This window comes from Rhinopithecus roxellana, chromosome 11 (assembly GCF_007565055.1).
Source record: "Rhinopithecus roxellana isolate Shanxi Qingling chromosome 11, ASM756505v1, whole genome shotgun sequence".
Lineage (NCBI taxonomy): Eukaryota > Metazoa > Chordata > Mammalia > Primates > Cercopithecidae > Rhinopithecus > Rhinopithecus roxellana.
Genome location: NC_044559.1, coordinates 38,524,608 through 38,668,786, shown reverse-complemented (window position 1 = coordinate 38,668,786; position 144,179 = coordinate 38,524,608). Strand labels below are relative to the sequence as shown.

The 144,179-nt window shown below is 47.6% G+C and overlaps 1 protein-coding gene and 2 long non-coding RNA genes across 4 annotated transcripts; 2 read left to right on the top strand and 1 right to left on the bottom strand.

Annotated features, from left to right (window-relative positions):
* Positions 1-43,823: 43,823 nt before the first annotated feature.
* LOC115900335 lies at positions 43,824-47,812 on the top strand. The gene is made up of 2 exons (XR_004059966.1): positions 43,824-43,955; positions 47,646-47,812. It is a non-coding gene; the product is annotated as an uncharacterized LOC115900335 (long non-coding RNA).
* A 13,237-nt stretch (positions 47,813-61,049) lies between these two features.
* EMX2 (empty spiracles homeobox 2) lies at positions 61,050-68,477 on the bottom strand. Of its 2 annotated transcripts, XM_010388880.2 has the most exons (3): positions 66,922-68,477; positions 64,782-64,966; positions 61,050-62,534 (listed from the first exon to the last, which is right to left on the bottom strand). In XM_010388880.2, exons 1-3 carry the CDS (start codon positions 67,325-67,327, stop codon positions 62,367-62,369), a joined length of 759 nt encoding a protein of 252 aa, XP_010387182.1. In that variant the 5' UTR covers positions 67,328-68,477; the 3' UTR covers positions 61,050-62,366. The 2 variants fall into 2 exon arrangements, with proteins under 2 accessions (XP_010387182.1, XP_010387183.1); XM_010388881.2 differs by lacking the exon at positions 64,782-64,966 and having other exon boundaries at positions 62,431-62,534; positions 66,922-67,684.
* On the top strand, positions 68,465-116,188 carry LOC115900270. Its single transcript, XR_004059916.1, has 3 exons — positions 68,465-68,500; positions 110,755-110,869; positions 116,063-116,188. It is a non-coding gene; the product is annotated as an uncharacterized LOC115900270 (long non-coding RNA).
* The last annotated feature ends 27,991 nt before the right edge of the window (positions 116,189-144,179 follow it).

The following is a 144,179-nucleotide window of genomic DNA, read 5'->3' as shown; positions in this document are numbered from 1 at the left end:
CCATTTTGTGTGGAGCAAAACAAAACACAAGGAGATGACATATCCAGGGCTACAGATGTTTGGCTGCACAGAACATTTTTCTAAGATAGGGAATGGGGGAGATTAATTTAATTGACTATATAGCATCCCCGATGCTTCCTAAGCTATACGCATCTGCATGGGAGTAGAAGCATTTGGTGAATATCCACGTGTGTTTCTCAGGAGCAAGAACAATAGTATAGGGGGACAAGTCGGCCTCTGCCAGCCTGAGCTCTGTCCTGATAGGGTTGAGCATCTTGATCAGGGAGGTGACAAGACTTTCAAAGCAATGCCCTTCACCCTTAGGGAATGGCTGTGGGTCTGGGAGAAATGGCTCAGCCATCTCTTTAGAATTCCTCGGAAAAAAAAAAAAAACCTTCAGCAATCACACTGCGGTTTCCCTGCTTGGAGGGTGAATGGAAGAGGCAAAGAAGCTGACCCCTTTTTCCTTCCAAATGGGGATCTGGGGGAGTTGGATACTCAGAAAAGAATTCATTATTTGGGATTCATCCAGTCAGAGTTTCCAGAAACTCCTGTAAGAGCAATAAAGCCACAGTAATTTATTCCCAAAAGAAAAGAGAGAAAACAGCTACATTTCCTAAGACACAAGCAGAAAAACACAGCCTTCCCACCACCACCTCCTATGCCTGCTGCTAGAAGTCTGTCTTCCTACCTTGGCTCACAGATGGCCGCATTCCAGGCCAGTAAGTGGCCTTGGCATTACAGTCGAGGTCTCCAGCCCCACACACGCATCACACAGCCCTGGTGTCCTGGCTCCAACCCCCCCTTCCAGTTGCCTCATCAGAGACCTGAGGCCAGGACATTAAGTAGCATGACCCCAGTGCTGTTTCGGGTTTCATATTCAAACAAACCCCTGGGATTCCAATCATTCAACAAATATTTGCTCCGTGTCTGCTAAGTGTAAGATGTAGTATGAACAGGCCTAAAGGAATTTCTGGCCCATTCTTAGGCCAGTTTTGAGTGAGAGTTCAGAAACAGCTTATCTCTGTCTCCTGTGTCAATTTTATTTTGTTTTTGTTTTTGTTTGTTTTGTTTCGAGTCGGAGTCTTGCTCTGTTGTCCAGGCTGGAGTGTGGTGGTACAATCTCTGCTCACTGCAACCTCTGCCTCCTGGATTCAAGCGATTCTCTCTCCGCCTCCGGAGTAGCTGGGATTACAGGCACGCGTCACCATGCCCGGCTAATTTTGGGGTTACTACTGTTTTATTTTATTAATTTTTTAAATTAATTTATTTTTTGAGACGAAGTCTCGCTCTGTCGCCCAGGGTGGAGTGCAGTGGCACGATCCCGGCTCACTGTTACTGGGTTCAAGTGATTCTCCTGCCTCAGCCTCCCAAGTAGCTGGGATTACAAGCGCCCACTACCACACTTGGCTAATGTCTGTATTTTTAGTAGAGACAGGATTTCACCGTGTTAGCCAGGCTGGTCTCGACCTCCTGACCTCTGGAGATCCGCCTGCCTCAGCCTCCCAAAGTGCTGGGATTACAGGCGTGAGTCACTGCACCCGGCCCCAAGGGTTACTACTGGATTTCATTCTTAATTCTAGCATTGCTTCAGAACTACTGCACTGTAGAAGGATGTAAAGTGCTGACCCTTTGTTTTAGGGATGGGGAAACTAAACCCAGAGGTGCCAAAGGCCCCAGCTTACTGGGTCAGAACTGGCTCTTGAACCCAGCTCCCCAGGTCACTGCCCTTTTCCCTTCATCAACCAGGATGCTGTGGATTCGGGAGAGAAGACTCAACTCAGACATCCAAATTGCTTCAGGGCTCTCCTCCTCCCTGTTCTCTTCTCTGTTGTTGTTGTTGTTGTTGTTATTGTTGTTTGTTGTTTGTTTTCTTTCCCTCTCAGTCCAGGATGGAAGACAAGAGGGAAGCATCTGGCCCTAGAAGAGCCCCTGGCCCCAGAACAGCCCCTCCTCCCAGAGGGGAAATAATTAAAGACCTCTGCAGGGCACAATGGGAAGAGAAGGGTCCTCAAGCTAGAGTGCCCTGGGCTCTCAGGAGCCCAAGCAGAGGCCCTGAACAGGGAGGAAATGCTCCCGTGAAGCAGGGAGATGGGGTAGTGGAGAGAGGCTGGGAGCAAGTTAACAATGTGCCCTGAGATTTCTGGATCAATTCCTCTGATATGCAACTAGGAACTTCCTCCAAACTAAATCGGTGTGAACCTTCCAGCCCATCATTCCCTAGAAGCTAGGACAGTAAATACAGTGTATGTGTTTACCATGCTCATGTCGTACACCCAAGACAGACCCTGCCAATCAACGGCAGCCTTCTTATCCACTGACGGTGGCAGCCAACACCAATCCGAGTTGGCATTTGAAAGGTAACTGCTCACTGTAGGGGCTGTGGAAAATCTCCCTTACTTTTGGGTCCCTCTTGCTTCCCTTACTTTAGAAAATTACTGTACCTACACCACCTGTTTCTGATTGGGCTGCCAATCAAGGAACCACACCTAGTATCCCCCAGGATGGCCAATCAGAGTACTCTGTGCTCAATCCCCAGCACGCAATTGAAGAGGGTATGCTATCCGGAGTCTACCAATCAGTCTTTTTCAGGGATGAATAAGGATGAGGGAGAAAGATGGCAGTACCTCTCTGGGACTGGCCATGAGGAAGATACAAGCCTGAGGCTTGCACTGAGAATGAGGACACACTCAGGAAAGCAGAGCAGAGACAAGGGAGAGAGAGGAGCCCTGGTGACGTTGTTTAAACCCTGGATCTGGTTGGCCTGAAGTCTGGTCTGCCCCTTGAGCTTCCCAGCTATTCAGGGCAACATAAATCCATAAATGCCATGGTCCTTGCTGGAGAATCACATAACTCCACTTTGCCTCAGAGTCTGCCTGGGCTGAAGCTGGCCTGGAACTGATGGGGCTGCCCTGTCCTGTCTTGCTCTGTGAGTGCAGCTGGCATCCTTACACCCTCTAAGCTCTTTTCACAAACTGGTGCCTCATTGGCTAGGAAAGAGCATAGATGGCTCCATGCAGCCCCGTTGCAACTACTCCACTAACCGCCAGTCTGAGCAGCCCCCAGGCACTCCTCAAAGTTGAGATCTTTGCATGCAAAGTACCAACAAGTAGGCAAGGAAAATGTCAACCAGGATAGAGTCAGGTGTTATCTTTAAGGAAATACAATTTATCGTTGGACAAGAAATAAAGATGGGCCGGGTATGGTGGCTCACGCCTGTAATCCCAGCTCTTTGGGAGGCCGAGGTGGGCAGGTCACGAGGTCAGGAGATCAAGACCATCCTGACCAACATGGTGAAACCCCGTGTCTACTAAAATTACAAAACAATTAGCCGGGCATGGTGGTGCGCACCTGTAGTCCCAGCTACTTGGGAGACTGAGGCAGGAGAATTGCTTGAACCTGGGAGGTGGAGGCTGCAGTGAGCTGAGACCACGCCACTGCACTCCAACCTGGTGACAAAGCAAGATTCCAAGAAAGAGAGAAAGAGAAAGAAGGAAGGAAGGAAGGAAGGAAGGAGGGAGGGAGGGAGGGAGGGAGGGAGGGAGGGAAGGGAGGGAAAGGAAAAGAAGGAACTAAGAAGAGGAAGAAAGAAAGAGAGAGAGGCTGGGCGCAGTGGCTCAAGCCTGTAATCCCAGCACTTTGGGGGGCCAAGACGGGCGGATCACGAGGTCAGGAGATCAAGACCATCCTGGCTAACACGGTGAAACCCCGTCTCTACTAAAAAATACAAAAAAACTAGCCGGGCGAGGTGGCGGGTGCCTGTAGTCCCAGCTACTCCGGAGGCTGAGGCAGGAGAATGGCGTAAACCCGGGAGGCGGAGCTTGCACTGAGCCGAGATCCGGCCACAGCACTCCAGCCTGGGCCATAGAGCGAGACTCTGTCTCAAAAAAAAAAAAAAGAAGAATTAAAAAAAAAGAATTAAAAAAAAAAGAAAGAGAGAGAGGGAGGGAGGAAGAAAGGAAGGGAGGGAGGGAGGGAGGAAGGAAGAGAGAGAGAGAGGGGGAGAGAGAGAGAGAGAGAGAGAGAGAGAGAGAGAGAGAAAGGAAAGGAAAGGAAAAGAAAAGAAAAGAAAAGAAAAGAAAAGAAAAGAAAAGAAAAGAAAAGAAAAGAAAAGAAAAGAAAAGAAAAGAAAAGAAAAGAAAGTCTGATGGAGCCAAAGCGTCGTGCTCCCGATGTAGCTGGTCAAGAGCTCACAGCTCCAGCTTGGGGATTGGATGGTGATCGTTCCCTGCAGCCGCCATCTCTCAAGATGCCTGCTAACAAATTTCAGGATGTTGCCCCATATCAGGCATTTCCAGGTACCCATCAGAGCATCTTACTGTGCAATCAAGTTTGAGTGTGACAGAAAGAATTCACAGACATGATGGTGATGAACTGAACGCGGTAACTAATTCCTTCCCAGGAGAGAGGCACACAAACCCATGCTTGGGAAAGAGTGCTGTTTTAATTCCAGGTCTTCCTACATCCAAAAGAAATGAGATTCCCATCCACAGAGGTGTTCAAGAAGAGGCAATAGGATTAGTAGAGACAATTAAACCCTGAGTTAGCCAGTATTATTTGGGGTGCCAGGGACATAAACACAATAAAAAAGGGTGGATGAGGTATTTGTAGGCTTATTTAATAGATACTTTTGATGACTTTCAAGAATGGCTGAAGCCAGGTATACAAACAATGTCATGAGAATCCACCTCTCTCCATATCTAAACTCTTCTTTTCCTTCTGATTGCTTCATTTTCAGTCTCCCCATTGACTGCTAATAGCTTCAAGCTTCATACTACCCAGAACCTCTAGCAGAGAAAATGTGCCTCATTCTCAACAGTACCAAGAAAAACCCCTGGATACAGCCTCGTCAGATGAGCTTAGGTCACCTGCCCTATCCCTAGAACCATTCTCCATGGCCAAAGTGGAGTGGAATGCTCTAGATGAGGGAGTGATGTCAACCCATTCAAACCTAATGGATTGAGAATAGAAAGAGAATGAAGGTAAAATGGATTCTGAACCAAGTTAAAAAAATTATATCATTTACAGTTGCTTCCCACCATACTTAAAATCTATGACTTGGTTGGCATGATTCTTGACCAGCATGTTCCTTTTTAACCCATATGTGTGATGTTGCGCTCACTAGCCCTTCCTACATTCCTAAGACAGAATCTTCCAGTCATTGACACACAGACACCTGGACCCAAATTGGATCCACCTGTATCCATCCAAGTTACTATAAATCCAAGGAAACACACAAACTCAAATGGATATGCCGAAGAAGCAGGCTTCCCCCCAACACACACACACACACACACAAAATCCTGAAGATTTCTGAAGTCATGGGGGTAGCTCAATACTCCGCCAGAAATTCCCCACCAGTTTTTGAGTAGACTTCAGTGCTCTGTCTTATTTCCATTCTTGGCAAATGGAAAAAACTTTAAAACCACGCACCCTCCCCTCTCTCCACCAGGCACATTACAAGAACTCCTAGGTCCCAGCCCACTTCCACAAAGATACTTTTCATCAGACAGTGAGTGACTTGGCCTCCTTAATCCCCAGATGCTCCCAAACCTCTTCACACTCTGAGATCCTCCATCCCAGAGGCACCAAAGGCTAGTCCCCTCCATTCTCAGCTGGACATTTGGCATCAGCCCACCTCATTCATGCCAGGAAGACTCAGCCAATATGATAAGAGCACACAGGACATTTGAGGGCATTGCATTCGGAGCTATAAGCTAATTGATGGAGTGCTAGTAAGTCCCTTTTGGTCACCACTTTTGGCAAAGCCATTGTCTAAATACTTAGCAGCATCTGACCAACGAAATTACTGGTTCCTAGTACAGAAAAAAGTACACGGCTACCCCACCCCAGCTTCCAGATAAATTCCTGCCTTCCATATCACCGACATGCCAGGGAAAAGGGAGAGAAGTTCACAGGTGAGCAAGGCACCCTTATGAAGTGGTGACCTCGGAAAAGGCACCTGGCCAGAGAGTCCCCCAGAACTGTGAGCACTTGAATTCCAAGAGGTCTTGAAGGATCCTTGTGGAAATTCAGGGCTGGTTATCAGAACAGGGAAAAGAAAACTTCAGGGTATCCCAAGAGCAAAGACTGATTTGAAATCAGGAAGGACTCTTGGGGAACACTGGGAGAAGGAAGAGTCTTTGAGAAGACTCTCAGCCAAGTTGACATGAATCCCAGTGGCCATTCACCAGGTGCTCACCGTGTGCCAGGCCCCCCGCTCAGCACACACTGGGCTGAGCCTAGTTCATCATTGCACAGCATGGTGATTGGGACTGTCGCTGTCCCATTTCGCTGGTAAGAAAACACAAATTCAGAGAGGTTGTTTACTTGCCCCGGGGCGCACAGTACATGTGGGATATGGCTGGAGGCTGTGCTGCACACTGCACAGCCTGCCATTTCAGAAGGCTTCTCTCCCAGTTACCTTGGCATTAGCTGTCTCTGAGGACCAGACCATTATTTCTGACCTGGGACTGCTAAGGGCCTCAAAGGTTAGAAGTTCTGCTCTTTTAATTACACGTCCACCTGACAAAAGTCACCTTAATTAGGAAGGCTCTCCCAAAGCAAATGCAGCTGGCAGGGCTGGGTCAAGCTGTCCCCGTGGATGGGTCTTTCCGATGCAAAGTTACTGGTCTTCCAGAATTTCTCCTGCATCTTTTCCTTCCCTCCCCGCTGCCCCACCATGCTGTAGTTCAGCTCTTCATCCCTCACACCTGGACAACTCAACCTCTTCCAAGTGGCATCTGCCCCCAGTCTATCCCCCACTGTTGTAGCAGATCACTTTGCTGCTTTTATGCAGAAACCTTCAGTGGCTCCACCGCTCCCAGGAAACTGTGGAGACCCCTCAGACCTGCACTCAGGACCTGCTCAATGCAGCCCTCACTTCCTTGCCAACCCCACTCTCAGCCACTTTCCAACCCTGCTTCCACTCCCAGGCCCTGTTCCCTCCTGGAGGGCCACAGAGGGTCCATCCTCCTGCCTGGAGCATGTGCTGACCACAGGGGGTCCTGAAGAGACAGCCACTTGGCAGGGGCACCGGCAGTTGCTGGAAGAGACCTCCACTCACAGCCACCCCTTACACGCACTCTCCATTGTTCTTCAGAGCCTCTCGCCCAGAAGAACGGAGATTCGCAGGCCCACTATGGGACATGTCTGAGAATGTGGAAAGCCAGTCCTAAGGCACAAAGGAAACCAAGGCACAATTGGAGCTACTTTCTAGATCTCTTGTGATATGATTGTGCTGGGGCGAGGAGAAGCTTTGGGAGGGATGTCCCCACTCACAGAAAGGGAAGTTCAAGAAAGCCATCAGCCCTCCCTGCCTCCACGTCCCCTCTTCCTCTCCATCCCTCCCAGAGTCCACGTTTCTGTGATTACTCCCAACACCATCCGGAAGGGCATCCCTCAACTTCCCCAAGGCAATCCCCAAGGCATCAAAGGCCTTCCCTGCCAGTGTCACAGCAAAATTGTGAGCAGTCAATGGTTACAATTGCCATCACCATGAAGCAAGGAGGATCCATGCAGGGCCTGGAAGATAGACTCACCCTAGGTGCCCCAGAGGAAGATGGTCTGCTCCATCACCCTCCAAGCCACCTGAGGTTGCTGTGAGCACCTGAATGGGCTTCACCCCCCAACTCCCAACCCTTGGGGAGGCCAGTGATGTGGCTGCTGGCTCCTTGCAGCAATGCAGGGACGACAGCTGAGTGGTAGGGTGTTGGCAAGAGAAAGGAAAGGCCTGGGTTACTGGACCAGGGAGACAAGAACGAGGGTTTGCATAAGATCATCCCCTCCAAGGTAATTTTAAGGCAGAAGCAAACTCAGGTGCCTCATTAAAAGCAGGTTTGGGTTCAACATTCTTTCCAGGCACCTTTGAATGACTTGCTCTTGTCCCAGTGCCATTCCTACTCCCACCCTACACCCCCAGAAAGCAGCATGCCCTTCACAACTCTGCCCTTCCAGGCACACTAGCCCACCCTGGCACCAGATGCAGACCTCCTGTGCCCTCCAGGATAGCACCCTTGACCACACCTCTGCCTCTCCCTGCTCCAGAACTACCCCCTTCCCTTTTCTCCATCTACTTAAAGCCTTGGTTCCCTTCTGTGGCCTGATCCAAACCCAGCTCCTCTGCAGAGCCCACCAGCATGTTCTACTCTTCCCCCAGTGAACTCTCCTTTGCCCAAATAAGCAGGACAATTAATTCCCAAGCTGTCAGGAAAATACTTCTTCTCAGGAGAGAAACTCATCTGTGTATAAAAAGTCAGATGCAAGCTCTGTTCATGACCGTGAACAAATAGGAAATAACTTAAGTGTCCATCAATAGGGGACTGACTGCTCTGTAAAATGGGGATTATCCATATAGTGGAATACTATACGTCAGCTGAATTGAATGCATCAGGTATTTGTGGGGCTACAGTATGGTAAATCTGTGTGTATGTGTGAGAGAGAGACAGGGTTTCACTCTGTTGCCCAGGTTGGAGTGCAGTGATGTAATCATGGCTTACTGCAGCCTCCACCTCCCAGGCCCAAGCCATCCTCCCACCTCTGCCTCCTGAGTAGCTGGGACTGCAGGTGTATGCCAGTATGCTCGGATAACTTTTCAAAAAAATATTTTGTAGAGATGAGGGTCTCCCTATGTTGCCCAGGCTGGTCCTGAACTCCTAGGCTCAAGTGATCCTCCTGCCTTGGCCTCCCAAAGTGCTGGGATTAGAGGCATGAGCCTCCACAGCCTGCCTACATTATGGTAATTTTGATATAAAGCACACACAAGGCAATGCTATGTATGTAGGCATAGATTTGAATATAAGCATGGTTGAAGGGTGTGGAGGAATCCCCACCAACGTGTAACTGGTTACCTCTGGGGAGAGTACAATAGGAGCAGGCCTGGAAATGGAGGGCCAATGGATTTTAGCTTAATCTTTTAAAGCTCTAATTTTTTAAGGCACATGTATTCATTGAATAACTGATAATATTTTTAAATGTTCTCTGGGAGACTCCCATCTCTCACTTCGACTACAGAAGATCTGCCTTTAGTTTTGATCTGTTTTGCTTGGTTATATAATTTCATTTGGGACAAAAAAAAGAAGAAAAAAAAAGGAGGGTTGTTCTGATCTTTGGAAAAGACTGCCCTCTGGCTTTCTTCAGTATGCCTCCTCCCAGGGCCGGTGCCATACCCAATCTGGTTTACAGGCTTCATGATCCTTCCCCCATCAGCCTTGAAGCCCATGAGTTCAGGGACCATGCTTTGTGTCCCTCTAGTGAGGTCCTATGATGTCCCATCTTACCCCTCACTGACAAGGAAGACAGACGCAGCCTAGGGAACCCCTGCAGTGGTGGAAGTGGGTTCCTCTCAACCACAACCCACAACCACAGTGTGTGCCCCAGCCAGGAGTAGTCCCAGAAAAATAGCTCAGTCCAAGGTAATAGTGAACCCAAGAGACACAGAATCCACCCTATTGACAAGGAGAGCAATCCAGGGCAGAGCAAAGCAAGCAGCAGAGGTTGATGACCCTAGAGCCCCGTAAAGAGCAGGCCTCAGTAACCCCAGAGCCAGCCAGTGATCAACTGTGGTCAGTTTCTGCAGAACCCTTTAGCTGGGAGGGAGGAGGAGAAGGAGAAGAGAGGGAAGTGGATGGATGGCTCTGTTGCCTCCTAGCATAAACTTGACCTAATATGAGGGGAGCCTCACCCAGAGAACCTGACAGTCTTTGATTCTAGTCTATGGTCACAACAAGTAAAAAAGAGAACTTAATTTCTCTTTGATTGATACTTCTGGCATCTCAGCCCCACTCTACTCCATATTCACCCTTTTCCCATTGCACCCCTTTCACTATGGTTCGGGCCAGCAGCCGCCATGTTGCTGAGTCGGCACCAAGTCTGTGTAGACATGGTCAGCGCGTCAGCCTCCTCCTCTCCCCTACCTAGGCTCCAGGCTCCATGCTCACCCCACTGGGATTTCAAGGCCTGTCACCAGCTGTGTTTTTTGAACACATGCCTCAGAGACTTCCAAGTCTCTTGGGAGAGACCACTATTCAACCACCTTAGAATATAGATCATTAAAATTGTGTACATGATCATGGGTCACCAGGGAGCCAAAAGATGCTACTATAATTTGGATTTGAATTCTGAAATGAATTGTTCAGAATATGGAAGGTGTAAGGAAGACTAGCACAACTCCAGAATTTAATTGTTTTTTTTTTTTTTTCTCTTAACACAGAAAAACTATTTTCTGTGCAATATGGCTCTTGTTGGTTAGAATGAAAAGTTTCTGCCCCACCTACCAGGACCACCAAGGAAAAGAAGGCAATTAACTGTCTATGCCAGTGAATGCTCCAAAGGCAGAGGTGTCAGGAGCCAGAAGGAAAAATCTAATTGAGCCCCACCTTTTTTGTTGCTTGGATTTTTTGTAAATTTCCATAGCCCATTTTAGAGTCTATGGCACATTTGCTCATCTACCCATCGAGTGAGAAGCTTCACAATTGTGTCCTGAATTTTGGTTGAGCCAATAATACATGAAAATATTTCTTTTCATCTTTCTTTTAGTGTGTACACTAGACTTTTCCAAATCCAACCTAATTCAATTCACCACATTTTACTGATCATGACCCTCAGTCCCAGAGAGAAGTGTGGTCTATCCAAGATCATACAGCCATCAAATGACACGGCCTCTCCCCTGTTTGTGTCCATCACTTTCTACCATACCAGTTTGAAGTATTTGAAGCCTATTTCAAAACAACCTGACTCTTCGTTCCACATTTCCCATATGTAGAAGTTGGGTTATAAGCAAAAAGCAACACTCCTGATACTGTTGCCTTCCCCCTCCCCCCAACCCACATTTTCTCAAGTGTACTAAAGCTGCTCATTTTAAAGCATGGGCTGAAGATTATCCCAAATAATTTTTAATTAAAGATCATCATGTAAAGTGTATCATTTTGTGAGTCTAAAAGCAATTAACTACATTAGGGATTTTGGTGACACATGTCACAATTAAATGTTTTCAGTGTTGAGCCAATTAAGGGTTAACAGGCTGCAAATACCATCTTTGCACATTTTTGCTTAATGAATTCGTAGTAGGAAACTATTCTCATTAGGTTAATTTGTCAACAGAATCAAGTTACATCACCAGGACTTTTCTTTGAGTTCACAAATTTAAGTGCCTTTATATCATGGCGCACACTTTTGCATTTGATTACCGCTATTGGAATAAAACACTTTTCCATGAAAAGGAAGAAAGTTGATTAAAGATTTTCAGGTCTCAGTCTTAATTCTCACCTTCTAGACATAGGCATGTTTATGTCGTTTTATCGAGCTCTCCAGGGCTTTCCGTCTGTATTTCCCTAGTAGGTTGTCATGCCAGAGAGTAAAACACGCATCTGTGTACTTGTAGAGGGAGGGCTTCAGCCCCTAAGATGGGTGTGCTGGCCGCAGGGAAAACTATTCTCCTCCCTGCACTCATGCAGCCAGAGAGAGCTGCTGTTGCTTCTCTCAAAAAACTTGAAAAAAGACCTAGCCTTGCTCCAAAAGGCTCCCTCTTCCTTCTGATAAGGTTACTATCATCTTGGCAGAAGACAAAACAGGCTTTCTCACTCCAAGGCTGTTGAGACACTAATTAGTCTATTTACTGGGGGAATAAACCTCCAATCATATTGTCAAGCCTATTCTAGGATATGAGATATCATTCCCCAACCAGAGCTTTGGGTCCCATGTTGCTGTGGTCTTAGTTATATCCCAAGCAAGTGCTTGTATTGTTCTCAGTAGCAAACGGAGTGGAAACAACTTACATGTCCAATAATGAAGAGCTGTGTGGCAAAGCTGCATTATGAATAGAACATGAAGAAGCTTTTAAATATAATGACATGACTCAGGACTATATGTATTGGCATGAAAGCGTGTCCACAATGCGGTAACAACTGACAAAAGCACATTACAAATTGCTATGAACGTAGCACTAACATACATTTTTGAGTGTGTATATGTGTGTTTTCATACACCAGGAAAATTCTAGAAGAACATACTCAACTCTGGTGGTAGGGGTTATCTCTCAGGAGCAGGTTTCAGGTAGTTTTTACTCTCTTCCTTGACTTTTCTCTTATACTTTCTGATTCTTTATGATAAGTATATATTCCTTTGGTGATCAGAATGAAGCTATTTTTATTTGGGAAGGGAGTAAGCCAGTGAGTGAGTCCCAGTGGCTTAGGGGTCAGCATGGGAGGGAGAATCCACAAACCCTAAGATAATTAGATGCTAAGAACAAAAACCAATGTGGGCCAGGTGCAGTGGCTCATGCCTGTAATCCTAAAATTTTGGGAGGCCGAGGCACGAGAATCGCTTGAGTCCAGGAGTTCGAGATCAGCCTGGGCAACACTGATGAAACCCTGCCTCTACAAAAGATACAAAAACTAGCCAGGTGCGGTGGTGCACACCTGTAGTCTCAGCTACTCAGGAGGCTGAGGTGGGAGGATCACCTGAGCCCGGGAGGTCAAGGTTGCAGTAAGCCAAAATCACACCACTGCTCTCCAGCACAGGCAACAGAGTGAGACCCTGTCTAAAACAAACAACAACAATGAAAATACAAGTGTGGAATTATAGCGCCCTGATTTTTTCATCCATGAAAGTTATTTTGACTGACCATCCCCTTACACAAAATGACAAGTTTGGGTGGAAGGGATTTGATCTGGGTTTAGTTATAAGTAGCCTTCTCAAAATGTCATCGACACACAACAAATGGGGGGAAATGACATGATATTGACCAACTATTTATTTGAATGTTTATCACTCCATTCATTCCATAAGCAGGGACTAAGCACTCACCCTATGCAAAGCTCCTTCCTTGGAATCAGAGCCAGGAAGATGAATCAGACAGGCCCTGCCCTAGGTAGCCCATAGTCCCATCCTAAGGCTCCATAAGCAAGTGGAGAATTTCCATAAGTGTGGGACAGGCTACCTAGGAGAGAAGTCAGCATGGGTTCCTGTGGATGCACAGAGGCAGAACTAACTTAGCCTGGGATGGTAACAGAAGGCTTTCTAGAAAAGGAGTTCTAAGGTAAGACCTGAAAAACCAAACTGGCCCAGGCAAAGCATCGGGAAGGGGTGACACACTGTCCTCTCTTAAAAGTGGAGCTGGTGACAATTCCAGCTACCACTACACATTCTGCCAATGCTGTGCTGAACTGTGGCCAGGGGCTGGTAAGAGAGGCTTTATTGTGATTGTAGAAGCAGAAGGACTGCAATACAGGGCAGAATCTGTACTCACTCTAAAACCTGCCCAGGAAATTGCTCTCTTGAACAAATCCCTGCTCTTGGCTCCTTTATCTGTGTGTATCTCTCCCTCATAAAAGCAAAGTGCAGAAAAAAATTTTGAGTATTCGGACTTTCCAGTCTAGATTCTGGGTTAACAGGAGGTCGCTGTACGTGCCTAGTGACTATGTGGGGCCTCGCCCATCCTCCGAATGCCCTGCGGCACGTAGAAGCTGGTCCTTGACCTACTTTGTCCGTAGATAGAAAAGCAGAAGCTGGTAGCTGACTCTCTCTCCAGACCAGGCAACCCCCAACCTATTAACATCTACCTGAGAAACATGTTCTCTGCCCACTGTTCCCTGAGATGGGAGATGTAATACTAACTGCTGCAATATTTTTTGAGCATGTACACGTGCCATGTGTGTTACTGACCTTGTCTGGTTTAATTTAACGCTGTCCTAAATCTAAGACATAGGTAGTTATCCCATTTTACGGATGAGAACGCTGAGAGTTAAAGAGGTTGAATCACCTAGCCAATGTCACATAAGATAGAGGCAAGATTTGAACCCAAACCTTCTAACAGCAAAACTAGAATAATGCCTCACAGGCTCCCACCCCTGCAGGCAGCCTGGGCTCCTCCCCAACCCCCTGAGAAGTCTGGACCTAGCGGGTGAGCAGCACCAAGCTGAAGTTCATCCCGGACCCTCAAAATAACACTATGCCTGGTTACTGGGCTCTGAAAGCTCTGCAATCTGGAGCACTGTTTTCAAATCACAATGGTCACCTATTTGTTGGTTCAAAATCTACCTTTTTAAATGAAGGAATGGAATAGAATAGAAGGAAAAAACTAGATCAATGCAAGGAGCAAGGGTAAGTTTCGTTTCAGGACATTTTATTTCAGTTTTGCACATGTGTTTGCGGGCCCATGGGGAATGGTTGCCAGATTGGCCTTCATGCTTCAGCCCAATCCAGAAATCCAGCCCAATCTTTGCTTACCAGCTCGTACATTCTCTTTCCAAGCTGTGTGCTAACAGGGGTGGGTCTCCCCAGCAGAGGCACCCCTTTCCTCATGCAGGGGCACTGCATGGGTGAATGGTGTCTGTGTGTGCATGGGCTGGACACTGTCCATTTGGCTACACCCCACTCACTGTCCATTTTGCACCCTTCACTGAATGCTCTGGGCAGTTACAGGCTGACCCCTTCAAATGCCGTCTCCTTGGCTCTTCGGTTGGTTGGGTTTGCTCAGTGGATATCCCTATTTGAGATCAGGAGACTGTTTCTCCCCGCTCACTCCTGGCTTCAGCACAACACGCCTGATAAAGGCTGTTCCTCCCAGGACTGCAGCTCCTCCCACGGCTTCAGCTCTCAGTGGGCCCCAGTTACACCATCCTTCATCTTGTCCCTTCAGCCCTAAGGGTGGTAACAGCTTCCCATCATTGCTAGACTTTGGGTGCCTCAACAGGCATTGTTTGTTTCCTTAACCCAGCCCGCACCTCTGTGAGTATCCCTTCAATAAAATCCCTTTATTTGAACCATTTGAGAGAACTCTGTAACCTACTGGGACCTTGAACACCACTGATCCAATGTGTGTGTCTATCTTGCTGTGGGTTACAATCAAAACAGTTTAAATATCACTGACCTAGAGAAACTCTAATGCAAAACACCCTGGGGAATGCAGGCAGCCTTGGAGGTGGGGACAATGGCTTCAGTGGGGGAGTCCAGGAGTAGAGAATTTGGGGTGGGGAGCACTGGGCTAGGAGTCAGGTCTGATGGGGCATCCTCAGCCTCAGTTTCCTTGGCCAGGATGTGTGGGCACTAAGCCCCATCCATCATTCATGGGCTCCAGCTAGTATGAATAGTCTAAGATTGTTTTGGAAGCTGATTTGTTTGTCTATTCCAAGGCCCACATCTGTGAACATCATACGTATTTTTAATCTAAGAAAATATCAGAAGGACATCTACAACTTGCTTAAAGGAATTAATAGTTGCTCCTCAACCTCTTCCTCTGAGGATCGAGTTTCTTTCACATCATAGTAACCACTTGCTAAACCCACATTACATCTCATTTGTTCCCTCTAATTCCCCAATTATGAGTCATTGCCTTCCCCTGAATATTTTTATACCTAACTCATGATCAAACTGTCTTGCCAAAATTGTAAGCAAAACCTGTTCGCAGCCACCCATCAGGGAGGGAGGCAGGCCTGGGGGCTGTGGATAAATCCCACACATTCTCTTGATAGTCCCTGCGCCCAAGTCCCACAGGCCACAAGTGAAAAATGCTCCTGGGGGAAGAGGATCCCCCTCCCTGGCCCACTCCTTAATAATAAGGGTGTATTAAGAGCCAAGCACAAAGTCATGCTGATGGTGAAATGCATATAATCAGATCATCATGTGGATGGCATTCTCTGTACAATTTCCCCAGGAGTCTCTGGATTTCCCAACCACAATAGTAGTGTGGCTCCCTATCAAATGACCATGCACACTGCAATGCAACTAGGACTTTGTTGCCCGTCTTTGGAAGGGGAAGCCTGTGGTTGTGACAGATAGACACTGTCAAAAGCAAGAGGGGCAGCATAGCAGCTAGCCTGATGTGGGCCAGGATCTCAATACTCTGTTGATGGTCCCCAGACTGGACCTGGACTGGAACACAGGGCACAGTGGAGAGACACACTTTGGCTTCAGGGGAACCTGAGTGGAAATTCTGGAGCTGCCATTTCTTAGCCATAGGATATTGTAGGTCCATCCTTTAACCTCTTTGAGCAGCCACACCCCCATCCATAAAACCAGGATGAAAATACCTGCTGCAAAAGGTTACAGTGAGAGTTAAATAAAGCATTACATGAAAAGTACTTAGCACCTAATAGACACTCAATAAATATTTGTTACGGTGTTGAAGCATGTAGGCACTGGTGTGAACCTACCTGTAACCAAATCTTTACTCTACCATTTACTAGCCCTGGGACTAGGGCAAGCTACTTAATCCTGTTGAGATCACATTTGCTCATCTGAAAAATCGAGAAAATAATAATACTTACCTCCCAACTTCCCATGGTGGCCTTAAGGAATAACTTAATTAAATGTGACAAGTGGTTAAATAATGAAGTTAATAAATAACTTCATTAAATGTGACAAGTGGTTAAAAAATACATATATTCTACAATATGTATATTGTAAAATAATGCTCATTTTCAATTTATTCTTTTGGAATAGTTTCAGACTTACAAAAATTTGAAGGAGTAGCAGAAACAATTCCCATCCACCTTCTATATACCATCTTCGCCAAACCTTAACATTTTGTGCCCTGTGCGTATCATTTTCTCTCTCATATATACAAACATAGCTGTGTATAAATTCCATTTTTTTCCTGAAACATTTGAGAGTAAGGCAGAGCCATCATGGTTTTTTTTCATCTCTAAATATTTTATAGAGTATATTTCCTAAAAACAGGGACACTCTCTTACAGAACCATAGTGCAATTATTGAAATCAGGAAACTGACCTTGATAAAATAGCATCATCTAATCTTACTCAGATTTCACCAACTGTCCCACTAATGTTCTTTTCCTGGTCCAGAATCCAATCCAGGATGACATGTTCCATTTATTTGTCATGTCTCTTTAGTCTGCCTGAAGCTGGTGATCTTCAGTTTTTCCTTTGTCTTTCATGGTCTTGATTATTTTGAAAAGGAAAAGCAGTTATTTTGTAGAATGTCCCTCAGTTGAGTATGTCTAATGTTTCTCATGATCAAATTCAAGTTAGGCGTTTTTAGCAGGAACACCATAGTACCAGCAGGAATGTTATGCCTTCTCAGAGCATCACACTGTGGTGTTGATTTGTCCCTGTAACTGGGGATGTTAACTCCGATCTTGGTTCATGTGGTGTCTGTCAGGTTTCTCCAAGGTGGAGTTACCTTTTCCCTTCCATCATTCATAAGTATCTTTTGGAGACAGACTTTGAAGTTAGGTAAATATCCCGTTTCTCATCACAATTTCAACCAATGATGTTAGCATCCATGGATGATTCTGGCCTGAAACAAGTATTACTGGAGTGGATGCCAATGTTCAACCCCATTGTTCTTTCTTCATCCATCATTTAAAAGCTACTGTATTAAAATGCTCCCTCCCCTTGTTTATTTATCTCAGGAGTATGAATTCGTAGATTCTTGTTTTCTGCCCCCTAAGCTTATGAATTAAGATAAATGTGACCAGGCACATGTCTGTAATCCCAGTACTTTGGGAGGTCAAGACAGGAGGATCAATTTAGTCCAGGAGATAGAGACCAGCCTAGGCAACATAGGCAGATCCCATCTCTACAAAAAATAAAAATAAAAAATTAGCCAGGGAAGGTGGCATGTATGCCTGTAGGCCCAGCTACTCAGGAGGCTGAGGTAGAAGGATCGCTTGAGCCCAGGTGGGTTGAAGCTGCAGTGAGCCATGATTATGTCACTGTACTCCAGCTCCCCTGGATGACAGCAAGATGCTGTCTCATAAACAAACAAAGAAGATAAATATTAGAGTTTACAGTTGTAAGAGTGTACCCTCCTGCCATCAGTGATACCCATTTTCAATTACAAGGATGACCAATATTTGCTATACACTTGTCATGTTTCAGGCAAATGATAAGCGTTTAATTCACATTATCTCATTTAATTCTTACAATGACCCTACAAGGCAAGTCCCATTATTTTAGATGAGGAATCTGATGCTGTTAAGAGACTACTATGGCAAAATCAACAGTATAGCAGCTGCTATAAACATAACTGTACAAATATCTGTTTGAACCCCTGTTTTCAATTCCTTTGGACATATACCCAGAAGTGAATTGCTGGATCATATGGTAATTTTATGTTTAGTGTTTTTTTGTTTGTTTGCTTTTGTTTTTAAGAACCACAATACTGTTTTCCAATAACCAAGTGGCTTTTAACACATCACTGCCTAAGAATACTCCCTTCTCCAACACTACCCTCTGTTTTATTTCAGAACCACGGGGTGGATAATATTAATGAGCTTCAGCTGTAGCCTCAAGGGATTGAGAGCGCCACTGAAAACCCCACTCCGCCCAAAAGGCCTCTAAATCAGGATCCCGACTGCCCCACACATGGAGAACAGAACTTTGACTCTCAGTAAGACCCTGTGGCCACTTCTACTGTGAGCAGGGAACTACCCTTCCCCTAAACAAGGATGTGGACAGAAGTGGGGCTCCACCTCTGCAGACCTGGAAGGGATGCCAGAGATGTACACGGAGAGTCCTATCCACAAAAATACAAGTGTCTGCTCTGCCCCTCTGTCTAATTACGATCCAGTGTCTCCACACCCCCCAGGGACCAGAGGCTTGTTTGTTTGAGCTGACATATCTATTATTACTCTTTAGGTAGTTGGGAGAATCATTTGCAGGGTTCATTAATCAGTATCACCTTATGGATTACTAAACAGCAGCTCTGCTTTAGCTAATGAGCCCCAATAGTGTAATATTTTACATATTTGATGGCAAGACAATTAAGCAATGTCTTGCTTTTATAGCAGACCTTAAAATAAATCATTTGAGACACAAAGAGGAGAACAGGTAACAGTGCATTTAGTGTGTTTGCTACTAGAACTGGGGAAGTTAAACTCTTCTTCACCCAACCGCTTGTTACACACATACTCTCCCTACATAGAAATAACAGATTTTCAGAACTTTTTTGCTCAATTTCCTAGCTTCAGAATTACAAAGTGCTTATGTAAAATGCATATGGTTCACAGGCAGAGAAGACAAGGGAAAGAAGAAGGAAAGACAAATAAGCTGTGTTTCATCATTGTAGGCAAGAAGGGATGAAAAATGCTAGTATGTATTGAATATCCACCTATGCTGGGTATTCATATTCACCCCTCATTTAAATTTCGTAAAACCCTGTGAGGTAGGTGTGATGGTTAATAGTGAGTGTCAATTTGATTGGATTGAAGGGTGCAAAGTATTGTTCCTGGGCGTGTCTGTGAGGGTGTTGCCAAAGGAGATTAACATTTGAGTCAGTGGACTGGGAGAGGCAGATCCACCCTCAATCTGGGTGGGCACCGTCTAATCAGCTGCCAGCGTGGCTAGAATAAAAGCAGACAGGAGAGGACGGAAGAGCAGACTTGCTGAGTGTTCCTACTTTCATCTTTCTCCTATGCTGGATGCTTCCTGCCCTCGAACATTAGACTTTAAGTTCTTCAACTTTTGGACTCGTGGACCAGTGGTTTGCCAGGGCTCTTCAGGCCTTTGGCCACAGAACAAAGGCTGTACTGTCAGCTTCCCTATCTTTGAGGCTTTGGGACTCAGACTCATCCACCACTGGCTTCCTTTCTCCTCAACTTGCAGATGACCTATCATGGGACTCTACCTTGTGATTGTGTGAGCCATTTCTCCTTAACAAAGTCCCTTTCATATATACATCTATCCTATTAGTTCATCCCTCTAGAGAACCCTAATACAGTAGGTATTAGTGACACCATTGTATAAGTGAAGAAACTGAGACTTGGAGTGTTGTCAGTTACTCAAAGCCATGTAAGTTGTAAATGACTGCACCAGGATTTAAAAACAAGGTCTGCATGATCACCAAGACCCTGATCCTCCCAGGATTGTGTCAAGAATGCTGGCAGAATCTCCACCCCCACCAGTTTCTCTGCTAGTTTTCTGAATGCCCTCACCTTCCTAGGAGCATGGGCTGACCTCCATAACATGCTTTTCTCCTACAGTGTGCTGACTCTGGGACAGAAGGACAGTCTTCCGATGCCTCACATGTCTCTTTGGCAAGACCCCTCTACTTTATCCAGAACTCCCACTTGCCCCACCCCCCATTAGCCAGTCATAAAGATGTCAATGGCTAAAGATGAATTTATGAGTTTAGCTGCCAGATAAATAGTGCCATCTCTGTCCTGCAACCCTAGGAGTTTAAAAAAAAAAAAAAATTAGAGAATTCCAGACTCAATTCTACTAATCCTACTAAAGTTGAGATTTTAGCGATAAGAAGTTTTACCCAAAGCACCCCATCACCAACCCACACCTTAGATCTACTGCTGTACACTCCCCTCCAAGCACATCACAGGTCTTAGGGGAGCAGAGGGACAGGCGTATGTTTGCAGCTGCTCTGAGCTTAGGCCACTGCCACCTACCAGCCTCGGGGTGGACCCAAAAATTCAAGACTCACCCAAGTCACAGCTTCCCCATCTGTGAAACAAAGGCAGATTCTTTTTTTTTTTTTTTTTTTTGCCTTCGAAGCATGAGTTTCCAACCACTGGTAGGGTCTCATGACTGCTTCCCTGAGTGGAGACGCAGTCCCCAGGGCTGGTCCTAGTCCTATTTACTCTAATGGTTCCCTAGGGGCTGTGGCTAACCTCCCATGACTGCAGGCCACCTGCCAAGAAGGAGACTTACTATGAATGAGGCCATGGCCAAACCTTATAGTCAAGCAACTCAAATGTCCACCAGCAAGAAACTGTTTAAAATATGTACATAAATGATCTGCCATAGAGTGAAATACCATGTAGCTATGAAACAAACAAACAAACAAACAAATAAGCCAGGTTTCTCTGAATAGAAATGGAAAGATCTCCAAGATATAGTCTGAAGAGAGAAAATTGCAGAGTATCTAATGTATTACCTTTTATATGAAAGGGAGAAATGAGACTCCATATTCATATTTGCTTGTATATATGTTTTAATCCCTGAAATGCTTTTAATCCCTGAAATAGGACACCAAGGAGAGTGGTAGCTTCTTCTTGCAAGCACCTTCTAGGCAGGAGGCCTGGACATCTGGGGACAAAGTTGATAAGAATTTCATCAGATGTACCTTGAAGTGTTAAACCATGTAAAGGTATTAACTATTCAAAAGACATTATATTTTAAACCTCACAAACACCCAGGAAGGAGCAGAGCAGAACTCACACCAAGTATATAAGATCCCAAGCCACATCCTGCCATCTTTGTGCCCAGGGCACAGTGGCCTGCACACAGGTAGACTCCATACAAATGTTTGCATCATGGGGATGCAGAGAAGCCACCATGGCCAGGGACTGGGAATCAGATTTGACTCCAGTCCATAGACCACACTGATAGGGACTTCCTGGCCCCTGAGTTCTGACATGGAGAGGGCCGGGCTATTGCCAGAAAACTCTTATCCCAGTCTGCCTCAACTGCTGGTTTATGAGCCACATCTCCCCAGCAACAAGGCAGGACCCCAAGATCACCTCCAACTTTCTCCAACAATGAACTCTTGCTCATGCCAGGTTAGAAGGTGCCAACTTCCAAGGTTCCTCTCTGGTCCATCTGACCCCCTAGAGAGCCTTTCCCAATTGGCCCTTCTGGTGACTCTTTCTGGATGCTTCTATCTTATTACCACCACTTAATGGCAGGGTCCCTAAGCACACAGACCCTGTGTGGTGTCGGTTATCTCTCATTTCCCAATACACAGGGTGCACGGGAGGGACCCCAACAGTGTCTGTGTACTGAATGCCTAACATTACAGAAACAGCAGCTGTTTATTCCCTTTTACTACAAGAGAAATCAATGTGATTAGAAGCAGCATATTGAAGGGGAGACTTGATGGCAACAAGTGATGGCAATTGACAGCATAACAGAAAGTCATCAAAAGCAGACCCAAGGATTCCCACATCTCTGCAGCCTGGGGCCATTTGGTTTTGTGGTTACAGGGTTCACCAAGTTAGAGCTCAGGTCACTGCTGTTCAGAATCAGAACCCCAAGCCTTGAGGCCATCAATGGGGATGGTAGCCAGTGCTGTAGGCAGTGAGTCCACCACATCAAAGTGCCAAAATCCCACCAGGGCTGGGCCTGAACATGAGGTGGGTCAGCACTTGCCCTCCCAGGCTCGTGTCTGGATGTACATCCCTCAGGGGGCCTACAGAGAGAACAATGGTAAAGTGCAAAGTACGCCTTGTCTCAGAAAGAACAAGGATGCCCTGCAGTGGAACAGCACTCACCAGTGCGTTCTGGGACAAAAGGAAAAAGGCAGTGAGGAGAAAGCAGATGGTGGCCATAATATCAATAATGGCCATTTCCTGAGGACCTGCAATGAGCCAGCCGTGGTTCTAGGCCCCAGAGGGGTACTGTGGTGAGTGAGACAGGCAAGGTCCTTGCTCTTCCCAGCTGATTCCAAAGGTAGATACAGATAACCAACCAAGTAAACACATAGGAAATAAACTCAAGAATGACATATGCTGTTCAGAGCATGAAACAGGATGATAAGAGAGTGACCGGAGTGGCCATAAGAGCAGGTGCTTGGGGAAGGCCTCTCTGCCAAGGTGATAACCTGAATGGAGGCTGGCCTCTTGAAGAGGCAGTGGCTGTGCTGAGATGTGAGAATAGACCATTCCAGAATAGCAAATGAGAAGACCAAGACAGGAACAAACTCACGGGTGTGGGTAATAGAAAGAAGCCCGGCAGAGGTGCGTTGGGGTAAAGAGGGGAAGGTGTGGGAGAAGGTGAGACTGGAGGTATCTCCAATGCAGCCATCTTGGAAGGCCATGGAAGCCCTGATGAGAAACCTGGGTTTATTTCTTTCTTTTTCTTTTTCTTGTTCTTTTATTTTCTTTTCTTTATTTTTATTTTATTTTATTTATTTATTTATTTATTTATTTATTTATTTATTTATTTGAGATGGAGTTTCACTCTTGTTGTCCAGGCTGGAGTGCAATGGCACAATCTTGGCTCACCACAACCTCCACCTCCTGGGTTCAAGTGATGCTCCTGCCTCAGCCTCCCATGTAGCTGGGATTACAGGCATGCACCATCATGCCCTGCTAATTTTTATATTTTTAGTAGAGATGGGGTTTCACCATGTTGGCCAGGCTGGTCTCAAGCTCCTGACCTCAGGTGATCCACCTGCCTCGGCCTCCCAAGGTGCTGAAATTACAGGCGTAAGCCACCGGGCCCAGCCGCCTGGGTTTATTTCGGTGATGAGAAAACCACTGGAAGGCTTTAGGCAGGACAGGGAGGTGACCCATCGCACCATCAAAACGCAGGAGTGGAATGTGAAGCCCCAGACAAAAGGCTACTTCAGGAGCCAAGGAAAGATGGTGGAGGCTTGGACTTGGAAGGAAGCAGTGGAGATGGATGGAAGGGATCAAATGTGAAATGTATGTTTAAAGGTAGATGTGTTTAACTACTTGCTGATGGAATAGATATGGCGGGGGGGGTGAAGGAATAAAAGGAGTAGAGTGAGACTCAGTCTCACTTTTGTGTGTCCCTTATTTCTAGCACCAAGCATTGCCCACAGCAGGATTTAACTAATACTTAAATACTTAGACGCTCAATTGTCTGCTGGCAGATTGGCTGGCTGGTTAGTTGTTTGAATGGTTGATTGACTGACTGGTTACTTAACTGGATGGACGAGTGGGTAGTTGGTTAACAGGTGGATGGGTAGTTGACTGGCTGAGTGAATGATTGGATGGGTGGATGGGTGAATGAATGGTTGGCTGGTGGTTGGGTAAGTAGGCAGTAGAGATGTTGGTTTCATCACTGACTGGTTTAATGTCTTCCCTACTCCCTGCACAATCTCTTCTTCCAGGGTCCTTGGGACCCAACCAACTCCCTTGACCCTGATTCCCTGCCCTGGGCAACACTGACGCTACTTATTCCCCCACTAGGTCCTGCATTGTCCAGATCTTCCAGGACTATTGAGGGACCAATGCTGAGCACCTGGTCCTGAAAGATTTTCACTGCAGTGGACAGGTATACAAAGTCGGCCCTGACTCAGGCAGAGTACCAGCTTTGCCTCTTAGTGGTGTGTGATCCTAGGCAGGTCATTCTACCTCAGCTGCACTTTGGTAGAGTGGAGCTAAAAATATCTGGACCACCTGCTCATAGGGTCATGAGAATCAAAGGAGAAACCACATATGAGAGTGTCCAACAGATGTCAGGAATGACTTTCATCCTGCTCTGGAGGTTAAGGAGCAAGAGTTCCTGCCTGGGGAAGGCACCTCCCTAGTTCTAGGGCCTTTTGTCTTGCTTACGTGCTGCTGCTCTCAAAGTCAGCCTAATTTGTACCTGAACCTCAGCCCTCTGCCTTGGTGGTAATCAGTGTTTCCTTGGCTTGCCTTTCTCTGCCTTGATACCTTGCTCTCTTCTGTGCCAACATCCACCATGCATGGACCTCACCTTGATAGTACTTCAGACAAAGCCCTTCTAATGCCATCTGCTTCCGGTTCTGCATTTGGAGAACCAAACTTGTCTCCTAGCTGAAGATCTCAAGCCCAACTCAAAGCACAATGTCTAGAACTTAACAAGATCTCAGTAAGTATGTGTGCATGCATGAATGATGCCTCACTGATTTTCCAAACTGTGTTTTGTCTAGGTGTATAAGTTAGCATTTGCTGCATAACCAATCCCCTCAAAATGTAGTAACTTAACAAACACATAGTAGTTCTCATAATTCTGTAGGTGGCCTGCAGTTCTGGTCTAGGTAGCTTGGCTAGAGCCAGATGATCTAGAATAGCCTCGCTTATGTCTGGGACTGCTGAGATGACTGGGACCTCTGTCCATATAGTCTCTCATCCTCAAGGAGGCTAAGCTTGGTTTTTCCACAAAACAGCAGATGAGCTTCCAGCAGCAAAAGAACACAAGCCCAATGCACATGAACTTAAGACAACATCACACATTTGCTATCTGCTGGCTAAGGCAAGTCACACAGCCAAGGTCAGAGTCAACCTAGGAAGGAATTGTACAAGGGCATTGACCCAGGAGGCATAATTTATTGGGGTACATTAATGCAACAACTTACCACACTTAATGACTTGGAACAGGCTTGACTAGGCCCACATTTCATAAACTCCTTGGAGAAACAGAGCGTTGAAGACCACCAGGGTAGCCAGAGAGATCAAGAAGTAGCTGGTTAAGAGCTATCAGGTCTGGCCGGAATCCTAAGAAAAAAACTGAAACCTTCTATCCCACATGACCCCACACACATACCAACTTTCACCTGTATTAGCTATTGACACATAATGTTGCATAACAAACAACCTCAAAATATCAGTGCCTTCTATTCACAGTAGTAAATACATGGAATCAACCCAAATGCCCATCAATGATAGACTGGATAAAGAAAATGTGGTACATATACACTGTGGAATACTATGCAGCCATAAAAAGGAATAAGATCATGTCCTTTGCAGGGACATGGATGGAGCTGGAAGCCATTATCCTTAGCAAACTAACACAGGAACAGAAGACCAAACACCACATGTTCTCACTTATAAGTGGGAGCCGAACAGTGAGAACACATGGACATAGGGAGGGGCAAAACACACATTGGGGCCTGTCAGTTGGAGAGAAGGGAGAGCATCACGATAAATATCAAATGCATGCAGGATGCCAGGCTTAATACCTACATGATGAGTTGATAGCTACAGCAAACCACCATGGCACATGTTTACCTATGTAACAAACCTGCATGTCCTGCACATGTATCTTGTATCTTGGAACTTAAAATTATTAAATTTTTTTAAAAATCAGTGCCTTACAACACATACTCATTTTTCATGCTTGCAGGTCTGTGGGTCAGTTGGGGTTCAATTGTGTTTTAGGCTCAGCTGAGATTGCTCTCTTCCACATATCTCCTTTTGGGGTCTGGACCAAAAGGGCAGTGGCTACCCAGAGCACATGCTTTTCCTAACAATGGCAGAAGTGCAGCAAGGAAAGCTCAACTGTTCAATAACATTCAATCTTCTGCTTATATCACATCTGTGAATATCTTGTTGTCCAAAGCAAGTTACACAGCTAAGCCTGAAGTCAAAAGGCAGGGAGATGTCCCTTGTATACCACAAAACCATGTCAGATGTGGCTGTGGAATACTACATAGAAGTGAAGAATTCAGTTCAATTTTGCAATCTGCTACAACCTGCCACCCTGTCCCCCCTGACCTTTCCATTTCCTCTACCTCGGCTCCATCACTTCAAAGCTAGAAGTAACAAGCAGGTCAGCCAGCCTTGCCCTGCAAGGTGACCAGCACTTTCCCAGAAGCTTCTGTGCTCCCAGGTCCCATAGTAGAAATGGCCAAAAAGATGCCATGGGCATAAGGTTCTGTCTTCCCACAGAAAACAAAGCCCTGAGGCCATTGGGCTACATTTGTCAGAATAGAAGCATAAGATTTTCCCTATTTTGACACTTGTCATCATTTCTGATATCCATTGTCACTAGGATCTTACAGTCAAGGTTGAAAACAGCACTATTAGCTGATATCCATATCTGACAGGGACTCCTGTCCAGGACACATTTTTATGATTAAACCTCTTCTAGCAGTTAAGACAGCAGAACCCTTTCGAGGTAAGTGGGCAAAACTTCCTTGTGAAACATGTTGATTTGAACCACCTGGGCACAGCAGATGGCCTGTTTGTCTTTCCATCTTGCAGAGCACCTTTATTGAGTTATTACATTCTCTTAACACATGTAAAGGGAGATGTCATTCATTAGCCCACAGAGCTTCCCCAGGCCCCAGGAAGAGGAGTTGAGGGGATGTTAGAAAACAAGACCCTTGGTCAGGCACAGTCATTCACACCTGTAATCCCAGCTCTTTGAGAAGCCGAGGCAGGAAGATCACTTGAGCCCAAGAGTTCAAGACCACCCTGGGCAACAACAGCAAGACTCCATCTCCAGAAAAAATAAAAACTAGCCAAGCATGGTGGTGTACACCTGTAAGTCCTAGATACTTGAAAGGGTGAGGCGGGAGGATCACTTGAGCCCAGAAGTGATTGTGCCACTGCACTCCAGCCTGGATGACAGAACAAGACTCTGTCTCAGAAGAAAAAAAAGACCCTTTTTCAGGTGCACCTGCTAAGTGCCAGGTGCCACAAAAGAGGCTTCAGGGATGCAGGCAACAGTAAATTCTGGCCCCTGTCCTCACCAAGCACACACTTGGGGAAGAACCATAAGGAAGAGGATATAGTAGTTGGTGCAGATGATAAACCCTACAGGAATTTTTGAGGAAGGGGAAGTTCCAGAGGCTGGCTGAGCAGAGATGGTGCCACTTGAGATCACCAATATTTGGTATATAAGGGAATTAAGATTGAAAAAGATGAAATGACTGGCATAATAAGGATGGCAGGGGTGCCATGGCTCATGCCTGTAATCCCAGCCCTTTGGGAGGCTGGGGTGGGAAGGTCATTTGAGCCCAGGAGTTCAAGGTTTGAACCACTGTACTCCAGAGAGACCTTGTCTCAAACAAAACATACGGAAAGCACAAACCATGAAAGTTTAATGAATCTAAATGAAGGCCGGGCGTGGTGGTTCAAGTCTGTTATCCCAGAACTTTGGGAGGCCAAGGCAGGTGATCACCTGAGGTCTGGAGTTCGAGGCCAGTCTTGCCAACATGGTGAAACCCCGTCTCTAATAAATATACAAAAATTAGCTGGGCAAGGTGGCGGGCGCCTATAGTCCCAGCTACTTGGAAGGCTGAGGCAGGAGAATCGCTTGAACCCAGGAGGCAGAGATTGCAGTGAGCCAAGATTGCTCCACAGCACTCCAGCCTGGGTGACAGAGCAAGACTCCGTCTCAAAAAAAAAAAAAAAAAAAAAAAAAGGATGAGGAACCAGAATTCAATCTTAGTTCTCCTGAATTTGGATTCCAGGTATGTCCATGATGTCAGAATCCTCCCCTCACTGACAACTTTCCAGAAGCATCTTGCTTAGTCTTGTCCCAAGATTATGTAGATGGAAATGGATTAGAATAAACTCCACCAAGACTTTCAAAACCTAGGTTCTAGACCTGGCTTTGCCACTGTTTCAGTCACTTAATCCCACTGCAAGGCCTTCTGTTCGAGCTGGATTTTCTATGTCTATAGAAAGGGATCAAAAAATCAGAGAGTACCAGAATTGCAAGAGATCTCACAGACTAACTAGTACACAAGATACTTGAAGCCCTTCCCACTGGAAGAGATATAGCCTATACTTGTATACTTCTGATGATAAAGAACTCAGCACTCTAGGGAAGCATCTGTCATCTTTGGACAGCTCTACTGGAAAGTTCTTAAAGGGAACTGATATTTATTTCCCTGCTTACTCTAGTTGTAGATCTTTAATCTCCCTCTTTGAGACGAGCAGAACCCGTTCTTCCCAAGGAAAGGTCTTCCCTCATTGAGGACTCAGCTCACGGGACCCTAACCTTCTGCCTTCTTTTGGGTATCCCCAGTGCCTTCCATCATTTCTCACAGGGCCCAGTTTCAAGTCTCTTTAGTAACTTGAGCTCTCTTCTCTGGAAAGGTTTCCACTTCTTTTCAGAGATCCAACAACCAAAGACAGAAGCCAGTGTGGAAATCTCAGCAGTCCACCGAAGGGAAATCCTTCCCTCCCCAGCAGACGCATTTCCATCCTCACAGCCTGACACTGGAGTGGCACTTCCTCCCATACTTGTGACACATACTGGGCTTTCTTTCAGCCAACTAGGTCTGTTTCACATGTGTCAAGAAGTCACACTTCCCTGGTTTCTTATTAAGGGATTGCATTTGGACTCACCCAAATTCTGAATCTTACACCTATCTTGGTTTTTTTCCTCAATTCGGATCTCTGTTCCAATAGATCGAGCCATTTGTCTCTTTGGGGTGTGTTGTTTGTTGATTTGGCGTGCACTGGAGTGGTTTTACTTTAAAATTTTAGAGTGTGTTGAGACTTAAAAGAGCCAGTTCAGTCCTCTCATTTATTTACATTTGTATTTTTTATTCGTGTGATTTTCTTTAAATTATAAAAAGTAGAGAAAAAGTCATGAATGGACATTTCACAAAAAAAGGAAGTACAATACTAAAGGCTCTTAACTTTATGAAAAGATGGCCACCCTTATGCATATGAAAAGAAATGAAGATTACCCACCAAATATGTAAAGACCAAACAGTTGACAAAGATATAGAAAGAGGCTCACAGCTATATTGCTGGTGAAAATATAAATAGGCTACTCCATGAGAGCAATATGAAAACATGTACCAAATTACAAACAAAAATAGTAACAATAATGAACATACCGTTTAAATTCAAAGCTAACGGAAAGAAGGAAAAATAAATATAGGAGTGGAAATCAATAAAACAAGTAATAGAGAAACTTCAGCATTGTATTAGAGACAAATAACTTCTGAAATAAACCAAATAAATGGAGGGATATACTATATTCATGGGTTGAAGGACTCAATATTGTTATGATGTTGATTCACTCCAAATTAATCTATAGATTTAATGCAATTCCATACAATTCCTAACAGGCTTCTTTGTAGAAATTGAAATGCTGACGATTAAAATTGACATGGAAATGCAAAGAACTTTGAATAGCCAAAAGAATGTTGAACATAAGGAACAAAGAGAAGGAGTTGCATTACTTGATTTCTAACTATATAAGCTATACAAGTCATAAATGATAGATAGATAGATAAATAGATAGATAGATAGATAGATAGATAGATAGATAGATAGATAGATAGACAGATGACTTACTTGGAAAACTACAGCAATTAAAACAGTGTGGTTAACTGATGTTTGACAGAGGTACCAGAACAATTCAACAGGGAAAGGATAGTCTTATCAACAAATGGTGCTGGAAGAAATGGAAAGTTATTTAGAAAAAAACGAATTTTGCTCCACAGCTCACAAAGGCACAGAAAAAAAAGCTCAAAATGAATCATAAGCCTAAGCACAAAAGTTTAAATTACAAAATTTCTAGAAGAAAAGATAGGGGGTTAGACTAAGATTTCTTAGATGGGACATACACCCACATACACACATACAAAAAAAAAAAAAAAAGAAGAAATAAAGTGGATTTCATCAAAATGAAAACTTCTGCTCTTCAAAAGACACAATTAAGAAAAATAGCAGGCAACCAACAGAAAATAAGAAAAGATTCACAATATGTATAGCTTAAAAAGAATGTGCATACAGAATAAAGAACTTTTACAACTCAATAAGAAGACAAAGAACTCAATGAAAACAACAGACAGAAGATTTGAACAGACACTTCTCACGGGAAGATATACTGATAGACAATAAGAACACTGAAAGCTGCTCTACATCATTAGTCATCAGAGAAATGAAAATTAAGAGGATCCTGAGAGGCTGGGCATGGTGGTTCACACTTGTAATCCCAGCCCTTTGGGAGGCTGAGGCAGATGGAATGCAGCTTAAGAGTTCAAGACTAGCCTGGGCAACATGGTGAAACCCCATCTCTACAAAGAATATAAAAAAATTATCCAGGCACGTGGCATGTACTTGCAGTCCCAGCTACATGGGAGGCTGAAGTGGGAGGATTGCTTGAGTCCAGGAGGTCAAGCCTGCAATAAACTGGCTGTGATTGCATCCCTGCACTCCAGCCTCAGTGACAGAGCAAGAGACTGTCTCACCAAAAAAAAAAAAAAAAAAAAAAAAAACAGTTTCTTCTACACAACCACTAAAATTGCTAAAAACAAACCAACAATGCAGAATAAGCCTTGTTTATAGGGTTCTGTTCTCCTAGAAGTTCCCACTTTGGGGACCAGAACCTCAGTTAGGCTGTCAGAAGGGATATTCCCAGTTTGGGTACTTGGCCAAAATAATACCTGGAGGGGTCACTTTATGATGCCTATAAAAGAATTTGCTGAGAATGAGAAGAAATTGCTGAACCAATTCATGAAGTAAAAATTCTAGACATTTTACAACTCAGTGAACTTACTATGAATGATTTTCAGGGGATTCTGACATTGTCAATCTGCCCTTCGCTTGGCCGAGGCATGGCTGAGCAGGGGTCACATTATGGTGGTAAGAAGCAAAGCTTTGAGTAGCGCAAACCTGGCCTCCACTCCACTGAGTGACCGAGAGCTTGGGCAAGTTATTCAATGCTTGAGCCTCAGTCTCCTCATACTTAAAAATGGGATAAGGACTCTTACTTCACAGTACTGTCATAAAAGATTCCATGGAATCGAGTATTCCTTGGCACATGATGTTATCAATAAATGACTCATGTTGCTCTTTTTTTGTTTGTTTGTGTTTTTTGAGACAGGGTCTGGCTCTGTTGCCCAAGTTGGAGTGCAGTGGTGTGAGCATGGCTCACAGCAGCTTCCACCTCCTGGATTCAACCCATCCTTCCCCTTAGCTTCCCTAGTAGCTAGAACTACAGACATGCACCACCATGCCCAGATAATTTTTGTATTTTTTGTAGAGGCGAGTTTTCACCTTGCTGCCCAGGCAAGTCTTGAACTCCTGAGCTCAAGCAATCCATCAGCCTCAGCTTCCCAAGAGCTGGGATTACAGGTGTGAGCCACTGAAACCGGCCTCGTATTACTCTTACTGATAAACCTACCTAACTTTCTCATCCCCTTGAGATGCTCTGCTGGTCTTCTTATGTGCAGCGTACCTCACCACTGTGTGCTAAGGTGCCGCTGAGCTACGCTGTGCCCTTTCCCAGCTCTGTATCACAGCAGACACCTCCCTGCAAGCTGCACTTCCCAGACTCCCATGTCAGCCCATGGGAGGCAAGCGAGAGAGACTGGAGTGTGGGGAAGAGAGGGCAGCCAGGGTCTTTCTCCTCCTGACTGGCTGCCTTGGGGTATCTTTCAGGCAGCAGCTCCTCCAAGCTTCACTCCCACTTGATTCCAGATCACACTGGGCTCCAGTAACACCGTCTCTTCCCTCCGTTTTACCAGCCAGGCGGGGTAGTAGCTCCCTCCCCTTGCTAATCTCTGGGGTACTTTATTGAAATGACTCTGTTTGGCTTTTGGGCTCCTCCACACCACCTGTGTCCCAAATTCCCTGCCTTACACTCCCCCTGTTGTAAATACCTGACAAGGTTCCTGTTTTCCTGGTCTGCCCCTGACCATTCAGATGGTTGGTCACCTGGTACGCAGGACCCTTGAGATTTGCAGTACATTAATTGTCATTGCTTATGGCTTGTTCCCAGTCCACCGTCAGTGCCAGTTCTCTATCAATCGCTTTGCTGGGAAAGCTTTGCCTCTCTCCGATCCCTTTAGTAAAATGCCTGCTGCTAATTACCTATTACCCAAGGGGATGGGATGGCTTCTTTCTGTTTTAGAAATTTTATGGCCAGATGCCTGGTCGTGAGTATTTGCTTCTTGAGTTCATCTCAGTGTACAAATTGGTCAGGGAGTGGGAAGAATTGTATCGTTTTCTTTTAGTTGAAGAGAGTAACTTCCTGAATGAGATCCCAGTTAAGAGTGGACTTTTTTTCTCATCATTGCACAGAAGCCTGGACACCATGTCTCTCTCCATGTAACACATACAACATCTCTCCACCGTGCCCACACCACCCCTATGCTGACCATGCACAGCAGCTCAGGCCTGTGGCTATTTGTTTAACAAGTTTACAGACAACGTGGTTCAGGCTGACTTTGCATGGTGCTAGGTTCTATGGAGAATACATAGATTTGTCAGACAAAAATGCCCCTCATCAAAATCAGCTACATAATTTGCAGGACCCAATGCAAAATGAAAGTGTCAGGCTCCTTATTCAAAACATGTCAAGAGGAAAACAGCAGAGCTTTGAATCAAGCACAGGGTCTTGTACATATGTGCAGGTGCACGCCTGGGCACCTGGCTCGTCCTCCACCTCCCGCAGCACAGTGCCCCAGGATTGAAGCCTGCCTTAGGAAGACTAGATTTAAGTACCTAAAACAGTTCCAAGTGACATGGGATCAATGGGCTTGCGTGGTCCCAGAAGGTGACTGCACCAGGGACAAAAGAGTTCTCTTGACCACATGGATAGCATGCATGGAGGAGGGAAGAAAGAGAGGAGGGAAAGCTGCCTAACCTGAAACTCAGCCAGAGCAAAGGGACCTATTTTACCAATTAATCACGCTGTAGGCTCAGTCTCCATGCCACATCTCCTTGAATTCCCCCATTACCATTATTTTAGCCCCAAAATCTTCAAAACTCAGTCACCCTTCTCAAATGCTTTAGCCATGGGACATTTGTATTATCTACCCTAAACCTGAGCAAGCTAAGGGAGAGGGGCAATACTTGAGCCTGGGCCAGTGCGTATCAATTAACCACAATAGCGGATCACCTTAATCTATGCATAAAGAGAAAGCTGTATATTGACACAGGAATTGACAAATCTACAGGCCATGTAAGATCACTAAAGAGACCTGGACCTTGGGAACAGACCCATCTCAGGACTGGCAGCACGGCAGGGGAACCACAGATATCCAGTCTGGGTGAGGGAGGGAATCTGGGTTTGAATTGCAGCTCTGCCACCTACTAAGTGATCTTGTGATAAAAGATTTCATGTCTTTGACCCTCAGTGTTATCATCTGTAAAATAGGGATGGCATCTATCTTATTTGAGGATTAAAGTATTGACTTTACATACATTAGTATGTAATAATACCTTTTACATACATTAGTATGTAATGATACCTGGTCTAGAGCATGTACAGTACTGGACTCTCAAAAATGATAGTTTTTGAATATAGATATATCTGTTATATAAATGGCTTATCCATACGTACATATATTGATATGAATCTGTATTATACATGTGTATTTATATATTTTTATGCATTCAGGTAAACATGGTTGTATCACCATTCTATTGAACAACTTTCTCCAACATTGCTCATCCCAACCTCAACTGTCCCTTCAAACCAGCTCTGCAGGTTGTTCTTTCCCTGCCCTGAGAACAAAATCTCTGGCAGGTCCCAGAGCTTTTCTGCTTTGCAGTCACTTTCAGTCCCAAGCATAGTCTCATTTCAGTAATTAAAATTTCAGGCCCAGAGTCATAATTACTAACTCCTTACTCTCCCCACAGTGTAGGAGCCCTCCCCAGCTCAGGCCAGCTTTAGCCGGGGAGGCCCAGGGGGGCCGAGGGCAACAGGGTGGTCTTTTCTCCACTTCCCAGCCTTGTGTATCTCCTTCTCTACTCCTTCCAACTCCCAGTCCTCCAGGTTTGGAAAAGAAGAGGGAGAAGAAGAGGATTCAGATGTAATCTTGTGCTTTAACTGGCTATCATAGACATTCAACGTTCACTTTCTTGAGGAGTGCTTTTTCTGGGTTTCTCTAGAACTCTCCCTCTAGGAATCTCTCCTTCTCCTGCTACTTAAGACACCCCAGTCCTGGACTTCCAGAGGTCCTCCCGACTCAGATGTTCTCAGTTGAGGTCACATTGTCTGACTAGCCAAAGTCAACTGTCTCCTACAGGTCTCCTTGACTCATGGGAAGACTCATTCACCCAGGTCCCCAATTCTAGGGAACATGGGTCAAGCTTTCTGAGTGGTCTTGCTTGAGCCTGTCTCCCTTGACTTGTGAGAGAGAAGGAAATACCACCTCCCAGAGTGGGGCAGGGCAGGGTGCAGGGAGCAGAAGGAGTTGTAAAATGGGGAAATGTACCACATTTCAACTAGTCCCTAAGTCCTCTGCCCTGACCTCTTTTCTTCAATCCTTGATAATCTTCTGGTAGGTGTCCTTTTAGCATCTTATTACATGTAAAATACCACAGATAGAAAGGATTGCCTCTGCCACCTGCACCCACCCCTGCATCGTCCCATACTTACTACAGTTCCAGCTCAGGAGAAGTACTCAGAAAGCCTTCGTTGAGTGGATGAATGAATAGAAACCTCCAACCTAGGCTGGCAGTTTATTTAATCTAGTTAACAAACATGTAATACTAGTTTGCCATCTGCCAGAATCTGTTCTAAGTGCCTTACAAGTATTACTACTTAGTCCTCACAACAACACTTTAAGAGGTGGATGTTACGGCCAACCCCATATTACAGATGATGGAGGCTTAGACAGGTTAAGTCTGGCTCCAGGGTTTCTGCTCTTTACCCCTTCCTCACTATCAGCATCTCCATGGCTTGGGAGTGTGTTCCAAATGCAAATTATCAGAAACCCCCAGATGTACCCACCCACCAAGAGGGTCAGCACTCCATTTTTAGCAAGCCCTTCTGCTGATTCAGGTGCTTGCTCCGTGTGAAACGCACTGATCCTCAAACATATCCAATTATAAGAATTACCTGTGGTCTTGTTAAAACTATAGCTTCTTAGATGCCCCAGCCCACCTAATGAATCAGACTGCAGGGAAGGGGCAGGGAGAACTTCAGAATCAGTATCTTTTAACTTTCTATTGGGCAAGTTTTAGAAACATTCATCCAAGCTATTCACATTTTGACTGCACTGGAAGAAAACTGGGATGAGATACCATAAAGAGCGTGGTTGTGGGTGTGCAGGCGGGTGAGTGGATCTGGAGGATGGCAGGTTTACCTTTCCTGAAAATTGAGTCAAACACAGCAGCTGTTCCATCCTGAAGCTCAGAGGACAGCAGATCGCAAGAGAAATCGCAGATATAAATCTCCCTCCCCTCAAAGGCGGACACCGATGTTTGTACATTGTTCACAGCTTCCTAATCAGAAGGGCAGATTCCACCTCCTGCAGGAATGTTAATGCCGCCTCCGTCAGATATTTGCAGCTCAGCCTCAGAAGTCCGGTGCTCCAGGCAAAAGTTTGCCTTTATTGCTGTCTCTTTGAGAAGCATGAGATCATCCTTGCCAGGGATTTCCTGTAATAAATACTTTTGTCGTCTTGACTAAAGAAGTTGTTGATCTGAAACACCTTGGGCTGAAATATTACCTCTGCGTACCCCTTCACAGTCACCCGGACTGTTGCAGTATGGGGTTTGTGGGAGGCTGAAAAGACAAGAAGCAGGCTAGGAAGGGACCGAATCGCCCATGAAAAGTGCCATGCCACCCACCCCAAAACTCCTGGTTCCCGACTGCTACCGAAAATCAAAAGAGAACAATGAAAAAAGGAATTGGGTATAAGCTGGCAGAATTTTAAATGTCTTAGTGTTTATTTATTTATTTTTAGAGACAATGTCTCACTCTTGCCCAGGCTAGAGTGCAGTGGTGCAATCATAGCTCACTGCAGCCTCCAACTCCAGGGCTCAAGTGATCCTCCCACCTCAACCTCCTCAGTTGCTGGGACTACAGGTGTCCACCACCATCCTTGCCTGGCTAATTTTTTTTTTCCTTTTCTTTTTAGAGACAGAGTCTTGCTATGTTGCCCAGGCTGGTCTCAAGAGATTCAAGATAATCCCCAAGTGCTAGGATTACAGGATTGAGCTACCTCACCCAGTCTGGCAGAATTTTTAAAGTTAATAATGTAAAATAAAAGGATAAGTCCAGACATGTAGCTTTTAGCCCAACTTTTCATTTATAATGTACTCTGCAATATTTATGACGCTCAATCTGTCCAAAACAAGAAAATGTGCCAGACTGGGCCTGCCAGGCCAAAGGGTTTACATTCTACTCCACCAGCCAGTGTGACCTTGAGTGAGTCTTTAAACCTCCTGGAACTTTGGATAATTTATCTGTAAAGTAATAGAAGTCACACCTTGTTCAGCTGACCTCATGGGCTGTTGGGAGGATTATATGGGAAGATGGCTCTGAAAAGCACGTTGTAAATGCTCTCCCCATGTGAAGGGTTATTAGGGTATAGGAGCAAAAGTGGTCCTGGGCAGATCCCAGACCACTAAGTATCAGAAACACGGAGGAAGGGAAGTGGGTAGACAGTGTGATTTCCCAGGGTGGGTGGTGAAATATATCCACTCTGTGTGAACAATTGACTTTCACGATGTAATCCATGTCCTCAACTTGGGAATATGAGGATGTGAGATATCACTCATTGAGTGAGGACCAAATGGACCCAAGGAATCGCTGCTCTTCCCAGACATTGTAAAAGTCAAGACCTGACCCTTAAAATCCAACTCTGGAAGTGGAGATGTTAGAGACACAAAAGGTAACTTGCAGTGATCCTAGAGCCAATTGTGGGCATCTCTTCACAACTCCACCTTCAGTGACATGTTATTCATGACACTAGTCACGAATCGGCCATGGTGGTGTATTTATACCACAGAAACTGCCAAACACTACAAGTCAGGGTACCGCAGAGGCAGAATGTAACTGTCAGGATACAGATATCACTGCAAAAGTTGAAAAGGGAAAACAGAAAAACTCCTCCTCCGCTCAGGAGAGGGTACCATTCAACCATTAAACCTCTGATTGATCTAGGCAGACCACACAGAAGAGAGCATTTCATAAACCAATTTACAATAAGAAAGTGCCCTCTCTCTATGTAGCATTGGTGCAAACTCCACTCCCCTAACACACATGCTGTCAGTAGCACCACTTCCAGGTACCATCACCTCCAGGCAGTCTTCCCTGACAATCCTCATCTTACTCTGCAGAAAGCTCCAGCATCCTCTCAGTTCCACACACACAGTGGAAAGTGGTTCTTCAGAACTCAGGCTTTTGGAGTTAGAATGCTTAACTTACAAATCCCATTTTGACCACTTCCTAGTATTTACAGGAAAGCCACTGAACCCATCTGTGAAATGAGGCTAGAATACTCTAAAGCCATCATGAATTGTTACGAGAAGATAAATGGGTTGAGTACCCAGCATAGTACCTGGCACATAGTAAGTGCTTGATAAACACTAGTCATCAAGACATCCGCTCCTATGGACTACCATTTCACTTCTCAAACAGGCAAAAATTGCATCTCTCCACCTGGACTGAAGTTTCATGAAGACAAAGACCTTCTCCTCTTCATTAGTCAGGCCTTAAAGGGTCCAACATATAAGAACTCCTCAAGAAATCCATGTTAACTTAAATGGAATTGAAAGCAGGTGTGTTTCCCTTCTTTCTACAGCCTCTGTACCCAAAGATTGGATGAACCAGGGACAAGAAAATGCCAGGTGGAAACCCCCCAACAGACAGTCCATGAGCGTCGCTGGAACCCTGTGCTGTACCACCCACATCCCTTGCAGCTGAGTCCTTCTCCAGAACTTTCCTTCAGCTGCAGGAAGTTGCCCAATTCAAGGTTACACCCCTCCCTGGGGTAGCTAGCATTCAAGGACTGGTGCAAGCAGGAGTACAAAGACCCAGCCCCCAGCGTCACTCAGGTCATCTCTGAAAGGCATCCCAGCTCCAGAGTCCTATGGGGTCTGCCAGATCCTTGGCTGCAACCGCACCACAGCCCAACTTCTCCCTCCACCCCATCCTGCTTCCCTGATTTGTTTGTAGGTTTTCTTCCTAAGTGCATTCCCTAATCGATGTCCTGCATGCTAATTTGTGACTCAGACCCAATGCAGTCCCCAGCATGTTTGTGTCCCTATTCATAGCCAAGACCCATGGGCCAACCCCTTACCCTTGTCATTCAGAAGAGATGATGAGATCACAGTCTCTAATATATGGTTCATTCACAAATACACTCTAGCACGTTCTCAGATGACCTCTTCCCCACTTCTGCGCCAGCCAACGCTTCAAAAAGGTCTCCCTTCATGCTTAGATTTCTGTGAAGGAGCTCCCCCTCCCTTTCTAATTTCACCTCCTTTCATGATCTTGATTCTGGAGCCCTGCCCTTGTTCAGCACCTGTCTTGTGTCCAGATCAGAAGCAGACCTTTAGATGAGAATTTATCTTACCACACCTGCACGGTGGCTCATGCCTGTAATCCCAGCATTTTGGGAGGCCAAGGCTGCCAGATCACTTGAGGTCAGGAGTTCAAGACCAGCCTAGCCGATATGGTGAAACCCCATCTCTATTATAAATACAAAAATTAGCCAGGTGCGGTGGTGCATGCCTATAGTCCCAGCTGCCAGGGAGGCTGAGGCAAAATAATCGCTTGAACCCAGGAGGTGGAGGTTGCAGTGAGCCGAGATTGTGCCACTGTACTCCAACCTGGTGACGGAATGAGACTTCGTCTCAAAAAAAAAAAGAATGTATCTCATCTAAAGGTCTGGATTCATGAGAAATTAAGGAAGTGCTCCCAGGAAAGATTGGAGGGAGGACATGGTAGGGGAGCAAGATAGACAGAAGCAAGAAGAGTGCAGTTTCAGATGAAGTCCCAGCCCCAGCTGGGGACCAGTCCCATGGGGAGTTCTAAAGGCTAAATTATACCTCCGAGTTTGTCCTGCCTCGAGCCGAGAAAGCTAGGCTTTCATATCCCTGCTCCAGGCAGTCCTTAGCTGCAAACCTTCCCAGAGGGAGATCATCAGCCCTAGGGCACATACAGCCCTCTGCCTGAACAAAGTGGCTTCAGTAGCTCTAAGGTAGCATCTTGAAGAGCAAAGGGAAGCAGAGCACAGAGAAGCTGTTCGGTGGGCACACAAAAAAGGCAAAAGGAACGCTGTTTTACATGAAGGACAGTGCTCCAGCAGCCCCCTCTACAGCACCACCATGACATCTAACTCAGGAGTGGAAAACACAGAGGGTTTGCAGAAGATACTGTGGTGCCAGGAAAAGAATACCAAGCTTGGTCCAGAATCCCAGCCCTGCCCGTGGTCTGCTGTGTGATCTCAGCACCTCTCTGAGCCTCAGTTTCACCATCTGTAAACGCAGGATTATAAGACAAATGAACCCTCCCTATCTCTCAGGCTTGTTGTGTGAATTAAATAGAATTATGTGAGGGGAAGTGTTTTGTAAACCATGGGGGGATTCCTGTCCTGGAAGATGCAGCCTGCTGTCACCAACATAATCAAGCCCTCTTCCAAAACTCAGCCTGTGAGTTCCTCCTCTCTCCCCTGCCTACTCCGCCTTGCCAACCTCATTTACTTACTCTCCTTAAAGGCTTCTATGTCTATTAAACTCCTAACTCAAAATAACCTGATAAAATGTTCGGGGGGGACTCGCTGGTTCCAAATAGATATATGAGGATCAGGTTGGCCCAAAACACAAAACTCAGAGCCCCAGCCCAGCAGAGGTGCATTCCGCAGGCCTGGAAGACTGACCCCAGCCCACTGAGCTCTCTGCAGCCAGCTCATTAAATCCTAATCACCAGGACTCCAAGCCAGGTGGGGAGGGCACTGTTTGTACAGGGTTTCCTGAGAGGTGCTGGGAGGAAACTACGCTTACATGATCTGCCCAGAAAGTCTGCCTGGGAAGGATCCCCAGCCTAGGGTCTCAGCACCCTGCCCACGTGACCCATCTTACGGCTGAGAACCCCTTCCCTTTCACCCAAAGCCCTGTTTGAAGTCTGACTCAGGTCTGTGGGGTAGATCCAAGGCGCCCTTAACCCGGGGGAGTGTTTATGTCTTGGAAGAGGAAAGTTTGACTGATCCCCAGGGTGGGTGAAGAGAAGGGCTGAGAAACTGCTGACTTTGTTGTTTAGTTTCAACCATATTTTTGTCCAGCTGCTGAAACGGAAGCATCATAGCAGCATGGGTACTGGCCTGAGAACCAAGAGGTTTGGCATGAGGTCCCGGCTTTGTTGATGACTTCTTGGGCAAGTCAACCACCCTGTTGGGGCCGCGGTGTTCTCCCCTGCACCATGGGAGTGGTAATACTTCTCTCCTACCTCTTCAAAAGGGTTTGAGGAACACAATGGCAGGAGAGGTGACCTCAAAGCTGGAGCTTTCCTGTGCAGGTGGAAGTAGAATGAGGCTTATGTGCAAGATGCTTTACCCACACCATCTCCTTGAGTCCCAAGAGAGAAATATTACCCCTTTTGCAGATGAAGAAACTGAGGCCAGCTGGCTCCCACACTCATGCTCTTTCTGCCTTAGAGGGGAGCATCCAAGGGGCCCAGGTCTAGAAAAATCAACAACGGGCAAACGTTTCATCACTCATTCACCCAGTAAGGATATTCTGGAGCAGGGGCCTGGTTGATGACTGATATTGGCACATCCTGCTGCCCCCCAGGGACATCTCCCCTCCTACTGAAGCTCTGTCTCCCTTCAGCCTGGTCTCCAGAGACTTCACCATTTAACTCCAAGCCAAAGGGCAAAGCCAGAGCAGAGCTGCCCCCAGCAGTCTCCAGGCTGCTTTTGCCATTTGACTCTCATTGGGCAACTCGTGAAGGCAGAGAAAAGACCTCACCATGAACTAATGGGCCACACTGCAAGTCTGGAAGTCAGGGCTGAACCACAATAATAACAAGAATGAGAATAGCAATAACTAGCATGTGTTGAGCCCTTGGTCTGAAACAGGCACCATGCTAGGCTCTTCAGATATATTACCTTCATCTCTTTGCAGTCCTCTGCGACAAGGGCATTTGTGGGCCAAGATCATGCAGCCAGTGAGGAACAGAGGCAGGCTTCAAAGCATCATCTTTCTGCCTCCAGAATCCACACTCTTATCTACAACCCCTCTTTCCCTGACATACTGGGCTACGCTGGGCAAGCCCCCCCACTTTCTTGGCCTCAATTCCCCTGCTACCCTGCAAATTGCTGGAGTCAGACTTTCTCTTCCAAATTTGACAATCGAGTGTCTTGACCTGGGAGATGAAATGGGGAGGGTGGCCCCAGCTGGCCCTCTCCCTGGAGAAGGGGACACAGATCCCGGCTAAGCCAAGCCTGAGCACAGTGGAAGGGAAAGCCTCAGGATGGGATGAGCCCCGCCAGACAGCTTCTCCTTGGAAGCCAAATTTTGCACTGACGCCAAAACTAAAGCCCCTTTTCAACTTCCCAGTGCAAACTGCTCGCTGTAAGTGACTCCTGAGCTAATGAGCTCGGAATGTCAAATTCCATCAGTCAGCCAGCACAGACACGACACGATGAAACGCCCTATGCAGGAGGAGGTATGGTTCTCTTGCCTCTTTCTGTTTTTTTGCAGTAACATTCGTCACTGCTACACATGAAAATAAAAACCAGATGGAATCCCTGAGATGCAGAGAAGGATCTTTCCTTCCTGTGCAGTAGGATAAAGGCTGCGATGGGCATCTAGGGTCACTGTGGACAGGGTGGAGCTGTCAGCTTCTCAGCAAAGCAACCTCCCAGCCAGGGCGACAGATGAGCAACACCCAGCTCTTACCTGGCTCTTCTCCTTGGGGCCTAAGAGGAGGATGGAGCAGGTAAAGAACTGATGTCACTCCAGCCCTTCAAAACTCTGGCCAGGTCATGGACACTCGCTCCCAGATTCTCCCACCTAGGGCCCTCTGTCCAGCCCTGGACACAACCCTGGGACCACTCTCCGAGTGTCACCCCTGTGCCACATGACTGCAAGCTCAGGGTGCTGAACAGAACACACTGGGCTGAGAGTGGGCCTGGACCAGAGCCTGATGCTCACATCCTCTGGGAAACCTTTCCTGATCACCACACAATGCCAGGCATTGGTGAGTGAGACCAGCCCTCTCTTTTGACATCTTCCTAAACTTTAAGGCCAAGTCACGTGACTTTACCACCACTTGCCTTGTTCATGCAATATGTCATGTGTGACCTGCATAGATCCTTACCTAGACTCTCAGCAGCTCCTAGGGGATAGGCAGCACTACATACTTTCTTTGAGGGCCCCCTTAGCCCCTAGCACAGTGCCTGGTTTATCAAAACTGTTCTATAAATGTGAACAGAAATAATATAGTTATAATATCACTTTGATTAGCATTAATAGAGCAATAATGATCATCTACCCCCACCCCGTATGGTGTGTGAACACTGGACAAAGTATTTTACCTCATTAACTCTCCTCCCCAAGTCTCATGTCTGCTACACAGCTCAGCCAGTCTCCTGCATACCACGGTGCCCACTAACTGCAGCTCCCACCCCTCCTAGGCGGGCTCAAAGCCCACACACCAACAGAATCCAGTCCAGCTGGGGCTCAACTGGGGACTAGTGGCCTTTTTCTAGTTCCACAGCAAACATCCTAGAGGCCCAGCAGATCTCCCTGAGCCTCCATTTGCTCGTCTGCAAAGTGGAAAGGGTCCCTGCCCAATAAGGGGTGGATGAACAATGACTTAGAAAGAGGCTGATCCTAGCTGGGACACCTATACGGGGTTTGGGGGCGGGGTCTGAGCTAGGTCCTTCCCTCTGTCCATTTTTTGTTGCTATGAGTCAGTTCCATCCTGAAATAGCAGTGGTGCCCGGGCAGCTGCCTCCAGTCAACAGGCTAATGTGATTGGGCTGCCAGACATTGGTCAGTGAAAGAGGTGGGGTTCAGATCTGGAAGACAGTGTAGCCAGGACCTCAGTGCCCTCAGGGTTCTAGCAAAGTCCTAAGCTCTACCCTGGACCTTTTCCCTTATTTTCTCCCTTTTTCCTCCAACCCCCAATCTGAGAGCCTCCTGAGTAAACTACTTGTCTTCTAAGCCAAGAAGTTATCCAGCTTTCAGTCCAATTCATTGCTGATTTGGGGACCCCCCAGGTAGGGTTGCCAGGTATCTTATATACAAGGATGTGTCCCATATTTACTTATGTGACCCAGCTCCTGTATAGACTGTCCAAATGGTTCATAATTAACACCCTGTATTCAGCTTTTGTCAACAAATTACAAAACTTCAGCCATTAGAACTATTTTTCTAAATTAGCTGGGCATCCTGTCTTTTTATTTGCTAACTCTGGCAATGCTACTCCTGGGTCCAGGTGCTCTGAGACTCCCAATCAGAGCATCCCCAGGGCAGTCATTTCTACACAGACCATGGAAGCAGCTCTGTGCATGTCCGTGTGTGCATGTATATACATACGTGTGCTACGTGTGTGCATTACCTGTGTCCCTCCATGCCCAGTGGGAGCGTGCTCAGTATGTTCACTGACAGAAGTCTGTTGAAGGCATGAGAATGAGTCATCTCCACCCAACTCTAAACAAAGCCTGCAGAATAGGGGCAGCCATACCAGGGGTCTGGCTGAGTTACTCTAAGACAAAAAAATGTTTCAATCACCTTTCCCATTGGGATCTTTCCTGATAAGCTTAGGATTCATCCTGCTAAGCCTCCCTCGGATGCTGAAGAGAAACTGCTCTATGAGGTGCTCAAGGAGGCCTCATCACGGACGTACCCGGCTGAGAAGCTCCATTGGTCCAACTCCTTCACCGCTCAGGTGAGAAAACGGAAGGCCGGAGGGGGAAAGGGTCTTGCCCGATGTCACACAGCCGTCAGAGAAAGAATTGGAACTGGGATCCCCATCTCCTGGATCTAGCCCAAGGCTTGTCCACTGCCTACAATGACTCTTTCTGATAGCAGGGCACAGTCAAAAGAAAGATGAACTCTCGAGAGTTCAATAGCAACCATTTGTTCCCCAACTTGCAGGAATATAGTAGTGCCTAGCATTTATTGAGCTCCTACGGCATGCTAGGCTCATTTAATATACACAATACCCCCACGTTGTAAATTTTACTATTGCCTTCACTTATGCATGAAGAAATGGAAGCCAAAATACTTGCCCCGGGTCACACGGTTGGCAAGGTTAGTGGCCTCTTTACCCAGATGTGCACTTTGAACCAAGGTAGGAAACTGGCTTCCTTGTGCTAAATAAACTGGGCTCTGTAAGCCAGTTCTTCAGATGCCTCAACAGCTGCTGTGAGTGAGGGCCTGTGAAGGTGGGCTATCATTTAATCACCAGGATCTGAACCCTCTTTCTCCAAGCCAAGGGCAGCTATATCTCCTGGCCACTTTTCTTGCCTGAGTCATCAATTTCAGCTAAGATCTTTAAACTCACCTCACTAAGAGATTTTCCAAGTCTTATGCCTGGGACAGGGGACAGGAAGTGATCATGTTGCTCCCTTGTAAACCCTGCCTTTCAACTCTCCCCCTGAGACAAGACACTCTCCCTCCTATCCTTCTGAATGGTTCTTCCGTGTGCACCTCCCGCCCACACAACCCCATCTTTCCATCTTTCCATTCTCAGCTCAGCCCAGCCACTGCATTCAGCAGCCATTTGTCACAGCGCCCGACACCACACAGGGGTACTGTTTGCTCACTTGCCTTCAAGAAAGTAAGTAGTTTTTTGGTTGATAGCCAGTTAAGGGGACTGGATATGGGCAGAGAACTGTGTACCAGACCCCTCCCCAGGGAAGTGCCCTGGCATGTTATCTGGCACTCCTGAAATCCAACGCCGGGCTGGTGGGGCAGCCAGGTGTGCCTAAGACAAGGCTGTTTTCCCTCTCTGGAGAGGCCTCCTCCATGAGGAGGGGTCACAAAGGGCTCTGCTTCCTGCTGTTGGGCTGCCAGGCCGCCCCACAGGGTAGGGATTTCATCTCCAAGCCTGCTCTGGCTGGGTCTATGTGCTCTCCCGCCTCCTGCAAGCACCTAGGTTTGACCATCTGAGTTTGCCCGGCGCTCCCCTGTCTCCCCTGTGGTCCTCATTTACCTCGCAACATTTCTGGGTTGGCCAAGATTACCCTCCTCCCTCCTTTCTCTCCACCCATTGCTGCCCCCAGTAAGCTCTCCCTCCCCACTGGCGCGTGCTCCCAGGGGCTCTGTCACTCCTTGGTACAGCCTGCAAATGAGCTTGTCCAGAGGCCAGACAGCATCTCCACCCAAATCCCTTATCTGCCATTTATCAGCTGTGTGACCTCAGGCAAGGTACTCAGCCACTCTGAGCCCAATATCCTCATTTCTAAAACTGGAGTTGGTGAGAGTTTCTACCTCTCTGGGAGCATCATCAAGAGGATTAAATGAGAGAATGCACATAAAGTTCAGAATTGAATGGCACAGAGCACATTCAATAGCTGTTGGTCACAACCCCTGTCTCTGCAAATACTCAGAATCTTATACCTGCCTTCTAACTTTCCCCTGGTCTTGACTGTTTTAATTTATGGTTTTCCCATATTGATTGCTTACTGTTTTATTTTTACCTTATAATGTGTTCATACCATATATGTATTAATAAAGTTTAATTCTATTCCCTGAGGGCCACTTCAGATATTTTGTGTAATCAAGTAGGAAAAGTAGACACTCAGAAAGCCACACAGAGACAGGCAGAGGTGATGGGGAAGACAGGGCTGGGAGGGGGGACAGGAGGAGGGGCAGTGGGGCAGGAAGGAGAAGAGGAGAGACTGAGTGCCCCTAGAAGGACTGACCACCAAAGGGCAACCAAGAGGGGCAAGGACCAGCCCCACTCCCTCGTGCCACATTCTTACTGCCTGTTAGGAGAGACTGGACTTACAGGTTTAGAGGGAGGGAACCACTGGGAGCAGCAGGGTAGGGAAATGATGGTGGGCAAGGCAAGGAAGTGCTACCCGTGAGGGCACAGAGGCAGGAATGTTAGGCCCCTGTGAGCCAGGCCGCAACCAGGTGCTTAAAAGGAAACTTCAGCAGAAAATGTTCCCACCCTCACTCATCTCCCCCCCACACACACAGACCCCTACACACTACCCAGACTCATCCATACACACACACACACCCACACACCCATAGACACACATGCACACCCACACACATGCACACCCACACACAGACGTGCACACCCACACACCACACACATCAACACCCACACACACACACGTGCCCACCCACACACCCACACACATCCACACCCACACACATACATGCACACCCACACACCACACACACACACAGGCACACCCACACACCCATACACAAGCACACACACGCACACCCCCATACGCATGCACACCCACACATGCACACCCACACACCCATACACACATGCACACCCATACACCCATACACCCATATACACACATGCACACCCACACACATGCACACACACACCCATAGACACACATGCACACCTACACACCCAGACACATGCACACCCACACACATGCACACCCACATACATACACCCTCACACCCACACATGCACACCCATAGACACACATGCACACCCACACACGTACACCCACACACCCACACACACCTGCACACCCACGCACCCAAACATATGCGCACCCACACACATGCACACCCACACACCCATAGACACATGCACACCCACATGCCTACTTGTATATACATGTACACATCCATATACACATAGACACATCCCCACACACTCATACACACTCATACACACCTACCCATACACATTCACACTCATACAGACACCCCTATACACATACGTAAACACACATGTACACACCCACACACACCCATATACACACATGCACACCCACACACACCTATGCACACTCATACACATGCTCATACATCCGTACACACACACGCACCTACACAGTCCCCTATATAAACACATGAGCAACCACATGCAGCCCCCACACACACACATTTGTGCATGTGCACGCACACACACCTTCATGGCTATTTGGAGGGGGCTCTCCCCTCCCCTCAGCACCCACAGCATTACCCTCATACACCTGCCAAGATTCTCAGGCCCCTCTCCTGGCTGCCACCCTGTGGCTCTCTCAGGTCAGGTCTTGTGTCAACTGCAGCCTCACCTTGGCACGCCTCTCAGAGGCTCACCAGAGGGCTCAGAAATGCAGAAAAGGGTGGCAGAAAGTGAGGAGTGGTCCATAGGGAGTGGCCATGGGAGAGACTGCTCAGCGAGTCACCAGGGACTTTGTGACTGGAGGGTCCAGAGTTTGAAGACAAATGCCACACTGCTCCGTCCTCACCCACCAGGCATGGCAAGCACTGGGCCCTCTATCTAGGGCACACAAGGGGGCTGCAGGCCTGGCTCCCCTGGGTCCGCCTAAAAAGCCACCCAGACCCCTAACTCCAAGGCCTACAAAGCCCCTGAAAGCCCACAGGCCAGCCTGGCCCCACCACTACCCAGGAATATCCATTTCTCCCTCCTCTTTTCCAGCACAGGTAATGATAATGCGCTTGAGGAAACTTGATAAGTTGGCTACCTTGAAATGGAGAAGGAGGTCAAGAAACACATTTCCTAACTTTCAAAAGGAACTGTCTGGGATAATTAATCAACACATCACCAACACCAAGGGATTGTTTTATATCAGAAGACATATAATTTTAAAAAACAATAGCAGGCTTGTTGTGTGTTTTGTTTCTAAGGAATGTTAATGATGTTTGGCACCCTGACACATCCAAAGGTTCTCCCCGAATATTTAGAAATCAGACAGAACTTGGCTTCGAGGTCTTTCTTTACCTGGACTTAGCACAGACAGGGTCGTAGAAACAAAATGGGCCTCCAACAGGTCTTTGAATGGGCCTGTGATTGCTGTACTAGTGAGGAAGGCACTTGCAACTGCTAAATTGCACTCACTATTGCTTAATTACACCTTTGGATCAGCACCTAATTTGCTTAGGGTGCAACTGAGCTGCCATGGGTGTAATTGCTTGTACACTACTTAACAATGCAGCCACTGCCAGGGGAGATTGGAGCCTCACTTGACTCTGCTCAGAGAGGCTACAGCCCCATAGCTGTGGTTTCCAGGACCACAGACCCCCCAGCAGCCCAGAACAGCAGAAGGCAGCCCTGGCTTTCTAGCTGTTCCCTGGAAGCAACCTACATGCCAGAAACCTTAGAAAGGTCTATCAGAGGTGTTCACAGAGCCACTAGGAGGACACTCTAAGGCTAATCCTCCCAGTGGGTTCCTCGCCAGTGGGCCCTCTCTGGGAGGCAGCTCTAGGACATGAGCAACTCCACCTAGGTTCTGCCTCGACTATCCTGGTTACTCAGGGCTGCCATCTCCTGCTGGGGCCTGGTTCCCATGGTTAATCTGTGCTGAGACACAGCAGGGGAGGTAGTGGCTAAAGCTGCTGGCACCCAAGGGGGACAGGACCATGACCACAGGCACCCAAGGCCCCAGGTAAGAGAGCAAAGCCCTCCTCCTGAGACCCCTGGAGCCCTGCTGATGTCCACAGTATGACCAGACTGGCAACATCAAGATTCATGTCCCACAGAGGAAGGGGGAGGCATCCACGTTTCCCCCTAAACACACACACACAACACACACACACAACACACACACATACACACACACACAACAGAGGCCTTTGTGGGAAGGAAGTCCTTGCTCTCTCAAGAAGGGAACTAGTGTCCAAATGTCTTCCTTTCCTCCTGGAGGAGGAGGGCACCAGTGCTTTCTGATGGACTCACCTGTGTCCTGGCTGCCTCCTCAGTCACACCTTGGGGTGTTTACACCCAATGAAGGGTACACGCAGGCCTGTAACTGTGTCACTTTCTCCTGTTGTCACCAGAAAGTCTCCAAGCCACAGCAAGTAGACTTAGTTAAGATGTGAAAGGTAAGAGATAAAGGCTTCAGGGTTAACAATCTAGATGTCAGAGTCAGACAGCCATGAGTTCAAGTCCTAGTTCTGCCACTTGAAGCCATCACTTCACCTCATGAGCCTCAGTATTCTCATCTGTAAAATGGGTTTTGTTCATAGAACCTACCTTATGGAGTTGCTATGAGGATTCAGGGAAATCATGCACATAAAGCACTTAGCTCAGACCTTGAACCATAAAATCACTCAAGTATGTTCTCCTTCAAGAGAACGAGAGCGAGCAAGCTGTGAACTCATCTCACATCGAGTACTGTCTCAGCCACTTTCCAGCTCTGAGACTTTGGGCAAGAAACTTAACTTGTCTATTTTCTTATCTGCAAAATGGGGATGATTTCATGGTATTTCGTTCATAGTATCAATGTGAAAAATAACTACAATGAGTGAAAAGTACATGGCATACAAGAGTCACTCAATAGACAAAGCTCTTAACATGATGTTTATTCATTCATGTTCATTCATTTTGATTCAATTATTTCTACTATTTTTGAAATTTTCAAATAAGTGTAACAGATCTTCCTTCTGAGTGCACTTGGTTTTTTCATACCTTCTTCCCTCCCAGACCCCAAAATAATTGTATATTTCTTTTTTGTTTGTTTGCTTTGATTTAAAAAAAGAAAAAAAAAAAAAAAACAGTCTCGTTTTGTCACCCAGGCTGGAGTGCAGTATCACGATCTCAGCTCACTGCAACCTCCACCTCCTGGGTTCAAGCAATTCTCCTGCCTCCAACTCCCAAGTAGCTGGGATTACAGGTGCACAACACCGTGCCCAGCTAATTTTTGTATTTTTAGTAGAGACGGGTTTTACCATGTTGGCCAGGCTGATCTTGAACTCCTGACCTCAGGTGATCCACCCACCTTGGCCTCCTAAAGTGCTGGGATTACAGGTGTGAGCCACCATGCCCAGCCAGAATTGCATATGTATTTTTAGTTCTACTTAGCATGTGCTGCTTTGGGGAATGTTTCTGGAAATTTCGGAAAGCATCTTGTTAAATGAGACCCACAGACCCTAGAAGTGTTCTTGCTGTATACCTGAACTTACATGAGCTGGGTCAGGGGAGCTGGGCAGGGTGGGAAGGGCAGAAATGGGCAGCATCACCAGACTTTACCCAGGAGGAGAGCCCCCTTCCCAGGACCAGGGCTGGAGAGTCTGGTTTACCTGGATCCAACAGAGATCTCATCTTTGGGGAAAGTGGAGACTGAATTCTGGGCAGAGCCCAGAGCCCAGGTCAGCTGGGCAGGAGTCACCACACAGGTGTCTGCTCATCCTGTGGGACAACCCCTCATGGACAGTCAAATTATTAAAGAATCATGGAATTGCAGTTAAGCTTTCAAAAGAATCTTGTTAGAGATACATCCTAACATGGTTACTAACGACAAGATATAATGTCTGGAATTTGCTCCAAAATAGCCTGGGCTGGAGAGAGACTGGGAAGGGTAGATGGAACTAGATTGACCTTCACTTGATCATTTGTACTTAACAAACTAGGGCTGCTGTTGTTTAAACCACCAGACTGTGTGGTTTAAACAACAGAAATTTATTTTCTCACAGCTCCGGAGACTGGAAATCCAAGACAGAGTTGTCAGCAGGACTGGTCCCTCCGAGGAAAGAATTTATTCCAGGCCTGGGTTTGTAGACAGCCATCTTCTCCCTGGATCTTCATATCATTTTCCCTCTGGGTCTGTCCATGTCCAAGCTTCCTTTTCTTTTTTTATTTTTATTTCTTTATTTTTTTAGATAGAGAGTCTCACTATGTTCCCCAGGCTGGTCTTGAACTCCTGGACTCAAGTGATCCTCCTGCCTCTGCTTCCTAAAGTGCTGGGATTACAGGTGTGATCCAAGACAAGCCACCAAACTTCCTCTTCTTATAAGGTCACCAGTCACACTGAATTAGGGCCTGCTCTAGCTATCTCCTTTTGACTTGATTACCTTTATAAAGCCCTCATCTCCAAATGAGTTCACATTGTGAGGTACTTGGGGTAAGGATTTCAACATATAAATTTGAGGGGGGGTCACAATTCAATCCATCACATAATTACTGAAGATGGGAGATGTATGCATTACACTAGTCACTCTATAGCTGTATAAATTTGCATTTTCTTCATAATAATGGGTGGAGTGGGTAGGCAAACAAGGGAACAGTGCTTCAAACAACTGACTCAACTCCAGGTTAAAATCCAGAGAGGTAAAACTTGTTCTCCAGAGCTCAAGGGAAATCCTGAAACTCTACTGTTTTAGAAGAGACTATGCAACCGTGGGAGGTAGAGAGCTTCTCAGCACGAAAACATCCAAGCCCAGGCTGCATGACCACCAGTGGGACCTCCTGTAGGATTCTTTCATGGAGGGGAAGCTGGGCTGGCCAACTTCTCTAACTTTGTCCAAATCTTGGTTGTCAAAAAAAGCCAGTGCCGTTGTGGACTGCATTAACAGGACGGTGGCTAAAGGCAAGGTATGGGAGAGTCCTGCTCTACATAGAACTGGAAGGGATCAGCTGGAATATGGTGCTCCATGCTGAGAATCCCTTTGCAAATGGTTTATTAATCACTCAAGAGGGACAGAGTTGCATCTGGAGAGGAGCGACCCGGTGCTGGAGGAAATCATGCCATAGCATTCAAGAAAGACTGTGGAATCTACTTTACCAGTCCCTCCTGTATCCTGCTAGAAAGATTATAAGCAAGTTTCACAACAAATACACACCCATATGTATTTCTTTTGTAGTAATCATATTCCAAGGAAACTCCTTTTGCTTTTATCAATTAACAGTTACATACCTTAAAGAGCTTTCCATATTAGAACACAGATTATGCTTATTTGTTTTTAACTACTGCATAACATCCCATCCTAGGGTAAATTATGTTACCAAAAAAAAAAAAAAAAACAAAAAAACAAAAAAAACGACTGCAATTGCGGCCTTCCATGAAAGCCAGAAGTGGTGTCTGCTACTGTAGATCACTTCAAGCGGAAGTCCATTGCTTTGTTAAGTAAACAGCACCATGTTGACTCAAATGTTGCTTTCTGTACTTGCCGTTTAGGGGCAGCACAAAGGGACTTAAGCAGCTCCAAGGACCCTTGGGGTGGTGGTGTCATTCAGGGTTTATTGAAAGCCAGAGCCCTTTAAAGGCCCCCCTTCTCTGCCCACACCCTATGGCACCCCACAGCCTGCTTCCCTCTCAAATCTTGAGTTTTCATAGCTGAAAAGGAGACTTTATTTATAATATACTGAATATGCTACAGACCACATCCACTTGTCAGACTCAAGAGGGTAGAGGAAGAGAGCATGTGTGGGCATGTGTGTACACACGTGAGGTGTATGTGGATGTACCAATGATCTCAGCCCATCAGTTGCTCGTGGAAACCCCAGGAAGAGTAATCTCTAGAGGGGTCACTTGGTTCTTTGCCCCAGGGAAGGGAATAGGTGAGCCAGGAGTCTCTGGGGGACTAGCATCTAAGCCTCATGCTTGTTTTAGAAGCTCTCTCCCTGCCTCCGGGCCTGGGTTAGATTGTAGGCCAGCCTGGGGGCAGGAGTAAATAGCCACTGCTTCTGCTTCAAATGCCTACTCTGTGCCACCACTTCATGAGCATTGTAGCTGTCTGCCCCCCACCCCTACCCCCATGGGTCAGGCCCTAGTTACCTGCCCTCCCTGCTCACTGCCCTTTCTGGCCTCTCCTTCTATTGCAGACCAGTGGGTGATGGAAGGCACTTAGGAAGGGAGAGGACCTTGTGGTAGTTCCTTCCCGGCCTCATGACTCACTCTCTCATCCTGGGGAAAGGGACCAAGCCAATGGGTGTACAGGTGTCACTATAAAGAGACAGGATCCAGGATAGTTCTGTCCAGAACCTTCCTGCTGCCTGTCTGATTGTGATTTTCGCTCATTTCTCCATGTCTGCTTGCTTGAGGCCATAGAGGTGGCTGTACCCAGGAAGGGTGGAAAGTTTTCTCAAGCCCTGTACCTTCTCTCAACCATCCAACCTTCCTTCTTCCCTCCCTCCCTCCCTCCCTCCCTTCCTTCCTTCTTTCCTTCCTTCCTTCCTTCCTTCCCTCCTTCCATAATATTTGTTTAACTTAGAGAGATTTATTCCACAAATGAACTCATTCATATGTGAAGTGACATACATATAAGATTATTATTATTACTATTTTTGAGACGGAATCTCGCTCTGTTGCCCAGGCTAGAGTGCAATGGTTCAATCTCAGCTCACTGCAACCTCTGCCTCCTGGGTTCAAGTGATTCTCCTGCCTTAGTCTTCCGAGTAGCTGGGATTATAGGCATGTGCCATCACGCCTGGCTAATTTTTGTATTTTTAGTAGAGACGGGGTTTCACCATGTTGACCAGGCTGGTCTGGAACTCCTGACCTCAGGTGATCACCTGCCTTGGCCTCCCAAAGTGCTAGGCATGTCCAGTCATGCCCTCTCCACCCCCATGGTCACACCTGGGCCCACCTACACTCACACACACAAATATTCACACTTCCGAACATCCATCCATACACATGTACTCTGTTACTCAGCCCCACTCACAAGCGCAAATGTACCTGTGCTTACCAGGCTTGCATACTGTTCACGGTCCAAGATGGTGGTGGCTGTTGCTCTTCAGGTCCTCTGTACTGCAAAGGGGGCAAGAGGCAGTGCCAGGTAGGTGCCACTGAAGGAGGGACTCCTAGGAATAAAGCTGATTCTCAATAATAAAGTCACTCTTGGATAGTACCACACCCAACACACAGCTGTCTCCACCAGAATTTGAGTTTATGGACTCCAGACTGTGTACTGCCTAAGAAGTCTGGCCAAAAGGATGGGCGACGGGGTGCTCTGCTGAAATCCAGTTCACATTCCACTTGGCAAGCCACAGGAGAGGAAAGGATGCCTTCCACCCAGAAGAAGGGATGTCTTTTGCTAAGCTGCACAAAAACACAGTATGGGCTACTGCAACCCCAACCCCCATGGTCACGTGCATATTTACATGCATGTTTATAATCCACATGTTCAAAGTTGCATGCTGTACAAGCATATTCAGGTATAGCCACTCATACATATGCAGCCACCAGCATGCAAGGTACATGGCACAGAACTCTCTTCATTAGCACACCCTTTCCTAGGGACCCAGGCACAGATTCTCCTGCTTGGCCTTGACCTGAGCTGACGATGATGCCCTCAACCCCCATTCCAGGCCCTGCGCCCCACAGACAAGGCCTCAGAAGTGCCTGATCCCTCAGGAACAAAATCCAGTGACCAGGCAGGTCCTGCAACAACTTACTTACCTGCCCTCTCTTACCTGACCCAGGATGAGGCCACTGCCAGAGTGGCCCCTGTTGAGGACAAAGGCTGACATGGAGGGCTCTGCTAGGTGACAAAGAACATGGCCCACCCACCTCTTGGGTTTGCAGTGGGTGAGCGTGTGTCTGGGAGAAAGCGGGGAAGCAGGGGAAAGGGAGAACTCTGCCTCCAGGAGGACCTTGCAGCCCCAGGGAGTCAAGTGCCAGAGCAGCTGTCTCCAGACCCATGGCTTCCAAATAAGCCAGACCCTCAGCCAATGCCAGCCACCCAGCCCTAGCTGTGCTTTTACTTACCCAGGAAGTACAGGGGAAAGAACTCCCACAGGCCCTGGGGCACCTTCCTTTAATTACTCCACTGGTGACTCCTGAAAGTTTCTCACCTTCCCCAGGGCCTCCCTACAAGAAAGAGGCTCTCTAGCCTAAAGAGTCTTCTATGGGGGCCCAAAAGCCCCTATCTGTGCACAAGCACAGTGCCCCGAAGGCAGACAGCAGAGGACAGAGGCAGTGGCCCCAGCCCAGACAGCCTCCCTCCACTCCCACCATTCTACTGCAGACAGGCCCAGGGCCCACCGGCTGTGGCCGACCTGGGGATGGGCAGTCCCTGGCATGGCTGCCCCTCCAGCTCTTCGGTTTTAGGAGAGGGGAGGGGCGTCCACATTCTCTGGAGAGCAGAGCCCTGCGAAGTGACCCTGTTTCAGAATGAAATTGAGCTGCCATTTTCATCTTCTTCCCAAATGTCAGCAGCGTTAGATCAGATTAGGAACTAATCTCTTGCCAAAATTCATTTCCGAACAAGAGAGGTGGCTGCGGGCGAAGTGGAGGTTTGTCATTGGTTTCTCAACTCGCCGTATCCTTTCTCTCCCTGTTACTGGGGTGGGAGGAGGGGTAAAAGTTGGAATAGACTGCACTGAAGCCCCGAGGAGGCCTAAGGAAGGTGAGGCAGCGGCACCAGGTGCAGTGGGAGGAAGCCCGTGGCATTAGGTGAGTGGGCAGCCATGCTGGCCTTGTGCTCCCTAGCTGTGCAGAGCCAATTGCTCAGGCATCCTTCCTGGGATGGAGAGAAACAGGAACAAGGGCCAAGCGAATGGGGCCAGAAGGACAGGGCCTGAAGCCTGCACCACATCTTCTCTGAGGTCCCTCCCCAAACCCCACCTAGTCCCTCACCTCAGTGTCCCCAGCCTCTCACCCCAGGGGCCAGAGTAGTAAAAGGAAAAAAAAAGGCAATTGCAACCTAAAGAGAGAGAAGGAAAAAAAGGAAAATAAATGCCCAAACGCACTGGTCACTACCTTGCAGGAGGCCTCAGTTGACAAGTGACCAGAACACAGCCGCTGGCCTGAATGCATAATTACCCCCAAGTGAAAATTCCCCCATCTAATTTGATATTTAGTTCTTTGCAGAAGCTATAGCCTTCGTAAATAATATACAAAGTAAGAAACCTAATCCCGCCTGCTAGAATGTTTAATTCATCATTATGCGAGCTAATTGGAAGGTGATTATATGGTAATTGCTCATTAGTGGTGTATATTTATCGCTGTACCTTATGTCAAGGCCATGGGAATTGTGTAGAGTCTGTTCTCTCATTTCAAGGATCAGTTTCAGAAGCAGGAGCGAAGCAGGCAAGATCAAGTTCTTTCTGACATCAGGGTCCAGCCAGGGCTATGGAGACCCGTGCTATATATAGGGCCTGGAGCTGGCTGGGAGCAGGGGACGTCTGGGGCCAGGCTGAGGCCCAGCCCTCCAGACGTTGCCGGCAGCCAGGCCACCGCCAGGCGAGGCCAATCCTCCTCAAGTCATTTTCCAAATGAGACTCCATGCCCGTCCCAAGCACCTCCGGACCCCAGGTGCATTTGGCCTTGTGCTTGTGCTGGGAATGGAGATCTTACTTTTGTGCTGTCTCTCAGGAGTGAGAGGAGGGGCAGTAAATGTGGGGTAGGGAGGACGATGGCGAGGCTGGATATGGAGATTGAACACTGGGTGGGAGATACGGATCGGAAGGTGAGGTTTGACTTGGTGAGGAAGGTGGAATTTTGAGTGCTCGTCTCGTCCCTCTCTCCCTGCCTTGCCAAAAACATTCTCTCAATCACACCACCCAGCGAAGCCGGATGCTGGCTCCATACTGCCGGGTTGGTATTTAGGGAGGGAAACCCAGAGTAAACCGGGAGCTTACTCCCCGGGGTAATCGGCGGAGCCACGACAAATGAACTCGAAGCACGAAGAACGAAGAACGGCGGGACGTGAGCGGAACCCAGCCACAAGGCCAGCGCCTGGGATGGGAACTTAGGAGAGGCAGGAAGGCGGGTCTGAAATCCTGAGAGTGTGGAGAGATGGGGAGGGCTCGGCCTGCAGGTGAAGGTGGGGGCAGGGGCGAAGCCTGGGGCCTTAGCAGGCGGGAGGACCAGGCTCTGGCACTCGGAGTCCAGCCTCCATGCGTGCATCTCCGCACGTGGGCGTGATCTTTGGCGCGCTCTGGCGCCCCCTCAGAGGAGTGCGACGCGCCTCTGCCCTACCCGGACCCCAGCCCTGGGCGCCGGTCCGCCGCCCGCTTCTGGCACCCCGACTTGAAGCTCCAGTGCCCTCCCGAGACCCCCCGCCGGGCAACAAACACTAATAAACAAAAGGCCAATTAGACGCTGGGGCGCGGCTGATGAATGGACCTTGCGCTTCCAAGCGTGGCGCCGCCTAGAGTTTTCTGGCGCACCGGGTCATGTGGGAGAAGCCAACTCCCGGAGAGGGGTCACGGCTGGGGTCAGAGAGTTCTCAAAACTCCCACTTTCCCCTGGCTATGGGGCTGGCTGGGGCAAGAAAATCCGGCGGCCAAGCGGAGGGCGCGGGCTGGAAGCTGCGGGCGAGGCTCGAGCGGCCCTGCAACGCAGCCCGGCTTTCGGGCGCGGTCCCCAGATGCTGGAGGCCGGCATCCTCTGCCGCCCCGCCCGCGGCTGCTTCGAGGAGGCGCCCCAGTAATTCCAGCGCTGATTGCTGGAATAATAAAGACTGGTCTAGAAAAATGTGCAGTTACACAAAACGGCTGTTGTTTGACAGACTCCGGAGTTAGTGGGGCGCTGCCGGATGACATCCCAGCCCAAGCCTCCTCACTAGACACACACGCCTCGATCCCAAGACACGCAGATGCTGCCCTAGGGCCGGGCATGGACATCCATCACAGGGACCCCCATCCAAACACCGAGAAACGTCCCCGCAAGCCACACACACCGAGGTCACCCCATTCTCTGAGATGCACAACTCCAGACGAATTCACAGATACACAGTGCAACTAGATCGTGGCACACAAATTCAATAAACTGCATTTCCATACCGTCATAGGCACTCTGCAGCCTCACAACTGCACGTGCTGGCCCTAACTCAAAACAATCTAGACACACAAGGTCAGCTAGACATCTTGACCAAATCTACATAAGTAGCGCTGGCCGCTCCAGCCTTTAACTTACTCAAACAATTAGCACTGACACAAATTGACTAAAGTCCTAGCTGAGACACACAATTCTATTCCACAATCTACACAAATGCCATTATACCACAAACTAGTGCTCTCACCCTATACAAACATACAAGAACAGACCCTCACCCTGCCAGCCTTACACCGACTTGGACCAGCCCTTAAAACCCCCACCACGGAGCGGGGCCCCGGGCCAGGCCTCCGAGCAGCCAGAGTCCCTCCCCAACCGGCCCGCGCGTCCCAGACTTTGTTTCCTGCGATTCGAGGCGGGGACGGGGAGGAGCCGAGGTTTCCAAATCCGCGCGCAGGCCCGAGTCCCTTTTCTGCCTGGCCCGCCTGGCGCGGCCCTCAGGCAGCCACAATCCGCCCCTCGCACAAAAGTGGCCCGGCAGGTTACGGGCCGCAGCCAATGCGCCAGCTCCTGCTCGGCTTGCGTGCCAGGAGCAGAGCCAGAAGGAGCTTGGCGCACTGGACACACAGAAAGAAAGCCAGAAAGTTCGGAGGTCGAAGGCTTCTCCCACCCTAGGACTTTCTGGCGCCTCCGCGAGAGACGCACACGGAACCCATGTGTACCTCGCAGGAGAACGTAGCCGCGGCACACGCGCGTAATAGATTCGGTTTGACCCTCTCAGGGCAGCGCAAACGGAGAATACATGGCTCTCCCGAACATGCACTTGGCCAAGGGGTCCTCCAGGGAAGGTCCACAAGTAATTAACAAGGAAAGGGAACATGGATCAAACTTGTATCCTATATCCCCATTCAGGGTCACAGACAGGACCCTATGGCAGCATTCATACAGTTCACCGTGTCCCAGGAGGAGCGCAGAATCTGACCCACGCTGCCCATTGAGCCCTACCCGGGAGCATCCATGCCTGGCACCTCCGGAGCACGAAGGGGCACACAGACCTGGGGCACATGGCTCCCACACCCCCCTGCTCAGCCCAGCACGCGCACACTGCGAAGGGAACGCAGAGGCAGGGCACACGCGCACCCTGCCCCGCGCCCCACGCCCAGATAGTCATCGTGGGATGGCATCTCGCAAATATTTATATTCCTCAGCGCCACGGCAGCCTGCGTCCACATTAGACGCTCTAATCCTGCCACTTTAAATAGATGAATTAATAAAGCAAACGAGCGGCTAATAAGCTGACTGTCCTGCCTTTTTGAGGCGGAGGAAGGACTCGAAAGTGCGCCAAATTTGTTTGCAGTGGATCAAGGCGAGCCGCCTCTGCTTCACTTTCTTTATCTTAATTCCGACTTGAAAAGATATAATTATCTAGTTTGAACAGAGCTGCTATCAAATCCTTCTTTGGGCCGGGAAGGGGGGCGTTGGAGTGGATTGCGGCTCTCTGAGCCGCTCCGTGCAGCCGGAGATAGCGCGTAATGAAGATGTGGAGGCCTGAGATACAAAGGGCATTAACCTCATTAGCATGAAACCTTTTCTTCTTACCATTGTGGGACCCTTTCAGCCGCCTAATCCCCCCTATTTTCAAAGCTTGGTTTGTAATAAAGCTTTTAGTTTTTTTTTTCAAAGCTAATAGTATTCTCTGATGATTTTATTGCTGTTACACTACATAGGACGTTTACCCAAAAAAAGAAAAATCTTCCTCACCAGCCCCCTTTTCTTGTACTTAAAAAATATAAAGTATATAATTTTGGCAGAAATAAACCTTTTATTAAGACGGAAAATTTGTTTCTGGACAGACCATTCTGAATTTTAAGAATGTTTAAGAATGCGCTCAGTGTTTGAGGTATTCCGGGTTTCGGAAGGTGAGTGGAAGGAAAAGGTAATTTGTACTTGTTGAAGAGAAAGGGATGCTTTGCGGGAGCGCTGACTGCAAAGCGCTTGAGACAGCTAGTGGTCACGGAGGGTCGTGCTGTCAAAGCGCCTGGAAGCCCCACGAGGGTTTCCTGGATACCGCGAGGCGCACCTGTCCCTGTGAGAGGCAAGCCCAGGTCTCCTGAGGCCACCCCGTCTCCCTCCTCCCCCCAGCAACTCCCGGCGGTGGAGTAGCCCCTCACAGCACACACACCTTCCAAGAGGGGTCTGTGTGAAAATGCACTATGAGCAAACAGGTTTCTACAGAGGGACAGAGATGGGGGAAAAGAGGGGAGGGCCAGACAGGCAGAGATGGGGGAAAGGAGAAAGAGACGGAGAATGAATTCTACTTTAGAGAAGAGGAGAAAAAAAAGAAAGAAAAAATTTCCATAGTGCCCTATAGTCCCCACACGTGCACGGAATGTCTAATCTTAACTTTTCAAGGCAGGATGTTAACAAAGCTTGTATTTTTGCCCTGCATTGTAACTTGGCCTTATCACAGTGTAAAGGGTGGGGAGATTGTCCTAAATTATGTCCAGGCAGCCCCCCTGGATCCATGGATTAAGAGATTAAAGGAGACCACTGGGCAAGGCCTCCTCTTTCCCCTTCATATTCCTGGTATGATAATTGCTTAAACTGATTTGCACTTTCACAAAAGCTCGCAGGACGCTTTGTAGCTCGAACAGAACAGACGAGGTTTCTCTATCAATGGAAATAAAACTGATTAATGCAGCCTATCAGGATAAGAAGCAAATGAAGCATGCAAAAACAACCTCGTACCCCCAGAAGGGGGAAGGAGGGAGGGAAAAAAGCTAAGTTTCCTCCAAGTCTGATTACAACTTTTTCTTTAATGTTAAAATTAAGAGTTGAAGGTTTCTCAGAACGCTTGCCTTATAAGGCTGCTGAGGCCCTTGGGCTCGGCCCATCACCTTCGGCAGATTGGAGCCAGGGAGAGAAGGAAAGAAAGGAAGAAAAAGTAAGACTTGTACTTCGGGGTTTAAAGTCAGAAAGTTTAGAAGTTGCAAGATTCTGATTCTGCTACATGTTTTCCCCAATATTCCAGGAGAGTAGTCTTCAATGTGTAACTATATGTCCAGTATTTTTTTAATAACCAGAGGTTAAGAGAAGTAAGCATTTTAACCCAAAGTTCAAACTAAACTCCCTCAGTAGGACATACAATGGGCAAAGGTCTGGTTGGAAAACTTTTCTCCCATCCCTTTTCTGAAGGACTTAAGTTTTCCTAATCTTCTCCCTTCTCCACCCTCATCTTTCTTTAAAATGCCTGAGAATCCACCAAACTGGCCCTTTTGTGGGTGAGGAGCCTGGGTTTCTTGAGCCTAGTTGGGGAAGGACCACACTCAAATTACTGAGATACATTTTTAAAGATCCACTTCAATTTCCCAAGACGACTACTCTGAGGGCATATTGATAAATCTTTATTGACAAAATATTGACATTGACATACTTCTTGGAAGTATATAGTGTGTTAGAATTCTAACAAATTAACACAAAACACAAAAATATTTACATTCTGGTATAGAAGACATTAAGGAAGTATTTGTCACTCTCTTTAGTAAGTCTATGATCTTGGAATAGAAACTCAGTGCTTGAAAACTTGCCGCCGTGTGCTTGGCCACACTTAACATCATCCCCGCTAACTACAGTCCTTCAGTTTTTGCAATAGATAAATTTAAAGTTTGGAATAGCCATTGCAGTGAATGGTTGAACTCGGCCAATTTCTCCAACCACTCAAAGGAGAAGTTTGCATCAGGGTTTTAAGCCTCAGGATGTTAGGAAAGGGAATGTCCAAGAAATAGAATTAATTTAGGGTTTTTTTTCCAGTACAAGTCCTGACTCTTTTTGTGGGCACCCTCCCCCACCACCCCCAGCCCCCCCCCCCGTCATCCTGCTCCCCGTTTCTCTGTAAGAGGACCACTATCGCTGAGCCTACTTCATTTAGCTTGCACAATCACTTTGACATCAGAAGGTATCAAAAATTGTTTACAGACTGCACATTTCTTGGGAAAAAAAAATCAAAATAAAAAGCACACAGAACCTGTCTTTAAAACGAAAAGAAAATTACAATTCATTTCGGTCTTTAAACACCATTCGCCCAACAACTGCTACATGCATTTCAAGGTTTTGAAACAGATGTGGGATGGGGCTAGACATGGAATTTTCATTTGTTATTACTAATTATTTTTAAAGATCAGGGGGAACACAGCGAAGTGCAAAAAAAAAAAAAAAAGTCCTGTGCCTGGTTGGGTCGTGCTTTTTATCATCATCATTATCATTTTTTAAGTGGACTGTGATAAACGGAATACCTGCCAATCATCTTGTCTTCCTGGTTTGGTGTTTGACTGACAGCTCCCCTTGTCAGAGTGCACGTTCAGCTCTTGCTCTCGCTCTCACCCTCTCTTTCTCTCTCTCCCTCCCTCTTTCTCCTTCTCTCTGTCTCTCTCACTCACTCAGCTGCCTCTTTAGACGAGGGTTGCTTGTTGATGAAGGAGCCTCCATCCTCTGCCATCTTGGCACGGCCTTGGGTTGGGACCCTGTGCCCTCGCTGTCCAAAGTCTTCGCTGCATGCTGCTGCTCCCTCCGATTCCCTCTCCCTTTCTCGGTGAATGTGTATGCGGTTTGTTTTTGTTTTGTAGGGTTTTTTTCCTTCTCCACCTCTTCCTGTCTCTCTTTTGCTCCATGTTGTCTGTTTCTGTGGGGTTAGGTTTGTGTTTTTAATCATCTGAGGTCACGTCTATTTCCTCCGGACTCGCCTGCTTGGTGGCGATTCTCCACCGGTTAATATGGTGCGTCCCTTTTTTCTTTTGTTGCGAATCTGAGCCTTCTTCCTCCAGCTTCTGCCTTTTGAACTTTGTTCTTCGGTTCTGAAACCATACTTTTACCTGCGGGTGAGAGGCCGATGGGGTGCATTAGTTCTTTCAGAGCACCCTTGTATAAAGTGCCTGATCCTTTCACCCAGCCCAGACTCCAGTTCCAGACTCAGCAAAGACACAGTCCCCCAGATGCAAGTCGTAAGGTCCAGCCTCCCCAAGGCCTGCCCTCAGGGAGCAGGGCCCTTAGTGCCTGGTGGAAAAGAAGCCCAGCTCCCTGCCCTTCTGAGCCTTCCTGAAGAGCCTTTCCCCAGGGCCCTGCGGCCCGGAATGCACTGAGCCCCCTCTCTCCTGGCCCTGCACATGGCATCTATATCCCGCTGAGAGCAAAGCCTTGCAAAGCATGGGAAGCCCCTACAAAAATAATAAGTGATTAAAAATAAAAAGAGACATGTCCCTAACTCCCTCCAGCAAGCCAGTGCAAGGGAGACCTCAGTCCACCGCTGCTGCAGCTTCCCTCAGGGCCCAATGTGCTTTCTATTTTCTGCTGATCTGGGCAGTGTTTCCTAAATATAGCGTCTTCTCTTCATGGCGGGACCCTGGGTAGGCGATCAGGGTTTGCCTGCCCTGCATCCTCCCTGCGGGGGATTCTCACAGGTGAGCAGGAAGGGGATAGGGCTGGAGGAGGCCAAGAGGGACATAGAGTGTGCAGGCGTCCAGACCAATCCAGCTGTACCTTTATAGCTAGGAAAATGGGTTCAAAACTGAAAGCTTCTGAAAGACCGTCGGTTACACGGAAAGTAAGAGAGAAACTAAGAGGAGGGGAGATGACAGCAAGCTCCCTCTTCCCTCCTCCTAAGCAGCCCCGGAACAGGCTGCTGGTCACACAGCCTCGGACCCCAGTCCCATCACTTCCCACCAGGGTGGGGCTGGAGGCTGGGCCTAACCAGAGTGGCTCTGAGCGGTCTTAGGAGCAATGAGGTGGGAGTCAGCTGCCATCCCATGAGCTCCTGGGAAAGCTGAGTGGTGGGACCTCATTCAGCCACCAGACAGTAACACGGTCCAATCTTCCCAGCAGGGGGGTACAGGTAAGGGAGATGGCAGAGACTGCACCTCTGATACCATCTCCCCACAACTCCTATCCTATCTGGATAACAGTACCCTAGCTCGATGCCAGTCCCTGGACCCCTGGGGTCCACTCCATTCCCTCCTTTGAGGCCGCTGGTCGGTCCGTCTTGCTCTCCTGGAAAGCCTCCGTCCCCCAAAGTGCTCCGTGAAAAAGCTGAGCGGGAACAAGGCTGAATTTAATTTGCTTTGAGTTTGCTAATTGAGGGGGAGGACGGTTCATTTCTCCCCGGCGCTGGCCCAAGGCGCGCGTCGGTGCGCTCGGGGCTTGACACGCACACAAAGACTCCAGGCAGCGTGGGCAGCGAGGCGGACAAAGACCACCGCCGCCTCGGCTGTCCAGGAGAAATCAGCCGGGCCGCGCCTTGTGCCGGGCTCCGCACAAACCCGCCAGGCCCTCCTCGGTTTTGGGGTGGGGAACACGTTTTAAAACAAAAGGCTCGACCTTTCTGCGCTGCCCAGGAAAAGTGTTACAACTTAATCTGCCCAAAAACGTTACTGTTTGCTGGGAACTTTGACCCCACCCTGCGGCTCCGTGTACAGTAGCGCCTACTGTAGTCCTAAACCCCCTCCCCACCCTGGGATAAGCCCAAGCCAGGCCCGCCCAGGGACCCTGCTGTGCAGAAGGCCTGTGCCCTGAGGCAGACCCTCTCTCTGCAGCCTCCCAGCTTTATTTCTCTGATGTAGGGTACACCCAGGACGCTTGCCCTCCACCTTCTGATTGCCCATCTCCTTCAGCGAAGTCACTGGAGCCGACGGTGTGAGCCATGGGCTGGTAGTCGCTCAGAACTCATCTTTAACCCACATCCTGTCCTTACCAGTCTCCAGCCCCAAACACCCAGAAACCCCACTGTGCTTTCCCTCTTCCTGGACCCCAGCAGGGTCCTCACACTCTCACCCAAAGTCTCACCGGAAATGCAGGGATGTTTTAGCCAGGACATGCCCAACTGGACAGATAAACAACTCGGCGCGTTTCCCCAGAACCTGGGGCAGGTTGGCACTTACAGCCCCTTTCTGGAACCCAACAAAGCCAAGCACCTTGAGACATACATCCTGAGCCCAGGCGTGGAACCAGCTACCAAGACCTGTGCGGAAGGCCCTCACAGAGCTCCGTGCTCATGGGTGTGCTTGAAAGCCAGATTTGGGGTGGGGGCGCACGCCCAGATGGGTTCCTGGCACCCGGGCCGCACTCACCTGAGTTTCCGTGAGGCTGAGGCTGTGTGCCAACTGCTTCCTTTCGGCGCCCACCACGTAGTGATTCTTCTCAAAGGCGTGTTCCAGTCTTAGAAGCTGGGACGGGGAGAAGGCGGTTCGGATCCGCTTGGGCTTTCGGGCCAGCGCGTTGTGCAAAAGGAAACTCTCGGGGCTAGTGTCGTTCCCTGCGGGGAGCACAGCAGAAATCCCATTAGGGGGGCTGCTCTGACTGGAGCCGCGCACTTCTCCCGAGCCGGGCTGGCCAGTCACCGCGCTCAGGGCCTTCGCATAGCTGGCGCCGCTCGACCTGCGGGGGTCGGTAGTCCTCCCAAGGGCTCACGAAGGGAACGCCGGCTCAGCTGCCCGGCCCGCAACGCTGGGTGTCCACCTGTGCGGCACCCAGCCAGCCGCTGCCCCGGCGGGACCAGTCCCTCAGGCTCCTGACCTCGGCCGGCTCCGCAGCCGCCCTGGCGCCGCGGGCCTCGCCACCTCCTCGCCGGGCGCTGGGGGCAGGGGAGGGAGCCGCAGAGCCTGGCCGGGGGATTGGCGCCCACAGCCCGAAGAAACGACTTTCTCTTCTTTCTAACCTCTCGGAGAACTTTGACCCAGGGTGGAAAGGCGGCGGGCTGCTCTCCAGAGTTTTCTTGGAGATTTATTTTTAAATTATTTGTTTTGTTGCCCCTCCGGAAAAGTACAGAGGCGGAGCGAGTTGTTGCAGCCCGATCGGGACAGAAATCTCGCCTGCGGGTGTGCCGGGCCACAGCTGCTGCTGCCTCTCGAGAACTGGGCTCCAGGGCTCCCGGCTCCGGAGAACTAGAAGAGAAACTCGAGCGAAGGGATCGAAACCCGGGGGGTTACCGAGTTGCAGACACCGCCGGGACAGTCTGAAACGCAGGAAGATCCCAGTGGCTCCGGGTCTGGTGGGGGGACCATGAGCATGACTGGTAGAGAATGAGGAAGGGCAACCCTAAACTTTTCGAGCAAAGCCTCAGAGTTTGGGGTTCACTCATTAGGATAGGAAATCGATTCACCGAAAACCCAAACAAAGAAAAACAAACCGACAGCCCAGGCAGGATGCAGGCAAATCCAGTTCGGGATTAAGGGTAAAAGATTTTTCTTTTTTTTTTTTCTTCCTTTGGTTTGATTTTTTTAAATATGGGGAGCGGGGTGACATCTACCCGACTCTAGGCTCCGGCAGGAACGCAATGGGTTAATGAATGGACAAGCCGCGGAGTATTGACCGGCCGCCGCCGGAGGTAGATCTTTTACCGACTCTGATCGGTAAACTACCCCTTTTTCTGAAGTTTTAACTCTCCTCCTCCCACCCCGTACCCAGAGAAAAACAAGTCAAAAATATCTCAATAAATGAAAACACCCGAACAGATATCTCCCTCTAAAACAGTTTCTGACCAGGTTCTTTTTTTTTTTTTTTTTTTTTTTTTTAAGAAAGAAAAACAAAAACCAGACCGAACCTGCCTTCCCGCTGTGGCTGCTCGGCGCCCCAATTGAGCAGGTCGCGGCGAGAGCGCCGAGCCCTGGAGCTTTCCTCCCGCACGGGTTCCCGCCCCTCCCCAGGCCTCCGAAAAGCAGGAAAGAAAAAACAAATCCCATACTTTTCGCCCGGGGCGCGAGGGTCCTCTCGCCTCCAGAAGAGGGTGGAAGACCAAGAAGTGGTGGGTCTGGACTGAATGGGCGCAAAGTGGGTGGTGAACAGGGTCGAACGCAGTCGAAAGCAAGCCTGGCGGCCGAGTCCTGTCCGCGCCCCTCGGAGCCAGAACGGTTGGGGGCATTGCCGAGGGTACCAGGAGCCTGGGGACCCCGCAGGCTCTGGGCTCCGCGGCCCCGGGCACGCACAGCCTGCTCGGATACGAGCGCACTGGGGGACAACTTCTCCGTTCGCACCCCTTCCCAAAGGGTCAAGCAGCCCTCAGGCTATCACTCCAAATCGGTCGTAGCTCAGGAGACTGGGGATCGCCACCACGACCGGCCCCGCGCCGCCTAGTTTCCCAACAGGGCGCGCTGGCCCGCGAGCCGGAGAAACCTCCGCCCAGGCCTTGCCAAGCGCCCACCCGGAACAGGCCGGGGGCAGTAAAGGATGCGGCGGGAACGGCGCTTTGCAGTTCCGCGACGTGGCACGTACCTTGGAAGCGATGACCCAGATATCGGTAGCGGTGGATGAGCCAGGGGTAGAAGGTGGACGGATCCCGCTGCTGCGAGGCGAAGAGGGGGTGTGGCGAGTGCGAAGAGGGTAGGGGGTGGGCGGCCAGGGCGTGCGGCGGCGGCACCGGGTGCACTGGCACGGCGGGGTTGGGCGGGTGCGAGACCGCCTCGGCGAACACCAAGTCCGGGTTGGAGTAGACGCCCCTACCGGCGGCGGCGGCTGCGGCCGAGTGGAAGCCGTTGAGGAACGGATTTATGGGGCTGGAGTTAGCGTAGCTGAGTGCCGCGGGACGGATGGGGTCCTCGGAGCGCGAGGCGGGCAGGGGACTGTCCTTGGCCACCAGCGATTCGATGGTGAAGCAGCGCTTGGGCGCCGGCTGGAACATGCTGCGCCGAGGAGCGGGCGCCCTGGGCTCCCAGCTCCCGGCGACCGCCGCACGCTGCCTCCGCCGCCGGCTGCCCGCGGCGAGGACGGACTAGAATTGGGGACTCGTTTGTTTGGGGTGGGGGTGGGGGTGGGGGGAGGAAAGGAAGAAAGAAAGGAAAGGAAAGGAAAAAGGAAAGGAGGGGGGAGGGAGAGGGAGAGGCAAAGCCGAGGATCCCGAGAATCTTGCACCAAACGCGCCCAACCTGAAGAGAGGGGGGAAAATCCTTCCAGAAGAATTTGCAGGCGTGGATTGGGGTAATTTTTTTTTCTTTTTTTTTCTTTCCTTTTTTTTTTTTTTTTTTTTTTTTTTTTTTTTTTTTTTTTTTGGCGAGATGGCGTGGGGCGATCGGAGTTAGAGGCAGGGGGGAGAAGGGGGGAAAGTTCTCGGGGGAGGCAAAAAAAAAAAGTTTTTTCTCCTCTGCAAAAGGCGGGCAGGGCGCCCTAAGTCCAAGGACAATCCATGGAAGTGCTCGCTTCTTCACAAGTTGTGCAAACGATTTGTTAGTTCATGAGCCTAATTAGTGCGGGGATCACATAAACAGCTTCCTCCGAAGCCTGGTAAATGGCTTGATGATTGGTCGCTATTACTCGCCCTGAGGTGGAAGGGGGGAGACTCTTTAAAGTGCGTCAGAGGGAGGTGAGCGCCTGGGAACCCGGAGGCCTGGATCCCGGCCGAGTGGAACGGAGTCGGCGCCGCCGCCTCGGCCGAGCCTTCCGCCGCCCGCCGGGCCGCCCGACTTCTCCGCGCCTTCGCCCCTCGCTCCCAGCTCACTCGCTCCTGCGACGCCCGCTGCGGCTTCTCCTCCTCCTCCTTCGCCTCCTCCTCTTCCTCCGGTTTCTTCTTCTCCTCCTCCTCTTCTTCCTCCTCCTCCTCCTCCTCTTCTTCCTCCTCCTCTTTCCCCACCTACTCCCCCTCAGCCACCGCCTCCTCCTCCACCAGCACCACTCCCTCCGGGGCACCCCGGTCCCTGCAGAGTCCCTGGCCGGCGCCGCCTCCGCTGCGGCCCCCTGAATCCGGAGCCTGCTGCGCCCAAGCTGGTAGGACAGACGGACAAACAGATTCCTTTCGCCTAGCGCTCCTTACGCGGCCCTGCGTCGGGGGAACTGGGATCGTCCCAGGAGCACCGCGAGGGTAAGCGGGCGGGGGCTGGTTCCTGGGCTAAAGGCGCTGTTCGGTTATACCAATCCCCAACCTTAGCAAAACTCCCAGCGATTTCCTAGGCCAGGAGGGATCCTGGAGTGGGGGGTACGGGGTCCTCCCACCCCACCAACCACGCTTAGCCTCGAGGTCCCAGGGTCGGTGCGTTCGCGAGTCTTGACCCGGCTCGTTCGTTTGCGAGTTGAGACCGGGAGCTGCCGACCCGGCTGAAGCAGTGGGCTTCCAACTCGCTCCCGCTCTCGCCCCACGGTCTCCAGCGTTTTCTGTCTGGGAGGGTGCTCACCTCCTTCCCCAAAACAATTCCTTCTGGAATTTCTGGGAGCGGTAGTCCGAGGTCAGGGGAGAGCTTGATGTGGTGCTACCGTACTATTATGGTTCCGTCGTAATTATTTTTGTTACTGTGGTCAATGTTATTATTATTATGGATGCTATTATTTTATTATTATTATTTCTATTATTATTATGCCATCTGTTGTCCCGGGGAGGGGGGGTTGCTGTGCAAACCCAGTGCAACTAGGGACTACGGATCGTTTATCCGGTCCCAGGCCGTGTCCGCATTTTCGAGCTCGCCTTCGGTTTTGGGATGATTTTAGGACCGAGTTCCCTCGTCCCCATTGGCTCGCGCGGCGGCATAATTATGATCACATCCCCAGGCTGCTGGCGCTGCTCTCTGTTTATTGGTGGTTAAAGATCTATTATCTATTCATCAGCCGCCTCTTTTTTCCTTTTTTTCTTTTTGCCGTTACATTCTTCTAAAGTGAAGTACCAGCAGGTATTTTGCACGTTTACAATTAATGATAAAAAAAAAATTCTAGCGTCCTTTAAAACTATTACTCCCAGGCCCCTGTCATTTCTCCTAAGAATGCAGAAATGCCTGTGTTTGGTGACTAGGTTGCCGTGAGACCTGGGAGAAGCCGATGGGAATGGGGGGAGAAGAGTGAAGTCCACCGTGAGCCAGGCTGCACTGCCACCAGAAGCATAGTTGAGGGGACAGGTCTCAGGACAAGCTACCTGCTTCCTCCCTTGGTTTCATCTACTGTATATTTATGTTTGTGTCAATTACTCCTTTATTCCAAATAAAATGTTGTGTTGGGGCAGGTGTCCAAAAACCTCTTTTGGGAAACCAGGCAAGAGAGGAGTTGGGAGCAGTATTTTCCAGGGTCGTCAAGGCACCAGAGAGATTCGTGGGGTACTAGCAGAGATCATCTTTGTTGCCCCCACTCCACACCTTCCCAGGGAACATACATACGCATCTTCACACAAGACAGGTGTGCGCCTCAGCTTTGCCCTTACAGTGGGAGACACCAGCTTCTCCCTTAGGCTTCGAAGCTCTGGGCTGGGGTCCTGGCCCAGTATTGTCCCTCTGTCAGTTCCAGGTGACTTTGCTTTCTCCTCCTCCTCTTTTTCCAGGTCCAAAGATTCTGGGCTTTGAATCCAGCCATTGGGGTGGGGGTGCATTTAAAGATGCACCCCCCTTGGGCCTGGACCGCTGTCCCCCAAAATATTGTCTGCAGTTTGGAAATCCCTCTCTCAATTAGGCTGTGGGGTTAGAGGCCTCTCCTCTCCTAGGCCAGCAGGGAGCCTGAAGGCATGGCAGAGTGGGGAGGTCTTTTGGCTGTGCCCAGTCAGTAAGCCCAGGGTGGAGCTAGAGGTCCGCCCTCGGGTTTTTGAGGCTAGAAACAAACATCCAGCTTAGGCAGACTATGGATCCCGAATCCTGGCAAGCAGGAGAGGGCACCTTTCACGCAAGCTTCAGAAGGAGGACTGGAGGGCCAGGCTCTGGCAGTGCCCTCAGGCCAGACCCTCCAAATTCAGCCTGAGACTCAGGGGTTGCAAACTGGAGCCACTGAAAGCTCCACCCTTAGTGATCTTGGGTGGGGTCATAAAAGTCATTGACCTTGAGGGCAAGGGGAATCCAGTTTGTCTGGGAGATAGATGATTTGAGACCCAGATGGTTTGCGATGTGTAAGGGTGATGGGTGCCTTCCCTCTTTTACAACTTGCAGCCCTGGGTACTAAGGTGCAGTCATTATTCCCTTAACCAGGACAGTGTTGGACTGGAGACGGACCCCTCAGCCTTCTACCCCAGGCAGGAACATTTGGCTGTAGTAGAAGGTAGAGTGCTACACAGTCCCGCTTCAGTCGGTTGGCATCCTCTGCAGTCCACCTGCCCTTTATAAACCGTCCTTCTGTGGCCAGGTTTACCCCAGGGGCACTAGCTAGCCAACAGGTAGGCATGGGTAAAGGGGAAGCGGGGTCTGAGGTCTGATGTTCCCCTTCCTGAAGGCAGCAGGGCATGCTAGTTCCTCTGTTCCAAGTGCTACTAGACCCAAGCTGCACTCCAGCCCCTTGAAGGAGAAGCGGGTTTCTAGTGAGTCGGGCAGTTGGGAACCCCAGAAGCTGGGTAATCTATGCTAATTCATGCACTTGGCCTGAGGAGCCCGGGAAGGTTCACGTGGTCTAGCCCCGATGTGCAGGGAAATTAACTAGGATAGTAACTCATTAACCAGACTGGCCAGTGGAGGCGTGCCAGGGCATTGGGCACTGTGGTCTGGACTGGACCCTGAGCTCCTAGATGGCACAGCTGCCCTGATGCTCAACTTTACTTATGGATTTAGGCCTTGCAGAATACAGCCACCTTTGTTCCTTAGCTGCCCAAGGAGTGTTTGGTTAAGTAGCCCTGCGTGGAGTGAGAGATGTGGGGATTTCTGAGGCTCCAGCTTAGAGCAAGGGGCTTCCTCCCTCTATCCCATGTGTGGCCCAAGCCACTGCTGCCTCTTGGGCTCTGTAGACTGAGGAATCTACCTTTGCAGGTAGCTGGACTAGCAGACACATTCAAACGTTCTAATTCCGAATCTGTCACTGAATGACCTTGGGCAACATGGAAACCTCCCGACCTCATTTTGTCATATGTAAAAATACAGCCAATGCTGTCTGGGAGGCAGTGGGAGCAGCACTCGACTTGTTTTGGAGAATGATAGAACTATCCTACTTCCTGATTGTGGTGGTATTTATATAATTCTATATGTTTTTCAAAACTCACAGAACCGTACATTACAAAGGGTGAGTTTTACTATATGTTATTATACTTTAATATACCTGCCCCCATCCCCCAAGATGAGAGACTTGCATTTACAGCTTAAGTGTGTGACCTTGGGCAAGTTACCTAACTTCTCTGTGCCTCTGTTTCCTCTTCTCTGAAATGGGAATAAATAATAGTACCTTTGCTTTGGGTTTGTTCAATGACATAAACAAAGCTAAGTGCTTAGACAGTGTCTGGCACATAATGAACTACGGGCTTCAAAGGAGCAAAGGGCAGTGCTTCTCCATCGCTGCGCTCCGTGCTAGGCCTGTGAGGTACCTGGGGTGGGTACATGGCCTCCTGCAACTGAGAATAGGTGTGTGGGAGCTGTCTGGGGTGGCCACCTATGTGACTTTCACCTTCTATTTTTTGTTTTGGTTTTTTTTTTTTTTTGAGACGGAGTCTAGCTCTGTCGCCCAGGCTGGAGTGCAGTGGCCGGATCTCAGCTCACTGCAAGCTCCGCCTCCCGGGTTCACGCCATTCTCCTGCCTCAGCCTCCCGAGTAGCTGGGACTACAGGCGCCCGCCACCTTGCCCAGCTAGTTTTCTGTATTTTTTTGGTCGAGATGGGGTTTCACCGTGTTGTCCAGCATGGTCTCGATCTCCTGACCTCGTGAGCTGCCCGTCTCGGCCTCCCAAAGTGCTGGGATTACAGGCTTGAGCCAGACTTTCACCTTCTTGAGCCACGGTTGACTCATCTGCGAAAAGGAAATAGCAATGTGTTAACGGTTGTTGAGAGGAGTGAGTGAGCTAATATTTAGCACACCGTTAGCGTTCATCACATTTTAGTTATTGCTAGGTCATGGCCTTGTGCCGTCGAACCTACCCACTGCACTCTGCCAAATCTTGGTCCCTGATCGCCAAGGTTCGGGTCCTCACGTTGAGCCAGCACGCTGAGCCCGTCCTGTGCTCCTGCGGCGGGCCGTGGATCTCACCGACGCCCGTGAAGGGCGAGCCCTTTCCCAGCCCAAGGCACACGAATGGTGTCCCGAGTTGGAAAGGCCTGGGGGACGTTAAGAATTCCTCCAACCCACTGAGATCCCCAGTCACGCCGTCCTCTCCGAACGCATAGGGTGGCGGTGAGAAAACGAAAAGTATAATTAATGCCCTAAAAACATTTTTTTAAAATTATTACGACAAATCCCTTTCTGTCGTCTTCCCTAGAGGCCTCTCGCCAGGCGGGCGCAGCGGCCCGGGGCCCCGATTGATGTGCGCGCAGCGGCGCCTAGTGGCGAGGGCTGGGGGCGGGCGCGGCACCCACCCAGCCCCCGAGCCCGAGGGCGGGGGAGTGCTGGGGTTGCGCCGCATTGCCAAGGTCTCGCCTAGGCCGTCATCCAGGCCAGCGGAGGGGTCAAAGGAGGCTCACTGGCTACGGAGGAGCCCGGACGGCTTGGAAGTGCGTCCCTCCTGCCTCCATCAGCTCCAGCTCTTGGCTCGAGAGAAATTCCAGCTCCAGTAGGAGTCCGGCTTCCTTCCGAAGGGGGCGCACAAAGGGGCTGGGATGGGACAGGTTCTGCTCTAAGAAGGACTAGGAAGCCGTGATCACCTGTGCAGCCACAATTCCATGCCTGAGGTCCCATATCTCCCGGCCTGACCCGGGTGGTTCAGAGAACAGGCCTGGGACGGCCTGCGCGGGCCCCGCCTGGGGTGGAGTCGGAAGAGCTGGGGTCCCGGGGTGCGACTCTCTCATATCCGCGCCCCCTCGCGGCCGGCGGAGGACGCCCGCCACAGGGGGTCCTTGGTTTTGGCAGGGGTGGCGATTAATTACCACACACTCCTAGCAGCGCACGTTGGGCCGCCGCGACGGGCTTCTGATGACTCGCCCATTCCTCTCGGAGCGCGCGGACCCCATCCGTCCCGGGGCAGCCTGGCTCCTCCGGTGATGTGGGGCCGTGGAATACGCTTGGGCTTCACTGGAAACCCATGTCATAGGAAGGCGGCCTGGGAGCGGCGCCCTCAGCATGACTGTTTGGAGCTCCGAGCCCTTGCGGCAGGGTCTTGACCCTGGCCCTGGCCTCCGCGGGTGGCTGCAGGGACGCTGTCCTCCTCTGGACATCCTCGCGAACGTCTGCGTCTCCGGAGATCTATCCGTTTTGAGACCCAACGTTTCAGTGACGCATGGAGCCACCGGCAGGACCCCACCGTCGGGTGTTATCTCCTTCATCACGTTGAAACTCGTCACTCCCTCACCACACACACGCTGTCTCCATTCATTATTGAAAGCGAGGAAACAGAGCCAGTTTCTTTCTCCCTCAGCTGCATTCAAATGAAAGCCCAGGACCAACCAAGGACTGGGAGGGACCGATAGACGTACACACAGACGGTGGTGCAGGAGCTAGGAAACAAGTACACTCTAGTTCGGGCGCCTGCCGGGGATAGGGATAAAGACAGTTGCGTCTCCGTTACACTCTCTCGGGATGGGGGGTGGGTGGGAGCGTGGCAAGTCCTTCCCATCGCCTCCAAAGCTGCAAACTATGAGCCCACCAGAGCGTGCACCGGCTAGTGGGCTTGAGGACCAGGATGGGGAGCGGAAGCGGGGCGCACCTTCCATGCCTCTGCAGCACTTTCTGGCTTTTCGTGTTTGAGGCTCTGCTCTCTGCTACTGATGGCCCGGCCGGTCTTTTAACTTGGAGTCTGGTCCTTGCCCGACAATGTAAGGCGCTCCTTGGGTTTGTCAGCGTCCATCTAGGAGCCTATGCTACTTCTGAAAGGCTGGCGTCCCAGGAGCCCCGTCTCTTCCTTTAGTATTTTCCCATTTTCTGGACGTGGGGGCTGGGCTTGGACTTGAAGGGGAAATCCTGCCATCTGAGGAAAAAACGGAACCTGTAGGTTTCTTCTTTTGGACTCTGCGGCCCTCCTTGAAACGTGGGGAAGATTGGGGCAAGACTTAGAAGAAGGCTAACAATTCCTCTCACCTGTATCGAGTTTTAGCATTTTTTTTTAAGTATGTGTGCTCAAGCCCATGATCTCAGTGAACGTCACAATCTGGTGTGGTCAGTTAGGGAAACAGTCATGATACCCACTTTTCAGATGAGAAAACTGAGGCTTAGGGAAGTTACCGAAGTCACTCGGCGCACCCCCACCTCCTAGCCATGGGTGCAGTGCCCACTCCACTTGGAGCCCTGGGAAGACCACCCTCTCCTCCCCGCCCACAGGAATCAGCCTCTCGCACTCAAGCCAAGGAAAAAAGGCAGGGAAGAGTGTCCTGCAGGTGGGCTGGGGTGCAAGCAGCAAGGTTCGCCCGGGCGGCCCCAGTTAATGTCACTCTGGCTCTTGCCTCTTATGCACCCGATCACCTTTGTCCTCCAGGCCGCTCTTCCCGGCTTCAGGCCCTGCCCTTTTTTTCTTCCTGGTTTAGCTCCTGCGGACTCCAGCCCCGAGTTTAGGACTGGAGGGAGGAGGGTGGTTAGTGGCCTCGCAGCTGCCAGTGAGCGGAAGCGCGGGCAGGGCAGGCGCTGCGTGGCGGCGGCTGAGACTCCGTGTGCCCAGTATCCCCACGTCGTTCGCGTGAGCGACTCACAGCGGCCGGGAAACCTCTCCTGGTGGCCACAGAGCAGCGCCTGCGCCAGCGGGCAGGAAAACTGGTGCTTCCAACCGCAGCCAGCGAGGCGGCCCCAAGACCCCTTGTCCAGCGTCTTCTGCTTCCCCGGCTCTGCCCGGCCTGCGCGGAGAGAGCCGGGGGACAGAAGAATGGACAGGGACTGGGAGCTTCCGAAGGGATTCACGAGGGTCTGACCACGACCACTCCCCCTTCGCATGCCGTGCGAAGACCCCAACTCTCTCTGGGAGCAGCCGCAGCTTTGCCGGACCAGGAGGCCCTAATTACAGACAGGCTCTGCTGCAACTCCTGGGGCCCGGCCCCCAGGGGAGAGCGAAGGACTCCTCTGGTTCTGGCCCCTACAGCTAGCCCCTCCCTCGGCCACACGCACATTCTGGGGCCCCTCGGGCCTGGAGGTTGGCTATACCAGGCCCGGCTCTCCTGTTTGCATCCCCTCGGCGTCTGGGCGCGGGGAGGCTCCGTGCACCCCGCCTCTCCCACGACCATGCGGAGCCCTCGGCTTCGTGGCAGGCCCCCCTGGCGTCTGGAGGAGAGGCCGCGAGTGAGTCCCGAGAGAGCCTCTGGGGACCCGCAGCAGCCGAAGCCGGCTTGGGCCTCGGAGGCCTCCTCTACGCTGGGTCCGAAGTGTCCTCCCACCCCTGGCGGGGACCCGGAAAGGCCCGACCGCGGCCGCCCTCCGCTTAGCCCGGGCCGCCAGCAGCTTGCCGGGGGCGGCGTGCGCAACAAAGGGTGGCAACGCGGCGGCGCGGACAGGGACAGCGTTGATTCAATATTAGCTTTTCATTCCAGTCTATTGTGCCCATCTGAGATAATATTGACTCTGAGGTGAGAGCCCACAGACAACAGGGCTTGTCTAACACTCCGCTGCAGGGGGCTCGAAGGGAAGAGAACCGGAAAGGGCGAGTTAAAGAGACTGCGAATAAAAGCTGCTCGCGCGGCGCGCTGGCCGCCGCTGGCGCCCAGAACCTCGGACCCGGGAACTGGGGGTCGTGGAAGGGCCGAGGGGTCTGGAGGTGGCTCTGAGGAAGGGAGCTGTGCTGTGCGTTCCCAACGAAAACAGCCCTCACTTAACACACACTCCCATCTGCCAGACGCTTGATGTTGAGTTTCCCCTTCTCGGTAGCTCTGGAGGAAAACTAATGCCCCCACACACGGTTTTGGGTTGCTACTAAGCCAGCAGCGGCCACTGAGATATTTTCCCCTTGTAAACGGTGTAACTTTTTAGGGTAACTTTTCTGTCAAAATGTTTCTTCTATTTCCCCTGCCAGTGAAGAGTAAACACGCAGCAATTATCATTAAACTGCATTACTTGCGAGAGCGTGTTTAATATCAAATTTCTAACTGTGCATTTGGCTGTGCGTTCAATCGTCTCCTTGCAGCCCATCATTGAGTTCCCTAACTGCCTTGCTAACCGCAGCTTTAAAGGGCCTCTGGAACGTTCCAGTCTTGCCTATAAAGATTCGTTTCAATTTTCAAATTGCTTCTAAATGCCTCCGTTGGAAAATGGCACTTTAAGTTGTTTTACGTGTCGGAGACAGAATACTTAGACATACACTTGGGGCACCAAACGCAAAACGCTCAGGGCTTGCAGTGAACCTGGTGAGTGTGCCCTCGGGTGTCATTTACAGAATTTGCGCCCTCCTCCCAATTGGAGTTTGACCTCTATCAGAGATAATCTCTTCACTACTTTACCCCAATGAGGAGCTGGTCGTCTGAGATCTTTTCATCCACCCCAAAGACACGTGGGCGTGTGGGGAACTGGGATAGGGTGAGGGCTGGGGTGACTGCATCACTATGGGGAGACCCTGATGCGCTTCGCTCCTTCCCTTCCAGCGCCTCGTACTGAATTGGTGCTTGGCGACAAGGAGATCGGCACCAGGGCTATTTCAGAGGACATGTTGTCTCGTATGTACCATCTATAACATAGGTGGTCCGTTTGTATTATATACTGTTCAACATATAATATGTATGATGTGGTTTCATATCATAAATTAATATTTAACATCCAGTTCCTATATAATATTGTTATACTACTTATCTAACATAATGTTTTATCATATATTATACAATATATGGTGTATACAATTCTAGATGCGTGTGTGTGTGTATGTGTGTGTGTAAATGTATTTGGGAGAGCCTTTAATCTTCCTGCAAGTAGGCATTTGATCATTTTAATGTAACTTTATAAAGTCCTAATCGAAGCCACTTTGAGACCAGCTATGTCTTTACAGCAAAATACCCTGGGATCCACTGTCGGCTCCAGAACAAGGCTGGGGGGAAGGTAGCTGCCGTGAGGGACAGCAGGTCCCCATTGGAAGGTGATTTTCCAAATGTTTATTCCCCGGGGACAGAGGAGCCGATGTTCTGGACTCCGTGGCCGTCTCCTGTCCTCGCTTGTGTTATGGTGGTTGTTTTGGTTTTGAGAGAAGCCGTTTGGAGGCTCTAGTGATCCCTCAACTGATGTCATGAATTAAAAATGAATGTGAGGAGTGCAGCATATGCTCCGCTGAGGCGTCAGGGAGCTCAGCGGAAGCCTTTCACCTCGGGTTCCGGGCTCCAGACGCCAAACTGCGAGGCTCCAGCCTAGGTGCCCGATGCGGGCGGGCCTGGCAGAGCCGAGGCGCTGCGCGAGCTTCCGCAGGTCCTCTGCTCCAGCTGGCGGCCGCCGGCCCCGACCCCGGACTAGGAAAAGCTGTCGGGGCTTGCATCGTTTACAGATCAGATGGTCCCAACCACAGTCTGCTTTTAATACCAATTGAGAGCTAAAATCAGCAAGCAGACGGGAGTTCCCGTTGGAGGGCAGGGGCCAGGTGTGCTGGAGGAAAATAAAGTCGGAATTTCAGATGTCCTGACGTTATCGCTCCGTTAAAAGGCAAGAACCGCGCAAGTGATTTAGTTTAGGGAGGTGGGGGGAAAAAGCAAAAAAGAGACGAAGTCAGGTGTAGCCAACGAAAAGATCAGAACTGAGAACCGTCCTAACTTTACAGCTTAATAAACAGGAGGCTGCTAACTCAGAGACTTGGGAGTTGGGGAAGGAAACTGGGCTGGGGAAGCGGGGAGGTGGGGAGGTGGGGTGATGGGGAGGGTAGGCCCAGCGAAGGGGCAAGAGGGAGAGGAGACTGTCAGGATGCCATGGGCTGTTTATTTCTCAAAAGCAAAACCCCCCAACGGTTACCTGGTGAACATCTTGTAGAACAAAATAAAGAAACTTGGCTAAAACCTGGAACAGGCAGTTTAGGCTCCCCACTTCTGGCAAAACTTGAGGTTCAGTGAGGCCCAGAGCCCACTTGGGATCTAGTCCAGTTCCCAGCCTTGGGAAAGGTTGTTGTGGGTGTGGAGAAGTAGAGACTGTACCTCCCTGCTCTGTCCCTGAAGGGGCTCCCAGGCATCTGCTGGGATGAGCTGGGAAGTGGGTAGAGGGGCTGAGATCAGAAGAGGGAGGAGAATGTCTTCTTGTTGCTAAAAATAAAACAACCCACTCTCCTCACCTCAATGGCTGCAGTCTCTGGCCCTGGCGGCACTGGGAGGCGTCTGAACACGTACAGAATGGCAGGCCTTCCAGATGAGGAGTGGATTGCAGTGCCAACCATGTGGATGTGGGTCTTCCCCAGATGGGCTTGGGCACATCTGGCCCGTCTGCAGCATTTTCTGCATCCAAGTGATCCATCTCTTCCCTGCCCGGTGTAGTGGAGAACTTTATTCTGTGTTAGCACCAGCATTTCTTATTTCAGCCCTGTTCTCTGAGCCCCCGTGATCCTGGTTTAAAGGGCAGCTGCCCGGGTGTGCCGAAAGCAAGATAGACTGTTTCATTTCTCATCTGCTGCCCAGGGTATCTCACATGAGAGATAATTCATTTCTGTCAGTGATAGCACCAGTCCCATCTACGGTGCTGAGCTCCCATTACAAGGATTTATTTCATCCAGTCCTCCCAGAAATCCATTGAATCCATTGAAGTCTATTCCCATTTTCCATATGAGAAAACGGAGGCTCTAAGATGTTAAGACATTCATCCAAGGTCACGTATGCGGGTAGTAAATGAGGAAGTCTGGATTCTAACCCAGGTCTTTCTGACTCTAACAGGTTTTCTGCTTCCCTACATCTGATTTCCTATCAAAATGCCCACTTTCCCCAAAGAGGAAGTCACAGGGTGAGGAAAAAGACAACACTTTGCTCTTTAGTCCTCCAAAAAGTCAATGACCATAGGATAAAGAGTCTGGATCCCACATCCCCTCCAGAGCATTTATTCCAACTCTGAAAGGGACATGAGACTATTGGCACATGGACAGCATGGATGGTTTACAAATAGCCTGACCGCACCTCACTTCCATCACCTCTCCCACCAGCCCTGTGAGGTGGACACTCATTATTACCCCACTTAGAGAGGCAGGAATGAACTCAACGAGGTTGCACAAGTTGCTCACTCCCCATCCATTCTGCACAGAGCCCTGGCTTTCCCAGTCCAAGTCTCCCAGCTTTGTAGATTACCACATATGGGACTATTTAACCAATGAAGTTAGACCTTGCACTGTGCTGTGAAATTGCTAAGTTTTCTCTTTTTCATGTTTTAAGTATTTCTGCAAATATTATTTCAAGATCCAACTTTCTCTGCATTCATGCCTCTCTGAGACTCATACCTTTTCCATGTGTGTATCCATCTGTATTGTGAAGCCATCAAGGAAACAGAACAAGGAGTTGCCCCTTATCTGTGGTCAGATGATACTCAGAGACCTATACTCATGGCGTGTAGGTTATATCAATAACAGTGTATTTTGCTGTATTACCATTTGCCTTACTTGTATCACTCAAACTCAAATGTGTGATCAAGGGTTTTCAATCGTGTCTGTGTGTGTGTGTTTCATGACTTCCAAAGTACAGTTAACTCTCGCTTTAGACAATGTTTTCTCTTTGCTAAGATCCAAGAGGAAGAATTTGAGGCAGAAGGAATTCTTTGGTCAAATAGTTCCATGTTCAAAGAGATAAACAAGAATGCAGACAGGAAGTGGCTCAAGGGGTCTCTGATCCAGAGATATTGTAAGAAGCCTCCTGCCACCAGAAAAAGCCTGCCAGGGAAGGATGTTCTCAGCCCTCGGACAACCAAAGCTCCCTCATCAGGCTCATTCTGAATCTCACTTGTTTACTTTTGCACAAAAGCCATGCTCTCCTACCCCAGGAAGAAGCTTTTTTCCTCATTATCATGAAATGTTACATATATATTTTTTTTCTTAACGTTATGCCAGAATGTGTAAAGAAGTCAATAACAATCATGCAAAATACCCCTTGTTTACTTCTTCACAAAAGCCATGCTCTCCTACCCCATGAAGCAGCTTTTTTGCTATTATGAAATTATATATATATAATTTTTTTTGCATTATACCAGAATGTGTAAATAAATCAATAACAAACATGCAAATTACCCCTACCTGGGGGTCACCACTGCCAAACATTTTGAGATGTTAACTGAAAAAAAAAGAAGGAATTAGGGCTGGGTGTGGTGGCTCACACCTGTAATCCCAGCACGTTAGGAGGGCGACATGGTGAACCCCAGCTCCACTGAAAATACAAAAAAATTAGCCCAGCGTGGTGGCGCACACCTGTAATCCCAGTTACTCAGAAGGCTGAGGCGGGAGAATAGCTTGAACCTAAGAGGTGGAGGTTGCTGTGAGCCCAGATCACACCACACTGCACTCCAGCCTGGGTGACAGAGTGAGACTCCATCTCAAAAAAAGAAAAAAGAAAGAAAGAAAAAGAAAAAAAGAGAAAAAAGGAATTAGGTTATACATATACATTGTTATTATTACATTTGCCTAACATCTAATATTGTTAGATATGTCTAACAACATTGTTATTGTTGTTTTAGTGACTAAAAGAAAGGGAAGACTGCCGGGCGCGGTGGCTCAAGCCTGTAATCCCAGCACTTTGGGAGGCCGAGACGGGCGGATCACTAGGTCAGGAGATCGAGACCATCCTGGCTAACACGGTGAAACCCCGTCTCTACTAAAAAATACAAAAAACTAGCCGGGCGAAGTGGCGGGTGCCTGTAGTCCCAGCTACTCGGGAGGCTGAGGCAGGAGAATGGTGTAAACCCGGGAGGCGGAGCTTGCAGTGAGCTGAGATCCGGCCACTGTACTCCAGCCTGGGTGACAGAGCCATACTCCGTCTCAAAAAAAAAAAAAAAAAAAAAAAAAAAAAAGAAAGAAAGAAAGAAAGGGAAGAAACAGGCTATGTGAGTCTGTTTATGTGAAGTAACAGGCAAAACGAATCTATGGATATGGAACTCAGAATGGTGTTTGCCTCTGGAGTGGGTTGACTGGGAAAGGCCCAGGAAACTTTCTGGGCTGCTAGGAATGTTCTATGTCTTGATTTGGGTGATGGTAACACGGATGTATACAATTGCAAAAAGTCATGAAACCTAAGATTTTAAAGTATTTTATCATAAATGTTTATACCTTAATAAAGAAAAAGAAAGAATCTTGGACAAATATTATATCAAAAAAACAAACGAGAGAGATGAAGTAGCAAAAGACTGACCAAAAAAGCAGGAGATGCTGAGCTAACACCAGCCACACAACACCTGGAGCTCTACAAAGAGGAAGGCCAAGTGTGGCTCCCCTCCATTCCAGCCTCTCAGAGGTCCTCCTAGGTAGGTTGCAGGTACATCCAAGAGGGCTGGATCCTTAAATGGGTAATACAATCTTAAGGTCCTGCTGGGCCTCACCGCTTGCCAGCCTCCCTCTTCTTTAATGCTGTCACTCTGCCATGTTCACAGTGAGGCACTGCATTTCCTGATAGGGGTGAGGGTCCCGTGGAATGTAACAAGAATCCATGCTTGAGTCAGGAAGGAAGGTAAAAGGCCTTATCTTTCAAAAAGGATTCCAAAAGTTTCTTTCTTAGCCACTCTCTGGAACTCAGAATGTGGTCTCTCAGAAGCAATGTTATAAAGGGTGGTCAAGATGCCACCCTAAAAAAATCTGTTCAATGTCTACTCATAAAAGTATAGAATTTTAAGCTTGGTGGGTGGAGGAAAACTGATATACTAGGAGATTCTTTAGGAAAAACTGTGTTTCCTAAGTGTATTGAGTGATAGTGGTTGTGTGTCATAAAAAAAGAAAAAAAAAAAATGAGAGGAGGCCAGGCACAGTGGCTCACGCCTGTAATCCCAGCACTTTGGCAGGCAGAGGCGGGCAGATCACGAGGTCAGGAGATAGCGACCATCCTGCCTTACACGGTGAAACCCCATCTCTACTAAAAATACAAAAAAAAAATTAGCCGGACATGGTGGCCGGCGCCTGTAGTCCCAGCTACTTGGGAGGCTGAGGCAGGAGAATGGTGTGAACCTGGGAGGTGGAGCTTGCAGTGAGCCAAGATCGCACCACTGCACTCCAACCTGGGCAACAGAGCGAGACTCCATCTCAAAAAAAAAAATAAATAAATAAAAATAAAATAAAATAAATAAAATTAGAGGAAAACAATATTCTTTTTTTCCCAAAAATATACCTATCTGCCAGACACTGTGTTGGCATTTGAAATTCAAAAATGAAAAATCCTATGATATCCTCCCTCAAGAAGCTAGCCGAGGAAGGCTAACCTTGTAAATATGTAAATACAATAAAATCTTCACAGGCCTTGTGATAGAGGTCGTTATAGTTAAACAAAACAGAAAAATAGAAGTGAATGTTGGTTGGCAAGGGGAAAGGAATTTTAAAGCAGGGAGGGCTGATGGGGTAAGGAATTAGATGAAGACCTTTAGGGAGACTTTCAGGGTTCATGGGCACAATGGCCCTGAATCTGATGCTATTTCCAAATGTCTCTTTCTTTTACAATAAGACCAATACAGTTTAACTTCTCAAGCACTGTTGGGGTGGGTTGATTGTTTTTTGACTTTCAAATTATCTGAAGGGAGTAGAAGTGAGCAAAACTTGCAATTTCAAAGGGAAAAGAAAAGAACATTTAAAAGGTATGTAAACCCAGGAGAAGGACTGCCAGGGGGATTTGACTGAGCATGGAGGAAGGAAAAAGCATAAACCCCAACACTGGAAAAGAAACAAAAGGTCAGTTCCCCACGTGAGTCACTGGATGATGAAGCTGCCTCAGGACGGCTTGGGTGCTATCATGAGAGCAGAGTGGGTTAGGAGTCCCTGTGCTCCCAGAAGTATGAACGTATGGGATCACTTAAAATCAGATATTTGTAGTATTTTCAGATCATTTATTAGTTCCACCAGTATTGAGCATTTACCATTTATAAGGAAATGTGCAATTGACCTGTAATTAACAGGGTTAAAAAATTGAATCAGTCATGGTCCTTGCCCTTGAGAACCAATTGGGGAACTAGACAGCTAAATATTATTGAACATGATAAGTCCATAAACATAAAATGCTCAGGAAAAAGCTACTGATGTTACATTTAAGTAACACAGACAAGAAAGTATTTCTTTTGTTCCTTTCCCAAGAAACTCCTGTGGGTGGAAGAAAACTGATATACCAGGATATTTTTTAGGAAAAACTGTAAGGTATTTCAGTAATTGGTAGACAGTAAGACATTACAAGGAGGGCCATGGGTGATTGACCTGAGCAGGTAGAAAGAATATACTGAGCAAGGGACAAAAGAGAGCAAGCATTTATTAAGTGCTTACTGTATTTCAGGTACTTCCCATATAATATCACATTTAATTGTTATAAAACTCTTCAAGGGAAGGTATGTATATCCATCTTTTTACAGATTAAAAACTTGGGGTTCACAGAGGTTAAGTAAATTCTCCAGAGACACACAGAGAAAGTGACAGAGCTAGGATTTGAACCTTTCTCTGTCTGATTCCTAAGCCCTGACTTCAGTCCACAATTCAGCATGGGGTATTAACAATGCAGGACCTACTGAGCCCCCACAGTTGTTCTGCAGGTAGAATGTGATTCGGGAGTCAAAGTGCCTTGGAAAATGCAGGCATTAGAGGAGCATTATTTGTTAAAAGAGTTTGCAGTTATGTTCTCCTCTTGCTGGTCCTCATTCAACAAATATTTCTTGTGTTCTAAGCCAGGCACTGTTCCAGGCACTCGGGATATAGCACAGGAAAAGCAGACAAAATCTTTACCCTGGTGGAGCTGACATTTCCCCAGCAGGACGGTGTGCAGACATGAATAAAAAGATTGATCAGCCATGTGAGAAAGACTGCTTAAGGCTGAACTCTCTCTCTCTCTTTCTCTCTCTCTCTCTCTCTCTATATATATATACACACACACACACACACACACACAGTCATATAGATGTAGTTATATATATAGTTATATAGACACAGTTACATATAGTATATATATAGTGTATATATATAGAGAGAGTGTATATATATACTCTATATATACATATTCACTGTTTGAAATATTGGAAAACCCGGGGGACTAAATGTTTTTTAATGGGGACTTTTTTTTTTAAGCATGTTTCCGTACTATGGAAAACTGTGTAATATAGCTATTGCAAAGACGGAAGTAGCTCTTTTTCTGTAGTGTCCTGGAAAGACCTCCAAGACCTATTAAGGAGAGAAAAAGCAAACTCCAGGACAATACATGATACGATCTCATTAATGCTTAAAATAAATACTACTTGTTTGTGCTTATGTGTGTGCATGTGTGTGTATTCACATACTAATATATAGTTACATGTGTATACTTAGATATAAATTCAGAGAAAAGTTCTGGAAAAATACACACCAATCTGACAACTGCATTGCTTCAGGAGAAGAGAGTGGAACTTGCAGGAATTGGTGTGGTCCTGGTACTTATTCTGACTACAATGTATACTTCTTGATTTCTGATGATGAGAATACATTCCCATATTGCTTTCATAATTGAACAGGGAGACAGATACATGCATGTAGGTATAATTTAGTTATAGCAATATGATCATGGATAACAATTGTTACTCTTTTAATCTCCTTTGATGTTCTTTTAATATGTCTGTGGAGTGAGATATATACATAGATGGGATGATGCCAACACATAAAAGGTGGAATTAAAACATGGCAACATGGCTTGAAAATCTCGCCTTTCCCCACCCCTCCTGCAGTTTATAGTGAAACGTTTTTTAAGAGCATCATGGGATTTTGGATGGAAATCCTTGATCTCCCAGTTCTGAGGCACATGTAATTATTTCACAGTTAAGTAGCCTCAAGGATCTTTGCGATAGATATGACTTCATTATGAGAGCATCAGGCCTCTCCCAGCAGTAATTGAGCTTTGGGTGGAGCCAATGTAGGGGTTCTAGTGTGTGAGGAGTGGCTCCCAGCAGGATTCCCCTGGTTTCTGAACCAAGTCAAGCAAGCTGGCCTTAGCTTTGGCTAATCCCTGAAAACCAGCTAATGTATCCCACCCAAATCCCTTCCACTGGCTGTCTCTGTGACCTTGGGCAAGTCTTTGCTGTTTCTTGGTCTCCAGTGGAAGGAGTTGAACCACATGGCCTATAATGTCATTTTCTGTCCTAAACTTTTTATTTCTATTATGACAAGTTGTTACAGGAGCCCTCCATCCATGCATTCATTTACATGCACCTGCTTATGTGCTGGGGACAGAGAAGCAAGGTGACACAGCCTCTGGCCTTGAGGAGCTGCTCGTGGTGGCATCAAATTCTTGAAGATATTGAAGCTGGTGGGTCTGCTAGAAACTCAGTTTCTCAGAACTGGACTCAGAATAGATGTGTGGGGATCCCTCTCCACTCTTTGCCTCTGGATCTCTTGGGTAAAACTGGACTCTGTTCCTCCAGTCCCTTTATTCTAAACGTAATGCTAGTAGAGCCTCTACCTCTGCTGGGTGACTTCTGGTCCTTAGAGACTAACTCACACCCATATACAGGAGGGAATACAGAGTCTCAGCTTGGGGACAGAGATGGCCTGAAGTCACAGGAGTTCTAGGTGGACTGGTGATGAGACTCGGGGTCCTCTGGCCACTCCACTCATTCAGCAAACTTTTATTGATCACCTGCTGTATGCCAGGTGCTTTGCTAGATTGTGGGAGCACAAGTGTGAATCAATGGAATGATTTGTCAGATGTATGTTGCTTTTTATTACAAAAGTGATATATAATTCTAACCACTCACATCCTTACAGACCAGGGTGTGAGTGGTTAGAAGCTCTCCTGGAGAGGACAGTGTCCTCAGTTAGAGAACCCTCAGATCTGTGCCCTTCTCTGGGGGCTCCGGAGAATTTCCCCAACCAGTCTTATCCTCCAGGAGGAGAAGGCTGCTGGGGAGACCCAGGTGCAGTAGACACTGAGTCAGAGGCTGGGGTCAGAAGTCAAACTTTACTATGGCAGGAAGCGCCATAGTGCCCTTGGTCAAGGCCAAGCTGGATTAAGGGGAACATGCTTGCATGGGCTGAGGATGGGTAGGGGTTTCTCCAGGAGAGAGGAAAAGAGGGAGTGTGGCAAAAGTGGAGAATTGGTGCCAACCTGACCCAACCTCTTCTTCTCTCTCTACACTTCCTTGCCGTGTGGACCAGGTCAATGACTCCGCCTCTTGAGCCTCAGTTTCTTCTTCCATGAAATGGGAATGATAACAGTTATACTTGTTCTTCTCTCAGATGATGATTCTGAAGATCAAACAAGGTGATGGGTAGAAAGGTAAATTATAAAGCACTTTAAGATATAAGCTAATGTTGTTGTACTTTGAAATGATGCATCTTCCTTCTTCCTAACTGACCCATCCTGTTTTGCCAGGTCTGTTGTGTGAGGTTTCCAGTATGGTGGGTGCAAAAGCAATCATGGGGGTTGGGGAAGGAATCCCTGGCCAGCTCACCACTTGTGGGCTACAGGGGTCCATCCAAGGACCCCTTACAAGGCAAGTGGGCAAGCTGGCATTGGCATGGGTGGAGCAGCCTCACCACTACTGAGGGCACCGGTCCCACCCTGAAACTCATCAACCCAATGCTGCATATGTGAACTCCTCCCATCCAAGACGCCCAGGGGATTGGGTGATCTGCAGCCTGACAGGAGGTTGCAAATAGCATTTTTAGGGCATTTGTGGGCTCCTTTGAGAGAGAGGCTGTGCCATGGTCCCGTGGGTTACTCAATAAGAAGAAGGGACTCTTTGGGGGCACTAAGAGCCTGGGTATCAGGAGACCCAGCAGCTTCTGGTCCTCATGTGCTATTAACCTTAGGCAAGTCACCTCACCTCTCTAGGCAGATTTGTCAGATGTGTGTTGCTTTTTATTACAAAAGTGATATATGATCATAAAAATCTTAAATATGACAGAAGAGGAGAAAGTCCAAATGAAGAGGCTCCCTTCCCACCCACCCCCCCGCCGCCCCCGCCATTAGTCCATTCTCATGCTGCTATAAAGAACTGCCCAAGACTGCATAATTTATAAAGGAAAGAGGTTTAATTGACTCACAGTTCCACATGGTTGGGGAGGCCTCAGGAAACTTAGAATCATGACGGAAGGAGAAGCAAACACGTCTTTCTTCACATGGAAGCAGGAGAGAGAAGTGCCGAGCAAAGGGGGAAAAGCCCTTTATAAAACCATCAGATCTCATGAAAACTCACTCACTATCACAAGAACAGCAGCATGGAGGTAACCATCCCCATGATTCAATTACCTCCCACTGGGTACCTCCCACCAGGTCCCTTCTACAACACGTGGGGATTATGGGAACTACAATTCAAGATGAGATTTGGGTGGGGACACACGCAACCCATATCACCCCCTAATCCTACTGCCATTGAACATCTGCCATAAAAATTCTTTTAAATGTACAAATAGCTATGTATGCTTCTTAAGCAGAAGTTGGGATCACAAGGCTATATTGTTTTCCTACCAGCTCTCTTCATGTGTTGATACACCTCAGACTTTCCTCCATCAGTGCACGAGTCTGCCTCATTTGTTCAACCAACTGCATAGGATTCCAGACTTTTGGAACCCTTTTCTGAATCTTTACACAGAGTAAATTCTCTGAGATAAAATTACTGCATCAAAGTATTTCTCTATACCCTTAATACGTTAAATATGATCATTCCCTTTTTAAAACTTTTGACAGTGGTGAGTGAAAATCATATTTTATTGCTCTAATTTTAAGTTGTTTGATTATTAGCGAGGTTGAGCATTTTTTGTATGTTCATATTTCTTTTTCTATAAAAAGCTTTGCTTCTATTTTCCCAATTTTTCTATTGGAATGATAATCCTTCTCTTATCTGAAAACAGCACTTTATATAGTAAAGCTCTTAATCTATTGTTTGTCATACAAGTTGCATTTTTTTCCTACTTTGTCCTTTGCTCATAGTATGTTTCTCATACCAAAGATTTAAACATTTATGCAGGCAAAATTGTTGGTCTTATCCTTTATGGAGTCTGAGGCTTATCTCTCTTCAAGAAAGTCTTTCTCATTCTCAAGATTATGGAATTATTGTTTTTACTCTTTTAAATAACTTTTATAATTTTTAAAAATGTGTACATCTTTAATACATCTGGATTTTTTTTCTGTGAATGTAACATGAAGTGAAGACCCACTTTTTTTTCTCTTAATGGATAACCAATTATTCCAACATCATTTGCAGAACAATATAGCCCTTCTCCATTGACAGGAAATACAACCTTTATCACATACTAGATTCTTATATTTTCTTCTCTTTATTCTATTCTGCATTCTATTTTGTTCATTAATACATTTGATATTCCTAAAAAAATTAGCATACTGCTTAATGACCCTGACTTTGTAATATCTTTTAAAATCCAATAGGGCCAGGCTGCTCTCATCTCTCTTCATCTAGGAAAACTGTTCTCATGTATCTGTTTTCCTAGATAATATTTAGAATCAACTTCCCAGTTATTTTAATCAGAACTATTATTGGAATTGTATCAAATGTATGAATTAATTTGGGAAAGAGTTGAAATCTTTAAAATATTTAGTCATTCCAACCGGAAACACAATAATTTATTTAGATTTTCTTTGATGTACTTCATTATTTTCTTCTAAATAGGTCTTGGATGTTTCTTGCATGAATTAGTCATTGCATTTTCAGTTTTGTGGATGATTTATGCTTTGTTTTGTTTTGTTTTGCTATAGTGAATGGAATAATTTCTCATTTTATATTTTAACCTGTTTACTATTACATGAGAAAACTAGTTCGTGCCTGGTAATCCTTGTGAATTCTCTTATTTCTGTTAAGTAACCAGTTAAATCTCTTGGATTTTTCCATTTAATAACAGCTTTACTTATTATCAGAGTAAACCATGGTTAGCAGAGAAAATGAAAACATACAAAAGGAAAGAAACAAAAACTACCTGGAAGACTTACTTCAGAAACAGTTACTCTTAACATTTTGATAAATGTCCTTCACATATATATGCATATAGTTAAAGACAGTATTAGAATAACTATACATAACTATACATAACTATACATATATCTACTGAAGTAGACGTATATAGATATCTAAAAATTAAGTAGACATATGTATAGTTTTCAAATAGCATCGTAATATGCATGTTTTATAACCCACTTTTCCTATAAAATATTACAAACCTTCTTCCACATAATTCTTATACATTATACATTATCATTTTAATGGCTGTTTTAATTGCATGACTTTATTTAAGCAATCCTCTAACTTCAGACATTTAGGTTGAGTCTATCTCTTAATATTATAAATAATTCTATAGTAAACATCTTATTAGCTATATCTTTGTAAATATTCATAGTTGTTTTTTAGAAGAAATTTCTAGAAGTGGAATTTTTAGGTCCAAAGGTATGCAACAATCTAAAGCTTTTGTGACAAATTCACAAATTGCATTTCAGAAAACTTGTGCCACTTTATTCTCCCACTTCCATTTATTAAGATATTTGTTTTGTTTAAGACAAGGTCTGGCTTTATCACTCAGCCTGGAGTACAATGGCATGATCATAGCTCACAGAAGCCTTGAACTCACTCCTGGGCTCAAACCATCTTCCTGCCTCAGTCACTCAAGTAGTTGGCACTACAGGCATGTGCCATCATACCTGGCTAATTTTTTCTTATTTTTTTTTAATGTAGAAAATTACAGGAGTGAGCCACTGTGCCAGGCCTATATATTTTTTTAATCCTACTGTCTTCAGTAAACATTGTACCGTAGGCATTTCCTGAGGTCTTAAACTCAGTGGCAATACTGATTGAATGGTAACAGAGTGTTTTGACAGGACCAACCCTCTGTTGGACCCTCAGCTGTCCCTTCCATTGCCTGAGATAAACCTAAGAGCTCCTGACTTCCAAACCAAGAGGCTTCATTTGAGGAACAGGATCAGGGCATTGAACTCCATCTTCTCAAGCAGAACTAAAATGGTTAACTCAGCCCCAATCCTTTGCCGCCTGCACAGAAAGGTGGCCAGGAGGCTCCATGAAATGTTAATCATTCTAAGAGATCACTACCTACAAGTAGCAGAAGAGTCATTATGCTTTAAATAAAAACGCCTCTTCCCTGTCATTTTTTATCAGGGAAAAGACTCATATTTCTCCCATCAAGTGTTCGCTTGGCAAGAAACTCACCTAATTCAGAAACCCTTCCAGCAAGGGGGATATGTTTTTCTCAGCAGCAAATGACTACAAACACATCTGCATTGACAAGTTACAACTTATATCCTTCTATGGTGTTTTTGCTCTTTTGAAAATGTTAATAAAAACTTAATGTGGAAAAAAACCAACTTTTTCCAAATATGTGTACCAATGGGCCCGAGGCAACTCATACTTTCTTATGAAATAAAGTAGGTCACTCACATCAATCATGTTGTCTTAGCACATTTTTTCCAAATTAGGAATTTTCAACCCATCATACCAACTTATGGCATCTCTTTTCCAAACATTTCCTTTTAATATGCTCTTTAACATGATAAGCAAATCTAATAGAATGCATTAGTGTCACTTTCCAGTGATGGAGTGTTTCCTCCTGTTGCAATCCATGATGACTTCAGGGAAACATTTTTACTAGCTCCCTCTGTAACAGCGATTGCTTGTCAAAAATATGACAATGGCCCCAAAGCTGTCAAGATCACACTTGGGTGTCAGCCTTAGAAAGATTACCAGGAGTTCCTTCCTTTCTTCTCCATGTGTCATATACGTAGAAATTCAAAGGATATGTGTGCACCAAAACAAAATCATAAATCCAGATTGTGTACGTGAGGGGAATGTTTAAATATGGACTGTCAATTCCTCAGTACTGTGTATGAATTCATCCTATCCTATATAGATCAAAAGCTTGTACTGGGCTTCGTTTGAAAAGCACATTGCTCACAGAACACTTCCAAATCTCCTAGATCATGCAGAAAGGGAGGATCCTTGGGTTAATATGTGTGGGATTCTCCAAAACCAATTGCCATCTTTTGCAAGTGGCTTTGGACCCTGTGCAACTCTCCTTATAACTCATTTGAGATAAATATATTTGCATGTTCATATATTTGACAACGTTTGTCTGGCAAAAACAGGGTATTTGTTTCCCCTTGGACCTCTGGTTCTTGGGCTCATGTGTTCAGTGTTAGCACTTGAGTTTCTTGAGGGATTTTTTTTGTTTCTTTGTTTGGACAGAGTTTTGGAAGAAAACATTTGGGAAGGTTGGAATGGGAGAGGTTTATAGAGTGCCCAGGAATTCAGCTGTTTCAGGCTTTGGGCCACCCAACAGGAAAACATCTGAATGGAAAAGGGAAGTTCAGTCTGTTTTCTGGATCTTTGGCCCCCTGGGCCTTTCATCTGGACATGTGGGGTCATGTAGACACTGGTTTACATTGCCCACACCATAAACCACATCACTTCTCCTTCATGCCTTGGGGTGGGGGCAGGTAATGTTATGGACTCTGACTGGCTATAGCTTCCTGACACTGCACCACTATTGTCCGGAGCTAAAGACTTGGGGCTGTGTGTCCTAAAAAGCATCATTAACTCATTATTAACAAAAATGACTGTGCTGGGGCAGTGGAGGATACAAAAATGAGACACAGTTCCTGTCCTTTAGCAGCTTGAAGTCAGGCTTGATGTCAAGTAGAAGGTGATGAGAAAAAGGAAAAAATTGCCCAGAGGTCAGGCACTGTGGCTCAGGCTCATGCCTATAACCCCAGCAATTTAGGAGGCCAAGGTAGGAGGATTGCTTGAGCCCAGAAGTTTGAGACCAGCCTGGGCAACTTAGGGAGACCTATCTCTACAGAAAATAAAATATTAGCTGGGTATGATGGTGCACACCATCATGGTCCCAGTTACTTGAGAGGCTAAGGTGGGAGGATCGCTTGAGCCTGGGAGGTGAAGGCTGTAGTGAGCCATGATTACACCACTGCACTCCAGCCTGGGTGACAGGGCAAGATCCTGTCTCAAAAAAGAAAAGAAACGAAAAGAAAAGAAATGCCCAGAAACTTCAAAGGAGGGAAAGGCTGCCACCAGGTAGAGGTAGATGAGACAGAAGATTGGGGCAGGGACGACCTTTGAACCAGGCCCATGTGATTAGGCTTTGAATATGCACAGATAGGGAAGAGCATTCTTCAGAGCAAGATAAAGGAGCAAGCCTGGGAAAGCATGCAAGGAGTGGGGGCGTGACAGACAACCCAGGACCAATGGAAGGCAGGCTGCAGGGAGAGAGGCAGAAGAAATCAGGAGAGGCAGGTCTCAGCAAGTGTGTGCAAAGTCTCAAATGCCAAGCTAAGGGGAATAGCCTCTAAGGAGTGCTCCCCGTCCCATGACCCCAAAATGATTCTGTTCACATCAACACATTTGTCTAGAAGATTATTAGGGTGATGATGTTTTCCTTGCTGCATTTGAATGCCCCCAGTTTGCTGTTTACACTTCTCCTTCTACACATAGGCAAATGCTATAGTAAATAAGTTTTTCATTGCCATGGTTTGAAGCACAGTCTTGGAAACTCCTGCTAGACTCAAAACCATCACTCACAGTGGTTTAGGATTCTCTCAAGTTATATTGTTTTCCATGAGTTGATTAAAATTTGTAGACGCGGCCGGGTTTGGTGGCTCACGCCTGTAATCCCAGTACTTTGGGAGGCTGAGGTGGGTGGATCACAAGGTCAGGAGATCGAGACCATCCTGGCTAACACGGTGAAACCCCATCTCTACTAAAAATACAAAAAAATTAGCCAGGCGTGGTGGCACACACCTGTAATCCCAGCTACGCAGGAAGCTGAGGCAGGAGAATCACTCAAACTCAGGAGGCAGAGATTGCAGTAAGCCCAGATCACGCCACTGTACTCCAGTCTGGGCGACAGAGTGAGACTCTGTCTCAAAAGAAAAAAAAAAAAATTGTAGACGCTGCTACTTTTCTTCTGGCCTATGGCCCCAGATGGGATTAAGCAATGCAACACTTCAGGTGCTTTGGTAGATGCATTCACTTGTTTGACAAATATTTATTGAGCAACTACTATGTACCTAACATTGCTCTAGGTGTTGAAGATGACATGTGTTAAAGAAACAAACAGGGTCCCTTCCTTCACAGGGTTGACTTACTGGTGGGAAAGACAAAAGGTGAACAAGATAACTTCAGAGAGTTATAAGAGAAATAAAGGAAATAAGCAGAGAGTTGCAACAGAAAGTAACTGGAGGCAAGAGGACAGCCATACAGAGAAGCTGGTCAGAGAAGACCTGAAGGCTAAGGAAGAGAAGGAGCCAGAGAGGTAAAGAGCTGGGAGAAACACACCAGGTGGAGGACATAGCAAGTGCAAATGAGGTGAGCTAGAAAAAGCCAGTAAGCAAGAGGGAGCAGGAACAGATAGGGCTGGAACCTAGCAGGAGCAGATTTGGGATTTGAGGGACACCAGGAAGCTCCTGCAGCGTTTTAAGCTGGGCAGTGACAGAGCTATGAATGTTGGGGTGCCCGCTTAAGAGCCACCACTAGCCACCATCTGCTCTGGCCTTACCATGGCTGATGTCCCCACAAAGACAAAACGAGTGCTCAGAGTGCATTAGCTTTTATTTTTATAACAATCTTTGTACCCAAACCACCGCAGCATTTTTAATAACAAACTGGCAGAGAGTCAGACATCTGTACTTGAAAAAACTATCCAAGCCAAGTATTTCTAAATGTTTTATATTTACTTGTAACATTAGAATAACCATGAAGTTGCTTTTTGCATAATCGGAACCATTCTCATTAGGGTTTGACAGATCTTATCCTTCATGAACTCAGTCGTGGTTTTCATTATGGCAGTGACATTGATCTGACGGGAGTGAATCTCTCCTTGAATATTTGTGGGAAAGAGGGGAAGAAGTTGAGAGAAGCCAGGGAAAGCTATAGGAAAATAAGAACTCTGGAAAGATAACCATCAACTTGTCACTGGAAAGAACCCAGGCTTCAAAGTCCAGCAGAGCTGGGCTAGAGAAAAAGTTGGATGACCTTGGGTAAGTCCCTCAAACTCTATGAGCTTCAGCTCACTCACAGGGAAAATGGGGATGATCACAGAACCCCCTTCCTAGAGTTGTAATGAGGTCTGATATGGTTTGACTATGTCCCCACCCAAACCTCATCTTGAATCATAGTTTCCGTAATTCCCACGTGTTGTGGGAGGGACCAGGTGGGAAGTACTTGAATGATGAGGGCGGGCCTTTCCTGTGCTGTTCTCATGACAGTGCATAAGTCTCATGAGATCTGATGGTCTTATAAAGGGGGAGTTGCCCCCACACATGCTCTCTCTTGCCTGCCACCATGTGAGACGTGACTTTGCTCCTCCTTTGCCTTCCACCATGATTGTGAGGCCTCCCCAGCCACATGAAACTGTGAGTCCATTAAATCTCTTTTTCTTTATAAATCACCCAGTCTCAGGTATGTCTTTATTAGCAACATGAGAACAGACTAATACAGGTCTAAGTGAAGTCACACACGTAAGGGGGCCTGGTACAAAACTGCTTTCTGTTGCCTTCCTCCAAAATTAGTATTTAACATCCAATTGTGAGACAGCACCTATACCTATTTATATCTTTTTCTAAAGTCAGGTTGCAAGATATAACAAATAAACACACAGAACACCCAGCTAAATTTGCATTTCAGATAAACAACGAATAATGATTTAGTATAAGTGTGTGCCATGCAAAATTCAGGACATACTTAGCGTAAACAAGTATTTGTTGTTCATCTGAAATTTAAACTTGAACATCCTACAGTTTATCTGGAAACCCTGTTATAAAGGTTTACTGGTCCTAAGAACATTAAGAAAGAGTGTTTTTGAGATCCAGTCCAGTCTTTGTAAGTAAACTGGGCATTTGTGTCAGAGGCAGTTTGATGTCCTTGTAAAGACTATGCCTAGAACAGACCTGGCATATAGTAGGTGCTCAATAAAGGTGTATTGGCTGAGCAGGTAAAAGATTAGAAGACCTTGTCACAAGTCAATTCAATTTGGTATGTGTACACATTTTAGACATGCCTTCCAGATCAAGTATCTCCTTTACCTGAGGTAGGTAAGAAGACAGATCCCCACCTGCTACCCCAACCCCCACTTCCCACTGCCAGAATCACCCAGAATCCAAAACAAGGATGGTTTCCAGCTTTTGTCGTCCCTCTCAGCCACCTGCAGCCATTCTGGAGCCAGGTTTGTGTAATTCACATCTCAGTCTCTGCCTTAGCTCCTCCCATGGCTTCCCCCAAAATAACATGGGCTACAGGAATGTTTCCCCCCAACTCATTTCACACCTTATTTTATCTAAAAAGAAGGTAAAACTTCCAAGTGCAGAGTCGACCCTTTTTCTCCCCTTCCTTCTGGCAAATGGGGGCCATGTGGGCTGGGAGGTGGGGACAGGTGGAGTTTCTGGCTGGGAGAGGCTGCTGGGGGAAGGTAAAGACAGGTGTGGCCTTTTGAGCCCCCCAGGCCGGCAAATGTCTACATTTCCTGAGAGGTGTGAGCTGGGAGGACTTCCCCAGGAATCTCTGCTGGACTTGTCAAGAAAGGATCCCAACATCAAGAAAAAAAGCCGGCCAGTAAATTCCTAGTGAACTCATTTTCTAAGACTTCTGAATGTGTTTTGAATTTTCTCTAAATTAAGATAATCATAAAAGGTTAAGATATTTAAACAGAACACCACCTGATCCCAGGGCTTGATTTGTATGCTTAATTAGTTCCCGAACATATGGTTCAGAGCTTCTTATAAAAACAGGGTAATGACTCGAGGTATATTTGGGTATTAGATTGAACGATGTTAAAGGGACATTCAGACCCATCTCAAAGGCCTTAACCTGCCCTTGATCTGTGCTGGAAGCTTTTGCTGACATCTGTTTCAAAGAGATATCAAAAAACTTTCCAGTGGCCTCATGATAAAACAAAAATCCATACGGAGATAGATATCAGGCATTAAAATACTTAGGATTCAGCACAGCCTGAGGAATGTGTGGCCCTAGAATGTAAGTGGGGTGGGTGGGGAGGGGGAGGTTGAGGAGGGGCTCCCGCAAAGATGCAAATACAAAAAAGGCTGAGAGTTCAGTGCCTTGGTGCAATGTGGAGAAGGAGCAGATGGGTCACAAATGTCCCCAGGGCCCTTTGTTCTTTCGTGTGTTTCAGTCCCTGGTAATAAATCAGGTGCTCCTGAGTGTGGAACATAGTTCAGGCCACCAAGAGTCACTTCCTCAGTTCCCACGTAGCCCCAGTGTTCCCCTACCCCAACCTGGCAGAAGGGAGGTATTGCCCTGACTCACCCCAATGCTCTGATCTAAGTTGTGTGATGTGCCTCTGACCCCCGCCACATCCACATTGAAGGGGTGTTGCATGTGTGTGTGTGTGTGTGTGTGTGTGTGTGTGTGTTTGATTTGGGGTTTTTTTTTTTTTTTGAGGTTCTCTTTTGTTGTTGTTTGTTTTGAGACAGGGTCTTGCTCTGTTGCCCAGGCTGGAATGCAATGGCACAATCACCACTCATGGCTGCCTCAACCTCCAGGGCTCAAGTGATCCTCCCACCTAAGCCTCCCAAGTAGCTGGGACCACAGGCATGTGCCACCACATGAGGCTAATTTTTTTCTTTTGTATTGACAAGGTTTCTCCACGTTGGCCAGGCTGGTCTCAAACTCCTGGGTTCAAGCAATCCTCCCACTTTGGCCCCCCAAAGTCCTGGGATTACAGGTGTGAGCCACTGTACCCAGCTATATATATAATTTTTTAAAACATATGCTTGGTCTGCATAACACAATGTCCAGACAAGCCCACTCGCCAACTTCCAATCAGATTTCTGCCCCTAAACCTTCCTTATAGAGGTGAATGGATCTATCCCATTTGTGAAAATTTGAGCCACATGTGAGAAATGGCTGTCCATTAGGCACAGTCACCAAGGGCCATGAAATAGGTCCCAGGGGGATGGGGCCATCCCTTTGGCTTCAGTGCACCATCACTCTCCCCAAAGTCGCTCACTCATCCACACACACTCCCATCCTTTTACCAAGTACTCATCAAGCATCTGTTGTGTGTGGAGTACGAGGCGCAATGGAAAAAGCAGAGCTGATTTCGATATTGCCCTGCCCTTTAGAAGCTCCCAAAGGAAGGAGACAGCAGATACAGGAAGACGTGTCTGTGAGAGGTGTGAGGATCAGATATAGGAAACATATACTTCAGGCAGAATAGTCAGGGCGTCTTTACAGACAAGACATGGCGTCTGCCCTGGGCTCTGAACGCTATACCCATTTGGACAATGGTAACTGAAGATGACAAGGAACTCCAGGTGGAGGAATAGTGTGGACAAAGGCCTAGAGAAAGGAAACCACTGTATGGCCCCCAAACAGCAAGTTGCTTTCTGGGTTACGAACACCATACACATCCCCGTTCATCTGATCTTCAAACATCCTTGTGAAGTCCACGAGGAAGGAGTAATTATTTTCATTTCACAAATAAGAAAACCAGGGTGCACAGAGGTTACATGCATTTCCCAAGGTTTCACAGCTCAGATGCAATGGAACCCAGACTCAAATTCAGGCTTGGACTCCCCAGATCCGCATGGGGCTGAAAGGTTAAGACAAAGGTCAGATTGCAGAAGATCTTAAATAAAGACTAAGGAGGTGGCTCTATTTGCTGTGTAGCCCCTGGGAGCCACAGAGGACTTTGAGCAGGGCTGGAAGATCCATCAGGCAGCTGTGAGCAGAAAGAGGCTGGGGGTCAGCTATGAGGGTCCCTCAAAGGTTATTAGGGCCAAACTGGGCCAGGTGCCAGAGAAGGAGGAAAACACAAACGCAAGACAGGGGAGGAAGGCTCCTGTCATGCAGAAGGCAGCAAAGAGGCTCCAAGCACCATTGCACCTGTGCTTCCAAAGAGCTACTTCCTCCCAAATCCATCAGAGACCTCAGCATCAATGACAGCTCCAGTTTAGAGAGAGTACAGTGACTCAGGCACATCCTTATTTAGTCCTCAAAACAACCTTGTGAATTACCCATTCTTATTATCGCCATTTTACAGATGGGCAAACTGAGGCACAGAGTAAAGTCAACAAGGCAGATATTGCTAAGGAACTTGACCGTGGCTACTCAGGGAGGAAATGGAAACTCGTGATCACTATTTCCAACTGCCCCCATTAGGCCTCACATGCCACTCAGATGGCCAGGGATGGGGGGCTCCCCGTCATCCATCAGAGCACATCTGCCTAGCGACCCCAGGCCTATAAAACCCTCCCCAATCTGGCCCAAAGTTATCTTTTTCCTTCGTTACCTCTCCCTGGGCCCCAGAGTGATCCCGCTGCCACAACCCAGCAAGGAGGAGGCCAGATCTAGGCTGTGATACAGAGAGGGAGAGTCCCTGTGAACTGGAGAGCCATCCTGGGGCGTCATAGCAGGAGACCTCAAAGCTGGACCAAGCTGAGTGGGACCAACATCAAAGCCAGCGGCGCGTGGCACAGCAACAAGGAACAGAAGTGAGCAGGGGCAGGGCTAGTCCCATAGGAACCCTGGCCAGGGGCCTCTCTGTAGATCTAAGACACCTCAACCCAGGGCTCAAGGCAGAGGCCTCCAGCCGCAGTTGTGCCAAGACCTCCTCCTGTCCCTGGGCCCCCATGCTAGGGGCTGGGGGGACAGTGAAATGCAGGCTGAGAAGTTGTCTGTGAGTAAATGAGAGGTTAAGCTCTCAGCCCAGCTGCCGTGGCCTCTCCTCCCAGGAACCTCTTCAACCCACCGCTTCTTTCAGCAGCACGTTGGGACACTGTCACACCCACACCCTCTGGTATTGCTGCTTTCATCTTCCTATGCCAGTGTAGATCCCTCATAGCTTGGTCTGTCACACTCCTCGTGGCTCCTGGCATAGCACCATGCACATTTTAGGACTTTCAGAAATCCTTGAGACCCGCCTGACACACAGACACATCCTTTGTGTGGCCAGAGGTCCATGAAAGCATTCAGGAAGTCATTTCGTAAGAGGCAGGATGGTACACAGCATGGGAAGAGCACTGCCCAGGGAGCCCAAACCCAGAGTTCTAGCCTGGCTTTGCCACTGACTTCTTGAGCAACCCTAGACAGATCACATCACCTCAGTTTACCTACCTGTGGCCCTAAAGCAAAGCTAGCTAGTTCCTACAAAACTCGGACCTGCCAAGTCTAGGCACAAATTGTGCTTCTCCTTCCTTCACCTTGCCTCTTGAAAGAACTGAGTGTTGGGATTCTCTCACCACCTCCTCTAAGAAGTCTTCCCTGACTACCTGCTACAGTAGCCCCCTCCCATCTCCCTGAAAGTCTCAACCATGTCACTCTGAGGTTTCCATCTGACCTTTTCCTGTTTGGATTTTTTTTTTCCCCTTTTGCTTCTTAGCTGCCAGCCCTGATAGGATGTAAGTTTCAGGACAGCAAGGAGTCAGCCTGAACTGACCTCTGCTGCTCCTTGCTCAGTCTCCAGAGCCCAGGGTAGTGCCTGCATGGGACAAAAGCCACCTTCTTAAGCACTCAGTACATGATAGTTATTCTAGTTATTCACTGTTTCCAATGAATAACTGTCATGTATTGAGTGCCTAAGAAAGTGGCTTTTGCCTATTGACTGTCTCCCGTGGTAAGTGCCTCAGCTCCGTGGGAGCAGGGACCTTCTCTGTGTTGTGTCGCTGTACCCAGTGCCAACCATAGGGCCTGGCACATAGGTTCTATTCAAAGGTATATATTAAATAAACTTAGTCAATGTATTAAGTTGAATAAAGGGCTTTCCTCTCCTCAAGAACACTTTCAATTATTTGGCCTCTAGTTCTACATTTTGAAAGTTGTTCATCTACCAAGGCACTTATAATGTATTCATTGCTTTCCTATTTTAAAAACTTAATTCTAACTTGGCCGGGCACGGTGGCTCATGCCTGTAATCCCAGCACTTTGGGAGTCCAAGGCAAGCAGATCACCTGAGGTCAGGAGTTCGAAACCAGCCTGGCCAACATGGCAAAACACTGTCTCTACTAAAAATACAAACATTAGCCAGGGATGGTGACGGTTGCCTGTAATCCCAGCTACTCGGGAGGCTGAGGCAGAAGAATCACTTGAATCCAGGAGGTGGAGTTTGCAGTGAGTCAAGATCGTGCCATTGCACTCCAGCCTGGACAACAAGAATAAAACTCCGTCTAAAAAAAAAAAAAAGAAAAGAAAAGAAACTTATTTCTAACTGCAGTCCTATCTTTCAGGCAGCTCCTGACTACCACAAGATATTTAGCATCACTGTTTCCAGCTGATGTCATTCCAGATTCCTGCAAAGGAAGGTGACATGTCAGCCCAAGTGATCTTGCTGGGAGTAACTATACAATCTCCATTAGATATTAAGAGATTGCAAAAATGCTCAGGGTTCCACAGAACAATCTCAGCCAACCCTGGAGCCCCAGGATCCCTGGACTGGCTCATCCCCATTCCCACCAGCAGTGCTCTACCACCAGAGCCTGAGACAGTGCCTGTGACAGAGCGGGTGCTCAAGTAATACTAATATTTGTTGAATGAATGAACAAATGAACCATGAGCACTTTTCTGTGTCATTAGACATTCTTCTTCAATAACCATGGTTATCCCTCATGCCTGAGGAACTGCCAAGCCTTCAGCCCCATCCTTTCTCACTGCTGCAGAACCCACAGGCGAGGCTCAGCACCAAGTCAAAGTAGCGAAGGAGAATAGGACAGCTTTTGGGTACTATCCAGTTGGTGTCTGGCCCCCAAAACATGGAGTACCAGAAAGCTGGTGGGGTGTAGAAGTTGCTCTGGGACTGTGTGAAGCAAGTTCAGATGTGTGAGCTACAGCATCACTGATGCCACGAAATTCTGGCCGTGCCCTTGGGATGATCACATTGCTGTTCCACGTCTCTCTTCTAGTTGTTGGTGCTAGCAGTCTGACTTCCTGGGCTTGCGGCAGCTTCACTTCAATCTCTGCTTCCACTTACACATGGCATTCTCCCCTCTGTGTCACGTCTTCCACATTTCCCTCTTCTTAACAGGACTCCAATCATTAGATTAAGAGCTACCCTAATCCAGTATGACTTCATCTTACCTTGATTACATCTCCAAAGACCCTATTTCCAAATAAGACCACTCTCACAGGATCCAGTAGACATGAATTTAGGGGTGATACTTTTCAATTCAGTGTCTTCAGCCCCAGAGAGAGGATTAACTATGTTGGCACTTCAGCCTAAGGGGGAATCAGAATGGAGGTAGTGGTGAGGCGTTTCTCTAGCAAGCGTGCTGTGAGCTTTGGCCTGGAATTCTAGAACTCAAAACACTTGGAATAGAAAGGACAAGTTCCAGTCTATGGGAGACATCCTTCAGACAGTCCAATCTGGCTTACCTAGGTGGTGATAAGATTTGGGCCATTATCCTGGATTCTGAAGTTTTTTGCTTGAAGGATATTCAGAGGTTGCACCCACCATCTTCTCATCCTATAGTTGAAAACACTGAAGTCCAGGGAAATAACAGTATTTTCCTTAAGTTGCACATTTGGTGAGTGGCTGAGTCAAGTCAAGAGCCCAGCCTCTTCACTCTGTCCAGTGCCCTTCACATGTGGTCACTTAAATATTAATTCTAACAATAGTAGTGGCACCTATGGAATCAGGCACCTATGGGAACAGTTTTCAGGGATCAGGGAGACTTAAATTCTTCCAAACTCCTCATGGGCCTCTCATCAAAGACACTTCAACTTTAATAATAATGTTATTATTTGATTACAGGTGTTTTTTCAACCCTATGAAAGTGTGAATAAAGGCATGTTTAGAAAACTTTGCAAATGTCTTTTTCTTTGTAACATATGACCTAAGCTAATGCAGTAGGCTTCATTTGCAAATGTAGCTTCAGGACATGACCCCTAGTTACCCACTTCCTTTCCAGCCAGTCTGCCCCCCAAACTCCTCCAGCATGGAATTCTAGAGTCTAAAAGAATAATGGCAATGCCACTGCTACCTCCTGAGTGCCTGGAATATGCCAGGCTCCATGCTAAGTGCTGTAGATGAATTATCTCATTTTTCCTTCCAACAGCCCTTTGAGGGAGGAACTTCTGTCTAGCAGATGGGGAAACTGAGGCTGAGTTTGGCCCACAAGCATGTTTTTATTTTATATCTGAATGTCTGTAGGTAGAGCAACCACTCTCCAGTTGTCAAAGACTCCATCATCCCGTTTTTGTAACCACACTCACCTAAAAAAAAAGGTTTTCTTTTAAACAGCTTTATTAAGATATAATTCACATCCCATACAAGTCATTCAAAGTGTATATAATGGAATGGTTTTGAGTATATTCACAGATATGTGCCACCATCACCACAGTCCATTTTCGAACATTTCTATCATCTCAAAAAGAAATCCCATACCCTTTAGCTGTTACTTCCCCGTCCTACCATCCCCTACCAGCCCTAAGAAATCATGATTCTGCTTTTTGTCTCTGTAGATTTGCCTATTCCAGATATTTCATATAAATGAAATCATACAATAGATGGCCTTTTGTGTCTGGCTTCTTTCATTCAACATAATGTCTTCCACGTTTGTCTACATGGTACTGTGTATCAGCACTTCATTTATTTTTATGGGTGAATAATATTCCATTGCATCGATAGACCACATTCTCTTTATCCATTCATCAGCTGATGGACATTGGGGAGATAATATTTTCTTGGTACTTTGTGCCAGTCCCTATTCTAAGTGCTTTATCTCATTTAATCCTCACAACAACCTTGTGAGGTAGGTGCTATTGTTACTCCTGTTTTACAGAGAAAGAAATAGAAGATGTTATCTAACTTGTCCAAAGTCACACATCTAGTAAAGATCTGGTTGGCCACTAAGTGAAATTCCCAGAGGCACACAGTCCTCTTTTGAGTTGTGTCTTCAGGGTAATGCATACCCACCTCAGCCTGCTTGTTTATCCATAAGTGGAATCAGAAATGGCACAGGGAGGGACAAGGCATGGTGGCTCCCACCTGTAATCCCAGCACTTTGGGAGGTTGAGGCAGGTGGATGATCCGAGGTCAGGAGTTTGAGACCAGCCTGGCCAACATGGCAAAAACATGTCTCTGCTAAAAATACAAAAAAAAAAAAAAAAAAAAAAAAAAAAAAAAAAAAAGCCAGTTGTAGTGATGGGTGCCTGTAATCCCCAGCTACTCAGGAGGCTGAGGCAGGAGAATCACTTGAACCCGCGAGGCGGAGCTTGCAGTGAGCTGAGATCGCGCCACTGAACTCCAGCCTGGGTGACAGAGTGAGACTACGTCTCAAAAAAAAAAAAAAAAAAAAAAAAAAAAAAAAAAAGGAAAAGGTACACAGAGGACCTTCTCTCTTCATTACCTGCCCCCCAACTTCGCTCCTTCTCTGAACTGTCACCCAGTCAGGAACATTCTGGAAAACTACTTCTGTAATACAAGCATCTTCTTTCAACAAATGATGTTGGTCAACAAACCCCCTCAAGGGGCAGTATTTGGGCCCTGTAAAATCCTCGGTATTTGGGACCTCACTAGTTCAATATTTGTGATATTTTCAAGAAGTTAGGCTGGGCTAGAGTTTGATTCAGTTAGCAAAATTTTCTTCTTAGATAATGGAAATTCATAGTATACACAGGGTTGTAGAAGGCAGGTTTAAACGAAGTGTTTTCAAGCCTCCTCAAAAATAGCAGAAGTACCAGGATCAACCCAAGGGCTAAGAGGCAAGTTGTACACAATTCTTGTCTATTCTTTAAGCAGGTCTCCTAAAGACCCCACAGGCAACCCTGCCAATGGGATAGTGAAAACGCTCTTCATACTGAATGTGCCATGACTGCCTCCCTTCCAAATATGTTGGATTTCAGACTCACCCTCTGATTCTCTGAACCTAAGTCCTGGTACTCAGTCTTATTCTTCTATGGAAAAGCTTGTCTCCACCAATCAGATATTCAACAGAACTAAGTAGTGAACCACAAAATCCCCCTTGAGCCATGTCGGGCTGAGAAACATTGAAGATTAGGTCCTAGCAAGGGAGCAGGAGGAAAGAGCTCTGGAGGGAACTTCTGAACTTGAAGCCTCCTTCTTCCTTTCACAAAATCCTGTTATTCTTTCCACAGAGAAATTCCGCCCAGCTGAAAAGTCTGAGGGCCGGGGTGACAGCCCCGCAGTCGAGACAAGCCCTCAATACCTTAAGCCTATTGAGTCCTGGTTGCCTTTGATCTAGGCATTTCCTGTGGTCCAGCCAGTGAGAGAATGAGGAGTGTCTACTGATGCCAGTATTTCCAAAATGAAAACTTCTACTTCTTTCTAGAATCTTAGACCCTGGATTGTAACAGATCATGGGCTCAGGCTGCCCCACTCCATCCTGGTTTGGGGTTAATTATTTTAAAGTCACAAAGATTTCAATCTTCTGCAGCCTTCAAAAGGATGCCTTTTATCCTGTCTGCAGAGCAGCTTCAGTGACGTTCTATTGCAGGGAGGGGGTGACAGCAGAGACCCAGCAAAATACAGAGGCTTCTGACCCACTGCACCGTGGCTTGGACCGGCCCCACTGGTGTGGATGCTGAAAATACCGGGCAGAGAAAGCTAGAGATCTGAGGCTGAGAACTGACCTTCTCTGACTGCTTTTGTAGCTGACTTCTATCTGGGCCCCTGTTTCTCCCTCCACAAAATGAAACATTCAACTGAAAGGGACTGCAAACAGCTTTCAACTATTTTTGCTAATTCTGATCTATTGGTAGAGGCTGACTGGAGTTCTGTATTGAGGATTTTGAGGCTTAGTAGAAGACAGAGCTGGGATCAATTAGCAGTGTCTGCTGTGAGCAAAAGAAAGAGAGCAGTGACACATTTACTTACCATATATTTGCCACTCCTGACATTGACATCCAAAGTCTTCTTTGGGTCAGATCTTGTGTGCTTTTATGATTCCTTTCACCTGTACTGTTTTCTTTGCCCTTTGCAAGGACCTCTCTAAGGGGCTGTTACCACCTCCCCCAACCAGGAATTGACAGTGGTCTAGAGATGATTGCTTATAGGGTTGGGTCACGTAAGTTAGGGGCAACAAAGGTCAGAGGAGGCCAGAGCTCTCCTTGAGACTAGAGATAAGCCTAAAGGAGAGTGTTTCTCTAATCAACACTGAACTGAAACCTATAGGGATAAAGCACAGCCAATGTGGATAACCCCTTCCAAGATTACCCACCACTAGATAAACGTAAGGCGTGGCCTCCATCTGTCTGCTGTAGGCACGGAGGACTGAGAAAGCAAAATTCCACTGGAAAAAGTGAAAAGAATTTTGAGCTGAGGCCTGCCGGGAATGGGGCCGTCTCCCAGTCTATAAAGTGGTGATGGCGACAGTACCTCCCGCGAGGGTCATTGTGATGATGTAATGAGATAATGCATTCAAAATGCTCAACACAGTGCCTGGCATCCAGTAATCAATGCCTAAGCAAAGCGATCCAGTAGTTCACGGTATTATCCTCTGGGCTCACTCTTTGATGGCATTGGGCCTGAGTATATTAAATCTCTTCTGAAACTGGCCCTCCCATTGGCAGGGCGGGAGCTTGCTATCTCACCACTGAGGCCCTGCGTTCGCCAGTTCCAATAACACGATTAGTCATTTTTCATTCCTGAGATGTCTACCCATGGGTGGGTGCATGTGTGCATGTGTGAGTGTGTATGTGCCTTTCAGAGAAGGGGAAAATCCATATTCTCTCTCTTCTGACCGAATTAATCAAATAAATCTTCTATAAGGAGCTGCTAAATGAATCACAGATGGCTCTGCCCTTTTACAGGTTGCAGAAAGCACCCGTTACAGTTCTTTTAATTTATCAGAGGAAAAAAGATGCCCTCGTGTGCCCCTTCCCTCTTGCAATAATAATCAGAACCAGTCTATTTTCCAAGGGTCCGAGACTCATTTTCAAAAAATGTGTATCAATAGATGTAACAGCGGGAAGATTATTTTGCCAAGTTCCAGCCTCCAGCATGGGGAAGGTGCCCTGGCTGGGGAGAGCGTTTATAAAACCACATTTAATAAAAGCGAGTGTTATATTAAGTATGTTTGCTAGTGTATTTAAGCATATGGTTTCCATATCAGGCATAAAGATGCCAAACACATGCTTTACCTTCTTCCTAACCTTTCCTAGAGACGTCCTTTCTAGGGGGTGGTGGGATGGGAGGAATTTCTGTGGATGCGAGTGTGTTGTTTTGTTTTGTTTTTTACAATTCTGGCTCACATGGAAAAGCACTGAGGAATGTTCAGAAAACATGTGAAGACTCTGCCTTTTCTACTTATGTAATTAGCCCAAGAAACTCGCCTTGCTGACTTTCTTTAAGTGTCCCAACATCCTCCTTGAGCTCCCTTGCCAAGGCGCTAGGGTCTGGCTGATTTTAAAGTGTGAATCAATTTCAGCTGCAAAGAACTTGAGCTCCTGGATTTTAGACGTGAACCCTTTGGTAAAAACAAGAGCTCCAAGAATGGCTGCCCAGCTTTGTGTCCGCATGAGTCCTGGCTTGCAGCAACCCATCCAGTGATTTTCTGCCCACAGATCCCCTTTTTGTACCTGGGCTGAGCATTAGAGATTTTATCCTTTTTCCTGTAGGTCAGAGGCAACCGTCTATGGCCCTGGAGTCATGGGGTCCCTGGAAAGGCAGCTTGAATGGGTCTCCATGGCCCCCCACCATAAAACAATCCCCAGATTCTGAGATCATCCCGGAAGCCAAAATGCCAAACTAGGAAGGGGGTTGAGGAGGGGCCTCTGCAAGGAAGCCGCCCAGCCCACCCCCCACACCAGCAAGCAGATTTGCCTAGGCGAGTTATAAATCTACTGGTACCATTTCTTTTTCGTCACTTGCCTAATCCTGTGCCCTTCGTTTCATGTGCTGTAATTATTAACATCTGCTTTCTGAGCCTGGACCGCATGGAGTTTGCAAAGGCAGTTTTCAGTCCAGAACAATGGTGACAGCTGTTTCATTTAGCCTCGGGCCAGCACTTCCTGTTCAGTCTACATCTGCCCTCCTGTGTCCAATTTCTGTTTCAGGGTTTTGTGTTTTGTTTTCTATTTTTTTCCCCTTCATCTGACCTTGCTATATGTTTAAGAAGAATTTCTAACTTAGCACTGCAGCTAGGATTTCTAGCACATATGCTTATTACATTGGCGAGAGCCAGAGAGAGACAGGAGAAAGCCTAGATTGTCTCCAGCAACCAACACTGTGGAGGGCAGGGACAGAAGGGAGGGCTGGCTGGGGACCCGGGAACCAGGCTTGAAGGAAATTCTTGGGGGCTTGGAGGTGGGGACTTGTGTGACCTCTCTAGAACTTAGACACAGGAAAGACGGGCCCAGCTCATCTGTGTCCAGGCCCGGGGGGCTTATTTGGCAAGGGGTCACCCAGACATCCCACGGAGGAAGCCCGTGTGTGTGGGTGGCCACCAACATGCAAAGGCCCCGCTTCTTTGGAAGTCAAGCAAGTTGCAGAGACCCAGATTCACTTTATCCCATGGAGTCACCAGCGTGCCATCAAAATCCCTTTTAATTTGCACAGGGAGATGCACAGAACGGGAAAAGGAAATGCTATGGGTAGGAAAATAAAGGACTTCAGCTTTAAGTAATCTGCCCAGACCCCTTCCGCATACCTGGCTGTGTGTGACCAAAGAGAAAGGAGACTGCAGCCCACTCCTGCCCCCCATCCACCCCACCCATCCTAACTCCATCTGATCCAGGCTCGGGGTCCCCAGCTCGGCTGGCATACAGATGTCGAGTTATTAGCCGAGACCCCACCACAAGCGCCAGGTTAGAGACCTCAAGATTTGTGAAAGCCGCCTTCAGGCATTGCTGGATATTTCTTGCCAAATAGGGCAAAAACCAATCTCTGCACGGAAAACAACTTTCAGGAAGGTGTAAGTGTCCCGCGAATGTGCCTAGCAGAGCTTGGGAATCAGGGAGGGAGCCGTGAGTACTCAAATCAGGACATGTGGAGTCTGCATCTGTGCCTTCTGTTGGATCTGGGGGTGTCAGGATTGGCAGAGGCTCTGGAGATCCACTGCCCCACTTCTTTAGTTTTCTTAACAGGTGAAGAAACTGAGCATCAGAGAGAGGAAGTGACTATTCGTCAGCTGTGACTGGGTCTAGCTTGATTTCAGAGAGAAACACAGAAAGGTCAATCTGTGTCAGTTCTAGGATCGTGAGGTGTTTTTAGCATCTCAATATGAAGTGTCTCCTTCAGTCCTAGGCCCTGTCCACCCTTCTAAGTGACTCACATTAAAATAACTCAAGACCTCACTCCCAGATGGAAAGAGTGAGGCAAGTCGGGGGGACCTCGGCGGCAGCCATCAGTGCTGAGGCCCATGCCAAACCCATGGCTCCCGGCCGCCGGAGGACTGCTGAACCCACCAGCTCCCAAGAGCAGAGTCAGTGCTGACCAGACACCACCCAAGGTTCTGGGTGGACAGAGGAGGGCCCATGTCCTCCAGAGGGTAGGCAGACAGAAAGGAGAGAGGCCGCTGCCAGGGATTGGGGTGCAGAGCCAGGAAAGCCGAAACCCGAGGGCACTCACCATTCCTGCACCTTGATTTGAGCCTGAAGTGGCCACAAGGCCTGACCCAGGCTGGCAGAGGCATCACAGGGCCGTTCCCTAAACTCCAGAAGCACAGCCGGGGCCTGTGCCTCTCCACCTGCTGGGAGCCTGCTCCAGCCCCTGGGCTCCTCCCAGCCTGACCGCCCAGGCCCCTGGCCCTGCCCCCACTCCCTACCCCTGGCCGCCCCCTCCACTCTTCCTTCCTTTTCTCACTCACTCTTTTTCTTCTTAAAGTTAATTGCAACTTTTTTCTCAGGGCCTTGATCTGGATAAGCCACATCTCATTAGAAAAAGATTTAGCTGGAGCCAAAGCAGGCTAGAGAAGGAATCCCTAATCAACAGAGAAAAGATTTGGGTGTAATTGCTCTCTCCCGCCATTCTCGCCCCCTCCCTCCTCCAATCTTTTTCTGCTCATTAATCTGAAAAGAAAGTCGCAGTCTAATGTCTTGGTGTTCAAGTATCTACCTCTGCATCAAACCAATTGAAGCGCTTTGGGGCTTTTGAAGGGGGGTCTGTATGGAGAGCATTGGCTGTCGGGGTGCATGGGGGTAAAATATTTTGGTTGTTGGGGACTGTGTATGATGCTCGTTGGTGGAAGGAGTAAAGCTGTTTGGGTGTGCATGTGGGGGGTGTGCGAAGTGCTTTGGCCGTTGGGGCATGTGAGTGTGTGTGTGGACCCTTTGGTTGGGGTGCGTATGTGTGTAAAGCTCTGTGCGTGTGTATATTAAGTGCTTTGCTTATTGGGCAGATGCATGAAGCCCTTCTGATCTCTGGGTTGCATGTGTGAAGTACTTTGGTCGTTGGGTGCATGTGTGTAAAGGCTGTTGTGGTGTGTGGAGTGCTTGGTTGTCCGGGTGGGTGTTGTGTGTTTGTGGGTGTAAAGGGCTTTTGGGGTTGGATGCGGATAGGTGAAGTGGCTCATTTGTTAGTAGGTGGGTATGAAGTGGTTTGGCTGGTGAGGGGTGCATGTGTAGTCCTTAGTTGTGTAAGTGTGTGTGTGCATGCGTGCGTGTGTGAGAGGGAAGCGCTGTTTGCTGGGTGCATACGTGTTACATGCGTGAGTAGCTGCTTTCCTCTCGCCCCAGTTAAACCCTGACAGATGCTTAAATGGTGATACATGGAAAATGAATTTCAGAGCAAACCATCTTCCCAGGCAGGGACCCTGGATCCTCTAACACCCAGCAATGAAATGGTACAGCATTTGCAGGCTCTCTCTTCAGAACTGGGAAATTTTTTACAACGACCATTTTTCATTGGTGGGGGTGGGGGAGATATTTGAATTAGTTTTTTTTTTTAATTGAAAAAATTAATTCATGTTCACAACGAAAAACAAAAAAGCAGGAATACATACTCCTGGTAAAATGGGAATATTACAAGGGGCTAGAGAATGAAAAGTCAAGCCCTCTCGCACTGCTGTCTCCGGCTCCCCTCCCCAGTCACCCATTACCAGTAACTTTTGTGCCATCCCAAACACAGGCCCTGTGTCTGTGTTCCATGTTGGCCTGTATTATACACTTTGCTTTTTTCACTTCAGAGTACATCTCAGAGATTGTTCTCTGTCAGCATAGATTTTATTAATATTGTATTTTTTAACTATAAAATTAGTTGATTGGGGAAAATAAGATGCCTCTATTCTGGATAAGCCAAAGTATTGGGAACCAGGTCTCTCCCTGTAAAATACAATCATGGTACACTGGTCTGATGCTGAGTCTCCTGTTTATTGCCTCACTTATTCCTCAGAAAACCCCGAGAAGGAGTTACCACCCCACTCATAGAGGAGGACACCAATGCAGAGAGAGGTTGGGTCACTCACCAAAGCCACACAGGACGTGGCAGAGCTGGAATGTGAACCCAGGTAGGCTGAATGCAGAGCTCTGGCCCTCAACCTCTGCCTTCCAGAAAAACTGAAAAGGAAGGAACTGTCTGGGAGCTGGGAGTGAGGGGAGAGTTAGAGGGGTCTCTACCACCCCTAGACCCTATGGAGAGCCTAGAGCCCTGTGTCTGAGCTACCCCACCTGCATTTGTCACTCTCCATGAGCCACAGTGACCATTGCTGTCAGGAGAACCCAAGCAGATGCTGGCTCCCATCTCCCAGGCCAGGCCCCTGAGGGTGAAGCGTGGCTTGAGCCTTTTCATGTTTCTGTGAGCACAGCCCATGCACAATTGCACCCCTTATACCTGCTTATTATCAAATATAAGTCGCGGTCACGGAGGTGGGGCACTCCTGTAATGAGGGTATTTCTGTTGAGGCCACAGAGTTGAGCTGGGCGCGGCGAGGTGAGGCTCCAAGCTGAAAAGCAAAGACAACATTCCACAGACCAGATCCCTGAGCTCCAGGTTGCCACAATACCAAGCCCATCCCGAGGGAGGATGTGATCTCTCCACCTCCCCCATCACCCCACCATCCTCTGCATTCCTCTCTTACTGTATCTTAGTCTGCTGTGCAGTTATTAAGAACACTTCCACCACATCAAGGACAAAATGGACATGAATATTTGCAGAGAATGGGAAAGACCTGTTTGTGGTGTTGGAGGAAACCTATCTCGAAAGGGAATGTTTTCAAAGACAGCCCAGAGGCCTGCTGATGACAGGGGAGTACTAGGGACTTGTTGGGCCAGGAAGAAGGCCATCTCTGTTCTGTTAGGGTCCCAAATGATGACCATCTACAAACAAGGTGTAGATACAAAGATCCTCCTAAAGCAAAGAGCCACATGCTCAAAATGCTATGGAGGCAGAAAACAGTCCTGTCCCATACAGCAGCCCCTTGCCACCTGACCAGTCCAAACTGAGATGTGCTGTAAGTGCAAAACACACACCCCATCTTGAAGACTTAGTGTGAAAATGAAACAAAGTATCCCATTAACAATTGGATATTGACTAGACATTGAAATGATGGTATTTGGAAGGTACTGCATTCAATGAAACAATTTATGAAAATTAATCATGGTGTGTGCTTTGGTTCCCCCTTTACCTTTTTTTTTTTTTTTTTTTTTTTGATGTGGCTATTAGAAAATTTAAAATTACAAATGTGGCTACCATTACATTTGTATGGGACAGCACTAGCTTAGAATCTAGCCTTTCATGAATATATATTGCTACCCCCATTTTACCATGAACAAACCAGCTCAGAGTTGAGTGGCTTGACCAAAATCACCAGCTAATAGCCACAGAAGCCAGAGTTCACATTATGAGAGGCCAGTGATTCCAGCTGGACAGTCTACTAGTTGATAAAACTCCTAAAATAAGAGAGGTGGTGTTATTTTCACAAGCTCTTATGCAAAAGTGTTCAGTGCCAGCAAGGACTGAAGCAAATGTGGAATCTGAGGAAAGCAAACTAAAAGCTTGTGATTGGCCGGGCACGGTGACTCACACCTGTAATCCCAGCACTTTGGGAGGTCGAGGTGAGAAGATCACTTGAGCTCAGGAGTTCGAGATCAGCCTGAGCAACATAGCAATACAATATGATGACCCATGTGCCTGTAGTTCCAGCTACTGGGGGTGGGGAGTGCAGAGGAGGGAGGATTGCTTGAGTCCAAGAGTTCGAGGCTGCAGCGAACTATGGTCGCATCACTGCACTCCAGCCTGGGCAACAGAGTGAGACCCTGTCTCTAAATAAACAAGCAAACAAATAAATAATAAAAGCCTGTGCTTGACCTCCTGACATTGGTTGGGAATGTTAAAGGCACTGGGTTGCTCTTCCTGCACAGGGACTGGGCAGGCTTCTGTGTAAACTTAGCCAGTCCCTTCCCCTCTCTGGGCCTCAGCTTACCCTTCTGTCAACACCGAGTGGTGGACTAGCTGTTCTCTGAGGTCTATCAGGACACCTTGGTACATCTCAGGGGATTCCTCCCCTGCAGGGGCGAGGGAGCACCGAACTGGGTCCATGGGCTAGTGACAACCGCTCTCGTGTCATCTGTGAGTTGGGGATGAGAAGAGGGTGAACTTCAGAGATTGGCACTGACAATGAATAAGATAGTGCAGGTAAACATCTCCAGCACATGCCTGGTACACAGGAAGCGCTCAATGAATGCTAGCTCTTGTAGTCACTGTGATAGTTACTAGGTTGATCAGCTGACATAGATTTTTTCTGGGCTTGTAGACTCAGATTATCAAGCAATTTCTGCCTGGGAGCCTCCCACTAAATGGATACACTCAAATGCTGAATTTGCTGGAAGGCAGGCTCACCTTGCACTTGGCTTTCAAAGGGTTCCTTACCACTGCAACTCGATTCCATGACTGGATGGATAACAGAAGCACCTGGGAGGAGGGCAGCTTGGCAGGGGCTCACAGGGAGATTCAAGGTTTCATAACAAAGCATCTTCTGGTGTGTTAACAGTAAGATTAGGCCAGGTGTGGTGGCTCACGCCTGTAATCCCAGCACTTTGGGAGGCCAAGGCAGGTGGATCACCTGAGGTCAGGAGTTTGAGACCAGCCTGGCCAACCTGGTGAAACACCCCCCCACACACACACTAAAAATACAAAAAAATTAGCTGGGCGTGGTGGCAGGGGCCTATATTCCAGCTACTCAGGAGGCTGAGGCAGGAGAATCCCTTGAACCCGGGAGGCGGAGGTTGCATGAGCCGAGATCGCACCACTGCACTCCAGCCTGGGCAACAGGAGCAAAACTCCGTCTCAAAAAACAATAATAATAATAAGACTAGAAACGTCCACGGCACCGGCGGTGTGTTAGGGGCTCACCTTTTTCCCTGAGTAGTTGTCCAATGTCACTTTTCCATCTGCAGGAGTGATGCCAATCCGTGGCCACAGCCTTTCTTCTGCCCCTTTTCCCCACCGTGGGAGGACTCTGACCTTCTTTCATCTCAACAGCTGTTTACATTTTTTTACCCCTGAATTGTGGGTAAACAGCCTCCTGTATTAGATAAAGGCTTTATCAGCTCACCGGCTCATCCCTCCACACAGCCTCCAGTGCAAGTCTGCGTCGGGAGTAAGCCAAACTGATGACTCTCCTGGTTCCTTATTTTGCACTTAATTGGAAGAACCTTGAGTTCAAAGTGTAGGCGCCCAGCCGTCTCTGGCGTGCGTCGGCTGCCACCTGCTGGGAAATCCTGGTATGGCGTGGTCTCCTCGGCCGACAGGCTCGCTCGCTGGGGGAAGAGGTTCATTCGCTCAGCCAACAGGTTTTCTGGAACAGGAAATACGTGTCAGCCAGAGTCCTAGGCACTTGGAATGATTCAGTGAACAAAACAGAGACCCGTATACCTGATTTTCTGGAGCTTATCATTTTTCAGACGGTGACAGGCAATAGACAATATCACAAATACATGATACCATGTGTTAGGAAGAGATCAATATGTGGGAAGATTTTTTTTTTTTAAATAGAACGTGTAAGGGGGGTTGAAGTGCTCAATGGGGGAAGGTGAGTTGTAAAGAGTTTTCAGGGTCAGCCTCATTGAGAAGGCTTTTTGAACAAAAACTTGAAGGAAATGAGGGAAATTTCCGTGGAGGAAGAGTGAGGCTGGCTGGGGAGATGGGAGTGCAAAGGCCCTGGGGTAGGAATATGCTCGTGTCATTCAGAGACTACCAAGGAAGCCTGTGGTGCTGGAGAGAGTGGGCCACGGAGGAAAGGTCACGGTAGCGATCAGAAAGAGGGGAGGCCAGAAGGTGCAGGGTCTCATGGGCCACGTTTAAGGGCCATGACTGTATTAGTCAGCTTGGTCTGCCATAACAAAGTACCAGCTATTGCTGTAACATTTAGTTCCTCCATAAGAGAAAACCTGGTGGGCGTGGTGGCTCACACCTGTAATCCCCTTTGGGAGGCCAAGACAAGTGGATCACTTGAGCTCAGGAGTTCGATACCAGCCTGGCCAACACGGCGAAACCCTATCTCTATCAAAAAAAGAAGAAAAAAAAAAGAAATATGACAAAATAATATAACTTCCATTGACTTTTTTTTCTGACATATAGTTTCATTTACTAGATACATGAACCAATCCTAAAATATGTGTGTTGCCCCTATATTACAGATAGGTAAACTGAGGTTGAGTTATTGTATCACATGGGAAGCTGGTAATTGAAACTAAATCTGTCTAAATGTGAAGTCTTAGCTCATTTTGTTAAGTCACCCCTACCTCCCTAAGGTATGTGTATTCCTCTCTGGATTTGATTTGCTAATATTTTGTTGAGGATTTTTGCATCTAAGTTCATGAGAGACGCTGGTCTGTGATTTTCTTTTCTTGTACAATCTTTATCTGGCTTTGGTATCAAGGTTAAACTAGCTTCATAAAATGAATTGGGAAGTATTCCCTTCTCTTCTAGTTTCTGAATAACATGGTGTAAAATTCCTGGTTTTTGTTTGTTGTTTTTTTTTTTTATAATTCTCCAGAAAAACCATCTCTGAAGCTTTTTAAATTACAAAGTCCATTTCTTTCATAGTTTTTGAGCTATTCAGATTGTCTGTTTTATCTCGGTTGGGTTTTGATAGGTTGCAGTATTTACAGAATTGGTTCGTTTCTTTTAAGTTGTTGAATTTATGAGCATAAAGTTGTTCAAAGCATCTGTTCATCATATTTTCAGCAACTACAGGATTTGTAGTGATATCCTCTGTCTCAACTCTGAGATTGTGGTAATATATCTTCTCTCTTTTTATTTTTGTCAGTCTTGCTAGAGACGTATCAATTTTATTGGTTTTTTTGAAAAACAATCTTTTTGTTTGGTTGATTTGTCTCTATTATTTTCCTATTTTCAATTTATTTCTGCTTCTATTTTTATTCCCTTTCTTCTGCTTGCTTTGGGTGTAATTTTCTTCTTATTTTTCTAGTTTTATGAAGTGAGAACTTTGATTATCGATTTCAGATGTTTCCTCTTCTAATGTTAGCATTTAGTGTTATAAATTTTCCTCTCAGCACTGCTTTAGCTGCATCTCAGAGTTCTATGTGTTTTTAATTCCCTTTGAGACTCCTTCTTTGACCCATGAATTATTTAGAAGTATGCCATTTAACTTCCAAGTGTTTGAAGATTTTCCCATGGTCTTTCTGCCCTCTGAATTTTAGTAACTGTCTCTGATATTATTTCGTCTCCATGAGAACAGGACATTATTTATTCTACCGCTACATCACTGATGATGGGAACAGAACAATCGTATGCTCTCAATAAATAAGGATGAATGCATGATTGAAATAATTTAAAAATCAAAATACGGAAAACTGAAGCTTCAAAAGGAAGAGGAGGTCATCAGAAAGTTGATGGTGATTATCAGTGGGTGGGAAAATATGGTTACCTTTTATTTTCTTTTTATTTCATATTTTCCAAATTCTCTGCAATGAGCGTGTCCTACTTTTACCATCAGGAAAAGGAATTATAACAGTGAAAGTTGCCATTGCTGATCATTTTCACCCTCTCCCTGGCAGGTCATATCAGAATGTGAGTTGCTAAAAAATACTGAAGTTGACAGGACCTCAAAGGGCCCTTAAGAAGGTCCCAGAGCTAAATTGACCCAGACCCCTCAGAAGACAGGGAAGGACCTTGCTAGTCACCCAACTTTTGTAGGCTTGTAAGATTACTGCGACAATAACTTTCTCAATGAGATCATGCACCTTTTCAGTCACAGGGTCATTTTCATGTTTCTCTTCTAGGCACAGAAAAGTCCTTAGAGAGCTCATGAATTAGTGTGTATCCCAGGATATCTGGCTTGGCATTGTAAATAAAACGTCCATCTGCCTAAGTCCAGCCATCAAAATTACTTTGACAATTTACTCTGAGGAAGCAGTATTAGCATTTGTTTTCAGGGTTCATGATGTGCAAAAGATTACTTAAAAATAGGAGGGAACAGAGAAGAGAGATCGTAGTTTTTTGGTCTTGTTTGTTTTAAAAAAAAAAAAATATTGCCATCTCTTACATCTTTAGTCTCAGTCTCTTCATGATTTTTCAAGGCAATTTCTTTGGGAAGCCAAGTGGCTGAGACAATTTGATGATAACTCAGCCAACCTGCATCACTACCTAAACAGTTTTTTAGGTATAGACAGTTTCTAAAGATGAGTGAACATGCTTTTCTGCTTTTGAAAATACTCCTGAAAACTTGGTTTCAATTTTTTCAACAAAGTGATTGCCCAGATCTGAAAATGTTTTTTCACCCTTTTCTGCTTTTGAGGTGAGGTGATTTCCTGTAAGGTCCAGGGATTTTGGAGGGCTCAGGATAAGGCAATTTTATGAACCGATGCCTGGGGGTAGTGCAGAATGCCATGCATGGGGATGTCCCACAAAAGGCAGGGAAGCGGATGTGGTAACAGCTATGTCCTCTTTGGAGCTGAGCCACAGAGGGCATCAGGATCAATGAGCGGATCTTTATCAGTCTGTCTGAGTCTTAAAGTAATAGCCAAGGACATGAGAATCTGGAAAACAATAACATAATCGAATTGGGGGAGAATTTGATTCTCCCCCAATGAATAATCCACATCCTAGGCACAATTCATGTCAAACAACATAGGCTATGCTGAAACCAGCCAGAAATGGGGTCTTGTAATATAAACTAGTCTGTGTCTTACAAATCATTTGATTTCTATAATTCCTGGACACTTGATTGGCTAATTTTTTTCTGTTGCTGAGTTGACTGATTTGAACTCCTATGTCAAAAGGCATAGATTTTTTTATTCATTTAATTTGTATTGACACCCACTGTTCCATTTAATTCAAAATTATTCATTCCTCCATGGATCCCTGGTAGAGACCAACCTCAGCCGCTTTGGGAGACTGCTCACCAAATGTCTCTAGTTCCCTGCTTTCTGAGCATGTGAGGCTTCTCCTTCCCTGACTGTGACAGTTAGGCATGGCCACAAGCCCACTTTGGCCTATGAAATGTGTACAGAAGGGACACATTGGGCCAGTGAGTAATTCACTCCATACTCTCTCTTCTGTTGTAATTAGGGATGTGTGTGTTGAGAAGACACCATCGGGGGTCCCAAACTAACTATGACATGCACACCACTCCATGCTGACCTGCAATGGACAGGTAATGTGAACAAAAGAAAATATTTATTGTATAACGCTGCTGAGATCAGGTGGTTGTTACCTGCACGTCACCTGGCCTCTCCTCGCTGATGCGCAAGCGCACACACACGAACTTGTCCATATGTTTTGTATACACGTTGTGCTGCTTGGGAAGGAGGTACTCTCTCTTTGCCACAACTCTCCCAACTGAGAATTCTCTTTTGTCCTGCCATGGGATTCCTGTGGCTAATTCACTGGATTTATTCATTTCTTGGTTGGTTTTCCATGTAAAAAGCCAAAGGAGACTTGGAACATATGTACCCCAGGGCGGTGGGTAAATCCAAGAGAGACGCAATCTCTGTCTCTAAGGGCTTACAAGCTGGCTTGGCAGAAGACAGATCCAGGCAATATATAATAATGACAACCACAAACGGGTGCTCCAGAGCAAAATGACAAGATGCTTGCATGGCAGCAGTTTTAAGAAGGAATGCATCAGGCGGGGTGCAGAGGGAATGTAAGAGCAGCTCTGGTCCCAGGTGGCTCCTCTCAGCCTCTCCAGATCCACCCTTTGCCCCTCTCCACACTGCTCTCTACCCCCACGAGACTGACCTGTCTGTCCTATAGTAATAGACTGCTCTCCCTCTGGCTCTGGGCTGGGTCTGGTCAATGGGGTCTCTGATAGACTAGAAGGAAGTTGGTCAGTGAAGTTGGCATATTTATTCCTCTGTCTCTGTTCTCACAGGGTCATCTCAGGCTGGCTGCATGCCTCAGCTGAAGATCCCAGCTCCTGTCAATGCCACCTCTCCGCTTGACTGTCTCCTTCCAGATTTGGTAACTGTCTCCTGTCGGCACTTTAGGCCCAGGGGTGGTAAGAGCCCTACACTGAGATCCCAGCTCCAGGATATTGCACCAGCCCTTTCAGTTTCCCTATACCCTGCCCACACCTTAGTCAAGGCAGGTGTGGGCAGGATACACATTTTTTTTAAGGGACTCCTTAAAGCATTCTAATTTGAGTGTGCTTCTGTTTCCTGATAGTCCCTGACCACTAGATCTTGCTTTAGGGAGACAGCAGTAAAAAGCAAATGAATGCTTTTTCTAATTATAGGGTCAGTTGGTAAAAGAAGCAGAAAGCTTTTAAAAATGATTCATTCTTCATTAAGAAATGAGTTATTAAATGTGTTTGCTTCTCCTCAGCCAAAGTGAAAGATTCTTCTCTAGAGGTTTAAAAAAGGTTGGAGGCCAAGTATTGGCCTCTTTGCACCTGTGATGAGCAAATGGGCTGTCCTGGAGCCTTTGTTTCCCAAAGTCCTTCACTGATACTGAGGCACAGAGGCCAGCCAGGATGTCACTTCACCACCAAGGAGCTCCCCCAGTTCCCCCTTATCTGGCAAAGTTGACACCAGAATTCCAACCACTGTTTTTAACTTGAGCCTGAGAGCAGAACCTAATTTCCAGATGCTCAAGGAAAATTGTAACCCTTCTTTGGAGTTTCCATATTTAGCATAGAGCTGCTTGAGAAGGAGGCCCTGTCTCTTTGCCATAACTCTTCCAACTAGGGATTCTCTTTTTTCCTGCAGTGGGATTCCTGTGGCTAATTCACTGGATTTAGTCATTTCTTGGTTTTCCACGTGGAAAGTCAAAGGACACTTGGGTCTGGAGGTGCTCTAGGCCCTGTCCTCTGTTCCCAATTCCTAGGGACCCTCACGCCTTAGCTGTCTCCAACTCTGGAGAGGTGCAGCCAGGAAGAGGCTGGTACCTGGAGCCCCAGCGTTTCCCAAAGCAGCTGGAAGACGCGAACACATGATTACAGCTGCTGGGGCTGGATCCGGGGTGCAGGTCAGCTCAGGCATGCCAGGATATAAAGGGAGAGGAAGTGCAGACGGCAATTTGGAAGATTTAGGAGTTCTTGGGCTGTCATCGGATTTTATGTGTTGTCATTGACATATGTTTGTATTCTCTCCGGAGCAGGTTTGAGCTGGGAAGAATGAAGACAGGGCATGCCCGTGTGCCAGCTCTGCACAGCTGGATAGATGAGGAAAGACGTGGAGGAGAAGCCGGGGATTGTCTGGAAGCCTAAGGGTATTGTTTGCCCCTTGGGCTCCAGAAGATGCATGCCAGGACCTGGGGTGGCACCACCAGGAAGCAACAGAGAGGAGATAAAACTCACAGCAGACAGATTTGCCTTAACAACGACTCTCTTGAATTAAAACACGCTTTTCAAGAAAACATCAGTTCAATCAGCAAATAGCAGAGAAGTTTCTCATCATAAAGGCAAAGAAGGGCCCAGTTGCTGACCAGTGTAAGAGCTTCAGAAGAGGAGAGGGGAGATGAGATGGCCAGGAGGAGTACCATACATCCCTGGACAACCTCGTTCTAATGGGTCAGGAACTGGGATGTGCGTTTTGGAGTGCAGGAGAAGTGGCAACTCACAAATGCTAGATTTTCTTCTAGAGATGACCAAGCTGTAGTTCTCAAAGCAGTGGCACTAGGACAGAAAACTCTCACACTTTGACATGCACACACAGCCCCTGGGGATCTTGTTAACATGTAGATTCTGATTCCGTAGGTCAGGCTGAGATTCTGCATTTCCAACAAGCTCCTAGGTGAGGTCCATTTTGCTGGTCCATGAATCACACTTAGAATAAGCAGCAAGGCATAGGAGGATACTGACTTTGCTCAGTGATACTTGTGCTTCCCTCCAAACTAAAATAAAACAAAAGCAGACATCAATGGCCCAATTCAACAGCCTGAGAAGTTTGGTGATAATGACCCAAGCCCTGGCCTGGTGACCAGGTGGCTGCTCAGGGAGCTCCATCTCCAAATTCCTTCCCTTCCTGTTTCCCCTCCAAGAGTGAGTACTGTGCCAGAGTTCGTTGGGGTCTGCTGTCCCCAGGGAAAGGTGGCCCAGTCACCAAGTGCACGTGTATAGAATGGCCCACCTGTGCAAAGCTATCAGCCCTGGACTTATGGACCTAGAAACATGACTTGCCACTCACTCACTCACCGTCATTCATTCATTTCTGCAACAAACGCTTCCTGAGCATATGCTGTCCACCAGGCCCTGAGCTCAGCTCTGGGGATACAGGATGGACGGCAGATTGTGCTCCCAGTCAGCCTGCTGGAGCACATATGAAAAACAATACAGATGTTTTGATTTGTTATCATATTGGTCATTATGATGGTAGCTTATACTTTCGGAAGGCCTGCCGTCCATTAGCCATTGTGCTAAGCACATGATATGGGTAATCTCATCAATCCTCACAACAACCTATCTGGCAGCTACTATTATTAAACCCACTTCAAAGAGGAGGGAACTGAACCTCAGAGAGGGTAAGTAACTTGCACAAGGACACCAGCTAGTCTGAGGAGAGGAACTAGGAGGAATGGCCAGGCAGGCTGTCAGCCTCTGTCCCCACACGCTCCATCTGAGTGTCTGCTGGTGGGCACATTCCCTCCCTGGAGGGAGAGCTCCTGGGAGCTGATGGCAGCACTGAGTGAGTCTGGAATGTGATGGGAGTGCATTAGATGACGTGGGTGATCTGATGAGTACAGAGGTGTCACATTGCAATGACTTCATGCATATATCTCCCCTGAATGGACAGAGATTCAGCAGAGGCCAGGAGCATGAGTTTCTGGCCCAGTGTCCCCCTCTTTCCCCTGCGGAAAGCCAGGGACACACTGCTTGGCTTTGCTACACCTTGCTAGGCAAAGGCAGTATGTTCTCCCTCTCCTTGGCCTCCCTGGCTGTCCGCACATCCACACCCACTCACACACACATGCATGTGATCATACACATTACCCAAGCCCACATGCCCACAGCCATGCTCACACTCACACTCACATGCATACACTGCCATGCACAACACGCATACATACATTCACACACACTCACGCACGCACACACACACACACACACTCTTCTGATGGCCAATCTTTTGGGGGGATGTTGACGCTGTGAAACAGGTGAAACAAAGTCTTTGCCAATCCCTGCTTTGGGCCTATTATGCTTGTTTTATAGTTTAACTCTCAAAAGACAACTTTATTTTCCAGAATCGTTCAGGTTCCCAGCCAGGTGCAGTGGCTTACACCTGTAATCCCAGTACTTTGGGAGGCCAAGGCGGGCAGATCACCTGAGGTCAGAAGTTTGAGACCAGCCTGGCTAACACGGTGAAACCCAGTCTCTACTAAAAATACAAAAATTAGCCAGGCATGGTGGCACACACATGTAATCCCAGCTACTCAGGAGGCTGAGGCAGGAGAATCGCTTGAATCCGGGAGGCGGAGTTTGCAGTGAGCCAAGATCATGCCACTGCACTCCAGCCTGGGCAACAGAGGAAGACTCCATCTCAAAAAAACAAAAACAAAATCATTCAGGTTCCCTAGGGGCCCCTCACTGTGTCCTGGATTCCATTCCACTTTTAGAGTCCCAAACAGCTTGTATGGCCACTTCCTTTGACACCCAAACCAGATAAGAGTCTTAAATGGCACAGAGTATTGATGGTTCCTTTAAAAGGAAATCCACTCTCAAATGGGAAGTTGGATAACTTCGCATCCGGATTTCATCCATCTTGGGCTTTGGTGGCTGCTGTTTGTTTTTTTATGCAGGAGAATCTCTCCTAGCCAACGTCGATTTCACTAACACAGTGGTTAACCTTTGCTGTCTACTCTTGCATCAATCTGCCGCCTACCTCATGCTGAGCCACGCTGCTTGCTGGCATTCCTTTTGGATTTTCAATTTACTACCCAACTACCAGTCCTAATAACATCAGATAAAAGGGCTTCTGCTGTGCTGCACTTGTGTTCAAAAACTATAAATGCCATCAACCCAGAGTTGAGTCCAGCCTCAGAGAGACAGAATATAAATACCCAAGTGGCCCTGGGCCACTGAGTTCCTCAGACATTATGTGCTATGGGAGTTCCAGAAAGGGGAATTACGTGATTTTGAGTGCAGAAGGCTTCCTGGAGGAGGCGAGATTTCTGATGGGCCTCTGTTATGAGCTAAATTGAGTCCATCCCAAAATTCAGATGTTCAAATCCTAACCTGTAGTACCTAAGAATGTGATCTTATTTGGAAGTAGAAGCATAGCAGAGGTAATTCGTTCCGATTAGGTCATAGTGCAAGAGGGTGGACCCCAATCCGATATAACTTGTGTCCTTATAAAAAGCAGAAATTTGCAGACAGACACACAAGAAGATGATGACAGAGACCGGGCTGATGCAGCTACAAGCCAAGGAACACCAAAGATTGCCAGCAAAGCACCAGAGCCAGGGAGAGACCTCAAACAAATTCTCCCTCCCAGCAAAAAGGAGGAAGGAAGTAACCTCCAAAAGAAGCAGGCCAGGCACGGTGACTCAGACCTGTAATCCCAGCACTTTGGGAGGTTAATGCAGGCGAATCACCTGAGGTCCAGAGATCGAGACCAGCCTGGCCAACATGGTGAAACCTCACCTCTACAGAAAAATACAAAAATTAGCCAGGTGTAGTGGCATGCACCTGTAGTCCCAGCTACTCAGGAGGCTGAGGCAAGAGAATCGCTTGAATCCAGGAGGCGGAGGTTGCAGTGAGCTAAGATCGCGCCGTTGCACGCCAGCCTGGGCGACAGAGCGAGACTTCATCCCACAAAACAAAAAAGAACCCTGCTGACACCTGGATTTCAGACTTCCAGCCTCCAGAACTGTGAGATATTACATTTCTGTCATTTAAACACCCAGTTTGTAGTACTTTGTTACAATAGCCCTAGTGAGCTAATACAGCCTTGAAGGACAGGTAGGCATTTGTGATGCACAGAGAAAGCAAACTGGCCACAGTTGTTGAAATTAATAGAATCGAAGCGCCCCTATCACTACCACCCCAGGTCATCACTTACAAAGCTGTTCAACATGATGCAGCCGCGTGAGAAGGTCGGAGGGCCAGGGCAGGAGATGGGCTCCAGGTGAGCCTGGGCTGCCTGCAGAGCCAGCTTGCCCCGCTGCCTAGTTGCCAAGGAGCACCTGTGGCTAGGAGGAGGCACCCCGGAAGAAAATTTGGCCACATCCCTGCCTGCCTCCCTGGCCATGGGTGATGCTCTCTGCCAGCTGGCCCAGCTCCCCCACCACATACCTGGCTGGGAGTCAGTAGGAAAACAGTGTGTGTTTGTAGGGCTCTGCACTGAAGGGCATTAGATTCATGCAAAGGCTAATAAATTAGAGATAAGCGGGATTTGTCGATTTGCTGGAGGTTAGAGGTGCAGGATCAGCGTCAGCGTTGGGTCTTTTCCATGGCCCCAGGCTGGCTCAGGTGTGAGCTGAAGAGGGAAAACTGTCTGTTTAGGTTGCATTGGGTTCCTCTAAAAGATCTGTTGAAGTCCTAACCTCGGGTACCTCTGTGCTATTTGGAAACAGGCTCTTTGCAGATGTAATCAAGGAAAGATGAGGCAACACTGGATTTAGTCAGGCCCTAATCCAGTGACCGGTGTCCTCATAAGACAAAGGAAATCTGGACACGGACACACAAAGAGGAGAAAGCCATTCAAAGACACAGAGACACACGTACACAGGGAGAACGCCATGGGACAATGCAGACACAGATCGGAGTGACACAGCTGCAAACCAAGGAGTGCCAAGATTGCCAGCAACCCCCCGGAGCTGGAAGAGGCAAGAAGGAGCCTCCCCTAGAACCTTCGGAGGGGGCATGCACTGCTGACGCCTTGATTCCAGACTTCTGACCTCCGGAAGCATAAGAGAACAGATTTCCTTTGTTTGAAGGCACCCAGTTTGTGGTCCTTCATCATGGCTGCTCTCAGGAATGGATACAGGCCCTTCCCTGCCTGCCTGGTGGAGCAACCTCCATGGGGAGCCTTTGCCAGCAGGAAGAGGCCCCACATGGAGCCCAGACCCACCTCAGAGGAACTTCTCTCAGCACTTAGCCAGGGCCTGTCAGATCAAGGGTAGGTGGTCTAGGTTGATTGAAGGCACGGCATTTAGTCTTTAAAATGAAAGCGTGTTGCCTAGCTTGGTTAGTTTTGAACTCTGTAGTTCATCAAGGACTGCGTTACCCAAATATCCTCTGCAGAACACCAGTTCCATAAAGTGCTTCACACACACACCAATTCTATAACGTAGTATGTTTTGGAAAGGCTACATACTACTACGGCCCCTTTTACAGATTAGCAATGCCCATGAGTGCACTAAAGGCTGAGAGATTCTGCAGTAAAGAAGCCTATTTCACTTTGTTTAACCAAGTATTTCTCAAATTTGTTTGATCATATGTGGCAGAAAATGCTATGTCTAGCATTCTTCATTTCCGTCTTCTTCCTTTAACATGGAACCCCTGATGTTTTTAGCTTGGCACATCACCACCCAGAATAAAAACTACTTTTCCCAGATTTCCTGCATCTAGGGGCAGCCCTGGGATAAATTCTGGACAATGAAATACAGGCCAAAGTAAATCATATATGATTTCCATGAAAGGACCTTAAAGAGAAGTGTGCCCTTCTTTTCCCCACACATTCCTCCTCCTGTCTGAAATGCAGATGCAATTGCTGGCATTTGAGCAGCCATCTTGGGCCATGCAGTAGCTTCTTATGGATGATGTAGGACTAATTCAGGGGTCTAGATTTACCTCCAAACTTTGTTTATCTACAAAAAATAAAACTCTATCTTCTTTAAGCTACATGATCGGGCATTTTCTGTCCCATACAGCCAAACATAATGTTGCCTGATGCACCCTGAAGCCCTCTTGTCCACATCACCTAACTCTGCAGGATATTGCAGAAATCGTGATCATTTAGAACACGGAAAAGGCGCACGAAACCTGGAGCATTTTCAACTCAGTCCTGATTTTCCTGCCCCCACCTCAGCATGGGCGAACTACAACTGTTTCTGCAAGATGTTGTTGCAGAAATACTGATCATCGAGAATATATGGTGAGCAAAGCCTGTGGCCAGGGCAGGAACTGATCCCAGGGTCTCATCCTCCACTGGAGTCATGGAGTGGTTGCATCCAGCTGGAAGGGCAGGGCAAGAAAAGGCAAATGCCAGGCCCTGAGAAGGTGGGTGACCCACGGGCCTGACTGCCACCCCGTACCCCACAGTCAGGGCAGCAGGAGCATGGCGTTCCTATCGCCTCCCCCCCAACCTCACCTGGCTCCTCCTCTCTCACACTCACTATTCTTTGGCTACATTGGCTGCCCTTCAGTCCTTCCAGACTGTCCTCCATGGGGCCTCCCAACACGGTCCCTCCACCTGTAATTCTGCTCACTTCTGGCTGCCACCCATCTCTCCGTATCAGCTCCTTTTTGCCTTTTGGGTCTCAGCCTCGCCGTCCTTCCTCAGAACCCCTCCATCCTCACCCTGCATGCAGCAGCCCTCTGGCCCTCCTGTCCCTCTGCATAGCCTACTTGAACACAACACTGACTGTATTGTGGGTCTGTTGACCGATTTGTTTTCCTAATCCCCCCTGGCCATCCAAGTTGAAGAGGCCACAGTCTTTGCATGTTTTGCTCATCACTGTGTACTCAGCACCTAGCACAGAGTTGTTGCTCCATAAAGATTTGCTGACAAGCTGTCCATGGGTGAATTCCAAAAGCCTCGGGGCCCCAGCTGGGTGACTGTGTCCTGAGCCAGAATTTCATTGCAGTCTTGCAAAAGTGCCAATGACAAATCTATTCAACAGCACAAAACAGACACTGGCATGCTGGGTGTGTCCTCACCCACACCCTCACCTAGGGGCCATCAGTCAGGCCCTGTGTTCCAGGGCTCACTAGCTCAGGCCATCACTCCCTCCCTGTCTTGCAGCTGTCGGGGGACAGGGGAGGGGCCATGAAAGAAGGATCTGATATGTTGTACATTGAACATGGTAAAAGTAACGTAAGCAATCCAAGGACTTACTGTGAGAAGCCCATCTTCCTCCCTCCTGCACCCCAGCCTCCCAGTTATCTTCTCAGAGGCAATCACTGTCCCCAGCATCTTCAGTGTCCTTCCAGAGGTGTTTCCATGTATACACGAGCACACACATCAACAGGATTTTCTTATTAAAATGTGAGCATGTTATGCACATTATCCTGCACCTTGTCATTCACTTGCTCTGCTTTTCAACCTAATATATGTTAGAGATCCACCTACATGAGGCTGCCTCATTCTTTCGACTGGATCACACATTGGCATTTTATTGTATGACTGATGCCTCAGCTCCCCAGTGAGGTGGGCTAATGAGATATCTCATTTCTCACCTAAAGAAAGAATGCCTTGTGAATACCTCTTTGCACACATGTGGGAATGTGTCAGATGAATACCCATAAGTGGAGTTGTTGGGCCAACAGGTATGTGCCCTTTAGTTTCTGTTAGATAGTGCCACAGTGCCCTCCTAAGAGGTTCTGCCAGCGGGCCCTCTCATCCGGAATGTATGTGTTGGGGAATGTGTGTCCCCATCTCCAGCACATGGAATCTTCTGACCCCACTTCAATCCTGTTTGGGCTGGTCTCTGCCCCCTAGCCACCACTGCCTACCTACTCTCCCTCCCTCCGTGGAACCCAGGCTCCTACCTGCCCTCTGCTCTTGAAATTCTAGAAATCCTTGCCTTTAGGCCTGCATGCTTTGTCTAGCATCTCTCTTCAACACTGACCCACACGGAGGCCCAAAAGTGACCACGATCCTGTTACCTGGGAGACTAGGCAAACTCCCAGAATTCTCTCACTGTGAAACGCACTTGTCCAGAAGATGGAAGTGTCTATGAAGTTCTGGAAAGCAGTCCCATGCTGAGGGAAATAGGCCCTTGTGAAAGTGTTTCACAACAAGCAGTTGAAGCCAGCAGAAGGCATGTTTCATGGCTATCTACAGTGTGGATCTGTCATCCCCTGACCTGAGTCACTGGACTTGGAACGGAGGTGGCATCCTGATGATAATTTGACCTTTGACCTTTAACTCCCAACCTGTTGGTGAAGAGTCTTTTTTTTTTTTTTTTTTTGAGACGGAGTTTCGCTCTTGTCACCCAGGCTGCTGGAGTGCAATGGCACGATCTCGGCTCACCGCAACCTCTGCCTCCTGGGTTCAAGAGATTCTCCTGCCTCAGCCTCCCCAGTAGCTGGGATTACAGGTGCCCGCCACCACTCCCGGCTAATTGTTGTATTTTTAGTAGAGATGAGGTTTCACCATGTTGGCCAGGCTGGTCTCAAACTCCTAACCTCAGGTGATATGCCCATCTCAGCCTCCCAAAGTGCTGGGATTACAGGTGTGAGCCACTGCGCCTGGCCAAGAGTCTTCTTTACTAATCATCTTCATCATTCATCATCTTCACTCACCACCTTCAGGCATGGTTCAAGGCGTTACAGAGAGTGTCATGACGACAGGCAGGACTCCCAGGTCTGAGCCAGACTTGGCTTCACCTGCCTGAGTGACCTCAATGTCTCTGCCTTCTCTGGGCCTCAGATTCCTCCTCTAGAATGGGAGGGGTTGGCCTTGGGATGGGCCCTGGGGTCCCAGCCCTAATAGGGGCCTTCCCACCTAACCCCTACAAAGGGGGGCTGTAGAAGCTGGACTCCCTGCCTAGCCAGTCCTCAGGTCAGCCCTCTATCACTGAGTCCCAGGTGGGGCTCAGAGCAGCCGGCTCAGAGCAGCTAACTGGCTCTGTGTTCCTCTGGTACACTTTGTTTTTTGTTTGTTTTGTTTTGTTTGAGACAGAGTTTCACTCTGTTGCCCAAGCTGGGGTACAGCCTCCGCCTTCCAGGTTCAAGTGATTCTGGTGTTTCAGCCTCCCAAGTAGCTGGGATTCCAGGCATGCATCACCACGCCTGACTAATTTTTGTATTTTTAGCAGAGACGGGGTTTCATCATGTTGGCAGGGCTGGTCTTAAACTCCTGACCTCAAGCGATCCACCCACCTCAGCCTCCCAAAGTGCTAGGATTACAGGCGTGAGCCACCACACCCAGCTTCTTCCTGTACACTTTAAACTTTGCAAAAGTATTCAAGGGCCTCCCTTGCCATTCTATGACAATCTGTCCTCCTTTTGCCCCAATATCCCCTGCCCCTAGTCTCAAACACCCAGATATACTTTTTTAAAATTTTAATGAAAGTAAACATGGCCCATTCTCAAACTTCGAAACAGAGGCCACAGGTGAAACTCCCTCCCAGCCACCAGCACCCCAGGGAGAGTTTCACCTCTTGCTAAGGACACATCTCAGGGCAGCCAATCTGAAAACAGGGCCTGGCGGTCCAGTGGAAGCACCTGCTCATCCAGGGCTCAGTTTGGTTCCCAGCACTGGGCAGGATACCCCCACACAGACTCGGGAGCCCAGGCACTGTGACCCTTGAGAAAGAATCAGCCCGAGATCAAAGCCCCATGATGGAACTAAGTCGTTGTGCCTAGGAGGGAGGATGGAGACGCCTGGAGTCAGGTGACCGAGACCCACCTCAAGGAGGGGCCACAGCCCAGAAGGCTGCTGACCTGCAGCTCAGCCAGAGAACCACAGGGTTCCTAAGTTCCTTCTGGCTGCAGGTGAGGCTTGTATCTTTGGGTTCAGCCTGGAGAGGTAGAAGCAGGTGAGCACTCTCAGAGATGACTGGGATGGCAGTGGGAGTCAGATTCCTAAAGACAAGCTTACCAGGGCCTGGGAGGTCATGCCTGGTTTGCAAGGAAGACACTGTGGTTGGATGCAGCTGGACTGCAACAGGTCCACCTGGTACAAATCCCCTTTGCTTCATCTGTGAGCTGGAAAGAACCTCCCTGGAGCCACCAGATGGGCAAACAGCCTAGCTCAGGTTAAAACCCTCACCACCAGATGGGTAAACAGCCTAGCTCAGGTTAAAACCCTCACCACCAGATGGGCAAACAGCCTAGCTCAGGTTAAAACCCTCACCACCAGATGGGCAAACAGCCTAGCTCAGGTTAAAACCCTCACCACCAGATGGGCAAACAGCCTAGCTCAGGTTAAAGCTTTTTTTTTTTTTCTGAGATGGAGTCTCACTCTGTCGCCAGGCTGGAGTGCCTTCACCACCAGATGGGCAAATGGGCTAGCTCAGGTTAAAACCCTCACCACCAGATGGGCAATCAGACTAGCTCGGGTTAAAGCCTTCACCACCAGATGATCAAACAGGCTAACCCGGGTTAAAACCCTCACCACCAGATGGGCAAATGGGCTAGCTCGGGTTAAAGCGCTCACCACCAGACAGGCAAATGGGTTAGCTTGGGTTAAAGCGCTCACCACCAGATGGGCAAATGGGCTAGCTTGGGTTAAAGCGCTCACCACCAGACGGGCAAACTGGCTAGCTTGGGTTAAAGCCCTCACCACCAGACAGGCAAATGGACTAGCTTGGGTTAAAGCCCTCACCACCAGACTGGCGAACGGACCAGCTCAGGTTAAAGCCCTCACCACCAGACTGGCGAACGGACCAGCTCAGGTTAAAGCCCTCACCACCAGATGGGTAAACGGGCTAGCTCAGGGTAAAGCCCTTGCCATCCGCATGGTACATTCACACGTGGTATAACAATGCCTTCCTTTTGCTCTATACCTGGCATCTATGTGCCCAATTTATAGATTCAGGCTGGCCTGTGCTCAACTCCCAGGCCCTCTATAAACAAGCTGGGCTCAGGAAGCCTCTTGAACTCTTTGAGCCTGTTTTCCCATCTGTAAAATGGGCAGGATAACAGTGCCTGCCCCACAAGACTTGTGAGAGTCAACAAGAGAATGTACACACAATGCTTGGTGGCCTGTGGGCACAGAGGCTACTCTCTTACTAAAGATTAAATGCACTGTTGCCTTTTGAGGAAGTGCCTCCTTGCCACTGCCATTTCTGCCCCTGTCTCATCCTGCTGGAGACTCAAAATATCTGAGGGAGGCTGGCTGCGGTGGCTCATGCTTGTAATCCCAGCATGAGTCTTTGGGAGGCCGAGGCAGACAGATCACTTGAGGTCAGGAGTTCAAGACCAGCCTGGCCAACATGGCAAAACCCCATCTCTGCTAAAAATACAAAGATTAGCTGGGCATAGTGGTGCATGCTTGTCATCCCAGCTACTCGGCAGGCTGAGGCAGGAGGATCACTTGAACCCAGGAGGCAGAGGTTGCAGTGAGCTGAGATCGCACCACTGCACTCCAGCCTGGGGGACAGAGGTGAAACTCCATCTCAGGAAAAAAAAAAAAAAAAAAAAAAAAAAATCTGAGGGGCCGTCTCATTCCCCTGCAGAATCAAGCAAAGCCCTGGTTAGGAGGGCTGGTCACTGTCCCCAGCCTTGGCTGCCTGGAGAGAAGAAACAGTGCCTCCCCCGGTGTCTGAGAAGGGGAAGAGGAGTCTTCCAAGGGAGCACTAGGATGTTCGTCTCTTTCACCTTCCCTGCCTCTCTTTGCTGGCTTAATGTTCATTGAGCCCCTGCAGTAAGTCATACTTTGTGGGAGAAAGAGGACAAGAATCGTCAGGAAGGATTTAGACCTAGTTGGAGACATGCAGCCAGAGAGAGAGAAATAACACATCACAAGACAGCCATCCCTCTCTTCAACAAACAAGCACAGCAAAACTCTCCAACCAGCTTCTGCCTTAGGAGTCAAGGATACGAAAATGAATGAGACACTGTCCCTGTCCTCAAAATGTTCACCGTCTAATAATATAATTCCACTCAGCAACTGAGGGCTTCCAGGGGCTTTGCATGCTTTGTTTCATTTGTAATCCTCACCCACTCTCATGCAGGAGATCCTAGTAATCCCCATTTTGCAGACGAGGAACCTGAGACTCTGGAATGTGTCCAAGGTCTGAATAATCGCAACTAGGTGTCCAAAGTGCTCTAACTAGAGCCTGCACACATCGCCTTGGGAGCTTCAGACTGACTTTTCAGAGCAGTGCAGGTTGTGGTCAGGGAAGAACACTGTCTGAGGTGCTTCTTAAATGACTCAGTCTCCAGCAAGCCAGGCAAGGCAAGGAATTCCTGGAACAGGACTAGTATATGCAAAACACCTGGGTGTAAAAGAGCACAGTTAGGGGGCATGAGCTATTTGCTCAATTCTAAAATCTAAGAGGTTTTCAAGGTAATGGTGGGAGACATAGCTGTGAAGGGAGGCAGAAGCAAGAGCTTTGAACAGAAACCTAAAAAGTAGAACTTCTGGAGGCAATAGGGAGCCATTGAAGGTTGTTAAGCAGGGGAGAGAGCATCTCAAAGATCACAGGTCAGTAGAAGTAAACCATATTGTCAGGGCTGTGAGTGATGGGAGAGAAGAACATGAAGAACATGGGTAGAGTGAGCCAACAAGGTTCCAGAGACAGGGCACTCCAGTTAGGCCCAATGCTCAGATGAAGGTAGCATGTTGATAGCAAAAGGCAATGGTCAAATTAAACCATGAACAAGGCACATGAAACCTGGATATTTTAGACTCAAGTCCTGGATTTCTCTGCCTCCACCTCAGCATGGGCAAACTGAAAAAGAAACAGTTGAGAAAGTGTCAGATGTATTAAATCCACGGAGTTCCTGTCTCAACCTCTTGGGCTCTCCCTTTCATGCTATATTTAGATGCTCCAGAATTCTCTGCTCAGGCTGTCCCACACCCCCTCAGAAGAGTTAGCATGTTTCCTGGGCTCCCCCAGCCTTTGCCCACCCCATCAAGCTTCCTGTCTGACCCCAAGACATATTTTCCAACCAGGGTTTGAGGGACTCCAGGTGGCCGAGCCCCTGTTCTCCCTGGGATCTGGATTCCACAAAGAACCAGCCAGAATTCGGCGTTATTCTCCTCGTGAAGAAAAGAAAGCCTCAATTCTTTCTTTGGCTGGGTTTTTCACCATAACTGGTTTTCATTAGCTTTTCAAGTGGAAAATAAATTTTCCCCAATGGAACATTGCCATTTATTTGCAGAAAGTCATTGTTCATTTCATATTTTTTTATGCTGAATGACCCAAGCCCGAGTCTGCTGAGGCTCTGTCCAGGGGCCCCAGGGAATGTGATTTAGAAACCTTCCTGGCAGGCACTGTTTGAGGAGACAGTGTCCAGTTGCCTCCTATTAAACCTGCAGGGTTGAGAAAACTCACTTTCCCTTCCAGTCCAAGTCCTAGTTCACCTGGCAAAGAAGCAGCTTCTCAAAGTCTCCTCTTCCTCCTAGCCTCTCCTCACTCTGGTGCTAAAAAGAGAAGGAAAAAGTAAACAAAACCAGGAAAGTAATCCAGTTGATAAAACACCAAGTGATGTTGTTCTGTGGAACCAGAGGGGGGCCACCTGGGCACAATTCTCCCACAAAGGAGCCAAGTGTACCGGGGCTAAGACCAAGAGCGGTCTGGGCTCCCAGGCCAGCCCCAGGGCATTGGGCAGCGGGTTAGGATACTTAAGGAGAGACAAATCAGGCAAGAAGCAGAAAGACAGGAAGTGGAGAGAGAGGAAGCGGAGAGATAGGAAGCAGAGAGACAGGAAGTGGAGGGACAGGAAGTGGAGAATCCAGCAGGGGCCAACGTTGGACAACATTCCTTTGCCAGCTGTGCTCCCCATGCAACAGGATGAGGAGATTTTAAGCCTCTACCAGAAAAACTCAAGTCTGGAGATAATTTAATTTTTCCTGGGTCTCTGCCAGCCATCTCCAGAGTTTTGTCAAATTTTCCACGTACTTCCTCTGTGTGTGGAAACTCAGCCTCCATTTTAGAAACTCCATTCCCAACAGGGGTTCTGCACCCCCACCCATACTTTTTGTTTGTTTGTTTGTTTTCGGTTATCCTGGAGGTTTTGTGGATTAAGATGTGTGAGATGAGGAGTTTATAGGGACTGGCTGGAGGTATGGCCTCCCTTCCACCCACACACCAACACACACATACACACACACACACGCTGTTGTGCAGAAGATGTTTCTTGGGTGGCTGAGCAAAGAATCAGGTATTCGGATGTCCTGATTTGACCCTGAGAAAAATAGCAGCCATCCACAGAGCTCTGAAACATACTTCCCACTGCTTGGAATGGCAGCTCCTCCTCAGAGTAAGTTGGAAATTTTTCTACTTTGTTGTATAAATATAGAACCAAATCACACACTATGTAGAGTTTTATACAGGAATATATAGATTTTCAAGTTCATGGTCTTCTCCTCTTTCCTTCTAATCCCACCACTCTCAGGGTTACTATTTTAATGTGTATCATTAATTTTTTTATGTATGCTTTTTTAATGTATTGCTTATGAATACACATTCCCCTATTGGCTTTTCTCCCCCAGACAAAACTGGGATAAGCAATTCGCTTTTGAAAAATTTAACAATATATCCTGGCCATTGTTCCAGCTCAGGAGATATGACTCTGACTCTTTTTTAACAGCTGCATAGCATCCTATTGTGTGGACGTGCCATGATTTTATTAACCAGTCTTCTGTTGATGGACGTTCAAATTGTTTCAGGTTTGGGGATTTTTGTTGGTTTGTTGGTTTGTTTTCTACTATTATAAATGATCCTGTAATAATTACTGTGCATCTCTCCTGCTGTACTGGCAGTTTTATTTTGTAGGACAAAGTTCTAAAAGTGGTCTAAAAGATTTATACATCAGAGGAAACATGCGTTCAAATTGCAGTAGACACTGCCAGATAGAAATCTCAGAAAAATCTTGCAATTCACACCCCTTCAGAATAAGTCTTCAACTCCCAAACCAGAGAGTGGTAATTTCTCAGGGAAGGCCTTTTTTGGATTTCGCTTTATATTTAGATAAAACATATGAAATTAGTTTATAAACTCTAAAGCATTTACAACTGAGATGTCAGCCGGTGATGACTTACTCCTTAAATTCTAAGTAATAGCACTTCCAATCTCCATTCTACAGAATTTCCCTAAGCCATTGCCTCACCCAACGTTGTGGAAGTTCCTGATGCAGGGTGAGAAGTAGGGGAGTTGATAGTTTTAAAGTCACTTCTAGCTCCTCACTGTAGCTCCAAACAGAAGAGAAAGAGATTGTATTTCTCTCCTTCTAATTATTGGAAAAAAGTCCTAAATTTTGCTCTAATTGGACCAACCTAGGTCACAGGATTTGAGCCAATGTGAGTATGGCCTACCATGAATAAGGGGGAGAGGTTGAGGGAGGTGAGTTCCTGGAGGTGGACAGGGGCCTGAAATCATTCCATTTGGGTTCATTTCATAATCCCACACATGCTGTGGTGATCCCTGCCACATTAACCTAGACTTGGGACTGTGCCCTTTTCTACAACACACATATGTGCACACACCCTCCTCGCATACAGTTATTCATAGTGTACAGACTACTGAAGCTTTAGGGGACCTGGAAGGACTCACACATACAACTTAAAATTCAAAGTTCAATAAACCAGTTTCTAAAACTGCCCTGTCTTAGTCCTTTTAGTGTTGCTATCACAGAATAGCTGAAGATGGGTAATTTATTAAGAAAAGAGGCTTATTTGGCTCCCAATTCTGAGGCCTAGAAAGTCCAAGATTGGGTTGCTGCATGTGGTAAGGACCTTAGGCAGCTTCCACTTATGGTGGAAAGAAGGGAAGGAAACGTGCAAAGAGATCACAAGACAAGAAAGAGAGTGAAACTAGGGAAGCCAGATTCTTTAACTACTTGCTCTTGTAGGAACTACTCCATTCCTGGAAGACTGAGAACTCACTCACTCCCTCAGGATGGCATTAATCTATTCATTAGGGATCCACCCCCATCCTCCATCTCCTATGGCCCCTCCCCAAACATTTCTGAAATGGAAGCTCTAGACTTCTGATCTTAACTAGATCCATCTTTTTTTTTTTTTTTTTTTTTTTTTGAAGACAGAGTCTCACTCTGTTGCCCAGGCTGGAGTGCAGTGACACGATATCGGCTCACTGCAATCTTGGCCTCCCAGGTTCAAGCAATTATTCTGTCTCTGCCTCCTCAGTAGCTGGGATTAAGAGGTCCGCCCCCATGCCCAGCTAACTCTTTTGTACTTTTAGTAGAGACGGGGGTTTCACCACGTTGGCCAGGCTGGTCTTGAACTCCTAATCTCAGGTGATCCACCCACTTTGGCCTCCCAAAGTGCTGGGATTACATACCTGGCCTCATCTCTTTCCCCACAACTCTGTCCTCTCTCTCAGAAGAACAACTACCAATAATAATTATTTCCCATCAAGCATGGTGGTTCATGCTTGTAATCCCAGCACTTTGGGAGGCCAAGGTGGATGGATCACATGAGGTCAGGAGTTCAAGACCAGCCTGGTCAACATGGTAAAACCCTGACTCTACTAAAAATACAAAAATAATAATAATAATAATTAGCCAGGTGTGGTAGCATGCCACTGTAGTCCCAGTTACTCAGGCAGCTGAGGCAGGAGAATCTCTGGAACCTGAGAGGAGGAGGTTGCAGTGAGCCAAGATCACACCATTGCTCTCCAGCCCAGGCAACAGAATGAAACTCCATCTCAAAAAAAAAAAAAAAATTATTCCATTTTCTTGCACAGTGAAGTTCAGTTCTGCCCAGCCCTTACTCCCAGATTTTGCCAGAGCAAGACAAAAGTGTCTTTCATACAATGGACTCTACTCTCCTTAAAAAGAAGCAGGGGTTGTAAGTAGCAAAAAGTTTTCACTTCTTTCCACACCAAAAAGGTTCATTCATTTAATCCATTCTCCACTCTTAGCACAGTGTTCTTTTAAATATGTAAATTAGATTATATCACACCCCTGCTCCATCCCCACTGGCTCCTCCAAGCCATTGGAATAGAGTCCAGACCCTACTTTGGCTTTTCAGTCCCTGCCCCAGATGTGGCCCCTGCCCACCTCCAGGAACTCACCCCCCTCAACCTCTCCCCTTCATTCATGGTAGGCCATACACTCGCTCAAGTCCTGTGACCTAGGCTGGTCCAACTAGAGCAAAATTCAGGACTTTTGTCCAATAATTAGAGGGAGAGAAATGCAATATTTTTCTCTTCGGTTTCCACCAAGATACGAGCAAGGAAACGTGTGGCATCTTGCTAGCATGAGCTGAAGACAAAGCCTACATGGGGAAAAGTGCAAAACCAGGAGAATGGGAGAGAAATGGAGCCACACACTGATGCTGTTGTGAAACATCTCAATCAAACTGCACCTGAAGACCGCCCTATCACTGCGTTTTTCATTTACATGAGCCAATAACCTCTCTTTCTCATTTAAGTCAACAGGAGGGGTGTTTTCTGTTACTTGCAAGAGAAGCATCCCAAATAATACATGAAATTATTTTCTGTTCCATTCGTCTTCAAGGGGGCCAGAATGAGGGGCATCTGGTACTGTTATCATTAACCATGCAAGTATTTCTTCCACTTCACATCACGCTGAACAGAGGCTCATTCTGGGGTTCTGCCCCTCAGCTCCCCAAACCTATCTCGAGGTTCCATTGAATCCCCCTGCCTCACCTCTCCCTGCTCAAAAAAATACACAGGGGCCCAGCCCACAGAGGAGAAGCCCTCAGATAGCTACAGCCTTGTGTTCCCACGCCCTGCCCTCCACCTACCCCTTGCTGAGGCATACGTGATCTCCTCTCCAAGAGCAGGGGGAACTGGCTTGGGGCAATCACAGTTTTCCAGATCTTTTATTCCCATACTTGGATCTTGGCTTTCAATACTCAAAGCCAAACATTTAGCTCTCGTTCTCTGCATTGTGCTCTAATGATCCTCTCTCGAGGTGATGATCCATCTGCCAAAATGCGGGGAGCATTACTGATAACAGGCAAAACCAGGAGCAAATGTGGAATGAATATATCGGCTTCCCGTCTCTTGTCAGAGACCTCCTCACAACAGCTGACTGCTTTGGGTGAATGCTTTGATAAGTTCTTGGAGTGGAGGGTGTGGGCTTGGGGAGACACCCTCAGGGGGCCACATGTGAGGTGCAAGAGATGGTTTCTATCCAGCTAACCATTTTGCTGACATTGAGCAGAGGTGAGAGCTGAGAGCAAAAGCGGGATTGCTTGGGATAATAAAGAAGTTTCTAGAGACTGTAGATTCAAAGAAAGAGGAAAAGTGAAGCAAGAAACAGAAACTTTGAGGAAAGAATAAAGGCATTTCGAGGGTTATCTCTGGTGTTTTGCTGTGTTGTGCCATCTTTCACCAAGGCCACTGCAGCAGCATCCCCACTGATCTCCCACTGTGTCCGCCACCAATGCATCCTCCACACACTGGCAGAATGACCTTCCTGAGATGCAAATCTGGTTGTCCTCTTTCGCCTAAAACCTTCAGTGGCTCCCCATTGCCCTCAGAAAAAAGTCCAGTCTCTCCGCTAGCCGTGAGCCCCTCCATAATGTAATTCCTCACCTTCCACTCTATACTTGGCAAATTGAGCTTCTGTCATCTCCTCACCCACCTGTGGCCTCCTCTCCCTCACTGCAGGGTTTTGGCAACCATGGACCACCCACAGAAGGCCCCTGCCTTCTCCTCCACACATTTTTTAAATCCTTACAACCACCCCAATGAGGGCATCTGTATCCTAATTGTAGAGATAAAGAAACTAAGGCTCAAAGCATTTAAGTCCCACGCAAAGGCCACACAGCTTCAAAAGCAGAGGACCTAGGTTTAAAACTAGGCCTGTCCAAGGTCTATGATCTTTCCAACATGCCAATACCAACAGGACTGGCCACCACAACACAAGTGACACGGAGGAAGAACATGGTGACACATCTTCACAGGACAAGAGCTCTCCGCTCTGGTATTGCATCGCCCCCCCAGGACTCTGAGGCTAGGTAGTTTTGCAGGTGGGAGGGAATCAAGAAAGATCTAGAAAGACAAATGCTGTCTATTTTTACTTACATGAGGTAAGCAAAATCCACAGACAGAAAATAGAATGCTGGTTGCCAGGCGCTGGAGGTGAGGGGAAGGAGTTACTATTTAATGGTAAAGAGTTTCAGTTTTGCAAGAAGAAATTTCTGGAGATGGTGGTGGTCATGGTTGCACAACAGTGTGAAGATACACAATGCCACTGACCTCCACACTTAAAAATGGTTAGGATACTAAATTTTATAATAGGTGTATTTTGCCACAATCACAAATAATTTTTTTAAATTGCACAATGAAAATTACAGGGTTCATGGGAATAATAGAGTTGATCTGTAATATTCAAAGACTGTCATTTACGTATTTTGAAAACATAGGAATCTAATAATAATGATAGCACAGTTTTGCATATGTTCAGTGGTGAGAGAGCGTATAAGTATCACAATGCATATGGCACTTTATCTTGAAAAAAAAAATCTGAAACAAGTTTCTCAAACTTATTGTTCTCAATACCTCTTTATACTCTTAAACATAATTAAGAACTCCAAAGAGTTCATGTTTATGTGGTTTATAGCTATCTATATTTTCCATATGCTAAATAAAAACTGAGAAATGTTTAACCAATAAGAATACACAGGTGCAATTTCCATCCATCATCAGAGTGATGACATCATCCCATGTCACATAGGCTCCAAAAACCTGCACTGCACACTTGTGACAAAACGAAAGGGAAAAGGGCAAATAACATCATCATATTCTTTTTTCTTTTCTTTTTTTTTTGAAACGGAGTTTTGCTCTTGTCACCCAGGCTAGAGTGCAGTGGCACGATCTTGGCTCACTGCAACCTCCACCTCCCAGGTTCAAGCTATTCTCCTGCTTCATCCTCCCAAGTAGCTGGGATTACAGGCATGCGCCACCATACCCGGCTAATTTTTTGTATTTTTAGTAGAGATGGGGTTTCATCATGTTGGCCAGGATGGTCTCAAACTCCTGATATCAAGTGATCCTCCCACCTCGGCCTCCCAAAGTGCTGGGATCAGACGTGAGCCACTGCACTTGGCAACATCATTATATTCTTGTGAAAATAGTTTTGACTTTACAGATCTGAAAGACTCCAAAGAACTTCTGCACATTTCCAGAATACACGTAGAGGAGCTAAGCAAAGGCTGATGTGCTGCAGAGAGAACGACCCAAGAGATCCCGCCATGCCCGCCTGACCTGCGTACAGTGTCCTGGGCAAGCGCTAAGCTGCTTGCCCCAAAGCTGCCCACACTCCACCACTCCCTAGGGCCATGGCTCCAGGACCTCCCCAGGGCCCTGGACAGCCAGGAGGCCCTCTGGGTTATTCCCAAACTTGAGGCAGGCAGAAGCAGTTGTTTGAAAGCGGCTTTGCTGTGTCTGCCAAGCCAGGAAAGTCAAAGCCCTGCCCTGCAATATTGCTGCAGATCCTCCATGAGTGGCAGCCAGTTTTTAATAAGGCTTATTTAAAAACAAAAACAAATCAGCTTATTTACAGTGTGAAATGAGTTGTGTTCGGCCCTAATCCCCTGTGGTCAGTCAGCACTCAGCACTTATGCCAGCCATCCTGGTCCCTGCAGACCGCCTTAGTGAAGGTTACGTCCCCTTTCTAATAACAAGAGGCAGAAATCCAGTAATGCATTCAGTGCAGTGAAAACTTAATCCCAAATATCATTTTTACTCATATGAGGAAAGTTAACCCACTGCAGATTCAATTCGACAAACACTGTCTCCGAATTGAGGTCATCCATTTACTTAATTGTAACATTGCTGTCTCTCACATGAGCTTCCGACCAAGACTCAGGTCAGGACTCTCTGATGGGTTTTATTCATTGGATTTGCGGCTCCCTCCTGGTCAGTGAAGTCAGGAGGGAGCAGGGATTGGCAGTGTGCTGCCACCTATGCCCAGCGGAGCTCCTAGAACACTTGGGCATTTAAAAGTGAGGAGAGGCCATAGGCACAGGGGCATCAGATCCATGCCCCTTTGGGAGCCCTGGGACACCAGAGGAGCTTCTTACGCAGGGAGGCTCCTGGACCTCGTGGGAGAAAGGGTGGAAAGGCTGTGAGCCTGAGAGGAAGGCCCCCAGGTGACTACTCCAGGCCACCCAATTAGTCAGGGTTCTCCAGAGAAGCAGCACCAAAAGGATGTAAACATATAGAAAAGAGCCCAGACGCTGTGGCTCATGCCTGTAATTCCAGCACTTTGGGAGGCTGAGGCGGGTGGATCACTTGAGGTCAGGAGTTCAAGACCAGCTTGGCCAACATGGTGAACCCCTGTCTCTACTGAAAATACAAAAAGTAGCCGAGTGTGGTGGCAGGCGCCTGTAATCCCAGCTACTCGGGAGGCCGGGCAGGAGAATTGTTTGAACCCGGGAGATGGAGGTTGCAGCGATCCGAGATCGCACCACTGCACTCCAGCCTGGGTGACAGAGGGAGACTCTGTCTTAAAAAAATAAATAAATCAACATATAGAAGACAGGTTTATGATATTGGCCCCACAATAATGGAGGCTAAGAAGTCCCAGGATCTGCAGGGTAACCCGGTAAGCTGGAGACCCAGGAAAGCCAACGGGGTTGTTCCGTTCCAAAGGTCAGCAGGCTGGGGGATGCCCAGGGAGAGCCAGTGTTTCATTTCTAGTCTATAAGCAGGAAAATGCTGCTGCCCCCATTCGAAGGTAGTGAGGCAGGAGGGATTCTCTCTTCCTTGGAGAAGCAGCAGGCTTCATGTTCTAGTCAGACCTTCAACTGATTGGATGAAGCCCACCCACATTAGGGAGGGCCATCTGCTGTCCTCAGTCCACTCATTCAAATGTTCATCTCCCCTGGAAACACCTCCACAGACACACCCAGAACAATGTCCACCAAATATCAGAGTAGCCCATGGCTCAGTCAAGTTGACATATGAAATTAATCATCCCAAGTACCCAAAGAAAAGGGAGACAAAGATTGTCTCCAAATCAGGAGGGAAAGAGTGCACTCAGCCCGAAGCAAGGGAGAGCTGAGAACCGGGTGCCCCGTCGCAGGCTGGTAGTAGTATCCGGACTTTCCTTTGTGAGATCTTCCCGAGTCCTGCAGCAGCAGGGACCATGACATGCAGAGAAGTTAACTCTGTCAGGCCTGCAGGCCCTGGGATGTGACCATTCGTAGAGCAGACATTTGAGCAACGGTTTCCATTGCCAACCCTGAGACCAAGCAGGGCCTGCCAGCAGGGACTTTCAAGACAAGGCCACATTTTAGACCAACAACACTCCTGATGACACTTCTTTGGCATAAATGACTAATGCTGAGTCTCTAAACAACCAACAATAAGAGAAGAAGACATTGACCAAGGAGGAAAGGAAGGAATGAGAATTCAAGAGAACCTGCTCCAGAGCCTATACAAGGCAACACCTGTGAAATGGTTTGGCTCTGTGTCGCCACCCAAATCTCACCTCAAACTGTAATTCCCAGGAGTTGAGGGAGGGACCTGTAATCCCCACGTGTCGAGGGAGAGGTGATTGGCTCGTGGGGGTGGTTTCCCCCATGCTGTTTTGTGATAGTGAGTTTTCACAAGCTCTGATGGTTCTATAAGGCAATTTTCCCTGCTCTCCCGCACTGTCTCACCTGGCGCCATGTAAGACACGCCTGCTTCCCCTTCTGCCATGATGGTAAGTTTCCTGAGGACTCCCCAGTCATGCAGAACTGTAAGTCCATTAAACCTCTTTTCTTTATAAATTACTCAGTGTCAGGCAGTTCTTTATAGCAGTGTGAAAATGAACTAATGTTAATGCAACCTACAAGCATCATCTCGTTTGACAGAAAAGAAAACCCAGAAACGTCATGGTGGCCTTTCTATAACTAGTCATAAGTAATTATGATTTCATAATCAACAGAATCAAGTGCCTATGATAAGCCTGCCCCTGAGCTTTATGGTATGAATTCTTTTAATCCATTAATGACATTAACTGGAACAACCCTGAAAGAGGAGAACCATTATCCTTCCCATTTTATAGATGGAGAAAGTGAGGCACACAGAAGTGAACTATGTTGCCTGGGGTCAGAGAGCTTCTAAAGGGTAAAGCTGGGATTTGCCTCCAAATAGTCAACTCCACTGTGCCACCTCCTTTGATAAATGGATCCCCTACTGGGTTCCCTAGGCCTGGGTTATACACTGGCCTAAGGCATGACTGAGTGGCATGAAAGCAGGCTTTCTGCTGGCTGAGAAAGCAGACCAGCCTTCCACCTGGTTCTCTCTGGCTCACGCATTCCTCTTGCCATGGACACAGGCAGCCTCTGGAAAGAGAAACAGCAAATGCGGGAAAAACAGGCAGCCACCTAGAGTGAGGCTAGGGAGAAGGTGGCAGCTATAAAGACAGAGTGTAAGTACCCCGGCCTGCAGGAAGAGCTGACAGGTGGGAACCGGGTGCCTCTCCACTGTGTTGGGATTCTTATCTGAGGGTTCTTTAGTCTCCTATCTGAGGGTTCTTTAGCCTCCCATCCCCGCTTCAGGCTCCCCTATTGCATTTGTAAACCCTATGGTGACAGTGACAGGGACTCTGTCTCCTCTCCACACTCAGTAGACAGTCCATCAACCCAGCAGACCCCAGATCCGAACTGCCTTCTCAAGCCAGCCTTGGGCTTTTCTTTTTCCCTGAGGGAAAGAGCTAAATTTGCCCTTCCAGTCCAGAACAAGCTCTGAATTTCAATTCTGGATTGAATTTCTCGTGGATTGAGCCCAGAGCTATTCAGAGACGGATTAGCAGCCCTGACATTCAGCCTCTAGTCTTTGGGAAAAGCGACCTAAATCAGCACCCATCAAACCCAGCTCACGTGGAATTCTCCCTGTGGCTCTGATAAGGCTTTTGGGGAAGCCTCTGGGCGGGTTCACCACCTTTTCAGAAACACACCGCCCATGCAGCCGGACCCATCAACACAGTGGGGAGGCAATGAGAGAGGAAGGGCACAGAAGAACTAAGAGCTAAGACACCTGCAGCCACAACTGCCTTAGATGGGAAGTTTCTCTCCTCTGCCCTTGCTAGGCACCAACATATATATGCCAAAGCTAGGAACCTGGAGAATCGGGGCTTGGATTAGCCAGGATTCTCCTGAGAAACAGAACCAACAGGAGATATTTGCATATACACAGAGGGAGAGAGAGAGAGATAATAAGGAATTGGCTCATGTGACTCTGGAGGCTGAGAGGTCCCAAGATCTGCAATCAACAAGCCGGAGCCCTGCAGAGCCGAAGTTCAAAGGCCTGAGAACCAGGGAAGCCAATGGTGTAGAAAGTTCCAGTCCAAAAGCCAGCAGTCTTGAGACCGAAGAAGAGAGATGTTTTCTTGTAAAGGCAGGAAGAGAACCATGTCCCAGCTCAAAGCAGTCAGACAGACCCTCTTTCTCTTGAGAGGGTCAACCTTTTGTTCTATTCAGGCCTTCACCTGATTGGATGAGGCCCACCCACATCAGGGCCACCTGATTTCCCCAGTCTGCTGCCTTACATGTCCCTCTCATTCAAAACACCCTCACACAAACACCCAGGATAATGTTTGACCAAGTATCTGAGCACCCTGTCGCCCTGTCAAGTTGACAGCCATCAGG

Excerpts from the sequence above, each read along its gene's own strand:
- EMX2 (XM_010388880.2), bottom strand. The coding sequence starts at position 67,327 with ATGTTCCAGCCGGCGCCCAAGCGCTGCTTCACCATCGAATCGCTGGTG. Across the intron at positions 64,967-66,921 it reads TCTGGGTCATCGCTTCCAAG|GGAACGACACTAGCCCCGAG; the intron begins GTACGTGCCACG and ends TGCTCCCCGCAG. Across the intron at positions 62,535-64,781 it reads TCAGCCTCACGGAAACTCAG|GTAAAAGTATGGTTTCAGAA; the intron begins GTGAGTGCGGCC and ends TCTCACCCGCAG.